Source organism: Gopherus evgoodei, chromosome 8, assembly GCF_007399415.2.
Source record: "Gopherus evgoodei ecotype Sinaloan lineage chromosome 8, rGopEvg1_v1.p, whole genome shotgun sequence".
In the NCBI taxonomy this organism is placed as follows: domain Eukaryota; kingdom Metazoa; phylum Chordata; order Testudines; family Testudinidae; genus Gopherus; species Gopherus evgoodei.
Genome location: NC_044329.1, coordinates 76,647,681 through 76,791,859, shown reverse-complemented (window position 1 = coordinate 76,791,859; position 144,179 = coordinate 76,647,681). Strand labels below are relative to the sequence as shown.

General features: G+C 40.4%; 1 protein-coding gene across 5 annotated transcripts; it reads left to right on the top strand.

Moving 5' to 3' along the window:
- Positions 1 to 63,051: 63,051 nt before the first annotated feature.
- PTBP2 (polypyrimidine tract binding protein 2) lies at positions 63,052 to 143,732 on the top strand. Of its 5 annotated transcripts, none has more exons than XM_030571644.1 (14): positions 63,053 to 63,367; positions 65,151 to 65,181; positions 81,281 to 81,356; positions 97,978 to 98,150; positions 98,712 to 98,855; positions 102,834 to 102,998; positions 103,079 to 103,189; positions 119,474 to 119,669; positions 139,850 to 139,989; positions 141,447 to 141,480; positions 141,900 to 141,992; positions 142,672 to 142,888; positions 142,989 to 143,066; positions 143,230 to 143,732. In XM_030571644.1, the coding sequence occupies exons 1-14, from the start codon at positions 63,360 to 63,362 to the stop codon at positions 143,357 to 143,359; spliced, it is 1,596 nt and encodes a 531-aa protein (XP_030427504.1). In that variant the 5' UTR covers positions 63,053 to 63,359; the 3' UTR covers positions 143,360 to 143,732. The 5 variants fall into 5 exon arrangements, with proteins under 5 accessions (XP_030427505.1, XP_030427504.1, XP_030427503.1 ...); XM_030571643.1 differs by having other exon boundaries at positions 143,227 to 143,732; XM_030571641.1 differs by having other exon boundaries at positions 139,835 to 139,989.
- Positions 143,733 to 144,179: the final 447 nt, after the last annotated feature.

Sequence of the window (144,179 nt, the reverse complement as noted above, 5' to 3'; positions counted from 1 at the left end):
GTGTTCTCCAAAGTTCTTGTGGTGGTGGTGGCGGCTCACCTCCACAGAAAAGGGGTGATAATATTCTCCTACCTGGATGACTGCTTACTCAAAGCCCCTACCTGAGAAGATGCTTTAGAACAGTAGTCCCCAACCTTTTCGTGGGACCACTGCAGCGGTGGAGCACCCGCCGAAATGCCGCCGAATTTCAGCTGCATTTCAGTGGCAATGCCTCTTGATGATGTCACTTGTCGACGGCAAGCAACATCATCGAGAGGCATTGCTGCTGAAATTCGGGAGCAACGCCTCTCGATGATGTCACTTGTCAACTGCAAGCGGCATCATCAAGAGGCATCCCCGCCAAAATTCAGGCGCAATGCCTCTTGACGTCACTTGTCAATGGCAAGTGGCGTCATCGAGAGGCGTCCCCGCTGAAATTTGGGGGCGACACCTCTCAATGACATCACTTATTGGTGACAAGCGTCATCATCGAAAGGTGTCCCCATCGAAATGCCGCTGAAATTCGGCGGCATTTCAGCGGGTGCTCTCCCGGAGGCCAGGTTGCGGGCACCGCGTTGGGGACCACTGCCTTAGAAGCTACCCAAAAGACAATAGTTCTCTTCACACAACAAGATCTACAAATAAAAAAGCAAAAATCCACGCTTATACCTGTATAGAGACTAGAATTCATTGGGACTTACCTTGATGCTCAGGAGGCCACAGGTTCTCTACCACCACACAATCTGATTATTACAACACAAACCAGCCCGCAGACATCAGCCAGGACCTGCCTTCAACTATTAGGCCATATGTCGCAATGATATTTATGGTGAAGTATACCAGGCTACCCATGCATTGCCTTCAAGGCTGGCTAAGGACAGTTTTACATTCTGCACAGACACAGTGTGGCGTTGCATTCCATATGTTTTATGAAAATATGTCTAAATGTGAATATAATGTAACTAGAATATGCTTTATGCAAAAGGTCTCTTGTAAGGTATCATTACAAAGCTTATAATCTACTGCATGTGTTCATCCTATTTGTATGAATGTATCATTCTTGTATCTGATGCTAGAAATATGAAATATTAGTCTGAGGTCCTATTGTAATTATGCAAAATGTGGGCCATTAATGGTGGTTCAGAATCATTGTGCAGGACAATTGGTTGTAAATAGCTCTGTTTACTTACTTCCTGTGTTCCTGTGAGTCAGACTGGAAAGAATGGAGGCTTGGGGTCTCACAGGACATGTGACCCTGTCACCTGGTACTGGAATCCATCTTAAACCTGGTGCTTTTCCATTTAGAAGGAGGAGTGGGGATCCAGAGAGACAAAAGATTCCCGCCTTGTGCCAAAGCTATAAAAGGAAGGGGAACAGAACAAAGGGGGCTGCTGGTCATGAGAAATCCCCTCGTTACCCCACCTGAACTGGGACTAACAAGAACTGTACCGGGAAAAGGATTGGGCTCAGACTAAGAAGGAGTCTAGTCTGTGAAAGATCCTTATTGGAACATCTCTGAGGGTGAGATGTATCTGTATTCAGTTTCTTAAATGTATTAGGCTTAGACTTGCTTGTTTTGTTTTATTTTGCTTGGTCACTTTGTTCTGTCTGTTATTACTTAAAACAACTTAAATCCTACTTTTTATACTTTTTTATTAATTAACCTGGAGTAAGTGATTAATACCTGGGGGGGAGAAAACAGCTGTGCATTTCTCGCTATCAATGTTGTAGAGGGCAGACAATTTGAGTTTACCCTGTATACGCTTTATACAGAGTAAAATGGATTTATTTGGGGTTTGGATCCCATTGGGAGCTGGGTGTCTGGGTGCTGGAGACAGGAATACTTGCTGAGTGGTTTTTGGTTAAAGTCTGCAGCTTTGGGGGCATGGTTCAGACCCTGGGTCTGTGTTGCAGATGGCTGGTGTGTTTGGCTCAACAAGACAGGGTTCTGGAGTCCCAAATTGGCAGTTGAAAATGGGGTCAGAGGTAGTTTCAGCAGGTTGATCAGCATCTAGGATCTCTGTGACTGAACCCGTCACACATATTATAAACAAGTGCCTTATGATGACAATCAAAGTAAAAAACCCTCTAAGACCAGTGGACTCAACTACACAATGTTCATGGAGCAGTTCTCTTCACACAGACCCCTTCCACCAATTATACTTACAATGGATGTTTCTTTAATATATTGGGGGGCACACTTACACAACCACACAACCCAGGGCAGGTTGTCGCCCTCGGAATCTAAAACTACTGAAACTATGAGCAGTCTGCAAGGCATGCTCACACTTTCTGCCCATGATCAAGAACAAAGCCATAAAAGTATTGATGGACAACATTGCTTGTGTGTTTTATATAAACCAACAAGAAGGGATACAATAGCACTCCCTATGCACAGAAGCAATGAGATTGTGGAACTGGTGCTTCCATCACAACATCTCAGCCTCCTAACTACCAGGATGCCAAACACCACTATGGACACATTGAGCAGAAAAGTCTCTTAGGACCATAAGTGGAAAATAAACACCAAAGTGTTACAGAAGAATTCAAATGCTGGGGTTCCCCAAATATAGACCTCTTCTCTACAACCCAGAATTCCAAGTGCCTACATTTTTGCTCAAGAGCTGGCTTGAGACCCTGACCTTTGGATGATGCTTTATCATCAAATGGGATGCGCCTCTACTGCAGGCTTTTTCCCCCAAGCCCTCTCCTATCCAGGGTCATACACAAGATAAGGACCGACAAATCCAGAGTCATTTGATAGCTCTCATGTGGCCAGATAAATGTGGTTCCCTAACCTGTTGAAGATGGCAGTGTGCCCACCATGCAGTCTTCCCCTTTTCCACATCCTGTCCCAGGATGCAGGCCAGGTCTGCCACTCAAATCTGGAAATACTCCACCTGAAGGCATGGTTCCAAGGGAATGAAATGACCTGTTCAGAGGAGGTAAGGACCATATTATTAAACAGCAGATGGTCTACTACATGATATATTTACCTGCACAAATGGAAGAGATTCCACATATGGTGCCAGAATAGACAAACAGTGTTGACTACCTCTTCTTCTTTACCAGTGGTATTAGATTATATAGTGGAACTCAAGAAATCAGGCCCCTGAGTACATCTCATGGAAATCATGGCTTTCCATCAATGTTGATGAGTTCTCAGACTTCGGTCACCCTACTACTAAATAATTCCTCAAAGATGTTGTAACCTTTATCCCAAAGTACGAGCCCTTTACTCCACCATGGAACCTTAATCTAGTGCTACAATGTTTACTGGTACCCCATTTGAACACATGGTGACATGTCCTCTTTGCCGCCTCTCAATGAAGGTGGCTTCCTTGTCACCATCACATCCACGTGATTAGTCAGAGAACTTGGGGCTGTCATGGCACACCCCCGTAGACAATATGCTTCCAAAACAAGATAAATCTAAGGCCACATCCAAAATTTTTACCTAAAATAGCTTCCTCATTCCATCTCCCATCGTTCTTTCCAAAACCTCATGGGAACAAACAAGAAATGATGTTCCACACCCTGTATGTCAGAAGGGCTCTAGCATTTTACACTGTAAGGACTAAACTCTTCAGAAAGTCATCAAAGTTAGATCTATCAAAGAAAGATTTAAAGGAACCACCATATCCAAGCAAAGGCTGTTGAAATGGATCTCTGGATGCGTTGAAATTTGCTACCACCACCAACTACAATCCCCACCTGGGCCTGCACACATGCTACTAGATCACTTTCTACATCAATAGCTTACCTCAACAATGTACCCATCATGGACATCTGCAACGCAGCAACCTGGGCATCAGCTCACACGTTTAGAGCATCACAAAATAGAGCAGGACTGACATCAGATGCTATGCTTGGAATTACTGTCTTATCCATCACAAATGCAACTCTGAAACCCCTTCCTTCCAGTGAAGTGCACTGCTCTACAGTGACCTAAAGTGGAGCACCTATAGGAACACCCCTTGAAGAATACAATAAGGTTACTCACCTTGTACAGTAACTGAGGTTCTTTGAGATGGTTGTCCCTGTGAGTGGTCCACTACCCACCCTCCTCCCCTCTACTTCAGAATGTCCTGCTAGGGACTCTGTGATGGAGAAGGAACTTGGGGAAGGAGAAGGAATTATGTAACCACCAGAGATGGCATGAGATGGGGCTAGTGCATGTGCAGCCCAATCAGGCACTGCTACTGAAATTCTCCAGTTGCAGTTGCAGGAATGCAGATTCACCTAAAGTGGAGCACCTATGGGGACAACCATCTCAAATAACCTCAGTTACTGAACAGAGTGAATAACCTTCTCTTATGTGCTGAAGTCCAACATTAAGGCTCCATTGACATTCACAACATCACTGCTCAGCTGCCGCCTAACCTATGGGTGCCTAAATTTCCTATGCACCTACATTGTGCATGGCCACCAGTGAAAAAGCTGCCTAAGTTCTGATGCCACCCCTCAGCTAATGAGGTACTCTAGAGATTCACAAATTTGGCATTCTTTACCTATCTCGCCTGAGGGGTCTGATCCAGTAGGCATGCTCTGAACATACCTACCCCTCACAAAATACAACTGGGCCAAGCAGGTTGGAACCTTTTGTTGAGAAGATGGGTGGGTGTCCCAAGCTCCCCAATAGCCCAGTGGTTAGAGCACTCATCTGGGATGTGGGACAACCAGATTTGAAGCAGAGGCTTAGAATATTCTGGGGTGGGTCTCTCAGTCTCTCCTGCAGAGCATCAGGTTCAAGTCCCTGCTTCACATCCCAGGCAAGTTTCCTAACCCCTGGGCTATTGACTATAATGAAGTCTCTCTCTCTCTCGGCATCTTAGCCAGGCCAGCCCAAATTCTAGAAGAGGGCTCACAGTTGAGAATCTGGAGTGCAAGGAAGCACCTCTCTTCAGCCCAAAATGAGGTGCCTAATTACCTCAGAGAGCTCAGTCCTCTCCTCAGTATTTCCTATTAGCTATCTTAGGCATCTCTCTGCAGAGCTTGCTGGCGTCTCTGAACCCCTTTTTAAGGGATTCAATGCATGGGGAGCCTGTGTACCTAATACAGAGCTATGAATTCCACTGATGCTGTCACTTAGATGTTATTGAAAATCTTACCCCTGCCCTGAAGATTTTACAGCTTAAATAAACAAGATGGACAAAGCGTGGAAAAATGTTACGGATGGAGAACTGAAGCACAGAGAGAGGAAGTGACCAGCTCACAACCCATTAGTGTCTGTCGTAATACTTGCAAATAATAAATAATATTCAGAAAATACTAGTGAGCCAAACTTGGTGTTTTATGAAACTATTCACCAATTACTTTTTGTATTATATGAACAGTCCTATGTGCAGTCTAACTATCTAATTCTAACTTCTATTTATTCTATTCTATCTAGAAGTAATTAATATCTAAAAGGAAGACTGTGACAGGCCTGGGAGTTGAACTGATGAGAGTCATAGTCTAGAGCATTAGCCACAAGACCATCCAATCTCTCTAATAATTGGATCTTTTGCAAATTGCATCTTTTGGAGGCTGCATTGAACTAAAATCAGGTGTACTGTATTAATAACTGGTTGGTTGTTTTTGTTTGATGTTATAATTCCACCACACAACAATGGGATTTTTATAGCAGCAGCAAAGAGTTGGAAGTTGATGCTGTGAGTCTGTTCTGATCTAAAGGGCCAGCCAGGGTGGGGCTGGGGCTTGGGGCAGGTAAAGAGCACATGAGTACTCACTAGACTGCTGCTGCTGAGCTTAAACATCACTCTGGTGACTCCTGCAGCTAATCAGGTGGCTTGGTCAATCCGATAGCACATAAGTAGGACATGGATCTGAATTACTCCTGGTTTTGGTCTTGCAAGACAAAACCCAAGCTGATTAGATTTTTGCAAGACCAAAACCACCCTTTCAGTTCATGCTTGGTTTTAACTGAAAAAGAAGTTAGCTAAAACCAGAACCCAAAGATCCTGAACTTGGAAGATTTGAAGAAAATGAGATCTGAATCAACCTTGCTTTTGGACTGGCAAAACCAAAACATAACCAACAAGAGGGAGGGGTAGTCTTCAAAGGAAAGATGGACTGAAGTCACAAAATTTGTTCCCCTTTGTTTTCTGAAGATAAACAACGTTTTTAATGGGGATAAAATGTGTTTATGTGCCTGAGATCTATTTCAATATTTTGAATTATAACTGCTATTTAACTTGGTTGAATAACACAAGAAGTTATTTGTGAATATTTTCATGAACAATGGTACCGAGTGTGGTTCACTCACATATTTTGAGGCTAATATGATTTGCCAGTAGCAAGAAGACAGTTGCCAGCAATTTGTTAAAATGCTAATGACTCCTAAAGATTTTACAAATTTTAACATAGATAAATTTAATATGAATTTTTGGATGAATAAAGTGCATTACTTGTTGTTTATGATTCTCCTGCTTAGAGAATTTAATCTAATCAGAGACCAGAAACAATACTATGTGACCAATCACAAGCACCAAAGTAACATAGTTGAAGTCAACCCAACCTAAATTTGTTTGCATGAGTTATTTGGATACTAATAAATAATGAATATATTTACAGGAACTGAGATCAACCTACAAATGGGGAGTTGGGGTGTGTGCACTAAATTTGCAATAAGTAGTTTGATCAGCTTTAGCTACTGTGTGCACTGGTGCTAAGTAGCAGAACATCCAGGAAAAAAAGATTCTTTCCTTTGTCACAGCTTACTGAATGATGGTAATTCAAAGGACTCTTACACACTTAAAACTTGCATGTTTTACTAACATATCCATTTCCGTGGGAGCTGAGTATGAGGAAGGTCTGCCAGATTTGACCCCATATGGGGAAAAGTTCAAATTTCTACCTTTTTCGCTGGTGAATGGAAAAATACTTTTGCTTTACAAGTGCTGCTTTCACGCTGAAATCTCTAAAAGTGTAGAATTTTAAACCCTCAATCTTATTCAAAGACGTCTTTGAACTTCAGTCTGAATCTTAGAGTCCTAATGACATCAGCAGTGACTCTGAATTTCTGAAGGTCATTATGGAATGGCTACAACATCAGGGAAAATTAGGAGTTAAGTTTAGTTGCAACAAACAGGAGAAATGCTGCAGATTAAATGGATTTTGTGACGTTACTTTTACTCTGGGTGGTAGTTCCAAAATGCTGAACTACTACCTCTAGATACAGATCCATAACTGGAATTCTGCTGATATAATTGTCCAGATATTATGGATCTGTATCTAGAGGTTTTCCATAACAAGATTTCTTAGGAAATCATTGATATAGTTTATATCCATGACAGGTTTTGATCACAGATAAATCTACCCATTCAGCAATTTGGTAAATCTTCTACATACCCACCATACGAGATTAATATATTTACCTTGTAAATCAAATGCAGTCCATCTCTGAAATGCAACCAAAATTTATACATTAACTATCATATAGGCTAAATAGGTTGTAAATCAATTCCTTAGGCTATTAAAATTCTAGTCTATCATCACCTGCCACTTTGAAGGCTACAGATTTTACTACCAACATCAGACTATTGGCTGCCAACTGGATTTGCTGGAGGAAGTTAAGAAGTGAATTCTCTAGCAGAGAAATTCCACTTTGGGATGGAGAAGAAGCTTTAACTTGCAAACAGCTTCCAGAAATCCAGTAGAGGGATTTTGAGAAAGTCTAAATGACTATTCCAGCACAGATTGGAGTTGTAGCTTAGCTAGAATGTTGATGATTATAAATCTATATTCTTCAAATGTGCACAGGACTAATAGGTAATCATGCTGTATATTTGATGCATTCTGCACTATGTTCTGGAAACCCTGTACTAACTCCACAGTAAAAAAACCTTGCTAGTTACAAGGGGAGAAACGCTAGTAGCCTGCAAATATAAATAAATAAATATCCAGCATTTTAAACTCCTAAATGTATGTGACATATATTTATAGGTTAATAATACCTTTGAGAACATAAAACTGTCAGTGATTAACAGTATATTTATTTTCTACAAGAGCTGTTATAAAATTCACACATTTCTTATCTCCTAAATTATAATTAATCTACTTGTGTGCATTGCCCATCCCAAGACTTCTGCTGTGCAACACTGGCATTTCTCATTAAAATGAATCCTGGAGGCACTTTGTTTATGGTTTAGACTGTGAGAACTGCAAACTTTTTTTTATGCCATGTGTTTTATAAATGTTAAATGTAAAAGAATAACATTATTAATGCATTCTAGATCACAAAACAAGTAAAATTGCTGAACGGCCCTTGTATAAGACGTATCCTCTTTTAAATCTTTGTTATAAAGATATGTCCTGTAAGGAGAGACAGTATAATCTAGAAGTCAAGTGCAATTCAGTTGTGCCTTTTTATGTGCAATTCAGTTGTGCCTTTCTACAGTGCTTTCGGGGGTTATTTCAATAGTATGCTAGATGAGAAGGCCAGGATTAACACAACTTTCAATTCTGTCTTTGTTTATTAAAATACTGCCTGCAATAAAAGAACATTTGTATGTCTTTTATGCATCTCTTCCTTCATGTCACAGATAATTATTTATTAATATAAACTCTGCCAAGAGGATTGGCTGTATCAGGAGTAGAGCAGTGAAATAATAACGTAATAAAATTCTACCAAGGATGCTCTTGTCAGATCACAAGTTGAGAAAACCAGTAGTTGTATTTTTATCACACTAATTCCTAAATTCAATCGCCGTTTTTTGTTTAACTGTGCTAAGAACAAAAAACAGGCTTTAGCCATTCCATTAGGATAGTCTCTCTTTCTGTTACTTGATCAGAGAATTGATAATGTCAGCACTCTCTACATATAAGCCTATAGCAGTTCTGCAGTATTTACACAATGATGAGGATTATGGTTAGTGAAGCTGCTGGTAGTTGTTTAAAATCAGCTGTCACATGAGTGAAATGAACGGTGTAATGAAGATTTGCTCTCTTCCCCACAACTATGTCAGTGGTATGTTGGGGCCTCTTACATGAATCTCTTCATCTAAACATTTTCCTCCTTGTGTTCAGATCGGTGATGCTACTACTACCATGTACACAGTATGTAGCCTATACCTAAGCACATTAAGCAACATCTTGGCTTAATAAATACTGGGATTCACAAGGGATGACTGAAAGGTTCATGTTTGCATTTGTCCATTTGTTTACATTTCTAGCCAGATGTTCATCAGATGGCTGGCCAATATGATGGTTTTAAAAGTTTATCTGGAGCATTCCAAAAGATATGGAAAGCTTTGAAATTTAGGAAGCATTCTGTATAAATAAAAATAATGTTGTGATTCTAAACTTGCAACTAATTTAGCAGTGAGGGATTCAGAAAACTGTTTTTTTCTGAAGGGGCAACTTGGGCCCTGATCCTGAACCTATAGAAGTCAATGGGAATCTTTCCATTGACTTAGTGTGGTTTTGGTCAGGCCTTTTAGGAATATCAGTAAACTCTAAAAAATACAACTTTGGATGAAAAGAAAACTGACATACATCAATGTGGAGAACTAATGTGCACTAAATCAGTCTAAGGTAAGAAAAATTAAGCTAAAGCTAATGCATGCAATGTGCTGAACCCTTTGTCCCTAGCCCAGCAAAGCTTCAATGAATTCAGTAGGACGACTGGTGTTTAAGGGTAAGCATGTGCTTAAATACTTTGCTGGATCAGAACCACAGTGCTCAGCAACTTGCAGAGTCAAGCCCATATTTATATCCTTTTAGGAAAAATTGTTTCTACAGCTGCAATATCAAAGTTCATGATGATCCTTACTATGCTTTCAGGTTTTGATATCAGTATCTTTATGCTTTCCATTTACTATATTTCCATTTTAATAATCCCTTAATATTTCACAGAAGTAACAACCCTGCAAGTAGCAGAAAGACAACTTTCCTGATGTTTCTCTAGTGTTCAAATGTTGCATTTACTCTGGCAAGACCTGAATGGAGTTTCTGCAAAATTATAGACTTTGACCACCACAGAAAATAAATGCCAGTTCGATGAGCAGGAATCAACAGGTTTTTTTCTTTTCATTTATTTGACCAAAGAGCCTAGCAAAAGAAAACTTAGTCTCCTTGAAAAGTGACCAGCTTGTCTCAGCTATGGCTTCAAAGAAAAGATTGTCTTTTGAAAAGAGAAATAATCGTCTTTTTCTGATCAGAAAATTATTTAGTTTGGAGTGGACTGTTATCTCAGAATAAATGAAAAACAGCTAAAGTAGCTGAATGAAAACTCAGGGACAATTTTTGCTTTGAACCAAAAGTGGTGGGAATATTATACAAATGGGTGTATTTTCATTGACTCAATTTGATGGTGTCTGCCTTCAAAGCTATGAAGCAGCGCAAATTCCCTGCTTATTTGATAGCCATCAAAGTCCCCATGAGGAAATATATTTTCAAATGCCTTTGAGTGTTAATGATGTCCTTAATATATGTGGGACCTCAAAAAATACGTTGGATTCCAGTTGTTTAATGAGTTCCTACTGCAAATAGTTGGCAGTTTATTTAAATCCTTTGCAGTTTGGGAGCGAATGAATGTGGATAATTGACAAAGTTGTTTGAATGGACTAATGGAAGGTGGTGACCATCTTAAACTGTCTCAAGATTCCCTTGCAATGGGATTCTAAAATGTGTAGTCCGCTTGGTTTCAAATGAAAGCTAATATTCTCATCAATCATTCAGAAGGGAGTACAGTGTAATCCTCAAACTTCTTAGTGATTAAAGATTGGTTGGATCATTGTAAGTATCAGCTTCATCGTGTGATAGCCTCTTAAAGTAACTTGCAAACCATTTGCCTCCCCAAACCATCCTGCCTGAACCAGAGAAGGCCATGCCATTTACTTGATTAAAGTGTCCCCTGTACCATACCTTAAACTACATGGACGCTAGTTTGTAAAGCAAAATTTAATGAATACCTTTTTTAAAGGCTAAATTCCCAATGGAAAATCAAATCCATCAGTTCAGTTTCCAAAAAAGAGGAAAATAGCCTTGAACTATTAATTAAAAAGAAGCAAAAAAAAAAAAATTGGTTACATCCCAAACAGTTACTCAGATATAAACGCCTGGAACCGTTTTAGTAGATTAGACTCTAATCCTTCTTCCCTAAAGTAGAAATGTTATTTGATTAGGCTAATTAAGGCTGGATTTCTGACACAGTATTAATTTAGAGTGTAGTTTCCTAAAGGGTGAAGAAGGTGCCAGCTTGGAAACAACTGTATTTTATTCTCATTATTAAAAATAGAAACAAGGAGAGAAGTTCTAAATTTAGCACCAAAACTGTCTGTTGAATTTAATTTGCCTTCAAAAGCAAGATTAAATATTTAGTAAGTAGGCTATTTCTGCAGTGAATGAGCTGCAAATCAATATCTTTCAATAAGCGTTTGCCCTGCATGAATAGAGCCTGATCACAACTGCCTGTTTTTAGTTAAGACCTGTTTTTTAGCAACTTCTGCTTTGAGAATGACTAATAATTGCAATGAGATACGACTACACCCCAAAACAGAATATTCTCTGACTTCAGGAACCATCTGTATTCTTCTTAAATTATAGAATACACAAATAAGTTAATCCCTCAGTGTTTTGACATCACCTTAGAGAAATATTCAGCTTTGGGAACTTTTACTAACCAATGAGACAAATATGAATGTAGTTACTTCATTTTAATATTACACAATCTGGCTAATGGGAAGTAAGTCATTTTTACCGTATCATAATTATCTTGTTCTTAACAGCCACTTTTCTATAAGGAGGCATTTGGGTTTTGGTACCATATTGATAAAATACATTTGTGAGGTGATGTAGCAAGGATTTTAAAGAGGTAATCTATCTTTGATTAATTTCTTTAAACATTCATTCATTCATTCACTGCTGATGTGGGCTGGACACATACCATTTACTTGTATCTGAAAGACTCTGATCCCATTACAAATTTCCTGAACTATTTATGTTCCATGTTGTTTATTTTAAACAATTCTATCTGACATCTCCATTACGAAGGATTGAGGTCTGTGTGCTGAAGACCTGAGTTCTTGAATTGTGCTTACGTCACACATGAAAATAAGTTTGATAGTTTCGTCCTAGTCTCCATTTCTCATAGAAATATGATATCCACAATTCATAGAAATGCCGTGTAGTTAGGCATGACTGGCAGTCCTCTGCTCAGGAAAGACCCAAGACTGAAGTATCAGGGATGTTGGAGGTTAGAATCAAGATACACTGGTAAAAATAGTGGGACAGTTTACATAACCTACACTAGTGTGAACTATGGGTCTGCTCCTGCTTCTATTGCAGTCACTGGAAAAAACTCCTATTGGCTTTAATAGTGCATGGTCCAGGCGTAGGGCCTGATCCTGCTAGTTCCATTAGCACTGAAAACACCGATAACTTTAAAAAACTAACAAAAGGAAAAGGATGCTGCCTTATTGGCTGACAAAAAAAAAAAGAAGAAAGAAAAGAAAAAAAAGATGATGTGCTAGTAGTTCATAAAGGAATGAGAGATCACCCGAAGTGAAGAGATTGGCTTCATCTAGGTTTGGCTAAACTGGGTCCTATGTGAGCACTACTAATGAACCCAGTGATTTTCCTGATTTTCTTACTCATATGGCATAAAGTCAAAATGCTTTTTTTTGTTTGTTTGATGCAGGTTGTCTTATATTTGAAATGTTTTACAGACTTATTAAAATTTCAACTTATTTCCAGAACAGACAAATTTCATCACAGGCAAGGAGTGTTAATTTTGTGTTCAAAATTTCACTGCATGTAATTCTGCATTGAACTTCTATACAGCTTACAATAGTAAGATATTCTATCTACCACATTTATTTTTTAACTCCCCAAATTAAGACAATCTATACAGAAATGTTCATTTATTAGCAACTGGTGTTTGACAGTTTATTTCATGTAAGCCTCCAGCTTTCCTTGGCAAGGTTATTTGCATAATGTGTTATTATGTCTAAATGGAAAACTAAATGCCTCCATGTGGTCTTTAAATGACAAGTGCTTGTCAGCTTCATGCAGTATTCAGAAGTAATAGATCCAAATCACAACAGCACTCACTGAGATGTTAAAAAAAAAACTTGTTGTGTATCCTTCCTTGACAAATTTACACTTTGATACAGAATTGTCAATTAGAGTTTCCATGTGTTAAACATTTCAGTTCAACTGTGAAGGAATTTACTGTAGCTTTATTCTGTAATGCTTTGAGTAATTACAATTCACACTGCTATTTATTTCTTTCAGACAATGCAGATCAGGGAATAATCGTCAGATGACCTTGGCAAGATATATCCAAGAACTTCGGCTTTAATTATTTTTGAAAACATGAATGCTCTGTAACAATGGTTATGAGATCCCTGGAATATCTTTTATGAAGTTCACATTTTAAATAATCCTTGGGTATGAAATTTTAAAACTTATACATCTATGTACTGAACTGTGCTTTCTTAAAATAGAAAACTGGCATGCTTGTATTTTGTTTCAGGTTACCAAGGGCTTCATAAATAAAAAGACTAAGAATCAATACTGATGTAAACCTCATCTCTATTGCAGGTGTGTCCTGGGTATCTACAGAGTATTAACTACTCCCATAAAGTCCTGTCTTAAACTTCCACCATGTACTTAGCACATTGTAAATCCTGAAGTGGAGTCCTTAGGGGTGATTTTTTTTGGTTGTTTTAAAATGGGGGGGAGGGGAATCTGTTGTGTTGATAAGGGAGGTTGAAGGTTGTCTAGGGAAATGTTAATGAAGTTGTTGTTCACTGTTACAACACTAAACAGTTAAGTGTGGTCAAGGGTTTTGTGTCAAGTTATGCCGACTTATTTCCATCATAACAATAATAATAAATTCTTTATTAAAGATACAGAAAAAGAAGAAAAACAGTTTTAAACATTTGAAATGTAAAATATTAAGTAAGACTTTCAGTATAATGGCATATCTTATTCCCTTTTCTGTTTTGTTGCATAACATCTTTTGTAGGGAAAAACCTGCTGTCTGACAGGCTTTTTTAGATGGTATCAAAGATACTCTGTTATTCTGGGAGTAAAGTGAAAATGTTAGTTGAGATGATCTGGAGCTCATCTACAGCAGTTGTTGCTGATGTCTGATCCTTTTTATTTTATTTTTTTTAAGACAAAACAAAAGAAACACAAAAAGGACCAAAAGAAGAATAACAAAGAGAGTAAAGTATCAGAGGGGTAGCCGTGTTAGTCTGGATCTGTAAAAGCAGCAAAGAATCCTGTGGCACCTTATAGACTAACAGACGTTTTGGAGCATGAGCTTTCGTGGGTGAATAAACAGATAGCTAAGGGTTAATGTCTCTTTCACCTGAAGCACCTGACCAGAGGACCAATCAGGAAACCAGATTTTTTCAACTTTGGGTGGAGGGAATTTTGTGTCTGAGGTCTTTGTTGTCTGTCTGCCTGCTTTCTCTGAGCTTTGGAGAAGTAGTTCTGTTTTCTAATCTTCTGTTTCTAAGTGTAAGGACAAAGAGATCAGATAGTAAGTTATATGGTTTCTTTTCTTTGGTATTTGCATGAATATAAGTGCTGGAGTGCTTTGATTTGTATTCTTTTTGAAAAAGGCTGTTTATTCAATATTCTTTTAAGCAATCAACCCTGTATTTTGTCACCTTAATACAGAGAGACCATTTGTATGTATTTTCTTTCTTTTTATATAAAGCTTTCTTTCTGAGACCTGTTGGAGTTTTCTTTTCTGGGAAATTTCAGGGAAATTAAGTCTGTACTCACCAGGGAATTGGTGGGAGGAAGAAATCAGGGGGAGATCTGTGTGTGTTGGATTTGCTAGCCTGATTTTGCATTCCCTCTGGGTGAAGAGGAAAGTGCTTTTGTTTCCAGGACTGGAAACGGAGAGGGGGAGTCACTCTGTTTGGATTCACAGAGCTTGTGTCTGTGTATCTCTCCAGGAGCACCTGGAGGGGGGAAGGGAAAAAGGATTATTTCCCTTTGTTGTGAGACTCAAGGGATTTGGGTCTTGGGGTCCCCAGGGAAGGTTTTTCAGGGGGACCAGAGTGCCCCAAAACACTCTAATTTTTTGGGTGGTGGCAGCAAGTACCAGGTCCAAGCTGGTAACTAAGCTTGGAGGTTTTCATGCTAACCCCCATATTTTGGACGCTAAGGTCCAAATCTGGGACTAAAGTTATGACATGGATTCACCCACGAAAGCTCATGCTCCAAAACGTCTGTTAGTCTATAAGGTGCCACAGGATTCTTTGCTGCTTTTAAAGAGAGTAAATGCAGCTTCTATCTCTAGTGCTGCCTCTCGCTTGCAACCTTTCTGCTGGAGAAACATTGGCACTCAGCATGTGGTTTTATCAGCCATTCCGAGGCCTAGTAAACTTGTACCAGAGTGTTGCTTTAGCTTCCTCTTTGGTCACAGGCTTACAGTAGGCTTTTAAAGGTGGACTGGTCCTGGCTGGCTCAACCACATTCTTATTACATGGAATACAAAAGAAAAGAGAGAGGAAAGGGCAGAAAAAAGGTAGGGGGTGTTTTTTGGACATTATCTGCGGGTCATTAAATGAGGGAAGCATTGGGGAGAACAGAAACCCAATCTTTATATCCCGTGCTCAGGATTTGGCCAAAGCCAGTGGAGGGGCTAATGTCAACAGTTCACTCTTTCTTGTTTGGTGTATTTAGGATGCCTTTCAGGATCAGGATGGCAAAGGCCTATTGGAGTCATGGTGGATCCCAGGGTCCCAGGAGATGGAAGGGATGTCAGTCATGATAGTAAAGCTTGCTGTGTCCAATCTGTGTCACCCTTCTTCCATTTAGTGACCTCAGACAAGCAATATTCGGGAAAAGATCACAACCTAATCTCATTAACATTAGCCATTCCAGACACATTTTTTGTGCTTTCAATTATGAATATTTCTTCCTGTTTCTGGAATCTTTCAGCTCATTCCCATGCCAACCTATGACTTTACCTGCCTTGCAGACCTCTTATCACAAGTCCTTTTAACCTAAGCAGTCCACTTTGTACCCATCTGTTTGTCTTCACCTTTCTCTGATGTTCATAAACAATTTATGTTACTTTGGAGAACTTAGAGTAAGACCTCTGCACAACAAATTGTCTGGTGACAACCAATCCCTCTTCTTCTTTTTTAAAGTATAAAGAAAACCTGACTTCTGTTCGTAATATGTACAGTAGTTGCAGAAATGAATTGGTAGCCTTTCTATTTGTTGAGGTGGTTGTGCATTGTCACCAAGAGCATGACTTGAGACATGACACTTAGACTGAGCAAGCTGCCCAGCTGTGATAGACTAAAAAAGACTGAAGATACAGGCATTGCAAGCTGAGCTTCCACAAGATAGCTACTCGTTTTCTGCATTTTGTGTAAACCTTTAAGGCTGAAAATGTGCATAATCACCTTTTTTCTCTGTGAAAATCTGTCCAACTCTTTTACTCTGTCTTCAGATATTCTAATCTTAAGGCTGAGTACCATGTTGGTTGACCTACTCTGCACCCTCTCTCCTCTAAGATAGATGTTTGAGATGACACTTTGTTTTCAGGACAGGCAAGGCAATATTGACAAGAAGCCAGAAGACTCACCTAAACCTGAATGAATGGGACTCTTTCCAATGCTGCATTCATTCTGTATATTAACTTGTGGCAGGAAATTAAATATGACATAGGTTAGGGGTTTGTTATAGGAGTGGATGGGTGAGATTGTATGGCCTGCATTGTGCAGGAGGTCAGACTAGATGATCATAATGGTCCCTTCTGACCTTAAAGTCTATGTGTCTGTGATGGTTTCATCTGAATCATCAACTTGTTAACCCCTATCCCTTTCCTTGCATAACCACAGTGCAGTCAGTGCCTTGCTAGGAGATTCTGCCTTTGAAAAGTCTTTGTTCAGAGTAATATGTCTCTTCTTCATTTGTTCCAAAGTCCTGTTCATGAATCTGGAAGTGATCTTCTCAAGAGACCAAAACTGATAGTTCCTGGGATTTCATATTTTCATGGGTTTTTTTCTGCTTTCTAATGTCATGTTTTTTTTTTTTATTTTTTTTTAATACATATTCCTTATTCATACATTAACACTGTGTGGAAATAAGTTTTACTGTGGAAATAAGTCTCTTATTTTGTTAAGCTTTCATTAGGGACTGTTCTTTAATGGGATCAAAAGCAACTTGAACCCTCTTTGGTAACTTTCCAGTGATCATTTACATTCTAAACAATTGACCTGCACTAGTAAGAACACCCTTCCCACCATTTGAAAAGCTCTGATGCAAAACCTACCCATTGCACAATACAATTAATAGGGAAGCCTATCAGAGAATGTCTATAATACATCTGGGAGTGAGCCTCCCAGCCCAGGTCCACAGACTCACGACCGTGCACTAAAAATAGCTGTGTAGATGTACCAACTCAGGCTAGGTCTTGGGCTCTCAAGCCCACCTCATCCCCCAAGTTTGAAAATTCAAGCTCTAGTCTGAGTTGGTATGTCAAAAAATGTCTACACAGCTATTTTTAGTGTGCTAGCCAGAGCCTCAGTAGCATAAAACTGTGACTGGGAGGCTCACCCCCAGATGCAGTGTAAGACAAATGCTAAGTCTTCAGGTACAATACTTTCATTAAAGAGCTGAATAAAGATCCAATCTGAAAGGCAAACATTGTGATAAAATCTGTGAATTCCTGAGGGCTTGCAGAAACAGGCACAGATTCTGCAATGCATGGCTGGAAACCAAGTGATGGTTGATGAGCTGAGTGTTTTTAGAACCAGAGCTGGGTGTTTTTTTCAAAACTGATTGGTGATTTATCTAACAAGCTTTGTTTGGCAGCTCTCTGTCAGGGTTAGGAGCACAGCTGGAGGTTTATGAATTATTGTTAATGAAGAGCAGACCTGAATCTGGTATAACAGTGAATCCACTGAAAAGGAAGACTGCAAACAGGCTATTCCCTGAGGGAGTTCAGAGAGGCAATATAAAATAATGGAATGGTTCAGCAGTTTTATTAAAAAGGAATAAAGTCTTGAGTTCGAATACTCTAGGGTATTTCGCCAAAAACTCCAGCCAGTGCAACCAGTGATTTAATTGAGACCAGTGCTAAACTCCCTGGCAACCTTATTGTAGACAATGAAGCTAATTAAACCCATATTTATGAATTGTTTTGATCACCCCAAATCTGTGTTATTTGGCATAAAAAAAAGGATTTGCATGAAAACTTTCATCCATCTACTTCAGTGACCACTGGGCATGGATCTTTACCTTCCGAAAGGCATTCCCTCTTCTGCCTCCTAAGCAGCCACTCTGAACTCTCTCAAAGAGTAGAAACTGTACAGCCACATGCCACAGATAACAAACAGCCAAAATGCACAGTTAAACAAACAATTTGTTCCCATAAAGTATTCAGTGAACATTTTGTGAATAACAAACATGTTAATAAAAAAAAATTCAGGACTGGTTAGCGAATAATTCACAAACAGGCAATAAGGGTTCGGTTTGTGGGAGAATATATTCACCCATGAATAATTCAATCTGTTCTAGCTAACTATACACTAACTTCTGTGAGTGGATATGAAAATTTGAAGTCCGGGACTTTATATTCAGTAATCTCAAGAAAATTCTGCATGCTAAGTGGCGTCTTAAATCGCCTTTTTGGCTGTAGTTTCTCAAAATAATGCACAGCATCAAGTTCATATGTTGTTTAGCTTTCTCTGATTTTTTTAAAGTTTGTTAAGAGTTATAGTTTCATCTCAATGTGCAATGATTTATATGTGCAACTCCTGGTGCATCAAAATGAGAATAAAACCCCTGGTGTCTGAAACTGTGTATGGTTGCATCAGAAAGCTTTTTATTTCTGTTAATCTACCCTTGTTGAAAGAATAGATTTTATTATCTGAAGAGATTGCAATCAGAATAGATCTTAAGGTAAAAAGAAAAGTGCCTAGCAATATGAAATTTTAAAAGCATTACTATTAATTTTTTATCTTATTACAGAAAAGGTTTTTTTTTAAATAAAAAAAATCACTCTTCTTATGATAACCTTATTTAAGATTAATTGTGCATCTAGAACTCTCAATGAAGTATGCAACATTCAAGGAAACCATGTTGAGTTTCAGTAATTTATAAAGTCCAGTGATATTAAAATGAAATGAGACCCTCAAGCCAACTTTGTGGGGGGCAATTATGACACATTACTGTATGAATCACACACTGTGATTAAACTGATAGGAGGTACTTAGCATTAGCACTTGCTTTGAAAGGGGCACTGATTACCATTTGTACTATGCATTTTGGTAATCAGAAATCATTATAGAAAATACCACATTAATTGAACAAATATCCCCCTAGCTGCACTAAATTTACTGATTTCTCCCTCCTCCCTCTCAACTAATGTTATGCATGTAAGTAAATAAAATTACGTTTTCCTACATTGTATTAGCGCTTGATCAGGTACTTAGCTCACCAAATCAGTGTTCTGTCAGAGGAAAGCAGGACCATTGTATTACAGAACAATTACTTTAAAATACTTCCTATCTAATTTTTTAACTTTGATTTTCAGATTGGCTGCAACCAAACTTTATAAATCATCAGTCACTTGTGATTTATAAAAATAGCTATATGAGAGGATAAAACTAACAGGAAGTGGCAACATCCACTTTAGAACTCCTGACTTATTTCTACTAAATTGTGTTGTTAAGGTTTCAGGAATTCATTTTGTGGAGGAATCTTCAGGGTCTATCTTCTTGTAAAATATTTATGGGCATGTATTCTGCAAAAACTAAATTTTCTGGCATATTTTGAGACCTAGAACTATGGGTAATGTAAGGGATTTTGAGCTAACTATTGTACTGAATACTAATTTTACTGCTGCATTTTTGACAATGACCTCCGTATGTATTTTTACACACATGCAGGTGCATACACACACAACTTTTTTTACTCAAATCTTTGCACAATCACATTATGATACTGTGACAGAGTGCTGAGCAACAGCACCTGAGGCAGCAGTCTGATCACTGCAACTCCAGTTAGTTACCTCAGAGCACACCTGAGTATGGGAACCACTCCCAGCTGATGGACTGGAGGGTGTTAAAAAGCTAATTATCTCATTAACCTAGATGGGAGAAAAGGCATAGGACAGCAGTATGAAGGGGGAGGAATTAGAGGTGTGAGTGCTATTTTCCTTCCTTACTTCAGGAGCTGGGGTCTCCATGTTACTGTTGGGATGAGATTGCATAGACTGTAAAGGTAATAGAAAAGACTGCTGTAAATAAATGGCATGGGGTCTTTTATCAGAAGATGTAGCTAAGCTATTTGTGGGCTAGAAAGTACTAGGAGAAAGCCCATCCTGCCACACATGGGGGCTTGTCTGGGATCTTCGCTGGAATGAGAGTGTGGTGGCTTGGACAATGGAGGAGACCCTGTAAAACGATAGAAAGAGATGCTGAAGATTCTGCAAAGCTTCTCGCAGTCCCACCATCCGGAGAAGCAGACTTTGCTCAACAGGCCTGCTGAGCAACAGAAGAGCTGGCAGGACTTCATAGGAGAACAAGCCAACATGCAGAACCTTTTCCAGAAGGTGGTGAGTCCTCCAGTGGGGAATGGCAACTGAGCATGGACCATGGGGATCTGTAAGATAGGCCCTGCAGCTGACCCTGCCATGTTCCTGGACCCTGTTGCTAGCCCCTTATTTGATCAGGGAGCTCAAGTCACCTATATATCACTGAATGATGAGCAGGCCAGACACTAAGAGGATCAAGGTGGTCATCCTAGATTGTCAGCCTCTCCAGTGAGAAATATAGCCAAAACCTTTGAGGTACGAGGTGGACTGGAGTGGTGTGGTCCTGGGCCTTTGACTGAAAGTTAGTAGACTAAGCCACCCATTGGCTGAGGACAGAAACTCAAATGGTGGGGGAGATGGAACAGTTCTGTTGGGGCCTCCCTGAGATTATATGGGTGTGGGTTAGATAGCATCAATCTACCACTTTGGATGCTTCTGTAAAATGATGGAGGTTGCCTTGCCACAGCAAGAGGACTGATCCTATAGAGGACTAGAAGCTTTGGGAATCCAGAGCCACCAAGGGCATGGAGGAGAAGGAGGAAGAGCTCAGAATTGCTCCAACAGGGGGAGGGATAGCTCAGTGGTCCAAGCATTGGCCTGCTAAACCCAGGGTTGTGAGTTCAGTCCTTGAGGGGACTATTGAGGGATCTGGGACAAGATATCTGATCTGTTTGGGGATTGGTCCTGCTTTGAGTAGGGGCTTGGACTAGATAACCTCCTGAGCTACCTTCCAACCCTGATATTCCATGAACCAATTACACATTTTCAGCATGGATGTCCAGGAAAAAAAACTGCCCATAGTTGGAATGTAGTTTTGCCAAATTTTGCAACTAGGTCAGGACTGCAGGAAAGGCCAAAGGAATGACATTGTCCACCTTTCTAGTAATGGCAGGAAAGAAACTCCAAAGAGGCCTGGTAGACACAGCCTCCACTTGTTCCCTGGTCTAGAGGGAGTTAGTGAAACCCCACTGATTCTAGAGGCAAGTGAGAGACTAGAGCATCTGGGGGTGAGAGAGTGCTGCACTGTGGCAGAGGTACCACTGTCAGTTCAGGGAAGATTTAACTGAAAGCACAGTGGAGTAGTGGAGCAACTGCCTCTACCTAAACTGATTGGAGACCCTGCCCAGTGGTGTTTTGAGCCCCAGCTGGAGAAACAGAGAACTTGAGGAGGAAATGGAGCAGGAAAGGGGGGGGAAAAAAACAGTGGGAGCAAATTTAGAAACCCCTAGACTACAAAGCCCAGGGAAGAAGAGAGTCCCCCAAGAAACTGAGGGATAGAAGATAGAGGGATGCATGGAATCCTTCACGCTGCAACCCTAAGGAGAAGAAGCCCAGGTGTGTTTCTGAGAGCCTAAGGCCCTGAGCAATCAGGGGAGGAGGGCAGTGCGCTCAATCCATTACCAGATACAACAGGGGAGAACAAGGAGAGCAATTTCCCAGTGTGCCCATGGTGTGATGACTTGTGGGCTGTAATGGAGCTGTGGAGGTGGCCTTTCCCCAAGAAGTGTGATTTCTGTGGGTAGAAAATGAGTGGGCATCATAACGATCTAGCTGATCACCCTAGGGCAGGTATTCTCAAACTTAATTGTACCGCATCCCCCTTTGGAACACAAAAATTACTATACGACCCTAAGAGTGGGGACCTGAGCCTGCCCAAGCCCTGCTGCCCCAAAGAGTTTGGCTTCAGCCCCAGGCAATGGGGCTTGGGCTTCAGCCTGCAGGCAATGGGGTTCCAGCAAATCTAATGCCAGCCCTGGTGACCCCATTAAAATGGGGTTGCAACCCACTTTGAGGTCCCAACCCACAGTTTGAGAACTGCTGCACTAGGGACTTAGACTCCATTCTGGAGGGTGGCACCACTGATAAGCAAGGGAGAGCATGGAAAAGAAAAAGCTGATGGTCGGGTAAGGTAGGGGGAGATGTGTGACAGAGTGCTGAGCTATCAATCTGATTGCTGCATTACCAATTAGTCAGGTGTGCTTGGGGGAACTGACAGAATGTGATGGGCTGGAGGGAGTTAAGAAGCTAATTAACTTATTACAGAAGAACCTCAGAGTTGTGAAAACCTCAAGAATGGAGGTTGTTCATGACTCTGAAACATTCGTAACTCTGAACAAAACATCGTTCTTTAAAAAGTATCAACTGAACATTGACTTAATACAGCATTGAAACCTTACTATGCAGAAGAAAAATGTTTTTAATCATCTTAATTTAAATGAAACAAGCACAGAAACAGTTTCCTTACCTTGTCACATTCTTTTAAAACTTTCCCTTTTTTTTCAGTAGTTTACATTTTAATGTAGTACTGCGCTGATTTGCTTTTTTCCCCTTCTGCTCCTGCTTGATTGTGTCCTTACAGTGCCAAATGAGGGTTGTGGTTGACTGATCAGTGTGTAATGCAGGTGTTTGTAACTCTGAGGTTCTACTGTAGCTCAAATGGTACAAAAGGCACAGGAAGGAAGTGCGAAGAAGGGGGAGTTGGGGGGTGGGGGGGGGAGATAAAAGCAGACTTGTAGAGTCAGAACCATGAGTGACCTCTCCCCCTTCTTTCCTCAGAAGCTGAGAGCTCCATGTTATTGTTTCAATGAAGTTGTACAGTCTGTTAAAGTGGTGCAAAAGAACACTGTAAATTGCATGAAGTGTCTAACCAGAAGGTCTCCAAGCCATTTGTGGGCTAGACAGTAGCTAGAGGCAAGTCAGCCCTGCTATAGCCACCAGCATTATATTCTATCATGTAATGTTGCACATTTTATTATAAAATAAGTCAGAAACATACTGATAAAGAACGGGATGAGAACGTGCAATTGCTCAGAACAGTTGTAAGCTTACAAAAAAACTAGCTGCCCATTCATGATTATTTTGGTAATATATAATCTAAAGAAAGTGCAACTCTAGTCCTAAAATGCCTCTGGCAGTTGGGTACGAGCATAATGCCTTAAAGATACAAACTGATCATCACTATATCTTGATCATCTCCTTTTGTTCATCCTTTTGTTCATCCTGCCATACCATTATGATTGCTTAACATAAGGTCTAATGTAAAGTAATAATAAAGCAATTACAAGAATTACACTTCATTCTAAAGTGCACTAGGCAAGGACTAAATTAAAGGACATAATTAATAAAAATGTATCTAAAGACAAAATTATGTCTTAACCCCTATATTTCTGCCAGCACCAACTAACTTGGCATTCATTCACGTGCCAGGTATATATGTGAGTATACTAGCCTTCCCCACACAGTCCCTCCAGTAACTTTAGGAAGCCAAGCCAGATTCCTATTTCATCCAAGTCCAACCCCATTGAAGTTCTAGCAATGAAAATGAATCTGCATTTGATTTGTTATGATCGTTCATAGTTTTTCCTCTTCAAATGGGGACTGTACCAATTTCTAATTAAAAGCACCCATTCATTTATTGTTATGGAAGGGTCATAATTTTACTGATAAATTCCTCAGGCTTTTATTGAACTCTATCAAAATTTGTGATTGCCTATACTGAATAAACTCTCCTACAGTACCTGTAGGTAGGACAGTTCTTAGAAAAGTCAACATGGACTAGTGGCTATAGCACAAGTCTGGGAATCAGGAGTACTGGGCTTTTATTCCTGAGTCTATAACAGTGTACCTGCGTGGTCTTGGGCACTTAACCTCTCCTTTCCCCAGCTGCCTCATCTGTGAAATGGGGATGAGATACTTTCCTAACTCTGGACCATTGTAAAAATGAATCCATCAATGTTTGTAAAGTTCTTAGGGATACCTCTTGAAGAAATGGAAAGGAAGTACAAACTGTTTGTTTAATTACCCCCCTTATTAGTTCACAAACCCAAGTTGTTAATGCTCGAATCAAAATTCTCATTCATTCACTTTACACTGTAACCAGTCAAAATCTGCATATTGTACCAATTTCTCTCAACTTATCAGTTTTTACTTATCCAGGTTTATACCTCACAACTCTTCTTTAACAGATGGGAGGCCAAATTCAACACTCTTTTTTTACATCCTGTGCAATTCCACCGAAGTCAGTAGGGATAGCGTAGGACCTAAGTCAGCAGTGAGTTTAACCCATGTACCATATCAAATCCAAAACCAGTGGTAAAAATCATAACACAGCAAAGTTGGAGAAGCACAATTTGAAATAAATACATTGGGCTTGATTTTGAATAAGGTTAGGCATGCAATTGTGACTAATTTGTGTGCCTAATTATCATGACTATGTGCAAATCAAGTAATTATGCAGGCAAATAACCATAATTAGTTATGTGTAATTATTCAATTATCATGTACAATGACTGTAACTGGGTGTGCAAATTAACCATGCAATTGTACATGCTTCTTCAGCAGCCACTTACGTGCCTAATCTTTTTAAAAATCACACCCATCTGAGTTTTTTTTTCTGATTTCCCTTCCACTGCATGTGTTCTTATTACAAGAGTTTTTTACTAGCAATACTATTGCTATAGGTGAAGATGCTGAAGCAATATCATTCTGTGCGCTCCATGTTCTGGTGGTTTTTAACTTTCCTCCCCAAAATACCTTTTATGCTGACAGACATTTCTCATTTATTCTTCACATAGGTTTAATTTTTTAATTGAATGGGGAACTAAGGTATAGATAGTCATTTTTCAAACATGAACAATTTTTTAACCACGTAAGAATATATTGAAATGCCTCTTCATGATCAGATAACACAAAATGATTTACTGTGCAAACATCAAATATTGCATGTGCATAATCCTCAGTGAGGAAAGTATGCTGAATTACATTAGAGAACTTCTTAAATAAAGCTAATAAAGCAACCTACTGCACTGGACATGCCTACCATGTTGTGGGTTCAATTTGCAAAAGCACTCAGTATTGGCTTAACTCTGCTCCAATTGAAGTTAGTGACAAAACTCCCATTGGCTTCAATAAATCAGAGTCAAGACTTGCAAAAGTGTTCAGTAATGGCTTATCTTATTTGCCTTTGTCAGGGTTCCCTCCCCACTGTGAACTCTGGGGTACAGATGTGGGGACCCACAGGAAAGACTCCCTAAGCTTATTTCTACTAGCTTAGGTTAAAAACTTCCCCAAGGCACACATTCCTTTCCTTGTCCTTGGATGGTATTGCTGCCACCACCAAGTGGATTTAGAAAAGATTCAGGAAAAGGGCCACTTGGAGTTCCTATTTCTCCAAAATATCCCTCTAAGCCCCTTCAACCCCTTTCCTGGGGGGGCTTGAGAATAATATACCAACCATAGGTTAACAAAGTGAGCACAGACCAGACCCTTCCACTAGACACTAAAAACCAATCAGGTTCTTAAAAACTTTATAATAAAGAAAAAAGTAAAAGAAGCACCTCTGTAAAGGTATCTTACAGAGTAATAAAAAGATGTAAAACACAGAGGATTCCCCTCTAGGCTCAACTTCAAAATTACAAAAAAAGGAATAAACCTCCCTCTTAGCAGAGGGAAAACTCACAAGCGAAAACAAAAGATAATCTAACACATTTCCTTGCTATTACTTACAATTTCTGTAAACTTAGCTGTATCAGTAGGAGCTGGGTTACTTGCTTGGTCTCGGTCCCTCTCTCTCTATCCCAGAGGGAACAAAAACAAAACACAAACAGAAACTCCCCCCCCCAGATTTGAATGTAAGTTCTTTCCTTATTGCTCCTATTGGTCAGGTGTCAACCAGGTTATTTGAGCTTCTTCATCTCTTACAGGTAAAGGAGGGATTTTATGCTACCCTTAGCTGTATGTTTATGACATGCCCCCCCAAATCACAGATGGTGCTGGACAGCCTGTTCCACACTGGCTTTGATTTCTTCCTGGAGCTCTAGGAGAAAACAGAGTTAATAAAACACAAGCACCTCTAGACTAACTATTTCCCACATTTCAAGGACTATTTTAATGAGTTGATTCTGGGAGACTTTCATGGGAGAATGCATCAGCCACTTTGTTAGAAGCTCCTGAAATATGTTGTAATTCAAAATCTTGGAGAGCTAAACTCCACCAAAGAAGTTCTTTGTTATTTTCCTTGATGGTATGAAGCCACTTCATCACAGCATGGTCAGTTTGCAGGTGGAAATGCCATCCCCAAATGTGTGGGCTTAGCTTTCCCAGAGCGTACACAATGGTGTAACTTTCCTTTTTGGTAATGGACAAGTGGCTTTCCCTCTGACAGTTTCTTGCTGAGAAACATGACAGTATGGAATTCTTGATCTGGTCCTTCCTGCATTAAGACTGCTCCCACGCTACACTCAGATGCATTTGTGGTTACTAGGAAAGGTTTGTCAAAGTTTGGGGCCCTTAGCACAGGGTCTCATAGACTCTAGGACTGAAAGGGACCTCGAGAGGTCATAGAGTCCAGTCCCCTGCCCTCATGGCAGGACCAAATACTGTCTAGACCATCCCTAATAGACATTTATCTAACCTATTCTTAAATATCTCCAGAGATGGAGATTCCACAACTTCCCTAGGCAATCTATTCCAGTGTTTAACTACCCTGATAGTTAGAAACTTTTTCCTAATATCCAACCTAAATCTCCCTTGCTGCAATTTAAGCCCATTGCTTCTTGTTCAATCATTGGAGGCTAAGGTGAACAAGTTTTCTCCCTCCTCCTGATGACACCCTTTCAGACATGAGTGTCGCTTTAAGCTGGTTAAAGGCCTTCTGACACTCTTCAGTCCACTGAACTGCATTTGGCTGTTTCTTTTTGGTCAGGTCTGTCAGTGGGGCAGTGATTTGGCTGTAGTGCGGTACAAATCGCCTGTAATATCCAGCGAAGCCTAAGAATTGGACCTGTTTCTTTGACTTTGGGACAGGCCACTTTTGGATAGCATTTACTTTGGCCTGTAGGGAGTTGATAGTTCTGTGACCCACCTGGTGTCCAAGGTAAGTCACTCTGTTTAGACCTATTTGAAACTTTTTAGCCTTAAGTTAGTCCTGCCTCCCTTATGCACTCAAAGACTTTTTGTAGATGCTCCAGATGTTCTGATCATGAATCAGAAAAGATGGTCACATCATCAAGGTAGGCAACTGCAGATTCTTCCAATCCCACTAGGAGACTAACTACAAGTTTTTTGGAAGGTGCGGGTGGATTTCGCAGCCTGAAAGGGAGCACAGTAAATTCATACAGCCCTACATGGGTGATGAAGGCTGACCTTTCCTTGCTGGATTCATCTAGCTGTACTTGTCAGTAGCCCTTGGTTAAGAGATGAACTGGGCACCTCCCAGTTTCTCCAATAGCTCATCTGTGCATGGAATTTTGATAGTTGTCTGGGTGAGTTACAACATTTAGCTTATGGTAGGCCACACAAGTGTATTTCCCTATCTGGTTTGAGAACTAGAACCACTGGAGATGCCCATGCACTTTTAGAGGGGCAGATTACCCCCATTTCTAGCATGTCCTGGATCTCCTGTTCTATAGCAGTTTTGGCTTGAGGAGCCACCCAGTAAGGTTGGGCTCCGAGCATTACCTGTGTCAATGGAGTGGTATGCCTGTTCGGTCTGTCCTGGGGTGGCTGAGAACATTGTCGCGAAGCTAGTGCACAGCTCCTTGATTTGCTGTCACTGCATATGTCCAAGGGTCATTGAGAGGTACGCCACTGTCACTCTTTCCTTCATAGTAGACACCTTCAGGCCACTCAGTATCCTCTCCTACCCGGGCTGTAAACTAACAAACCTCTAATTCTCTGGAATAAAAGGGCTTTAGAAAATTAACATGGTACACTTTAGGTTTGAGGTGAGGGATGCTATGAGATAGTTAACAGCTCCAGGCGCTCTTGGACATCCCACAACACTTCCATCTTATGGGCCTGGCGCTCCTTCGAGACCATGACCTGGTCCTAATTTGAAGGAATGCTCTCTGGCATGTTTATCATGCCAGGCCTTTTGCTCTTCCTGAGCATCTTTTAGGTGTTTTCTTGCTAGGGCTAGAGTCTTGGAGGGTGTTTTGAGGTTAGTCCTTGGAGAAGGCGTAAACCCCTCCCATTGCTGCTTCACCAAATGTAATGGGCCCTTAACCTCAGGGCCATACACAAGTTCAAATGGTGAAAACCCTAAACTAGGATGTGGTACAGGTCTGTAGGCAAAGAGCAAATGCTGCAACATGAGGTCCCAGTCATTGGAGTGCTCATTTACAAATTTACATATCATGGGCCCCCAAAGTTCCATTAAACTTCTCCAGCAGGCCATTTGTTTGATGGTGGCAACCAAGTGGTTCACCCCATGAGCTTCCCACAGGCTTTTTATAGTCTCTGCCAGGAAATTAGTTCCCGAATCTGTAAGGATGTCAGACGGCCAACCTATCCCAGAAAAAATGTCTGTTAATGTCTGGCACACATTTTTAGCCCTGGTGTTGCTTAGAACTACTGCTTCTGGCCATCGGGTGGCAAAAACCATTAAAGTCAGTATGTACTGCTTTCCTCTGGGGGCCTTTTTTTGGAAAGGCCCCAGAATATCCACAGCTACTCACTGAAATGGAACCTGAATTATGGGGAGTGGCTGGGGAGGGGCTTTGACCTGGTCTTGGGGTTTTCCCACCTCACAAGACTGGATATAAGTAGAAACATCCTTCCAGTGGAAGGACTTCCTCAAACAGTCTTTGGTCCTGTTCACCCCAGCATGGCCATGAGGATGATCATGGGCTAAGCTCAAAAGCTTTACTGGGTACTTAGTTGGAACTATCAACTGTCTTTGAGGATGTCAGTCTTCCTGGTGCCCACCAGAAAGTTTCCTTGTATAGAAGTTCTTGTTCTACAACAAACTGGGATTAATTAGAAGAGCTGAGAGGCAGTAGGTTGCCCCATGCTGCCATCCAAGCTTCCTGGAGGCTTTCATCTGCTTCCAGCTCAGCCTGGACCTGGTCTTTTGATGCTGGAGAATCAGTTCCTCACTGGAGTGTGGACTTGGGCTTGGTTCCTCTGGAAGAAATGTAGGTGATGGGCCTATTTCTATTGACTGTGAACTGCTCTTTGCTGAGCCTCTTGCATAGGTTTATCTGCTGCTGCCAGTTCAGGCTCGGTGATGCCCTCGGGCACTGGAGTTGCAAGCACTGGCAATGGTTCTGGTGCTGGTTGCTCTGCCTATTCCTGTTTTGGGACTGGTTCTGGTTGGGACTGGATCCACAATGGCTATTGCAGTCATTGGCAGGGGATCCAGTTCTACCATCTCAGTTTGAGGCTCTGGTAACACAGAGGAGGCCCTGGTGGAAGGCTCAGGAACAAGGATGGGTGTGAAGGCTTGCTTAGCCTGGCTGCAGGTGACCATTCCCACCCTCTTGGCCCACTTCACATAGTTGGCCAAGTCTTCCCCCAGCAGCATGGGAATGGGATAATCATCATAGACTGCAAAACTCCACATTCCTGACCAGCCCTTGTACTGGACAGACAACTTGGCTGTAGGCAAGTTTAAAGAGTTTGACATGAAGGGTTGAATCGTCACTTGGGCCTCCGGGTTGATGAATTTGGTAGATAGCTTCCGTGTCCCTCCACGTGATAACTTTCTTCCCACCCACACTCAGTTTCCCTTCGCTCTGGGAAGGTATCTGGGAGGCATCTGAGCCTGGGAACCTTTGAGATTCTGGTGTAATGAACTGCAATCTGTTGGGGTGGTTGGGGGCAGCTGGCTTTCACATGCCCCAGCTCATTACATTTAAAACATTGCCCAGCTGACTGGTCACTGCGGTGAGGTGGGTTCCTGGAGACTGGTGTGGTGGGATAAGGTGTTTGGGATTTTCCTTGGGATGTAGGTGGGGTCTTGGGCTACCCCCAGTGGTAGGATGTTTCAGGTTGCTCCTTCTGATATCCACTCCAACTTATACAAGCTTTTTTCTTTTCCGCCACCTCCAGCCATTTGGTTCCGATCTCCTCTGCCTCGATTACAATTCTGGACTTCCCATCTAGGATGTATCTTTCTGTTTTCTCAAACTCCCTCTAAGAACTGCTCCATTTGAATTAGGAAAGACAGATCTTCCAGAGATTTAACGCTTGCTCCTTATATCCAGGCACCCCAATTTTTTACATGCACTTAAATCCCACTAACTTAATTAAGACTTAACCATGTCTTAAGTGCTTTCCTGAATCAGGGCCTAAATGCAGAAAATTTGCATGTACAGAGCTTCTAGAGGGTCTGCTTCACTACCATTTAAGGGTGGGACAGAACCATAAATTTCAACTTTTGTACAAAACATGTGACATTTGATACTCACAGGAATACTATTCTCACTTTATTTTAAAAATACAAAAATCTTTATAGTTGAGTTCTTAAATACAGGAAAGTCAGGACACTCAAATGTGTGGTTCATTCTAAGCCACCCAAAGTTAAGGAGTTCCAGAAGTTGCTATAAGTGACTGTTTCAGTCTTAGACTCGTAGGTCAGAAGGGACCAATATGATCATCTAGTCTGACCTCCCGCACAAGGCAGGCCACAGAACCCTACCCGTCCACTTTTATAACAACCCCTAACCCAGGACTGAGTTATTGAATCCTCAAAATTGGTTTGAAAACCTCAAGCTGCAGAGAATCCACCAGCAAGCGACCCATGCCCCACGCTGCAGGGGAAGGCGAAAAACCTCCAGGGCCCCTGCCAATCTGCCCTGGAGGAAAATTCCTTCCCGACCCCAAATATGGCGATCAGCTAAACCCTGAGCATGTGGGCAAGACTCACCAGCCAGCACCCAAGAAGGAATTCTCTGCAGTAACTCAGTTCCCATCCCATCCAACATCTCCCCGCAGACCATTGAGCAGACTCATCTGGTGGTAATCCAAGATCGATTGCCCAAATTAAACTATCCTATCATAACATCCCCTCCATATACTTATCAAGCTTAGTCTTAAAGCCAGATAAGTCTTTTGCCCCCACTACTTCCCTCGGAAGGCTGTTCCAGAACTTCACTCCCCTAATGGTTAGAAACCTTCGTCTAATTTCAAGTCTAAACTTCCTAATATCCAGTTTGTACCCATTCGTCCTCGTGCCTACATTAGTACTAAACTTAAATAATTCCTCTCCCTCCCTAACGTTAACCCCCCTGATATATTTATATAGAGTAAGCATATCCCCCCGCAGCCTTCTTTTGGCCAGGCTAAACAAGCCAAGCTCTTTGAGTCTCCTTTCATAAGGCAGGTTTTCCATTCCTCGGAACATCCTAGTAGCCCGTCTCTGGACCTGTTCCAGTTTGAATTCATCCTTCTTGAACATGGGACCCCAGAACTGCACACAATATTCCAGATGGGGTTTCACCAGCGCCTTATATAACGGTACTAACACCTCCTTATCCTTGCTGGAAATACCTCGCCTGATGCATCCTAAAATCGCATTTGCTTTTTTAACAGCCGTATCACATTGGCGGCTCATAGTCATCCTGCTATCAACCAATACCCCAAGGTCCTTCTCCTCCTCTGTCGCTTCCAACTGATGCGTCCCCAACGTATATCTAAAGTTCTTATTATTAATCCCTAAGTGCATGACCTTGCACTTTTCATTATTGTATTTCATCCTATTTCTATTACTCCAGTTTACAAGGTGGTCCAGATCTTCCTGAATAGTATCCCTGTCCTTCTCCGTGTTAGCAATACCCCCCAGCTTTGTGTTATCCGCAAACTTTATTAGCACGTTCCTGCTCTTTGTGCCAAGGTCCGTAATAAAAAGGTTAAATAAGATCGGTCCCAAAACCGATCCTTGAGGGACTCCACTAGTAACCTCCTTCCAGCCTGACAGTTCACCCTTCAATACGACCCGCTGGAGTCTCCTCTTTAGCCAGTTCCTTATCCACCTTACAACTTTCATATTCATCCCCATCTTTTCCAATTTAACTAACAGTTCCCCATGTGGAACCATGTCAAACGCCTTACTGAAATCGAGGTAAACTAGATCTACCGCATTTCCTTTATCTAAGTAATCCATCACTTTCTCAAAAAAGGAGATCAGATTGGTTTGGCACGATCTACCTTTAGTAAATCCATGTTGCAATTCGTCCCAATTACCATTGACCTCTATGTCCTTAACTACTTTCTCCCTTAAAATTTTTTCCAAGACCTTACATACTACAGATGTCAAGCTAACAGGCCTATAATTACCCGGATCACTTTTATTCCCTTTCTTAAAAATAGGAACTACGTTAGCAATTCTCCAGTGGTACGGCACAACCCCCGAGTTTATCGATTGCTTAAAAATTCTCAGTAACGGGCTTGCAATTTCACGCGCCAGTTCCTTTAATATCCTCAGAAGGAGATTGTCCGGGCCCTCCGATTATGTCCCATTAAGCTGTTCAAGTTTGGCCTCTACCTCAGTTGCGGTAATATCCACCTCCATATCCACATTCCCGTTTATCATCCCTCCATCATCGCTAAACTCCTCACTAGTCTTATTAAAAACTGAGGCAAAGTACTTATTTAGATATTGGGCCATGCCTAGGTTATCCTTAACCTCCATTCCATCCTCAGTGTATAGCAGCCCCACTTCTTCCTTCTTTGTTTTCTTCTTATTTATGTGGCTGTAGAACCTTTTACTATTGGTTTTGATTCCCTTTGCAAGGTCCAGTTCAATGCGGCTTTTAGCCTTCCTCACTTTATCCCTACATGTTCTGACCTCACCAAGGTAGCTTCCCTTGCTAATCCCGCCTTTCTTCCACTCCCTGTAAGCTTTCTGCTTTTTCCTAATCCCCTCTCTGAGTTGCTTGCTCATCCAGCTTGGCCTACAACTCCTGCCCATGGTTTTTTTCCCCTTTCTTGGAATGCAGGCTTCCGACAATTTCCGCAGCTGTGACTTAAAGTAATTCCAGGCCTCCTCCCCATTTAAATCCACAAGTTCCTCTGTCCAATCCACTTCCCTAACTAATTTCCTTAACTTTTTAAAATTAGCCCTCGAAGTCGAAAACCCTAATCCCAGATCTACATTCGTTTATCCTTCCATCTAGTTTGAACTGAATCAGCTCATGATCACTCGAACCAAGGTTGTCCCTACCACCATTTCTTCTAAGAGGTCCTCACTGCTCACCAAAACCAAATCTAAAATGGCATCCCCTCTCATAGGTACTTCAACTACTTGATGAAGAAATCCATCCACTATCACATCCAGAAAAATCTGACCCCTATTATTCTTGCAAGCACACGTCCTCCAGTCTATATCCAGGAAGTTGAAGTCTCCCATAATCACACATTTCCCCTTTGTGTTTACTTCATTAAAGAGGTCTCTATCCATATCCCAATCAGATCCCGGTGGTCTATAGCACACCCCAAGCACTATCTCAGGGGAAGCTCTAGTTGCTTTTTTACCCAGTGTGATTTTTGCCCAGACAGACTCTCTGTCTTATCCATTCCATCGCTTCTTATTTCATTACAGTTAATCTCATCATTGATGTACAAGGCTACTCCACCACCTTTGCCTTTCTTCCTGTCTTTTCTAAACAGCACATAGCCTTCAATACCTGTACTCCAGTCATGAGCACTATTCCACCAGGTTTCTGTTATTACTATAATATCTGGTTTCACTTCCTGCACCAGTAGCTCCAGTTCCTCCTTCTTGTTACCTAGGCTCCTCGCATTAGTGTACAGACATTTTAATTTTTGGCGTTTGGCGTCAGTGACATTCTTTCCCCCGTCATGCATAGACCTTCTACCACCAGCATCACCCGTTAATCTGTTCTTGCAATAACGTTCTGCTCAGCTTCCCAAGAGAATATTTCTGTGCCTGTGTATTCCTCTCATTCCTCCCTTCTGGTCAGGGTATGACACATTCAGGGCATGGCTACACTGGAAACTTCAAAGTGCTGTCATGAGAACGCTCCCACGGCAACGCTTTGAAGTGCGAGTGTGGTCGTGTATGAGCACTGAGAGTGTTCTCCCAGCAGTCCTGGTAATCCACCTCCATGAGAGGATTAGTTCCAAGTGCTCAGAGCCTGTTTACACTAGCGCTTTAAAGCTCTCAGACTTCCTGCGCTCAGGAGGGTGATTTTTTCACACTCCTGAAGCAGCAAGTTAGAGTGCTATAAAATGTAAGTGTGGACAAGTCCTAAGTTTGATTACACTGGGCACCAGTTCTTTAGTACTTCGGTCTATGACAGTATTCATGGATACCGCCCCTCCCACTCCCATCTCTTTGGACAGCATTATAAGGGGAAATAAGTGCCACTTCCACCATAGTGTATTGAAAAGTCTTTCCAAGAGAAGACTACTCTTAAGAAAAGATCTTTGTTTCCATTGTTCTGGGTTTTTTGTCTTTTTTTTTTTTTTTGTTTGCTACATCTTCCCCCCCCAGCCCATGGATATTCATCCCATTGTCTTATAATAAGCAAAGTTAAACTTGCTCCTGTGATGATCTTACTTTTGTCGCAAGATCATGAGCTTTCCTCACAAAGGCGCTTGGATGTTTACAGACTCTGTACAGATATCAATTCATCTAGCAATGGTAAGAAAGACAGGCTGTTTAATAGTGCATAGTACCAGTATGCAATAGTTACATGAAATGAAAATACTTTCCCAGCTGAAAATGCAGAGGGAATTTAGGCAGGCAGAATGTGCTTACCTAAACAGAATTAACAAGCCACATATTGTGCTGCACCTGGGAAGGGGGAGGGGCACTATCAAAGACCTGCTTATGTTTCCCTGAGTCTCTGCCAGGCTCGGAGCCCCACACTGGTGGGTGTGTGTGTGTGTGTGTGTGTGTGTGTGTGTGTGAGGGCTTCTCTAACCTGCACCAAACAGCAACACTCCTCAAAGGATTAGCTTCCTGCTGGCAATATGCTCTATCCCTTCCCCTTCCTATTCCAGTGGCTACAGAAACAATCAGGGTTGCACACAGCCTCCACTTTTGCAGAGCTTATCTCAAGGCTGACAGAGTACCACTGGATCTTTCATGACCACAGGTGGTTGAGATCCTGGTTTTATGTCTCACATGAAAGGTAGCATTCTCCTGAGCACACTGCTCTCTGAACACCATGCTTGGGCACTGTGTCAGTATTGACTCGGTGTGAAGAGTGCCATCTACTGAATCCCCAGCACCACTTCCTAAAACACTCAACGTTCCTTCGTGGTCTCACATGATCAATGCACTAGCCCAGCCTCTTTAACTGGTGGTTAGTTTCTGGGTTCCATTATTACAAAATTGAAAAACAAGCAGTCTATTCTTTAAATGTATAAGATATTAGGAACTCTTTCCTTAGAAAGTTTAACTACTTTATGAAAAAGCTATCCCTTTGCTTCTTGGAATTATCAGAATAGATAGAATATGGAGAGCAAGCATCTTTACAGATCTACGGAATAATTTTGAATTATAACCTCAACAAGAGGATAATTTTGAAATCCATAAATGAGAATAATTGGATTGAGTTCCTACACACTAATATGGACACTGAATTTGAGGTGGAGAGACAAATCTCTTATTATAAACAATAAAACATTGGAAGTTGTCATTTTACACTTTTGCTGACTTTACAGAGCTGCAGCTGTCTTATGGAAAGCATTGCTAGACACTTCATTGTGGTGAAACAATTCTGCTTAGCCTATATTTTTTGTATTTATTTATCCTTATTCTGTATAAGCACAGACATTTGCATTAAAAAAGTGTCTTTGTTAAGAGTTCATCTGCTTTGCTGCTTATCATGCACACACTGAGAAAATGAGAATAGTGACAAAACACATTTCCCTCAGGTTAAGAATGCCCTCTGCCATAATAAACAGGATCAACCTGGTGATCACATCTGACCTAGTGCCCCACCTCCTCCTTATTGAGGCAGATTCAGTCAAAGATGTTGCATGAGATTGACAGGATATGACCTTGGGGGGGAAACCCAGGAGAATTCAGGACAAATTGGAATTCTAAGTAATTTATTTGGAGTTAAAAATATTACTCCAGTTCATAAAAATCTTCCCTCACAAGAGGTCCTCACACCAACACTGGAAATATTAATCTCCAATAACTGCACCAAAAAAAACACAACACCTGATAGCATTAGATTAAAATATAATTTATTTAGGATGGATATTACAATTGTATACTTAAAGGGGAACCTCTACTACATGTTGTGTTAGGAACCCTGACTTTGATGAAATTCTACTAGTGATTGCTGCACAGTATTTCTTTTTAGTTATTGAATAGATTGTACTGAATTAAGTACCATTAAGTAAATATTATTTGTGTTGCGGTGACATCCTAAGTGCTGTCAACACATAAAACAACCCATGCCCCAAAGAATTTACAGTCTAAGAATTAATTCAATCTAATGTACTAGTTGTAAATAACAACTGTGCAATTTTTTAAAGCTGACACTGGGTCTGATTTTCAGAGGTTATAAGCGCTTGCACAATTGCAGTTGAAATCAATGAGAACAGCTGGTGCTCATTATCCCAGGCCCACTGAATTTAGTACTTGCATTGCCCAAAGCACATCTTCAAAGTGTTTTAACTATTCTTCACAGCACACATGTGAGTCAGATAAACACTATTTCCATTTTACAAAGAGGACTGCATTGGAGCAAATTCAGCTTTGGTTTAAGTAGATACAACAACTGTTAAAGTTACTAGGTGCTGCATCTGCTTAAGCCAGAGCTGAATTTGGTCTAAACAAGTTACATGACTGGCCCTAGGTCACACAGCCACCTAGTTTTTAGATCTAGGGCTTGAACCTCATCTCTGAGTGGTGTATTAACCTAATTGTATTGCTGTTTGTTTAATACTTTGGTCCACCAAGACTTCTAATACAACCCCCAAGAGATGTGTGACTCCATGTAAAAGGCTAGCGGTCTCTGCCCAGAACACTGAACCCTGTTAACATTCCCCTGCGGCATCAACATATTTTAAGTGGGTGTGACACTGACAGACCTGTTCAAATCAAAGCCAAAATCCAAGTCACTTGTGTGTGGATGTAAGAGAGATGTTAATGTTGTTGTCTTCACTTACCTATAACCAATTGTTTACTGTTGCATTATATTATGTATTCCCCATACTTAATTAACCCTAGATGTTTTTTCTGTGAGATCAAGAGTATCCATTGACCTTGGGTAATTGACTAATTCTTTAGGATTGAGAGTAACCTAATGTGAGGTGATTTTTGGTTTTAATAACCTTTCATCACAAAGTCTAGTTTCTCTGGGTGGGAAAAAATGCACCACAGAGCCTAAGGGAACTGTCTGTGGCTCCATGGTAAGACTAATATAGTAATCTAGGAGTGCAAGTGTGTTACTGGTTTGGTGAAATCTAATTATAAAACATACCACTAATCTGGGATGTCTGCCCTTGTGTTTTTTGACAGTTTGATCTGAGATTGGCAATCTCAGATGTGAGCTACTCTAGATAGCATGACAGTCGGTTGTGCTGACTCATTGGTGCAACTTGCTCACTACCTCCCCCAGGTGTAATGGAGGGCAGAGTGACTAAAGAGAGAGGATCGAGAGCAGGGGTCAGCAACCTTTCAGAAGTAGTGTGCCAAGTCTTCATTTATTCACTGTAATTTAAGGTTTCACATGCCAGTAATACATTTTAACATTTTTAGAAGGTCTCTCTCTGTCTATATAATATAACTAAACTATTGTATGTAAAGTAAATAAGGTTTTTAAAATGTTTAAGAAGCTTCATTTAAAATTAAATTAAAATGCAGATCTTATCAGTTTAGTGTGATCCTTGCCTTTGCTTTTCCTTGCTGAGTTTTCCAATGTGTGCCACGCATTTGAATACTTGAAGCTGCACACAGGCTTCTGAGTGATCAGTTGTTAACCTCTCCGAACATTGGTGGAGCTGGGCCACCAGGCCCTGAATATTCCTGGAGCCTGGGCACCATGGGCCCATACAACTCACTGCCCCTGCCTTCCTCTGCTACAGGCTTCCTGTGTGAACTTGGGCCAGTCACTCAGCCTGTTTGGATATGTCTGCGCTGCAGTAAATGGGCAGCAGATGGCTCTGGTTTGCAGGGCTGAAGAGTGATGTAGATGCTCAGGCTCAGAGATCCCAGAGAGAGTCTCACAGCAGCTACATTGCTATTTTAGTCCTGCAAGCCTGAGTCAGCTGACCCAGGCTGAGACTTTGTGCGGCAAGTTTTTTATCACAGTGTGGATGTCTCCTTTGTGCCTTAATTTTCCCTCTGTATAATGGGAACTGCCCTGCCCCGCATGGCTGCTGGGAGGGTAAGTGTCTTTAAAAATAGTGAATTGCTCAGCTACTGCAGTGAGAGTCCAGGGCTGGGCAGGACCACCAGCTTATATAGCCTGGTCTCCTGCATGTCATAAATCATCAGCAACTGAAATTAGACCAAAGCTACAGAAGGAAGTTACAAGATTGCACAGTGCACTGCAAAAAATGGAAAGCCATTTACAGATGGAACCCCAGGCCGGCAGCCGAGTTCCACTGAAAATGGGCTCGTGTGCTGCTTTTGGCACATGTGCCATAGGTTGCTGACCCCAATCTAGGGCATGAGCTGAGTAGTCAGGAGGGGGGAACCTTAAGAGCAGCCAAACCTGAGGAGACAGCTTGAGCTAAACTTCATCTGTTAATTTCTTTTTTAATAAAGCCAAACTGCAGAAAGAGGTAGACTTTGTTTTAGAGCAGAACGGGAAAGCCACATACCCACTTCACTATTAGGATTTCTAGTCTCTTGGTAGTTTAACAAAAGGTGAAATAGGAGGCAATATTAATAATACACCATGAATTCCTGAAGGACAGATATCTTCTCAACTAGGTCCTGATTCTATTCTCACTTTAGTCAATTGCATGACTATTCATTATAGTGAGAGCTAGGTTGATAATGCTTCAGAACAGTAGAGAGGAGGGTAACCAGAAATATAAATCCTATATGCCAAAGAGAATAATTTAAGGGCTAAAACAGCATTTAAGATCAACTTTTATATGCATACACACACCACGTTAGCGTCTGTCAAGCTGCTACCTTAGTTCTGCATTTCTTGGCTTGTGCATATTCATAAATCTGAGTGCACAAAATGCAGAAGCTATATATATAAATGGTAGTGCATGATCAAAACTAAAGATAATGCTGAAATGTTAGCCCTAAATCATAGTAAGGTGTAATGACCCATAGTACACTAATAAACAAAATATTTTCATAATGGCAGTCCATGCAACCAGTGCAACTGGAAAGAAGGGGATTTTGTGCATGACAATGACTTGTTGCAATCTTTGAAAATGAAGCCTGTGGCATTCAAAAACAATTAAAAGAAAACTAACACTTTGCTCATCCCAGAAGTCTTCTTTCAAATGACAGTGCCAATTGAGCTTTCATATGTATTCCTCAATTCACCTGTGCAGGGGAGGACTTCTGCAATTTGGAAATGTGAGGCTACAAGTAACTTATGGCCAAATATGCATGCGAAGCCCACCCCCACTCCTCCCACTAGCCATGAGGCTGAACTTGTAAGATATATGAAGGGGCAGCAAGAGGCATCTTGGCTCTTAAACCACACAACTGCTCCAAGGAAGATACTTCAGCCATGCAGCAGGAACAGATATGAATGCCCCTTCCTAGCCCCACACAGCAGTATAGACGATCTGCTGCTTTGCAGATCCTCATCCCTTACTCTTGTAGGGAACATAGGCTGTATTTGGATTTAAGCTTCAGTAACTTTGGTTGGCCAAATGTTTAATGAAAGTTAGTATTAAAAGATGTTTGAAGCAGCTTTCTGGCTGTAGGTCAATGGATATTAGGGTATGGTCATCCGCTTGCCTGGAGCTCTGCCCCCATTTCTCAGAGTTGCTTTCCTACTGCCATCATTAACTCATTGTCATGAGGAAGTGCAGGAATGAGTGGATGTGCAAGTGGTGCTGAGTCATTAATTATTTAATTAAACAATGGAGATACCTCAAGATATCCATATGCTTACCAGCTCCTTATCACATGATAGTTCTTCTATCCTTTTGTTGAGAGACATCTGTTTGCTGTTTATAAATTAATGGTTACAAGACCCATTAAAGCTTATCTGGAATCTGCAATGTGACTTCAAGATGCCAGATCACTGGCTCTCCGGGGGCGGGGGGGGGATGGATCAGTGTACATGTCATGCTCCCCATCAGTGCCTGTCCTGGGCCGTATAAGCTAATGATCCACCCAACAGACCAAATTTGGTGATGAACTCTGGTCACATGCCACCTGAGGCATGTTGTGCATATGCAAAGAAGTGGCTCCCTCAAATTACAGCTATCAGGCTGTAACACCTAATAAGTCTTTGAAGATATCAGGATATCCCCCGAGGAGGAATAAAAGGAAACAGATCCCCACAAAGACTCTAACTATGGAATTGATGTGTCTTGCATTGATAACACTCAAAGTTGTATCGTGCCATCTGCCCTTGACCAGCCATCCAAAGAAGAAGTGAAAGACTCCAATCACTGGCTAAGCCAAACCTAAAGCCTTCACATGCAGGAGAAAAGCTTGGTTTCTTCTCTGAGTTGTAAAGCTTTAAAGTGCAGCCTATCATTGATAGAAATACTGGTAAATATCGATTTTAATTCCAAATTAAGATCAAGTATGTGAGCTAAGATGTTGAAGAAAGGAGGTGAAAACCCTTCTGTAGAGCAATTTGAGGACACCTATTAGATTAGGGTGACCATATGTCCCATTTTCACTGGGACAGTCCCTTTTTTTAAGCCCTGTCCTGGCCATCCCGTTTTTTGGCAAAAGTGGGCATTTGTCCTGTTTGCTCTTGCTGAAGTGATTGGCAAGAGCAAATGGGACAAATGCCCACTTTTGTCAAAGTGGAGTGCCCTGCAGGGTGGGCAAGTGGTGATTCCCACCCCAGGTCGGATGGGGAGGCAGGGCTTGGGTGAGCAGCGACACCAGCCCTAGCCTTGTGTAGGGGAGCGAGCAGCTCAGGCCAGCTCCATTTGGGGGAGGAGTGGGGGCTTGGGGGAGCAAATTGGGCCAGCGCTGCATGGGGTGGGGGAGAGGCAAGTGACTTAGGCCAGCCTGTGCAGTGGTGGGTCGGGGGCTTGGGCTAGCTCCACTCAATGTCCCGTTTTCCCTTTGGGAAATATGGTCACCCTATTTTAGACAGACAGTGCGTAAGGATGTCTGTCCCTAACTGTTCCCCAAAGTAGACACTGACACAGAAGCTTATTGGTGGTTCATTACTCTGTATCTGCAACGCTTGTCAGGCTTTTGACATACTCACTGCACCTAACACACTGTTGTCATAATCTGTGTCTAAAAGGTGTAAAGTATCCATATTGGTCCTGCAAATGATTGTGTGGTGTATATATGGGGTGTGGACAAAGTTATAAATATGTGCTAGAATTATGTTCTGAAGTGTCTGGGAAAACAATGCATAAGTCAAGTCTGCCCTAGCCAAAGACTGTGTATTGGTGTGTCTGACCAGCCTGGCAATCAGGCGAAGATAATGAAGAGAAATCTATTATAAGATAAACAAAGCTAACAAGCCAGGGAAAAGATAGCAGGAGAGAGACTTTGTCTGGGCTTAATTCTCAAAAAAAACATCTCGAAGGTTAACTGGACCTATCAGAAGGGGAGAGAACCCTAAGTTGTCCTTCACTTGAAGGAACCCAAAGCACTGGGCTTCATGTGTTGGGTCCTGGCTAAAGGTCTTGCCAACCATGTTGCAAGACTAGGGTGAGAAACCACTTTGAACAAAGGGCTCTAGTTTGTCAAGTTTTAGTCTCAGAAACATATTTTTCTTTTATTAGTAACTGTTTCTAACCTTACTCCTTATACTTACTGTCACTTAAACCTATGTCCTTTTTGTTAATAAACTTCTTTTACTTTTACCATAAACCAGCTCAGTGCTTTGATCAAAGTAGATGGTGTATCAACCCCTGTTAAGCTAACATGTTACTGTCTCTTTAAAGGAGCAGCAAACTTGATAAGGTTTTGAGGGTGCCAAAAGGGGCTGAGCACTGCAGAGAAAAAAATCTCTGAGGAACTCAGGAATGGGGGTTCACAGTTACCTGGTGGGCAAGGTTTGGACTGGCAGAGTCCAGAAGAGTTTGTTGACAAGTCAAACAAGCTAGCGTGTGAGCTTCCTGGCACGTAGCTTAGCAACAACAAAGCTCTCATTTGCTCAGACTGAGAGGGGTAACAGAGTGGCTCACAGTTCTGGGACCCCCAGCAGATTTGTCACAAACACTGAACCCTTAAATCTCTTGTCTGAACAGTACAATCTCTAAGTTAAATGAACATTCCCAAGTTGTTGTAACTTGGGATTCTATAAATCATTTTAAATCAGTGCAAAACTGTGAGTAAGATGCAGGCATGTTTAAATGGGGTAGGGAAATAGATTAGATAAGGTTCACTGTACACATAAATTGCATCAAACTTTTGTTTCAGGGACAGAGCAGTCAAAGGATAATGCTACCAAGAAATTCTTTTAAGAGCTGTACTTTCTCAAAACCAAGGCAAGGAATAGCCTCTGCCTCTAGCAGACTTTCAACTAAATACTTAAATAGATTGTCTCCTTCACGTTAAGTTAATTGTTTAATTTGTTTGTCATATGATTTAATTTCCAATTGTAGTAACTAGAGAGCCAGAAACATTGAACTGTTGACTTATTGATTATATTTAAATTATAATCTTGATTACGCTATTGAATTATTGTAAACTGGGTTAAACTTGTAAGTTAAATTAGCTCAGACATATTTTGCTTAAACTCATATTTGTTTTATAATTGCTTGCTTAATCTTTTAATACATTTATGAAGTTACACTGAACTGGTTCATCTCTCAAAACTTCAACACAGACAAGGTAACCTACACCAAGGAAAAAGGTGAAATCTTTAAAGATCATTCCTAAGCCCATCCTATAGTTTCAAAAACATCCTATTATCCCTCGACCCCTTCTCCTGTCTGTTCCCTGTGTGGTGCCATGCTGAGAGCATGGTTCCATGCTATGCAGGAATTGTGTATTGCCAGCTTGTCTCTCCCAATTCCTCTTTCAACTTGATCAGCACGATTCCACTGTGCGTGCTATGAAGGGACTTTCTGTGGCCATGCAGTTGAGAGCAGTATTTGCTTCCATTTCCCTGTACTACATTTTCTCTGTCTGTAAAATGGGGGGGAAATCATCTTTACCTGCCTCACAGAGATATGGTGAGGCTTAATTTGTGTTTTAGGAATTTCTTTGAGATCTTTGGATGAAAGGAACTAGAGAAGTGCAAAGCAATATTAGTAGTAGTTATTCATTATTGTACTGTTATTTGGTTAAACAGTTTAATCCATCAGCTCTGATATGAAAGAGGCTGATCTGGTATTAAAGACTATTTGGAATATATGAAACTTGGGAATCATTAGTTATACATTTCAGGCCAGGTATACACTAGAAAATTACAGGTAGGTCTGTTTGAACTATGTTGATTGGGGTGTGAAAAATCCATACCCACCTGAGCAGCATAGTTAAACCAACCTACTGTAAGCAGGGGAATGGTCTCGCTATTGTGGGGAACTTTCCTGGCTTCTGCGCTACCCCAGTGAAGTGGGCTAGCGAAAGGATCTGAGTCCTTGCTCCCATTTCCTTTACCCAGAGGCTTCACTGCCCTTGAGGACTCCCCTTCCACTTTCCTGTCTGGCAGAGTTCTTGTAACCCCAACAAGGCTGGGCCTAGGATTCCTGGGGGGCTTGACCCCCAACCCTGCTGTGGTCACCTAAGACAGGGGCTAGGGTGTCCCCACTCTGGGGTACCCTCTCTGCACTGGGCACCTCCCTGACTCACTGATTATTCCATACAGTTTAAAGCAAATACAAGTTGTTTAACTAACAATTTATTTTAAAAAAGAATAAGGAAAAATGGGAAAGGTTACAGGAAAACACATCACCCCACTCCGTGGCAGGGAACATTACAAACAGTGTCTCTGGACATCAAGGCAGTTCACAGTCTGTTCCTTGTAGGTCCCAGGCCTCTCTCTCAGGCCCTGGCTGTGCTGCAGGGATGCTGTGGGTTGGACACTTGCAATGGTGGTGGCCACACACCTCTGGGTTTTGGGACCTTTTTGGGACCCTTCTTCCCAGCATCAGCCCCCCGTCGGGTTAAGAACCCCCTCCCAGCCTGGCCTGCAAGGACCCTTGGCTGGGGGTGTTTCTGCACTGGGCCCTTTGCCCAAGGTCCCCCCCTTGGCTGGCCCCAGTTGCTCACCACACCTGGCTCTATGGCTGCAGCTCTGTTCCCAGCACAGGATCTGCTCTCCCTGGGCTGTATCTCTGGCTCTGTGGCTGCAGCTCTGGCCCCTCTGGATCTGGCATGGCTCTGCTCTCCAGCTCAGCTTGAGCCCCTGCTTTCTCCTTAGCTCGGCCCCATTCTGTCTGACCCAGGCAATTCCAGCTCACACGGAGGACAGGACCCACCCTGGCCTTCTGTCTTCTTGATTAGCCTGCCCGCCCTGTCAATCAGGCTGACTTGGAGCATTGGCCTCTAGCTACGGTTCCTGGGGAGTGCTTAGGGTCCTGATTTCCCATTGACCCCTCCCCTCTTAGTGCTGGGAACTAGCAACTAAAACACCCCAACTGAATGTTAGTAAAGGGGCAACAGTTCCCTTACACTAAGTCCCTATGTAGGCAGCTCTTGGTTGATGGAAGAATTCTTCCATCAACCTGCCTACTGCCTCTCGGAGACTCCTTCCTATCAGCATAGATGTGCTACAGCAGTGCAACTGTGCCAGAATAGCGTTTTAAATGTAGATAAACCAACAAGCTTTACTTTTGCTTTGAGTGCATCTAGGTGGGCCCATTTGATTGGATTACAGAAAATGAGTATTGAAAATAAAATCTGACCCCAAATATCTCCCATTCAAATGTAAAGAAAGAAAAGAGACCTCTTCAGCCTGTAAAGATGTGGTAAGCTGTAAAATGAACCACTTTAGAAAGTGATTAGTCATTTAAATGATCAAATTAAATGACACTGATTCCAAACCACTGACTTCTATAGTGCTATGTCCATGGTACACTAGATTGTGATTGCCCCGTATCTTTAAATTTATCATTAAAACAGCTGCTCCTTAGCTAACATATCTAGTTGTATCGCTATCATAGCATTATTAGGGATGGGTGGACTGTAAATAAAAATATCCCAAACCCTCACCCTTCATCTAAATCATATCCTGATTTTTGGTGGATGACCTGTACACAGAATAATGAAAATACTTTTTTTTTTTTTCCTCTCTGGATTTGAGTCATTCTCGCAACTCGTGATCAGTTGTGGAGCTCCTACAGCAATAAATAAGATAAAGGATGCACTTGGCTTACAATAACATGGTGATATTGCATATTTTCTTTCTGCATTTATGTGAACCAAAGTACATTAGCAGCATATAGCATCCTGTTATGGAACTCTTAGAAGTAATATAATTAGTTTTATTGGCACGTCACAGTAGGAAGCAGGAGCTTGATGATCTATTTGATAGCATATCTGATACTCTAGAAGAATTAAACAGTCTGCTTCAGAACCTTGTGATTTTCCTAAGATATAGTTTTGGTGATTTAAATGTCTTGGCTTTTTCAGTCTTCTTTTGGTGCATAGTATTAAATTCAGGTACTGGGAATGAATGTTTGTTACCTTTATTAAATACCAGGCATTTACAGAGACACAGGAGAATAGATGTAATCACAGGAAAGAAACTCACTTCTGAATTTTTGTACCATATGTCTTCAAATTCCCATTGCTAACAGACATTGTACAAAACCAGAATTAGTAAAGGCACTGCTACTTCCATTTTTGTCTTGAGCAAAGATGTGATCACAAAACATCAGTTGTACTTGAACTTTGGCTATGTACTTAAAAATGACCAGGAACTTTTGATTTGGATCAGCGCATGGGCCCAGAGGAGAGTCAGCTTAGGACTGCATACAGATGTGTGGAAGTGTCTTCATCCACATCTGAGCAAAGTTCTATGCAGAAACTATGTTAAATTGCTAAAGGCAAGCAAAGCTACTTTGTTAGGTAGTCCTTTAGATAGTCTTAAAGTTTGTTTTGATCTGATGATGTAATTTGCATTGGCAGTGAAGTAAGGCAATAGAAAGCCCATAAGGACAGCATCAATGGAATTGATATTAAAAAGAACAAAAAGGGTAAAGTTCTTTACAAGTCTTCCATGCTTGTAAATGTGAGAGTTATTGCTGTGATAAAGGAAAGGGGCATGAGCTAATGCACTAGGGGACATAGCACTAAAATAAGCATACAATCCTGCTCCAGAAAGTTTGTTAAAAGCAACAATGATTATTAAACACAGTATTTGGGGTTTTATTGTCTGAGGAGCAAATACTGTTCCTTGTCTCTTGGGGTCAGCAGGGCTTGCATCTATCACTGCCCATGCAGCTGAGGATGGAGTACTCTACAGAGCAGATCCACAGCTTGGAGTAAAAAATTCCTCCCCCAGCACAGTTCCCCAATATCTAGCTCAGCTATTTGCCCTATATGTGGGACTGGGATTGGTCCTCAGTGAGCTGTAATGATTACTATAGTGGCTGGTAAGGGGGAATTTGCATACAGAATAAAAGGGAGGAGTCTATGGGCAGGGAGCCCTGTGTAATTTCAGTTATCTGATTTTGCTTCTTGAAGATTCGGGGTGGTGGGGGAAGATTTGGCAAACGGAGATGGAAGTAGTGGGAAGCAGAGGAAAAAGTAGCCTGAGCTGCGTCTGGCTAAACTAGTTCTTGTTCATCTAAATTTTCTGGAGGATTATTTCATGGATTAAGGATCCCTACAGTGGACCTCAGTTTGCTTAACTCCCACTGATATTAATTCAAGTTCCACATCAGCTGGAGAATTAGGTGTTTATAAAAAAAATTAAATCTGATTACAGGTAGGATCAATTATAGTGTCTTGTACTGGTTTCTTGCCAATACCCTCTTCTACCTGGTATGAAGTGTTAATGAGCAGAATTTATACTAATCTTTTTTTATTGCATACAGTTTGAAGAGTGACAAAATTAATTTTGTGATCAATTCAAAGTCACGAGGAAGTTATGAGACTTAGGTGACGTTTTATGCATTAATTTTGTTCACCATAATAAATGACTAATAGGGAACTTCAGATTAACATTTTTTTTTGGTATAAACAAAATTTGATATTTGGACTAGTTAATATTTTAATAAAACACCTACCTGATCCCTAAGCAGTGTACAAAATTAAAATCACAAGGATAAATATCCTTCATACAGTTAAAACACAAATTCCAGGAAGAATAAAAATGTACTGTCCATGAAGAGCAACTACAATACTGTCAGTGTAGAATGCAGATAACATTGTGAAATGTTACTGTTTTCTATTTTAACGATATATCAAATTATTCACTAATTACTGTTAGTATATTGTATGTTTAACAATTATTTATTTACTTAAAACATACAGTGCTTAGCAAATGAATAATGTGGGTACTTTGCTGCACGATGTCAGCACTAAACTAATAATGATAGATAAAAATAAAGCATTGGTTAATACCCAATATGCAATGATCGTTATTTAAGTTGGTCAAAGCTTGGGCGCTCAGAAAATAATTGAGATGGCCTTGTAAGGATTCAGCTCTTTCTTTTCTTATAAAACATACCTATCAGTTATCCATATCCAAATGCAAAATTCCAACCTCTAGGCATGTGAGTATGTTGGATGCACATGTCCACTCAGTAAGCTCAAAAAGCTTGTTAATGAGGGTAACTTGCCAAGGATCTCGAAAATGTTAAGTGATTGCCCTTCTAAAACCCGGAAAGGACCCACACAATGCAGCAAGCTACTGACCCACCTCTCTGCTATTTGTTGTCTTCAAAGTCCTTGTCATAAACAGCTAGTTAAGGGTTAATGCTTCTTTTACCTGTAAAGGGTTAAGAAGCTCAGTAAACCTGGCTGACACCTGACCAGAGGACCAATAAGAGGACAAGATACTTTCAAATCTTGGTGGAGGGAAGTCTTTGTTTGTGCTCTTTGTTTTGGGTGGTGTTCGTTCTTGGGACTAAGAGGGACCAGATGTCAATCCAGGCTCTCCAAATCTTTCTGAATCAGTCACTTACAATTTTGAAACATGAGAAACAGCCAGGCAAGGCGGATTAGTTATATTTTTGTTTTCTCAACTTGTCAATGTTCCTTTTTTTGCTGAGAGGATTTTACCTTTGCTTGCTGTAACTTTGAACCTAAAGCTAGAGGGGGTTCCTCTGGGCTATATAAATCTGATTACCCTTTAAAGTATTTTCCATCCTGATTTTACAGAGATGATTTTTTTTTACTGTTCTTTCTTTAATTAAAAGCTTTCTTTTTAAGAACCTGATTGATTTTTACTTGTTTTAAGATCCAAAGTGATTGGATCTGAACTCACCAGGGACTGGTGGGGGGAAAGGAGGGGGGTGGTTAATTTCTCCTTGTTTTAAGATCCAAGGGGTTTGGATCTGTGTTCACCAGGGAATTGGTGAAGCCTCTCAAGGCTGCCCAGGGAGGGGAAGGTTTTGGGGGGGACAAGAAGTGATCCAGACACTGAAATTTCTGGATGGTGGCGGAGTTACCAGATCTAAGCTAGTAATTAAGCTTAGAAGTGTCCATGCAGGTACTCACATTTGTACCCTAAAGTTCAAAGTGGGGAAGGAACCTTGACAGTCCTATCCTCCAGCATATACCTCCAGATCTGGAGGTATATGCTCAGTGTCAACCAAGCTGGCTTCCAGAAGGGTTGAAGCACATGCGATCAAGTCCTAGCCCTCATTACATATGTAAAAATGAGTTTCAACAGAATTTGATGATGGGAGCTGTTGTCTTAGACTTGACAGCAGCCTACGACACAGTGTGGCACTCTGATCTTCTGGTAAAACTGGCAAGAGCTCTCCCAACATGGGTGTGGACAATGTTGAATTTCTACTTCATGAGAGGCATTTTTGGGTACACATGGGACATAAAACAAGTGCAAAATCCAATGGCTTATCCCAAGGCTCCATGTTTGCAACCACCATGTTCAACTTTTACACAAATGACTGACGATTGACTTGGTCATGCATGTTTATCTATACAGATGACATCTGCTGCAGTACCCCGTCATGGTCTTTCACTGAATTAGTGAACATCTGGAATGCCACCCTGGTCAAGCTGACAGATTATTGTAGTGGTTGGTGCCTCCAACCAAGTGTGACCAAGACGGTTTTGAGTGTCTTCTACTCTTACAATACACTCACTAAACATGTGAGAGTTTAGTGAGTGTATTGTGAGATGTCTTTCTCTGCAGAGAACAAATGGAACATGAGGCAAAATCCCAGTCTATCTTGATGTCACACTGGACCAGTCTTTGACTTACCCTAACCATCTAAAAAAGACTGCTGCCAAAGTCAGGACCAGGAATAATCTAATTAGCCAGTTCAACATGGGGTAGAGGGGCACAGACACTTCTCACATCGGCTTTGGCTCTGTGCTGTTGCTCAGCGGAATACCGTGCCCCTGTGTGATATCATTTGCCTTACACTAAACTGGTAAACATCAAATTGAACTTGACCATATGAATAATTACAGGCACCCTGCGCCCCTTCTTTATTTCATGGCTAACAGATCTGAGCAATATAACTCCTCCATGCATTTGTTCCAGAGAGTCTACAGCCAGATAGGTGGAAAAATTACTCTCCAATCCAGGTCTTCCACTGTACATGAACATCTTCAGTCACCCCACAGCACAATTTACATTGAGGTGTCCAGTGTGGTCTTAACTGCCAGATTGGAATCTGTCAGAAGCAACTCCATGGAATGATAAAGGTTTCCTTCCTTGTTACTGATCTGACTGTTCGACCACTGGGATTTGACCTGCCATGTCACCTTTTGACTCTGCTGAATAGGTTCCAAACTGGACAAGGAATATGAGCAGATAACCTATTCACATGAGGTTTATGCAATAACTTACTTTGTCAGTGTGGTCTCAATCAGTCAATGGCACATGTTGTCAAAGCGTGTCCACTAACCAGACTTCATGGTGGCCTGTGACAAGTCCTTTGCCCGCCCCTCTTCCTGGGGACCACTGGTTGCCCCAATAAAGCTCAGAGAGGCTTCTAGTTATGCAGCACCTGTGGCTTTATTTACACAACGTTCTCCCACCACCAGTGTTATGCTATATACAGAGCTTGTAGGTCTGATGATCTCCTCTCCTAAACAGAGTCTGCCCTCAGCCTGGAGACTGACCTTCCCCTGGCCATTCTGCCTTCTTCTGGTTGCCAGCAAGCCTTTATAGCTCTTGAATCCTCAGGCCCACAGGTGCAGCCAATTCTAAAGGCCAGGCACCTGGCTTCTCCCCAGCCCCAATCTATTTCCCCTGATTGGGGCTGGCTGAGCAGGGGCTAATTAGGTGCCTTTGCACCAGCCTTAGGGCCCTTCATTCTACTGATAAAGCTGCTGTCAGGTGGCATAGCAAGCACTGCAAACGCTAGAAGATGATGATGACCACTCATGTTGTTATGCACATTGATTGTTAGGCTTTGCAGGATCACGGCCTTTGTTTGTATTGCTGCTTCTATAAGTATCATTTCACCTGGATACTACTGTAGAATACTTCCATTAAAAAAGGGAAAATTAACATCTAAGGAATTTACTATTCAATCAAGTGCACAAAAAGGTACCACAGAGGAATAAATTTTCTAACCAAAATGAAGAAAATAGTTAAGTTTTGCTGGAAGCAAATGCCATTTAGTTGGTTTTATTATAAACATCTTACGGTATATGTGCATTTTTCAGTATGGAAATTGCTCTTTAGGAAGATCCTTCACTAATAGTATGAAAATGTGTTTATAAAGCCTGTAAGTTGTTTCTATAATAAGATTTTTTTAAATGGGTTGGAATATTGAATTAAATTCTGTAGAAATGCTTGAGGTGTAGCTGTAACTAACTTATGAATGATACATTATAAACACTATCAGAAAAATTAATTTTCGTTTCCATCAAAGTAGTCTTGTATGGCTTTGAAGTGGTAAGGATGGGGTCCTTTATATTGCAATTTATATTGTCTTGAATACTTAGGGACAGATTCTATGCTTGTGGTCTGGCTGTTTTGTATTGCAGTACCAGAATAGCCTGGCTCTAAAGATGGATGAATAGTGTGACCAGGACACCTTATGGCTTGCTGCTCTTGGGCAGTCATGGCACAGAGGAACTGTGGATCCTGCAGAATCAGGAGACTGCAAAAGTGAGCTTTATGATACCTTTGCCTACATTTTCTGCATTTTTGGTTGTAGTTGAGTATCCTGCCTCTTAAAATTATAACCCTGAAGAATGTTTAGCCAGTGATACCTGAGGACATAATGCACACCAGATGAATCAAGTCAAAACCTGATTCATATTGTATGTAAATCAAAAAGGTAACTGGGACAGCAGGTTGCAAGCAATCGTTAACATAATGACACTAGTCTACTGCGGTATTTTAGACTCAGTAATCAATACTTGGAATTTTTTACATTTATTTGCCCTCCAATGTAGGGGCAGATTCTGCTAAACTTGTTCATATTCAGATGGCTTTGGATATGGTATGTTCTCTCCCATCTGATCCAAGGCCTGTTGTGTCTCCAAAATACCAGCCAAATAGATAACGAGGTCTGTCTGTCTGTCCGTCCATAGCCTCAGCTGTGTCTTAAAAGATCTTCTGTAATATTAGTTCATATTTTTGACCCCATGTGTTGTGGTGATTCTGATCTGGGGAACCCCAGAGCATACAAGTAATCTACTCTTCCACTGACCAGTTGTGTGACCTGGGGCTAACCACTTCAGTTTCTCAGCTTCCTCATCTGTAAAATGGGAATAATGATACTGCCATTCCTTTTTAAAGTGCCTTGAGATCTACAGATGAAAAGTACAACACCAAAGCTAAGTATTATTAATTATGGAAATTTGGCATTCAGCCCTAACTAATCTCTTCAATTCCTATTCTAGCTTAATCCCAGGTAGAGAATGTTGTGGGTAACTATAGGCTTGAAGTTCAAAGGCATGGATTACTGTGGCAAGATCTGCATTGCAGCCTCCAAGTCAACCACAGTTGGAAAAAGACACTTCATGCCACAGTTGTCACTTCAGAATCTGGGAGCAGCAAAGGATCCAAACAGAAAAGATACTTATGTTTTCTGTTGATATTTTGTTAAGACATATGGTTACAATGGATTTCCACTTGATTTAAAATATATCAATGGCGTCACTGGTAAACTGGGAATTTGTGATACTGGGGAAGACAAAGATCAGTTGCTTGCTGAATATTCAGTGTGCCAAACTGCAGATACTGATGCACCTCCCACCCGGCAAATGGACGGCAACCTCATATTTTGAGTTATTGAAGCAGCATTCTTAAACTGTGCTGTAGAACAGATGTACTGCCTCTCTTTGGGAGATTGATGAGAATTCTGCTGTAACTGCCACACTCCAGTGCAGAGCACTTGAGGGCATTTAGCATGTTGAGAAAGGTCAAAGCAAGACTACATCAGTCTCTGAACCTAAAAACTCAGAACGCTTTGTTACCTATTAAGATGAACGAACAAAAGCTGTATTTTGATGTGCAACATCCCAAAGAATTGCTTGACGCAGAAAAGAAATTTACTGCTACTTAAAATAAGGAACACTTGTCTTCAAACTGGATCTCTCAAAGCAAGTACAACAGTATAGTACTGTCAAGCTGCCTTTTTTGGCAAGAATGACTTCCTCAACCACTTGTATATAGCTTTAAGTAATGAAGCTGTTATATTAAAAATTCATACACTTGCTTTACTTGGTAATGAATTTGACAGTTTAAAATTAATTATGGACGCAGGATGAAATAATACATGCATTTAAAGAAGAGTACAGGATTATGATGCGCGCGTGCGCACACACCCACCATAAAACAGGTATCAAGCATTTTTAAAGGCTGGTGTGTCACATCACTCTAGATGGTACTTGAGGGTTATAATAATAGCTCTGTGTGCAGAAGATTGCAAGAAATCTGAAAAAAAACTAGTGTTGTCAGGGGACATGGAAGATGTGCTCAAGAAAATGAGGCTTCAGAAGAGATACAAATGAAGGTAATATGCATCTTAAAATATGGGCTGAGAGTGCTTGACCTCAGCACATCAGCGTGAGGCATTCTAGTCTAGTTGATAAGGCACTGGACTTGGAGTCAGGAGATCTGGATTCCAGGCTCAGCTCTATTACTAACTATGTGACCCTGGGCAAGCCACTGCAACTCTGTGCCTTTGTATCCCCTCCCATGCTTTTTCTATCATGTTGTTGTGTTTTAAATTGTAAGATCGTCAGGGAGAGACTACCACTATGTTTTGAACAGAGCCTAGCACGATAAGGTCGTAATCTTGACTGGAACATCAGCTGTGCTAGTTTAATAAGAATTATGAATAATCACTTCTGCCCTATTTTCACCTTTTAAGTATTTTTGTTTCTGACCATTAGCTGCTTTTTGTCTATCTAACTCATATCCACAAGTTTTCTTGTATTTTTTCCCTTTCCCATGCAGTTTAAGGACCCCATTCTAGACCCCCACTTCAGTACCTGTGGTGCAGTCTAGCTCCTTAAATCCCAGACAGTAGACTACTAAACCTCTGCAGTGTTTTAAATCATTAGAAGGTAAACCAAGTGTGTATCTACCAAAGCTACATTTAATATACACACATACAAAAACAATTCTTTTTTTTTTTTTTTTAAAGTTAAGCAATCAGAAGTAAGGAAATTCCAGAATTAAGGTTGCTTGTGTCACCTTCATTCAGCCTCCTTGTACATTTTCTTTATGATGGTCTTTAATTACATGATCTCACACTTTTTTTTCTACAGCATCCCAGTGTCATTCAGTGCACAAGATGGATGGTGCTCAGGGAAAGAATCAAGATTATGTACAAAGAAGAGTCTGATCCTGTTCTCATTTAAATTAGTGGCAAAACTCCCTCTAGGTCAAGCTCTTTAATCTCCAGCAACAAGTCAGCTCGGTCTGTTCCCCCTTGCTGCCTGAGTGCTAGTAGAGGACACAGAGCACAAGAGACAGTTTTTTTGTTTTTTTTTTCCTGCCATCATTTCTTGTGACCTCCATCACAGCAGCCCCATTTGTGGGAAGGAGCAATTGTAGGGAAATGCTGCCAGCTCCCTCAGCCCTGGCTACGCCCTGGTCAGTGCAGATAGTATCTTCAAAGAATTTAGAAGCCAAATTCTAAGAAGTCTCTGCTGACAATGTGCAAACAGGTGTTTTTTTGTTTTTTTGTTTGTTTTTTTTTAGTGTCTCATAGCTTGATGAGTATTTCCACAGAGATGGAAGAAGGCATATCCCTGAGCCTGACACCAGCATGGCTTCCCTCCCCCTCCCCAAATTTCAAGACCCTGCTCCAAAACATGGAAGCACTATGGCATCTCAAAAATGTTTTAACATGGGCAAAATAATGTACTTTTCCTGACCTTATTCAATGAAATTGCTGAATTGCTTTTACTGGAAGAAAAAAAAATCGGCTTGAGATGCACACCCTGGATGGAAAATGGTTAAGTTTGAAAAAAATTGAGCACCTGAAAACAAGACATTATAATGGAAAATGTAAGGCAATCAAGCTATAGGTATTGGTGTCTGTCATTGGTATAAGGTAGCTATATCACTCTTTCCCATGGATAAACCTGTGGGAGAAAAAATTCACTGTGCACCTTCTTATTACAATGTAAGTGATGTTAATATGAGCTGTGACCGTATAGATCATTGTTGCAATCAGGGTCCTATAGTTGCACCAGGTCTTGTGCAGAGGAGGGCAAGTGGGGTGTCTATGGAAAGTTTGTAGTTTGCTGGTTATGATTGTGCTGTCTGTATGTGTGTGTGATCTTTTGTATATGACGATATGATTACTGGCTATGTACTTGTACCTCAAGGTGTTTGACTCTAAGTAGCCTTAGTGAATCATTTGGTCAGCTTCTTGAGAAAGGACTGTTTTCATTAAGTGCCCAATCAAGAAACACTTAACTGACAATGGACTTTGGGAGATGCCAATCCACATCTGAGCTTTCCTGGGAACATTCAAACTAACATGTAAACAATGGCATCAGCCTGCAAAAAGCAGAATCATTCATGGACATGTGACTTGCCCATGGTGGCTACAGACTCCATCTGCTTGCTGTGATTTGGCACAGGAGAACAAAGGCGTTTCCACCCACAATAGAGAGAATATAAAAGGCCCTGGAAACCCCTCCATTTTTTTCTTCAGCTGGCTTAAGAGATGCCCTTTCCCCTCAACTCCTCAGAGATGCCTGAAAGAAACTGGAACAAAGGACAGTAACTACGGGGGTGTGAGTGATTGCTGGACCCAGACTAGGAAGGAATCCTGTCAGTGAAAGAAGCTTATTGGAACATCTCTAAGGGTGAGATTTAGCTGTATGCAGTTTCTTAATGTATTAGGCTTAGACTTGTGTGGTTTGTTTCATTTTGCTTAGTAACTTACTTTGTTCTGCCTGTTTATTGCTTGGAACCACTTAAATCCTACTTTTTATACTTCATAAAATCACCTTTGCTTATTATTGAACCCAGAATAAGTAATTAGTACATGAGGGAGCAAACAGCTGTGCATATCTCTCTATCAGTGTTACAGAGGGTGGACAATTTATGAGTTTACCCTGTATAAGAGTAACACGAATTCATTTGGGGTTTGGACCCCATTGGGAACTGGGTATCTGGGTGCTGGAGATAGGAACACTTAAGTTGTTTTCAATTAAGTCTGCAGCTTTGGGGGATGTGGCTCAGTCTGCTGAAAACACAGCCCCAGGTCTAGTATGTCTGGCTCAACAATACAAGGTTTTGAAGTCCCAAGCTGGCAGGGAAAACGAGCTCAGCACATCAGGTGGCAGTCCCAGGGAGGTCTCTGTGACCAAACCTGTCACAATAAGAATGCAACATCCATGAAAATAGTGCTTTGACAGCAAACAATTTGATTTTTGAAAATAAGACCACTGTATTAAAATTTAAAAAAGACAAAATGCTCCTTTCGCTCTCAAGGGCATGCTTTGTGGGCACTAAATGTAGAATCATCATTAAAGACACCTGCATTAGACATCCAATGTAAGAATGACTTCCAACCTGAGTGACTTAACCCATTCTGGGGTCAGATTGTGATCCCCTTTATATTGGTATGTGGGGCACCTATTCCTTGGGTTCAGTTGTACAGGAGTCCAGCAAGTTAAGGAGCCACATTACTTGCAATGCGGGGTGGCAAACCGCAGTAACACTGACTAGCTCTGTCTCTAATAGTGAAAGACAGTCATTTTTGCAGTGCTAGGATACATGTACAATGACTAAATAAACAAGACTAAGAACTATGCTTAAACATAATTTAAGATCAATTAAACATATGGCTAACAGGAGTTCCATTGCTATTTGACCAGTCAAAACACAATGGAGCATCCATGCTCTACATTAGGTATGGTGTAACAATGCTGGTTCTGGTAGGACCTAACTAAGCGTGCCAATTCAGGACACATTGCTTAAATGGGACAGTTATGGCCTAAGGCTGAGGTTTTTTCACCTCTAAGGCAAACTAAACCAGCCTGACAAAGAGGACTTTGGTCTTACCCCACTGGCAAACCATAAGTCACACAAGGAATTCCCTTAGACACTCCAGTTTCCCAGTATCACCACCAGTGCCACTCATCATGGGGATGAATGGTTCTGAAAACCAACACCCCAATAAAAGGAAAAAGGTTCTCTCGATCCCAAAGAATTAAGCCCCAGATCTAGGTCAATATACAAATCAGATCTTACCCACAAATCACGCTGTTGCCAAACCTTTAGAATCTAAAGGTTTATTCATAAAGGAAAAAGATATAGATGAGAGCTAGAATTGGTTAAATGGAATCAATTACATATAGTAATGGCAAAGTTCTTGGTTCAGGCTTGTAGCAGTGATAGAATAAACTGCAAGTTCAAATCAAGTCTCTGGAGTACATCCCAAGCTGGGATGGGTCATTCAGTCCTTTCCGTAGAGCTTCCATTTGTAGCAAAGTCTCTCCAGAGGTAAGAAGCAGGATTGAAGACAAGATTGAGATGAAGCATCAGCATTTTACAGTCTTTTCCAGGTGTAAGAACACCTCTTTGTTCTTACTGTGGACAATTACAGCAAAATGGAGTCTGGAGTCACATGGGCAAATTCCTGCATACTTTGCTGAGTTATAAGGGGTATCTGCCTTCTCTCAATGGGTCAATTGTATAGCTGATGGTCCTTAATAGGCCATTAAGCAAGCTAGACAGAGCTAACACTAACTTTTCTGGGATGTCACCCAGAAGCAGAGCATAAGTTTGAAGTACAGACAGTACAGAGACAATATTCATAACTTCAACTACAAAAATGATACACGCATACAAACAGCATAATCATAACCAGCAACCTATAACCTGGTCTTAGACACCTCATTTGACCCCCTTTAAACAAGATTTGGTGCCACTACAGGACTTTGGTTGCAACCATGTTCTAGATGATCCTAGATTATGTCAATAACATCACAAACATAATTTAAGATCAATTAAACATATGACTAACAGGAGTTCCATTGCTATTTGACCAGTCAAATCACAATGGAACATCCATGCTCTATATTAGGTAGGGATACAAACCAGATAATTTTAAAACAAAACAATTTCCAATACAATTTCTCCCCGCCCTTCACCTTCTCCCCCTACCCTTCAGGTGAGCAAGGCAAATTATATTTAAACTCAGTTTGGCTATATCTAAGTGATAAATCCAGTCTTTACAACTGTGTAGACAGTCTTTGTCATGCTTGTTTTGATGTCACTACATATCAACTGCATTTTGTAGAGTTAATTTAATGCTAAACGCAGGCTAGCACTTAAGGAGACATCATATGGAGAAAGGAGGTTTTACAGACTGCGTTAGTTAGGAAATGGAGAAAAAGGAAGGGACTTGACTCTGTGTCCTATAGATTGAATAAAGGATCAATTTTGCGTTCAGTACAATGGAGTCCTGTCTCCTCTTTATCATGATAGAACACAACACACTGTAGAAACGACTTTCAAATCCAACCTAGGCTAGATTTCAAGCACAGCTGCAAGATCTATTCCACTATCAATCTGCTGATACATTAAGTTTCTTCTGACAGGGACAAAACAAACTGTGGATTAAAATATGTACGTGGTCGATTCCCTAGCTACAGATGTTTGGTGAAACACATCCCACCCCCTGAGCTTGGCGCGCTGGTAAATTGTTCTCCCTTTCCCCTCCTCTTGTCAGGCCTAGTCATCAGTGTGCAATGTTTGTGACAAAAAGTCAAATCAATCTCCAGGCCTGAGGAAGGGGAACGTGCACATATGTCTTTCCCCTCTATCATGATTGTTTATCTTTCCAGGAAAATAAAGTATTAGGTGCACCAAGTGAGTGCACAAAATCAGAGTGCAAACAATCACACATAATGTTATACAAACTTTTAATATAACTTAATGGGGTGAAACTTTTAAAATTCAGCTTAGTCTGATTTGTGATTTTTCACAAGTCAGTGTATGTGAAGCTGTGGTTTTCCTTATTGTACCCCAGCATGGAGTGGGAGGGGTTAGGATACGTTTCATAATGCCATGTGGTACGTTGGGGGTGGCGGTGGGGGTGTAGGGAGTGTAGAGAGCAGCGACCATTAAGTTCTCCAAGGAGTTCAAAGGCTAAGTCCAGGATTCTTGGCCTCATAGGTCAACGAAGGACTGCAGCATTTGGTTTGCTGTCTGAGTAGACCAGGGGTAGATAACCTATGGCACGTGTGCTGAAGGCAGCACGCGAGCTAATTTTCAGTGGCACTCACGCTGCCCAGGTCCTGCCACCAGTCCGGGTTGCTCTGCATTTTAATTTAATTTTAAATGAAGCTTCTTAAACATTTTAAAAACCTTATTTACTTTACATACAACAACAGTTTAGTTATATATTATAGACTTAGAGAAAGAGACCTTCTAAAAACGTTAAAATGTATTACTGGCACGCAAAACCTTAAATTAGAGTGAATAAATGAAGACTTGGCACACCACTTCTGAAAGGTTGCCAACCCCTGGAGTAGACCCATTATACCCTCGTGCAATTTCTGCTCCCTTGTCCTGGTGCTGGAACTCCTTGGCCTTTTGCTTGTCCTCCCTGTCCTTCTCCATGCTCTCAGTCATATTTACCCTTCAAGCCCTTTATTCATGGTCTGATGCAGCACTGGCTTGTAGGATCTTGCAGAGTATGTCCTACCTTTTCTTTCTCATCCTCATCAGGGTCAGGCATACTGCAGGTGTGGAGGGGGAACCTTTAAGGACGCCACACCAGAAGCTGCTGATAAAAACAGACACACACATTAGATTTACAGTCACAATTAAAAGGGAAAGATAAGTTTCAAAACTCCCTTCCCTTATTCCCATTAATACTTTTAATAAGAAATGCTTATTGACACTTCCACTTTGGAGTGCCTTGGCACAACACTATCTCTAGCACCAACCATGGTGAGTATGGCCTACCAGGAGTGGTGTGGTGGATTTTCTTTTGCATGAAGCTATAAAATTCTGGCCCCTGTTCTATGGGTATAAGTACAGGGCAATGGCAATGAATATTAGCACTATTTTCACAGGCAATGGTGATCTTGGCTATTTCACTCTTGAGGGTCACAAAGCACAGCAAACACAACTGGTACTGGAACCCGGAAGCTCCCAGGGCCCATATACCACTAGCCTGTTGGCTGACATGGTGCCAGCCACATTCATCGCAGAGTGGTATGGGAAAGTGTCCTATCGTGGAGAAAGAAATAAGGCCGACGTCCCTAGAAACCTTCCAGAAAGGACTGCAGAATATCTCCATGAAACTTTTATCAAGATTTCTCAGCAGATGCTGGCTATATTTCTGTTCGTTCTACCTCAAAATGAGCACAGGACACTGAATCAATGTGATTTATGTAATCCAACTGCCATAGTATTGTTCAGAAAGAAGGTAAGTGAGGTAATATCTTTTATTGGACCAACTTCTGTCAGTGAGTGAGACAAGCTTTTGAGCTTACACAGAGCTCTTCTTCAGGGACCTGAAGACTAGCTATATGTAAGCTCTCTCTCACCAATAGAAGTTTGTCCAATACAAGATATTACCTCACTTACCTTGTCTCTCTGGTATTTTGGGATTGACATGGCTACACCAACTCTGCATATAGTATTGTTCGAGAATTTGGCTTGAATTTTCTTTTTACTCTGACAAGATAAGATGGTGAAAAAACAGTCCCTTTGTTTTATAATATGGGGATGAGATGGGTGTCATCTTTAAATGGCATGGGGAAAGGAGAAGAGGAAGGAAAAGTAAATAAAATAATCTGTAAGGAAAATTGTCTGCACACACTTGCCTAAACTCCCTTCCCCTTCATCAGTGGGCTCATCTGAGCTCACTTGACAAGTCTGGCTAGAGTTCTGTGGTGTTTCAAACAGGTCTTGGCTCATGGCATGATAGGAGTCCCCCACTGCATTTCCCTACTCTTGCTCCTCCTTGCTGTTCAAGCCAGTGGTTTCCATCTTGGGCTCCTCTGAGGTATCCATAGTGGTCCGTGGAGTGCTGGTGGGGTCACCACCAAGTATGGCACACAGTTCATTGTAAAAGTAGCAGGTCTGTGGGGCAGCATCAGATGTGACCCCTCAAATGTGGAGTTTTAAATCATGAGCAGAGCAGTCACTGTCGTGGGGATAGGGGCATTGTAGGAAGTGGCTGGAGAACTGTTTGTTTGGCGCTGGTCATACGGTGTCTACATTTACACTACATTTATCAAAGTAGGTTGAACAAGGCTCTATGCTGTTTGGGGAAGTTATTTTTACTGTTATCACCATAACAGGATATTTATGCTGGTCACAGACAAATTTGAATGTAGACACATGCATCAGTAGGTTGATGCAAGGCAATTTTTGTGAACGTAACTTTGTAGTGTAGACCAAGGGTGGGCAACTTGTGGGCCGCGAGACTGTTTATTTACATTGACTGGCTGCAGCTCCCAGTGTCCGTGGTTTGCCATTCCCGGACAATGGGAGCTGAAGGAAGTGGTGACCAGCATGTCTCTGCCAAAACCATGAGGTGGGACTCAGGAAATCATGGGATTGGTTTAAAAATCATGAGACTATTTTTTTTAAACAAAATGTATGTTGAGATCTCTTTATTTTCCTGTTGGTTTTTGAGCCCTTATATTACCTTTGGTTTACATTTTTTAAGCTTTTCTCCATAAACACAAAGGTTAGAAACTTTTTTTTTTTCAAAAAAATGAAAGCTGAGATTTTCCCATAATCAGCCATCTCCAGGAGACTTGGATATAAGTAAAATATCAAATATTGCAAGATTCACCCTAAAACAGAGAGAGTTTGCAATACTGTGAAACCAAACATGCTATTAAATGGCCTTGTAGTGTTAATATACCTAGGTTAGATTTAGGCCCAAATCCTGCAATCTACAACATTTCGGGACTGTTGTAGCCATGAGGAGTCCCAATGACTTCAAAAGGATCATTGACCAATAAGGCTAATGACTCTTACATATTGCGCAACATGGACTAATCCACCTGCATATTGTACAATACAGGATTTAGGTCTTAATTTATATGTTCATCTTAATACCAACTAAAATATATTTGTTATCAGCTTTGAAGGGGAAACCCTAACCCCAACAGGAGTGTGAGCCATTGTGTGCAATCTTTAATTGCTTGGAGAGAGGGGGAGAACATACTATAGCAGGGGTAGGCAACCTATGGCACACGTGCAGAAGGTGGCACACAAGCTGATTTTCAGTGGCACTCACGCTGCCCAGATCCTGGCCACCGGTCTGAGGGGCTCTGCATTTTAATTTAATTTTAAATGAAGCTTCTTAAACATTTTAAAAACCTTATTTACTTTACATACAACAATGGTTTAGTTATATATCATAGACTTATAGAAAGAGACCTTCTAAAAATGTTGAAATGTATTACCGGCACGCAAAACCTTAAATTAAAGTGAATAAATGAAGACTCGGCACACCATTTCTGAAAGGTTGCTGACCCCTGTACTATAGGATGCTTGATGGTTTTGGGTTTTTTTTGTTCATCAGCAGTCTTAAGAGTGGTTGATATCTAGTACTAACTGCACTAGCTGTGATTATTATATCGTGTGCAATAACATGTCTACCTTTTCATTGCTCATGTTTCAGGGCATAAGCTAATACTTCTCAATTTAAAACAGGAAGAATTTCTTTCCTCTCCTTTGGAATACTGTTGCACAATTAGGTGCATTATGAGAGGTAATAATTTCCTTTGAAGGACCCTGCACTGGCCAATTGGAGAGGCAGGATACTACAGAAGATGGACTATTGATGGCAATTCCTCTCCATAATTTTCCATTACAAGAGGAGAAAGGCTTTAACTACTCCCTCTCTGTCCCCAGAAATGTGGAGATGTGGCACCAAGTTTGGACAGTTTCTTCCTGCAACAAGCGAAGCCTTGCACCAGGGCTGGAGCCTGGGGAATCCAATCCAAGTCTCCCTGCATCATATCTGGCAAGTTTCTCTTCTCAAGCTCAGCCTGGCAGTAGGGCTGAGGAGTCTTTCTCCAGCTAAAGGAGCCAGACTTTGAGGGAAACAGTCAAAAGAATTTCCCTCCAGAAAGTGGGCCTCCAGTCAGCAGGGCTGGGAGATGAATGTGACGTCGGAGATGGGCCTAGGAGTGGGCCTCGTGGGCAGCAAGGCTCGGAAACCGCCCTGCTTGTCTTGCCTGCTTTGCCCCCCGCGGGGGGAATAGTTTGCCTCAGACAGGCAGGTGACGAGGAGCATCGCAGAAGCGCCAGTAGCTGCTGCTACTGAGCATGCGCACAGCGCACGGGCATGCCCAGTGACAGCTGAGGGAGCCCAATCTGATGGGGAGCAGAGCCTGGCACTCGGCAACCTTCGGCGGTTTCCGGGGGGGCCTGGCCGCCATTTTCTCGTTGCCTCTCTCCGTTCGCTGCCTGCGCGGCTCCCTGCCCTGCTCGCCAGCGCTTTGTCTTGTTCGGCGATGGACGGGTGAGTACAGGGGCGGTGGGGGAGCGGGGGGCGCTGCCGCGCCCGCCGGGTTATTGTTGCTTTCCTGTCGGGGCTGGGCAGAGCGGGGCTCGCTCTCCCCCCCGTGGGTGTCTGGGAGGAGCAGGGTGCCCAGCACACCCCACTGAATAGCGGGGATTAGCTCCTGCAGACTCCTTGTGGGGCAGCTGGAGACCGACTGGGGCCAGTGAGGATGAGGGCGGTGGGGGGAGCTTCTGCATAACGCGGACTCAGATGCGGGGCTGGGGCGGGTCCGTTACTGACTCACCTAGGGCTGCGTGAGTCCTTAGCGCCCTGTTCATTCTGTGGCCTTCTCAGTGGTGGGTGTCTGTGTGTGTGTGTGGGGGGTGCCCCCATTCCCGCCCTTTTATCCCCTCCCCCTCATTCGTGGTGTTAGGGGAAACGCTGTGAGCAAGACCCCTGCTTGTTTTGGTGCTGGCCAGAGGAGGAGGAGGAGCTGGCAGATGGCAAGCTCTTTTGTTTTCAATAGCTGTTTAATAGCCCCCTGGCTTTTTTTTTTTTTATTTAAGGTAGAAAGATGCCTTTGTGTATACTGGAGACAGGCAGTTAAAGCCCAAGTAGGGAAGGGTTTGCAGGCATCAACCATATGGGACAGCAAGGGCCTTGATTCCTGGCAGGGAGCTTGGGTGGGTAGTTATACACAAGGCCCTCTTTTCATTGGGGCTGGGAGCTGCTGCTGGTGTTTATAGCTACTGTCAGCATAAACACTTGTGTGTGTGCAGCATCTTACTGCCCCCATTTACTTGCCTCATCCTTTTGAGACAGATTAAACAACCTCTTGTGTTTGTGTGATAAATGTATAATCTATTGGTAATGTGATTTTAAAGTCTTTTTATGGTTGCTTGTCAGCCTAATGTTGGTGTTACAAACCCTGACTAAAAAGTCAATCCTTTGTGCTGCTCACAAATTGATACCCATGGAAGTGGCATGCTTTACTTATCACATTTTGTTTGTAATATTTTATGATATTTGTGTTAATTAGGGTAGCCTGGCTATATTCTGTTTTGGGTTGTTATATTCTGCCTACCCAGTGCTAGATCCTGCAAATAGATCTACATAAGAGCATGTCTGTGCTGTTGTTCCACATGGGTGTAGAGTGCCATTTGTAGGATCTAGCATTCAATTTGGTCATCTTTTTCAATTCAGAAATAGTATTAATCACTTTCTGCCCTGAACTGTTCTGTAAGGATCACTGTTAAAGAATGAACAGAAAGATTATCTTATGTACTACATCTGTCCTTAAATTCTCCTATTCTCACCCTATCCATTATCCCACAAAGTCCAGAGACTTCCTCTTCAGACTTACTGGCATTGGCCAAAATGGATATCTATCAGACTCTGGAAGGAGGAGGCTGGATGGGGTGGGTTCTCTGACTGTGGGACCTAATTCCTCTCACTTCTTAAGTCCCATGTCCAGGCAGAGCTTCTTTGGAAAGTGTTCACTGACATCATGGACACCTTTTGTAGCTGTGTGTACTCTCAGGGATTCTTTGTTCAGTGTGCTGCCTGGATGTCTTCTATTGAACCTTTGAGCCCGTTCCCATTCCTGTTTTGTTTCTTTTTGACTCCTCTCCTCTTTTGAGGGGGTGGTCTTTGCTATTTTAATTTCTAAATACTAAAGTTAATTAAAATCTATTAAGAGTTCAGTTTTATGGGGAAATCATATTTATTTTGAGTCAATTTGTGGATTGAAAACTCAGACATGTTTCTTACTATTAAGTCAGGTTTCTTGTTTTCTTTACAGCATCGTCACTGATGTTGCAGTTGGCGTGAAGGTATGATGTGAAGCTAGCTGATGATAAACTGGCAACCTGTTAAAATGATATATGTTAATTTGTGGAGTTGAAGTGAGCTGTAAGATTTTATTAAGTGATTGTCAGCTGACATTTTGTCATCGAGATATGCTTTAATAAACAGAAAGCTTTAAGTTGGAAACTGACCAGAAATGGGAGAATCTGTTATCAAAACCAGTCACTTGGATTGCAGATGATATAAACTTATTCTAAAGATTAGTCTCTCAGAAATAACGTTTGGGCAACATGCTGTTCTCACTGCTGCATGATGGCCTTAAAAGCTGATTTTTTTCCCCCCCTCTCCCTACCTGCAAAAAACTCCAAATAGGTATTCAGTTCTTGTTGACCTCATAATTGGAGCAGAATATGAGAATGAAGTTTTGACCTGCAGATCTGAGAGCAGAGGTTTGCTGTTTTTTTGTTTTTTGTTCCTCCCCCTCAACTCACATTTCTTCAATGAAAGTTCTCCAGTTATAAGAATTGTACCATATAGTTAATTTCAGTTAGCCCTCTGATTCTTTCACTCTTGAAATGAATGTTGCATTTGAGAATCAGATCAATACTTCATAGGAGCTGAATGCGACAAAAATATAGTTAGCATGAAGGGAACAATGGCACAGGGCTGGCCTTGAACTATACAGACAAATATGTTGCCACAGGTGCACAAGTTATGAACAAATGAGAGTTTTCTAATATTTGTATATTACTTGTTGAAGAGCATATTTGGGATTATGGAAGTGAACACAGCAAAATTCTTTTATTATGAAATAGACTCTTGAAAGTAGCACCCCATAAAATAAAGTTCCAGCTGTACTAGAAACAACTAGATTGCACAATTTCAGCACTTTAACCCCTGTCAGTATCAGTCTCTTAGGGAATGCCCTGAATTGTGTGGACAAGGGTGAACCAGTGGGATAGTGTGCTTGGACTTTCAGAAAGTCTTTATCAAGGTCTCTCACTAAAGGCTCTTAAACAAGCTAAGTAGTCATTGGATAAGAGGGAAGGTCCTCTCATGGATAAGTAACTGGCTGAAAGATGGGAAACAAGGGAGGAATAAATGGTCAGTTTTCAGAATGGAGAGAGGTGAATATTGGTGTCCCTGAGAGATCTGTACTGGGACCAGTACTGGTCAAGGTATTTGTAAATGATCTGGAAAAAGGGGTAAACAGGGAGGTGGAAAAGTTTGCAGATGATATAAAATTACTTTAAAATAGTTAAATCCAAAACAGATTGCGAAGAGTTACAAAGGGATCTCACAAAACTGGGAGATTGGGCAACAAAATGGCCAATGAAATTCAGTGTTGATAAATGCAAAGTAATACATATTGGAAAATATAATCCCAACTATACATACAAAATGATGGGGTCTATAATTAGCTGTCACCATTCAAGAAAGAGCTCTTGGAGTCATTGTGATTTTTTTTTCCCCTGAAAACATCAGCTGAATGTCCAATGGCAGTCAAAAAGTTAAAAACTTTAGAAAACAGTATGAAAGGGATAGATAATAAGACAGTAAATATAATGCCATTGTATAAATCCATGGAGTGCCCATAGCTATTGTGTACAGTTCTGGTTGCCCCATCTTGAAAAAGGTATCTTAGAAATGGAAAAGACGGAGAAGGGCAATAAAAATGATTGGGGTATGGAACAACTTCCTTATGAGAAGAGATTAAGATTGCACGGTTAGTCTGAAAAAAGAGGCAACGAAGGTCTATAAAATCATGAATGGGGTAGAGGAAGTGAATAAGGAAGTGTTGTTTATCCCTTCACATAACACAAGAACCAGGGGTCACCCAATTAAATTAATAGGCAGCAGGTTTAAAACAAACAACACACAGTCAGCCTTTGGAATTTGTTGCTAGGGGATGTTGTGAAGGCCAGAGTATAACTGGCTTAAAAAAAGAATTAGTTAAGTTCATGGAGGATGGGGCCAAAATGAGTCGCTTGGGATGACTTGGAGCATGGATTAACGTCCCAGTTTGCAACTGTCTCCATCCCATAATTGTATTTGTATCCCATAACTTTTGTGTCTTTTTTTTCAAAATCCCACAAACCCACATGTCCCTCCTTGCTCTCCACTATCTCAGACAGAAGCATGAAGCCTGCACAGTTCTGCACTATTGTCAGGAGCATTGCAAGCACAGGGTTCACGATCCTGTAGTAGTTGCAGAGCTGCAAGAAGACCTGAATGGGTGGGTAGTGGGGGCATAATGATTCCTTGGAGGACAGATTGTCAAGGGACATAGCAAGAATCAATTGAATGTTGTTGGTGTGCATGGAACAGATGGAGATGGTGGAGCACCACTTCTGGACCTGAGAAACAAGCAATGACTGACTGGTGAAATCGCATCGTAATGTAAGTTTGGGAAGATGACCAGTGGCTGAGGAACTTTCAGATGTATAAGGCCATGTGCCTGGATCTGTGTAGGGAGCTTTCTCCAGCCCTTCCGCCCAAGATACCAAAATGAGAGCTGCGCTGACAGTGGAGAAGTGAGTGGCGCTCACAAGTGGAACACCTGATTGTTACCTGTCTGAAACCAATTTGGGGTCAGGAAATCCATGGCTGTTTTCATGTGAGTGTACAGAGCCTTTAAATGCCTCATGCTATGCAGGATTGTGACTGCAATGTGCAGGACATACTGGATGGCTTTGGAGCTGTGGGGTTCCTGAACTGTGGTGGAGCAACAGATGGCATGCATATCCCTATTTTGGCACCAGAACATGTTGCCACTGTATACGTTGGTAGAAAGGGCTCTTTTCTATGATTATGCAAGCATAGATGGATCACTGGGGGATGCTTCATCGACATCAATGTCGGGTCCAGGAAGGTACATGTCACTCACATCTTTAAGAACACAGGACTGTTCAGAAAGCTACAAGCATGGACTCTTTGCCTACTGGTGGATTGCCGCTGTCAATATTGAAATGCCAATCCTTTGCTCCCCTTTCTCATGAAGCCATAGATTGGTCACCTTGACAGCACCAAGGAATGATTCAGTACTGGATCAGCAGGTATTGAGTGACAGTTGAATGTGCATTTGGTCATTTGAAGGGTCGCTGGCGTTGCCTACTCACAAGATTGGACCTCAGGGAGAAAAATATCCCACAGCTGACTGCTGTGTCCTGCCTAATATCTTTAAAGCAAAAGGGGAAAAGTTTCTGCTGGGATGGAGGGCAGAGGTGGAGTGGCTGCCTGCTGAATTTGAATGGGGCTATTAGAAGAGATGAACATGGAGCTGTACAGCTCAGGGAGGCTTTGAAAGGCAATTTTAACAGTGAGTGGAGTAATGTGTGGTGATGTAGTATGCTCTATCTGGCCCTGCTCTTTTGTGGCCTGGTAGGAATTGTGTGGTGATTACTGTACATGTAGGAATAGAACATTGTCAACTCACCTTCGCCATTGGGAGGTGAACTATCTCAAATTCAACAGGTTAATTATTAATACTTAGAGGATTTTCTTGCCATGCTCTATTATGAGGAGAACATCACCAGACATTTAAATTGTTTTATTTAACTAAAACAACAAGCAGCATAATATTTTAACAAAATAATCATATGCATTTTTGAATTTAGTTAAACATTCACGTTTTTTTAAATCAGGTTTGTTTTTGTTAAAATTGTTTTAACTAAAGTAGTTAAATGAATTTAAAAAATTAAATAGACTATGTCAGCCAGGTCAATATGAGAAACTTAAAATATTGGCTTCTGCAGCTAACTCAGTCGTCTTCACCTTAATTTTCCTGTTTGTTCATAATCTGGAAAAGAAAAACAAGCTATCCTGCTTTTTCAAATCCAAAACAATTTCTCAATTTGGAATGAATTAGTCCAAAGAGAGAAAATATTCTTTCTACACTGACAGAAGAAGCTACTGCTGTTTAAAGTGAGATTATCACTTCAACAGTCTCTGAATCAAAATGCTTAAGTGACTTCTGCTGGTGAAAGTGACTTTCTTTAAAACATCATCAGCAAATAAATATTTCTTGAATGGTTCACCCTTAGCTCTGAAGTTTATTAGTTGGTATTATGGAGGGATGATTGCTGGATGTCCATGTGATAGCTAACTCCTCTTCTTCAGCAGTTAAGGGTTGACCCTGGTACGGAGTATTGAGAATATTTGCAAGAAAATGAGCTGGAGATAGTGCTTGTCCCATTTTGTTTTTTTTAATGTTTGTGATTTAACTCTGTCATTCCATATTTCTCTCTTTAAGATCTCACTCAGTTCCTTCCAAATTTCAACAGCATCAGCAATAAAACAGCTATTTCCATGCATTTTGTTCAAGGCTACAGAAATAGGCTTCAGAGTACTCAGCATGTGTTCAACATTGGGCTTAAGAGAAATGTTGAGAACTGTGACTGTGATCAAAATCGTGAAAAAAGTAGATGGCACTAACTGTCATCAGATTAGGCCAGTTCTTGATATAGTGCTCAAAACAGTCCACTACTGAGTTCCATCACACATCTTGTGGGAGAGTTAGTGTGGTTCCTCCCACTTTTTTCAGAGCGGCTGCTGCAAAGTGGTTGTTACGGAAGTATTTTGCAGTTTCAACAACATTAACCTTTATTTCTGCAACACTGAAGTCTTTGGCTAGGAGGTGCATCAAATGAGCACTGCAACGGTATGTTATTAGCTTGGGACTCTCTTTTAAATAATTTCTTCTCATCTTGGCTGCATTTTCAGCATTGTCTGTGACCAAGCTGCATACTAGACATTTGAATTTTTTTCCAAGTTCGTTATAGCTTTTACTGCTACTTGTAAGTATTCTGCTCTATGTGCATTTCCTGATGTATCAATTGTTTCTACAAGGAAACATTCCCTTCTTCCATTATCACACAAGCACATACAACAGGATCATTGTGGACGTTGCTCCACCCATCAAGACTCGGGTTAACAGTTTTACTCTCTCTGGCCGTGGTTCACTGCTCCAGGCCAATGGGAGCTGCTGGAAGCGGTGGCCAGTACGTCCCTCAGTCCGTGCCGCAGCTAGTGGGAGCCGCGATAAGCTGAACCTACGGACGCGGCAGGTAAACAAACCGGCCCTAGCTACCAGGGGCTTTCCCTACACGAGCGGCGTCCCAATTTTGGGAAACACTGCCATAGAATAACAACTATATATTTTTCTCAAACATGAGAATTCAAGAATAGTCCAGAAGGAAGACAAGCAGTCCTTAAGAAAGAACTATGAAATAAAAAAATTTACCAACCTGCAGATCCTGTGTGTTCAGACATGTTCCTTTCATCATCTTTAACGCAACTTTCTCCTGAGAAGGATCATTTCTCATGATGTTGTTTCATTTGAGTAATCAGGCCTTGCATTTCTTTGTTGCCCTGTTTGCATTTTGCACGCATGCGCGTCTTACTCACAGGAAGAGGAACTTCATTAAAATATTTCCAAACTGGGTTTCTTTTACGGCCTGCTGCCATTATAGGTTTTCTTTTCTAGTGAGAGAATGGTATAGTAGATCACAGATCAATGAAGGCTACACTCAGAAAGACCTCAAAACTTCTGGAATATGCTGCTCAGACAGTTTCGCCTTTGTTTCTACTGCCTGTCCCTCACTTCTCATATTTATCTCCAGGCTTCTTCCCCTTGTCCAGATGAATGTTGGGGGCAGAATAGAACTTTTTGAAACTTTGCACATTTAGAGAGAGGTCAGAGATTGACTCTGTGTACACAAGTTTGCAGAGGGACAGTAGGGTTGAGGTCTGTTATTTCTCACCTCTATATATGATTTATTTATTAAAAAAATATTTGTTGTTAACAAGTGTGTTATCTCTGGAAACACAAATCCAGTTTGAGAACTGCAAAGCTAAGCATCTTTGATGGTGTTTTCTAGACCAGTGCTTCTCAAAGTGGTGGTCTGCAGACTGGTGCCGGTCCACGAGCCATCAGCTGCCAGTCCGCAACGAGTTTCCTCATAAGAGCGTCAAATAGGATAATAACATGGCACCTGTCCCTGACACATTGGGGAAAAAAAAATTGCTGGTCCCCCACATCAGATAGTGCTCAGTCTAGAACAGTGCTTCTCAAGCTAAGTCCCATTGGGTAGATAGAAAGATGAACCTAAATAATCTATACAGAAGCCCCTGGAACTCCATAAAATTGGGTCCCTAATCCATGCACTGTTGGAACTCCTTAACGAAACTTTTCTTAAACATTACATGAATATATTGTCTCATACTATAGAATTAGAATTTATAATCCCTATTCCATGAGGAGATACATTATAGTTCAAAGGTATCTTTATTAAAACTGTCTTTAGATAAGATGCTTTTTGAGGGGGAAAAGCATATCAAAAATCCAATTTTAAATTTAAAAAAATCCATTTTTTTTTAAAATAATTGATTTTTATCCACCCTGGTATTTACGGTTCCCAGAAGCCTGAAAGGCAAAAACTCTGTGGGCTCTCCCCCTAGGTGAACTCCTAGGCAAACTCCTCTGTTTGCTTCTCCTCTGTTCACTGCTCACTAGGTTGGCAGCTGGCTGCCTTTTATAAGGCTGCTGGCTCAAAACAAGTTACCCAGGTTTGAAGCCTCACCTGGTTCACACTTCAGTCAACCACTCAGGACTCACCAGGAACAAAGTTCTCCAAGTCACACTTTTCAAACAGGCATGCAGTCAAGCAGTCCCTGCAGTTAGCAGCAGTCAAACATAGCCAAACAAATGGTCACAGCAGACAGACGCTCAAATCTTCACCCCACCAGCTCACAACACAGCCCCTCTAATGCAGCATCTACCTCAAAAGCACTGACCATAGTTTCTCTTGGATGGTTCCCAGACAATTTCCCTGTTTGCTGCTCATCCTGAGTCCTCTTCTGTCTCCTGCTTCTCTGGCTCAGATGCTCCATGGGTGTGGAGGAGGAGACCCTGAAGGCTGCAGTGGCAGCAGCTGCAGATAAAACATATGGATGTACTATTGTCTGTGTAGTCACGATGGAAAGTGACATTTAATATGCAGAACTCACTCTCTTTGCTCCCCTAAAGTTTTAGGCACTATATTCTCAGTTCTGCTTGGGGTATTTGTGCACCATGCCAGTCACAGGACCAGTCGTGGTGAGTAGTGCCCCCACCCCACGCTAGAGTTTGGGGAAATGAGGAAAGAATTATTCGGTTGCATGAATCTAAAAGTATAGTGTAATGACACTGAATTCTGGTTCTGTTTTCCACAGGCAGGAGTGGCTTTAGATCAGGAGTGAGCAAACATTTTGGCCTGAGGGCCACATCTGGGTATGGAAATTGTATGGTGGGCCATGAATGCTCACAAAACGGGGGTGGGGATGAGGACTCCAGCTGGGGATGCAGACTCTGGGGATGAGGGGGTTGGGGTGCAGGAGGGGGATCAGGGGTGCAGGCTCCGGGCGGCACTTACCTCAAGCTGCTCCCGTAAGTAGCGACATGTCCTCCTTCCGGCTCCTATGTGAAGGCATAGCCAGGCAGCTCTGCACACTGCCCCATCCACAGGTGCCCTCCCTGCAGTTCCCACTGGCCGTGGTTCCAGCCAATGGGAGCTGTGGGGGCGGCATTTGGGGCGGGGGCAGTGCAGAGCCCCCTGGCTGCCCGTACATGTAGGAGCTGGAGGGAGGACATGCTGTTGCTTCCAGGAACTGCGCAGAGCCACAACATGAGCGGAGCAGGGCAAGCCCCAGACCCCGCTTGCCGATGGGAGCTTGAGGGCCAGATTAAAATAGTGGACAGGCTGTAGTTTGCACACCCCTGTTTTAGCTGATATCTTACTCCTGCAGGTAGATCAATCAAATATTTTAATTTTAGCTCCTTGAAGAAATTCTTAAGTCTATATAAATTGTATATTTATGTATAACCTATGCATCTAATTCCTCAAGTATAAGTATTTTAAAAATGGATAAATCAGAAATTTGTATTTCACCTGGCTTCTTTATAACCAAAATTCAGATGGCTTAACTACTTTATATTTCATACCTGAGAAAATACTGCAATCTTCTCATTACAAACTTTCCATTTCTCTCAACTGTAAAATCTTGGCTAATCAAATATATAAAAATTCAGCCTGCCCCAAACCATGGATTTAAGGTATTGTCTTCTGTACACAAATGATGATTTTTACCTACCTGAGCAGCAGTGAGTGCTGGGTGAGAGAGTTAGGGCCCTAACTGAACTAATTAAAGGATAGTCTGACAACCTCTGTGCTGTTAAGGACAATGGAAGTCTTGGGGAAAACATCAAGCTGGAGCGGAGGGAAATGAGCCCATCATTGGGACTCTACTTGTAGATGATGATGATGTATTCGCTCACACTGAGGATTCCATTCTGGGGGAGGGAACCCCAGTTATTAGGAAGAGACAGGTAATAGTAGTAGGAGATCTGATTATTAGAAATATAGATAGTTGGGTTTGTGATGATTGGGAATACAAATGGTGGATTGTCTGCAGAGAGAAGGTTGTGGACGTCATGAGTCAATTTAGGTGAATTTTTGTGATGTGCTGGGGAAGAACCAGTGATCATGGTACATGCAAGTACCAGTGACATAGGAAAAAGTAGGAAAGAGGTCCTGGAAGCCAAATTTGGGCTACTTGGTAAGAGATTAAAGTACAAGACCTCCTTGGTGGCATTTTCTGATATGCTTCCAGCTCCATGTGCAGGACTAGTTAGACAGGCAGAACTGCAGGATCTCAGTGTGTGGATGAAATGTTGGTGTTTGAAGGAGGGATTTAGGTTTATTAGGAACTGGGGAACTTTTTGCGAGAGGAGGAGCCTATCCTGGCAGAATGGGCTTCTCATAACCCAAAAGGGAACCAGATTGCTGGCATGTAAAATTAAAAAGGTCGTAGAGGAGGTTAGAAACTAAGAGCTGAGGGAAAGCTGACGGGTGTATAGAAGCACACAGTTTAGAAAGAGACATTCCATAGAGGGAGTATTTATTAAATGGGGTATTCTATATCCTAGTAAAGAGTAGGGGGTAGCAGCTGATGATAAAGTACAGGTAGGAACTGAAGAGAAACAGTCAAATGAAAAAGAGTTCCCTTTAGTTACATCACATGAAAGCAGACATCTAAATATTAGCAAATTTTATAAGTGCTTGTTTACAAATGCTAGAAATCTAAATACTTAAATGCGTGAACTTGAGTGCCTGGTGTTAAATGAAGATACTGGTATAACAAGAATCACAGAAATTTCGTGAGATGATGATAAACAATGGCACAGAGTAATACCAGGGTACAAAATATATAGGAATAACAGAGTAGGTTGCACTGGGTGGGGGGGGGGGGGAGAAGAGGAGGAGAGAAGTGGTACTGTATGTGAAAGAGAGCATAGAATCGAATAAAGTAAAAGTTTCATTCATTCAAGACAGTACCATAGAATATGTATGAGTAGAATTTCCATTCTTAAATAACAGTATAGCAATAGTAATTGCTTGATCAGGATGGTGATGGTGATTGTGAAATGCTCAGGGAGATTAGCAGTTACAAAAACAGAAAACCCAGTAATAATGGAGGATTTCAGCTATGCTCATACTGACTGGGTAAATGTCACCTCAGGATGGAATGCAGAGAAATTTTTGGTCCCCATTCATGACTGTTTCTTGAGGCAACTACTTCTGGGAACCCACAGGGGGAGAGGCAGTTTGTGATTTAGTCCTAAATGGAACACAGGATCTGGTCCAACGAGTCAATATAGCCAAACTGCTCAGTAATAGCTACCATAATATAATTAAATTTCACATCCTTGTAGGGGGGAAAATACCAAAGAAACCCACCACAGTAGCAGTTTAAGTTAAAAAAGGGGAACTACACAAAAATGTGAGAGCTAGTTAAATTGAAATTAAAAGGAACAGTTATGAATGAAATGCTTGCATGGAAACTATTTAAAACACCATAGCAGAAGCCCAGACTAAATGTATATCCCAAATTTAAAAAAAATAAAAAAAAAATACAGTAAGAGGACCAAGGCTAAACAATGAAGAGCCGGTTAGATGCAAAAAGACACACTTAAAAAAATTCATAATAAAATCCTACTGAGGATAACATAAACTAGCAAGTCAAGTGTAAATGTAGAATGAGGCAGGACAAAAAAGAATTTAAAGAGCAATTAGCAGAAAACACATCACCTTCGTATCAGTGCACATAACAAAATTCATGTGGGGTGGAGCCAAGGGGTTCGGAGTGTGGGAAGGGGCTCAGGCTGGGACAGGGTGCAGGGCTTGGGTGCAGGGCTCTGAGGGCTCCAGCTGTGGGTTCAGGCTCTGGCGTGGGTCTGGAGATGGGCTCAGGGCTGGGGCAGAGGGTTGTGGTGCAGGGGTGTGAGGGCTCCGGCTGGAGGATGTGCTCTGGGATGAGGTCAGGGATGAGGGGCTCAGGGCTAGAGAAAGGATTGGGGTACAGGAGTTGAGGGCTCAGAGGTGGGACTGGAGATGAGGGGTTTGAGGTGCAGGAGCGTGCTTAGGGGCTACAGCTGGGAGAGAGGACCCCACCCAACTCTCTCTCCCCGCAGCAGCAGCAGCACCAGCAGCACTGGGTTGGCGGGGGAGATGCCTCTCCCTGCTACAGCAGCTCTGGGGTTGGGGCTGCAGGATAGGCTCCCCTTCCCTATTTGGGCTTCCCAGCCATGGCTGGGTCTGGGCCACTCTGGTCATGCTTGAGGCTAGCCCGGGCTGTGCCACAGCAAGAGTTGGGGCCAGAGGAGGGGCGCCCTGCACCCTTGCTGCACCAGATTGTGGGCCAGGCTAGGTGGGGGCCGGGGAAGGGATGCCCCTCCACCGGCCCCGGCCGGTCCCCAAACAGGTTCCTTAAGCACCTGCGCAGTACTAAACAGGCTGCTGCGTGGCCATGCAGCTTCCAGGAAACTTAGATGAGAAGTGAGGAAGAGGGAGAGGACTTATAGGAGAAATGAGGACACGTATGCATGTAATGTCTAATTAGTTAGAGAAAGACAAGTGAACTTAAAACAAATTACAGCAATGAGTTACCACTTGTTGGAATACAGAGTTGTTGGGCTGGTCTACGCACAGTTCTTGTCCTGATTTAACTAAATTGTATTTAAATCAGTAAAAAACTGTTTAGACAAGTCTTTTGTCTGTATGGTGATGTGGCAGGGATGAAACTGGGGAGTTTTGTAGCACGCCAGTGAACCTGCATGGAATTTCTTTTGGACTATAGGTAGGATGAGAATGTGTATGGATGTAACTCATATTCTTGGGGCCCTGGCCTTGGGGAGTCTAGTGATACTATGTTGCTATACAAAGTGAGTTGGTTTCTGTTAGTTATTTTTGGAGCAGATTGGGGATATTGCTGTTTGAGGTCAGTGTGTAAGGTAAGATGTCTATACATAAATGCACGTCCTCTTCACTAAATAAGCATAAACCAAATAATATGCATGCTGTATTTCACTAAAAATTCATCATGTGACAACAGAATATTAATTAAATTCATATCTATCTATCATGCAAATTGAAATCTGTAAATGAGTGCTTATTGTTCTGTGCCCTCTCCTTCCCCCCAATGTACTACCTCAAACTCTTAGTATTTTCATCCCTGGAGACAATGTGTTTTTTTAAATCCTGAAGACACTTTATATTTTGGATTTGCAAGAAATTTACACTGAAGAAGAATGACTCAAGCTACTGGAATGGTAGTCACTGATTATTTTGAACACTTTTTTTTGAATGCTGCTACTCCTCCATCATACTGCTAGTTTTCAGTTGCCTGCAGATGCTGTTAGAAGCTAAGGGTACATCTACACTTCAATAAAAAACCTGTGGCACCAAGTCTCAGAGCCTGGTCAATTGATTCAGGCCAGCTGTGGCTCTGCTGTTTGCAATTGTAAACATACCTTGAGTGTTTCACAGTGATGTTATGCTCATGGTTTGACATGTGTCCCTAGGCTGAGACTAACTGTGGTAAATATACAATGTAACTAAAACCACCATTTAACATTTTTTCTGTTTTCTTTCATCACAGAAAAAGTGTCCTTCCTATTCTCTACCCCGATATAACGCTGTCCTTGGGAGCCAAAAAATCTTAACAAATTATAAGTGAAACTGTGTGAAATCGAACTTGTTTTGATCCACCGGAGCGCTGCTTTACCGTGTTATATCTGAATTCATGTTATATCGGGGCAGAGGTATACGTATCATCGGTGAATCAGAATCTCTCCCAAGAGTTAACAGCATTTCTTTTTTAATTATTATATTCTCTCCACCAGTTGTAATTAAAAACTGTTTAGATATTGTATCACAGTAGAGTAGATGATATTGCTGGCTCTTACTACTATGTTTGAAGTAGAGGGATAGTTTTGTTCATTTGTTGACTATTTTTAGTAATATCATTCACTTCGTGTTTTGTTTATTTCCATTGTCAGAGGAGACTACAAATTTGAGTGATGCTTTTAATAAGCCTTCTTTAACCCAAGCAGATCTGTTACGTTAGGTACAAGAATCAACTTCCGAAAAGTTTTTCTCTACTTAGGAGTTAATAAAATATTGGGCAGACAACTTTTGGATATATATATTTTTAGACTTTTAGAAATTTTTTTGACAGGTCCTCACGAGGCAGTTAAACTTGGTAGCCGCCAAGTTTTCAATCCAGTAATAGATTTTAAAAATGTTTGCGAATTGGCTGCTTATTTCTACTCTTTGCTTCTTAAATGTGGAAAGAGATTTCTACTAGAGTTAAAATATATTATTCTGGAGATGTGGGAAAAATAGTTGACAGTAGATTTTTTGCCATCCTGAATGGTTTCATGGTTAGACCTTAGGGGATTTTGATGACTTTAATGGCCTGATAAAACTGGGAGAGTGTGTAACATAACCTGTGGCATTCAGATTAGACACATTTTCAAAGTAATGCGTGTTGGGACAAACCATTTTGAAACTAATTATAATATGGATACTAAATTAGTTGCAACATTTAAAGCAAAGATCTAAACACTGTGGCTAGTCATTGCACTTTCTTCCTCCTTTTCTATAGGTTTATCGTATAATTTTTGAAAATTAGAAGATTTGATTGTATTTGTTGTGCAATGGTATTATACACAGTTAAACATTCCCTACATTCCACTTCTTTTAATTTTTATATTTCAGATTTACAGTACATGAAGCAATTTATGCTTCTGAAGTTTGTAAATTGCTTTTGGGAGTTGCATATTGAAGGCTTAACTTGGCAGTCAAATCTTTTTTTGAAAATTTGGTCCTGTGTGAGGAAACTCACAGTGTCACTTTTACACATCTGCTTTTCTGGATAGAACCACACTTCAAATATTTTTCTTCACACTTGTGGTGAAAGGCTGCATTGAGGGGGACAGGATGAGATAGGAAGGACAAAACAGAATTTGTCGGCATGAGCGAGGATTATTTAAAAGAGGCTGGGTCTAATATCCTCCATGTTTAAGTTGTAAATTAGGAGTTCATCAAGTAGTTTGTTTGTTTAGTACAGAGTCTTCCCTTCGTAGGGTAAATACATAGGGTTAGTGGTCTGGCTGTTACTTAAGACAGATCAGGATTCCATGATTTTAAGAGTTGTTGCTTTGCCAAGACTGAAATAGCATCCATCTTTCCAAAACAAAAAGAAAAAATTATGAGACTCTTGGGACTTGAAAGCCTTCTAGACTCAAAAATGCATGTGCCTAGATCCGGCACTGGTAGAGATGTGGCCTGTGTGTCATCTATGTTCAGGCCTGAGACTAAGCAGGTAATTGCCCTCAAATGAAGCAATGAAAACAGAATCTGGATATATCCAGGTCAGTACATGGAGCAGCATGGGAATTCCCTTTGGATGTAGGGGAAGGGCTGTGTCTGACAAGCAAACTGAAGTCTTAAATATGCAGTAATATTATATTACACGGGTTTTTTTGAGAAACTACCATAATTTTTTTTTTTAAACAACCATGTATAATCTGTTTAATTGGTAGTAAAAATAACTGAGGTATGTTTTGTTTTTTTTTTTTTTTTTTTTAATGATAGCTGCCATCACTAGTTATTTTTGTCCATTGCAAACAGAGGTAAAATATCCTTCTCTGGAAATGTATTGGTGGGCTGACTGCACAGAAGTGCAGGTATTTTTTGAATTCAACCATCTTGTCTTCCATGATTTTACTTCCATAATTTTGATGTCAAACTATAATATCCTCTCCTTAGCAAATATTGGGGTAGTAATTTAGATTTTCAAAGAGAAAGAGAGAACATTTCAATGAGTTCCATCTGCCACATTTCAGTCATCTTTGTACTTGAGAACAGTCATATAGAGTGAATAATGGAAAGGTTCCATAGCTTCTCTGAATTGGCTTTCAGTTTTGCCTGTTTTAAGTTATTCTTTTGATCTAATTAAAAATGGTTTCCTCTGACAGTGACAAGACTTATTGCTGTTTCATTTTATTAAATTTAAAGTCAAATCATCTTGCCAATTTGAACCCCAAAATGTGTAGAGCAGAATCTAGAATCAACAAGAGTGTGAGGCAAACTAAAATTATTTAGAAGTAGTCTGTTTAAATAACTTTGAGAACTAGGGCTCAAAACTGAATAAGCTTAGTGACTGTAATAGCTTGGTGTGTTGTCTAGTATGTTGTGAATTTTAGATATGGGATACTTCAAAATGTGTTATATATTCTAATATTCCTCTTCATATTCCTATGTGTGTGATTATATGCTTGATTATATGAATCCTGGTATAAGCATACTACTTAGTATTGTGATATCCTCAGATTAGTTTAGTATGTATTTAGAATGAAGAACTATCCAAAATATACAGGATGCTTTTCAAACAGAGGTAGATGATATCTGCCTCAAGGACAGCACAGTCTGAAACATCTTGATTATTATAAAGATTTCATAAGTAAAGCAGTTTGTGGTCAGTACTCAGAATGGAAACAGACTCCATGCAAAGTAATATTTGGTGATTCAGTAACTGGCACTCACCCTTTTTAGTAATGACCCAATGGCCTGGGTTAGTGCTGAGGGCATTGGTGCTAATGGAGATACCTTTGAATTAAGACACAAAACGGAGGTCCTAACCTCTTTTGGATATAAAAAATCTAGTAGCCTATTAATGATGCCATGCAAAGGAAGGGAGGTTTATGCCCTTTTTAATTCATTTTGACTTATGAGGAAGGCCTGAAAGATTTAAAAAAACAAACAAACAAAAAATCCTACTTGTTTTACATTAGGCCTCTGAGTGTTTTTTCTATCCTGGAAGGAAATGAAACCTGATCACTGAGAGGGGAAGTATATTTTTTTTAAGTACACCTCTACCTCAATATAACACGAATTCGGATACAACACGGTAAAGCACTGCTCCGGGGGGGTGGGGCTGTGCACTCCTGTGGATCAAAGCAAGTAAGATGTAACGCAGTTTCACCTATAATGCATTAAGATTTTTTGGCTCCTGAGGACTGTGTTATATTGAGGTAGAAGTGTATTTAGACTGCTTCAGACTAATTTTTAACACCTATTTAACTCAAATGCTTGGGGGGAAAGGATCCCTCTTTAAGGATTCAACACCAAATCTCCTCTGGTATCTGCATTCCACATTGAAATCATCCAAAAAGAAGACTAAGAAAGAACAGACTTGATGTTCTTCATATTTTTATGAAGCTTAAACCAAAAAGAAATCCATCCTCCAACAAACAAACAAATTGTTTTCAGCGTTCCTTTATATATTATAAAGAAGTGCAAAACACAACAGTCTGCTTTGAACTTTTTCTAATAGGAGTGCTAGCCCTAGCACTTTGGTCAAATTCTAATTTCAGTATTTGCCTGAATTCCCCATTTAGTTTCAGTGGATATTAACTTCCTATTTTAAAATATTTTGTTAAGTTGTGCACTGTTGGACAGCTCTTGTGGTCCCTGGAGATTGCATTTCAGATGTGGATGAAGTGATTTTGTGTATGGAATTATTTGACTTGAGGGATGCTATGTAAATATACTGTATTGTTTAGATTTTAATTTTTTAATTTACTGTCACTTTCTGAAGAGGGAGAATCTGCCAAATCTTATGTAATGTTCATTTAAAGCTCTCTGAAGGGATTTGCCCTGTCAAACTGATAGTTTTAATATCAACATTAAAGATGACAAAAATAGAAGGGAAAAAAAACTCTTACTGTCTTTTTCTTTTTAGAGAGGATCTGACGAACTTCTTTCAGGCAGTGTTCTCAATAGTCCGAACTCTAACATGAGCAGCATGGTAGTTACTGGTAAGTGTTCCAGAGGAGAAATCTAACATTATATCTCAGAATCTTTTCCTGTTTACAAGGGGAAAATAGTAAAATTAAAATAGTAAAAGTAGATTTCATCCTGTTGTACAAGAATAAATTGTTGGCATGCACCAGACTTTAACAATCCTGTATCTATATTGAAACACTCAAAAAATATTTGAACGAGTAAACCAATTAAATTAATGGAAATTTACAGATGATGAAACAATTCTTAGGGCTGGGGAACTGGATGGGACATGAAAGAAATTAAACTTTTTAATATGGAATGAGTTATACAATTCTCTTCAAACTAAGGAGTGATACAGAGCAAACAAAGGCTAACAGGAACTGCTATAGAAATTTAACTTTGTCATGTGTAGGCATCCACATGTCTGGGCATCCCTGCTGGATTAGCCTGTTCATTTCACACTAGTGGAGTAACTTTATGAATAATTAAAATTCTAATAACTCCTCCGCTAGACTGCCACAGCACTAGACTCTGATCCTAGTTTCACTGCCTTAGGATGGAAGTAGCTTTAGGCTCAGAGCAGCACTTCAGTGCAGCACGTGTTACTGTTCCTTTGTCAAACTGCTGGGGACTCCAAATAAATTGGCTTTTCAGTAATTGAAACCTGTTCCTCTTTCTTTTATAACTTCCTTACAGCTATTTCAGAGTGTATCTGTCAAAGGAGCTTTGCTCAGCCTGCTGTTTTGGCACACCTACCACTTAGGTCTTTCATTCTGGTGGCAGAGTGGTTTAGTTCATACCTCTAGTCTGTTAGTGGGTGATCTAAATAATTGTAATCAGAAGACTTAGTTCGCCACTTACTGTGGTAGGTGAATTCTCCACAGCAGTGCAGCAAGGTGGTCTAGTAACTCCTGCTACCAGTGGACCATATCAACAGTAATCCTGCAGTAAAAGGTGGTGCTTTCTGAGTGCTAATGACTGTGGCATAGCTTTAAAGCCACTACAGAGATCCTATAAATTATTTTTATATTAAAGGAAGATTTCTGGATACCAGTGCTTTACCCAGCTCTCCTGGTTTCCTTTTTGCTTCTGGACAATATTCCTATTTCATTTCTAGGTATCTTTGGACACAATAATAGTATGCTTGAGTTAGAAAGTGTCCTCCTTGCCATCTTTTCTTTATAGTCTTTTCCAGCTTCTGGGAAAAACTATGATTCCTTCTCCCCTGCTCCCAAGCTTTCTGTGCATCAGGACTAAATCCATGTTATTTAATCGAAGATTCTAAACAAAAAAGCTATATTACTGTCAAGTTTTACTGCTACATTACAGTTAATGTGATTTTTCAAGTGAGCCAATATTAAAACACAAATTTGAGAGAAATAAATTAGTTTAAATTGACTGCAAAATGGAAATGTTTCTTTCTTCTCAAATTGGTCCTTCTTCCCAGGCTCTTATAGGGGCCACCAGCTGGTTGTGAAAGACTTCATTGTACTCAGATGGAACAAATGCACTAAAGAATTTTGTTGAAAAATATTGATTTTCCATACTATTGGGCCTTAAAACAACTATGGTCAAGATTTTAAAATGTGATTAGAGTATCCAACTTAAAACACCTAATAGGGCTCAGTTTTCAGAGAAATGGGGTTTCGTACTTTGAGAAAATCAGAGCCTTTCAAGGTGTCTCAAGGTAGGTCTTCAGAATCATTAGTCACTTTTGAAAAATCTTAGCCTATACTTTTATTTTACAGTCAAACTAGCCACAAGTTTCAATGAACTGAATAATCTTAACCGGAACTCTTCTATAATGCCCAGATCCGTTGCCCTTTCTAATGGTAATAATAAATATTGGAAAAAGAGGAGGGAACTCTAAAAGAAATATAAGAATCCCTAACAAAGATGTTCCTGAATGCAGTAATATAATTGTCATTTTCAACGGGGAGTCTTGAAAATATCCTTGGATAAAACTTTCAGGAATTCATCAAAACATAACCTGTTTCCTCAGTCCAGCTCTCTTATGAGACATAAGCCTCTGAACAGAAAATATTGACTAACTCCCACATCTTGTCTGGTGAGATCTAATGGACAATCCTTCCAGCTGTATCCAGAGCCAGGAAATATTTTTCCAGCTTTGCAAGCGAGAGGTCAGTACAGATTCTTCTTCAACCACTCATAATGTAAATGATCAACTAAGGTATAATTAAGCCTAAAAGGAAAACCAAGCATTTTTCTTATTCAGATTCTTGACCAAGACTACTTAAGGCTTATAGGTTCGAAATGTCATTTAAAAATGTATTATAGGTCAACAGACTAATAGGTTCATCTCTAATCTATCTTCTGGCCTCTCTGCCATTGAATTTATATATATGTGATAGTATTGACATGAGTCAGAGTTCTGCTATCACACTCAAAGCATCATGACTATGAAGCCTTTATAAAGAGAAGATATAATCCTTGATCACTCTGTTTGTAAAGGAAGCATGATTTAGAACAGTAGCTACTCCATAACACTCTCGAGAAATGGCTCTGCTTCCCTCTTTTGCACCGTGTAGTTCTCAAGAACTTCTCTTTCTGATTTGTCCTGGTCTTCATTTTCTACTATTCCTGGGAAACAAGACGTATTTATGACCTTGTCACTTCTGTCATCAGATTCCATAATACTGTCTAAGCTGTTGTCTTCATAGAATAAAAGAAGGAAGAGGGCAATTCATATTTCTGTAACCAGGATATGACCTATTTGGTGAAAATACATCTGAAAACAACTTACCTTCACACAGCCCAAAGAGTCTACCTACTACTAGTGCTACCCCAACAGTGATTCATAATAAAGACTTTTGTTTGTTTGTTTTTTTTTAAAGCCTTCTCTCTCCTTTCTTCCCTCTCTGGTCCTATACCTTGTAAAGCACTTAAAAACATTTTTGTAAAAATAAAAAATAATTTCACGACAAGAAGCAAAAGATCAGATTATTTTTCACTTACACTTGTCTAAGATTTTAAAGTGGGATTTTCAAAGGAACCCAAGGGAATTAGGCATCCAGCTCCCATTTAATTCAGTGAGACTTGAGTACCAAATTTCCCTAGTCTCTCTTGAAAATTCCATTCACAATTCTCTTCAAATAGACGGTGAATGATACGGCAGATAGACACCTTCTCTTTCCTTCAAGGATTTCTGTACGTTAACCTTTTCTCCTATTTTTTCATATTGTCTGGGTGACTTGCAAAATAAAACGAGGTAAAGAATCTGTAATTCTTATTGCATCATTATTGGCCTCACAGGCCATCATCATCCACGATCATGAAGACATATTTGTAGGAAAACTTCAACATTTCATTCTGACCTTGGCAGGTTGAAACTAATAGTTTAGAGTCTAAGAGAACGGATCTGGAAACAACTCTGTTAAGCATTGATAAACATTCTGCAGTCAGAACATACATAAGGATTTGGAGTACTTGGCTTCCAAAGTACACAACCTTTACCAAAACAGACTTCAAATCAAACACTCTAACTTATGTTCCTTTCAGAAAGGAATTCTTCCCCAGTTGTCCAGAGGTCCCAATCTCTCTATTCCATGTTATTTCTGGTATCAATACTTTTACATCCTTGCATTTTCTCAAAGCTATGTGGTGTTAGGGTGCAGTCGTCAACCCCAGAAGTGTTTTGTATTTCACTTAAGCTATATATATTTATATCAAAATTAGTTTTTACGAGTCATTTGTGACTCCTTTGCGTGAAAAGTCCATAAATAACATTTGAGAAGAAAATCCTAGATGCTTGAATAGATTATTTTAAAGGTGAAGACAAGAGCTAACAACTGCTATGTATTCTGGAAAGCAGTTTTGTCTTTGCTTAAGATTAGGGTTCAGGGCTCAGAGTTTTTCTAGCAATAGTTGATGACATCATTTACACCTACAGCTGAGAGCTGCACCCTCAAAAGCACAGATTAAAACTATTAGAGTAAATGTTGTCCTTCATCATTTCTGAAGCTGATGTAAAATTCCATTCTTGTTTTCTATTTTAAACTAGTTAGGGTCAGAAGTCTTTGGAGAGCCTGAGCCTCCTTCCAGTGTTTATGAAATCATCCTTTTTATATTGATGAATGGCAGATATTGACTCACTGAAAAGTATTCCAAGCAAAGAGAGATTAAATGGGACTCTGATACTCTATGAAATGGATCAGAATGGAAACAGGGAAATACACCTCTACCTCAATATAATGCTGTCCTTGGGAGCCAAAAAATCTTAACGCATTATAGGTGAAACTGTGTTTATATTGAACTTGCTTTGATCCACCAGAGTGCGCAGTGCAAAAGAGGGAGGTGGAGCCATTTCTTGAGTGTGTTTTGGAGTAGCTACTGTTCCAAATTTGTGTTATATCAGGTGGCGTTATATCAAGGTAGTGGTGTATTAGAATTTGACCTCAACTCTGGGTATTCTGCAGGGCACCAGTGTCGTCTAGGTCATAAGTCCTGCACTAACTGATCTTAAACTGGTGTCTTTAACAATATGCTTCCCTATGCTTTTCACTAGGCAACTAGGAAAGCAGATGTTGCATGCCCCATAAATACTTTCTTAACTATGTACTTTGCATATGGTGAAAAAAAGTGCTCTTATTCTAAGGTTTAGCTATAAAACACATTTATTTTCTATAGAACAAGGAAACATGCATCTCCTCTGTGGTGTGCTATTTCTGTGCCAAATTTAGTCTTCTGAAACTTTATTCCTTTCAACTGTAGGGCTGCTCAATAAAAATTGCAGAAATATTTTTATGTATGGAAAAGTATATCTGTTTTCTAGTTCCTTGTACATGGAAACAGACAAACTGTGTTTCCTGAAATCTGCCAAATCTTACCTCTTTTCTCACTCTCTCTTCTCCCCCACGCAAAAATAAAAGAAAATAAAATAAAAAATCATCAGTGGGCAGATACACAGAATGGAAAATTTCAGCCTGAGGGGATTAAATTTCCTGAAAGTTGAGTGACTGGAAACAAGGGATTGGAATGGAAACAGTTACCCAACGTTAACTGTAGCAGTGGCTGCTGCTGCTCCTATAATCCAGTAGAAAACTCCATCAGTGCAGAACATCTGAAAAAATGTATTGATATTAAACCCACTAAAATTTGGGGAATTAACAATCCAGTGTCTGTGGTAACTTTTAACTGTCTCATTAGAAATATGCTTTGATAGATATTTAATTGCATTCACAAAACACTTAACAATGTGGCATACAAGTGATCATGTATATCTTAAAATATGGTTTAACAATGCTAATTTGACATCCCTTACAAGAAGAGGTGCATTGTTATACATTGAATGAATTTATATGTCCTGTTTTTATAAAGCCATAGCTAAACTGGCAGTGGTTAACAATAAAATGTTATAAATACAAATACTTGAGTAACTAAGTTCACAACTAGTAATTTTTAATAGTATCTGCTGGAAGTTTTAAAAAATTACTACCCATCCTAAGTTTTGGTGATTTATATTGACCAGTTTATCATTCTGTAGTAATGTAAATTGACATTTATGATTATCATACCAGTGGGCTTGTGCATATATGTGCATACATTAAGCTCACAAGCAAGAACAGTTTAAAAATAAGCTTTATGCTTGAAAGTGTGTTTTCAGTGGAATCTAGCTTAAACATCAAGAATTGTAACTTTGTTTATGAAACCTTGTATAACTGCAGAAGACAAAAACCTAAACAGTAAATCTGGAAATGAATAGTTAAGAGACTTACTGCTTTATAATGCTACTTAACTCCTCTTTATCCCACTTAACTTATATTGCACACTCAACCTTAATTTTGATCCATAACATTGTAAAAATATATTTAAAGTTCAAAATTCCTATATTAATAGTACTAAATCATATTTAGAGGATCCATTTCCGATTCACTATAACATACCCACTGTTACTCACTACCAAAATCCCTACCCACTTGGTACTACACAAAATAGAGATAAAAATATACACTTGCAGCTTTTATGTCACTTTGTGTGTAAAATCTGTGTTCTTGGCTTAACTGGTAGACATTTACCTTCTTGAGCCAGGAATTCTGATACACCCCACATTCCACTCCTGCCTAATAAACAATTGTATAAATTGCTGGCCATCTATGTCTTCTAGAAGCTGGTCTACAAACCCACTGCCAGTTATTTCTTTAGAGCAATTGGTAGAAACCTATCCTATGAATCTGAAGGTGTGGCGTCAAACCCCGTTTATGAGACATGCTGGAAAAAATAGTCTCTAATTATTTGATTGCATACTATCATAATGCATATTCTCAAGAGAGCAAAATTGAGATTATATCGGTAACTTTAATTTGGGCATTTCCCATCTTTGAGTGCCTGACTTTGTTAAGAATATTAAGATTGCATATTTTGTGTTTTGAAATATATCCAGGGGATCCTCTCTGATTAGCATTTATTTGGAAACAGTAGAAGGGATAGGTTCTGTGCATCACAACTAGGTGGATTATCTGTGCCTTAGATTTCTCTGTTCTTGTTATTTTGACATCTGGTAAATTGCTCAATCAGACACAATTTTCCTATCATACATAGTTTATTAATTGTGAGTATTCATTTTAATTCATTATGTAATATTAAATAAATCTAATTATCAGGTTAATTAAACAATACCAAATAGGATAACAATTGCTTGTAGCTCTTTTAATCTGGTAAAATGGCAGTCTTTGTGTTTAGCTGTCAGTCACAAAATAGGAGGACATTTCCACTGTGTCCCAATTTATATGATTTTATGTTTGTCAAAAGACTCACACCGTGAAGATCAGCTCACTTCCATGTTAAATATAAAACAGTTAAAGTAAAGAGAACAGTTCATCAGGATTTAAGCACATAATGTTAATCCATAAAATTTACATGTGAGATTAGTTGGGTTTTTTTTAAAGGTACTTAATTTAATTTTTGTTTCTGTGGCTGACTTTAGGAGTTGTCCCTATGTGGGTTTGCAAATAATCACACACACTTACTCTTAATTAACTGTGCCTAATAAGGAGAGAACACTAGACCTTCTAGGAGTGTTGTCCTGCTGGAAAAAATAAAATCGAAACACATGATACTTATAGAAGATGATTTACATTGTTATGGTTTCATGCATCTTCAGGAAGCTAATAATGATTAGCCTGTAACATTTTCAACACAGCTTGTTAATATTAGAAGCTGATTCCTTGTGGCTATCACATCTTAGATTTTACAAGTTATTGGACTCCTGCCCCTTGGTTGGTTGCCAGGCAGGGAATGGAGAAAACTTAGGCCTTCTTGGCCAGCATGGACTGGCATCATATAGCCAGAAGCAATATAGTCTCCTTTTCCTCCAGGTCTTGAAGATAACAGCCTGGCTGGTTCCTCCTCACAAAAACCTATCTTCTTTGGCAAGTCAGAATGTGGCACTGTCACTCTGAAGTCACTGACATCACCAGTGGGGATTGATTGGGTCAATTTTATGCAAATGAAGAACTTTTGGAAAGTCCCACAATTAGTTTTTATTTTATTTTGGAAATAAATGGGCAGTCAGTCATTCTACAGAACAGAAAACTATTTTGTGATGCATGCAGGTAGAGTCCATCAACTTGGGGAAAGTTGACTTTAGATTCTCTGTCAACAAGATCACCATAATTTAAAATTATTCATACATACTGGACCTTCCTTATTTCACAGTTGCTGCTGTCAGTTTAACTTTAGACAGCATTTTTTATTCAAAAATCTGACTGAAAGGTAAAACTATCACTGTAAAAAAGTCTTTTTTTTTTTTAAAACGAAATTCCCAGTTGTTGGTACAGTAATTATATAGGCTGTGTTGTGATTACAAGTGGATGCCTTGACATATTGCTAATGGTCTGTGAAGATCACCAGTTTGACTCCAGCTTGGCTCTGTAGGAACTTAAAATTACCGTATAATGAATGTTGTGTGACTCTGTGTTCCAACTTGTAAATCATAAACTTATCATTGTGCTTTTTACTGACAGATTCAGATAAGCCAGGAGCTGTATGGGCAGCTATTTACCTGTAAAGAAAGTAGCTTCAGATCAGATTGAGGCATGTTAGCAGGGCAATGTATATGAGAAGCTTACCCTGCCACTGTGCTATAGATAAGCAGAGGACTTCATTTACCAGGGCTGGAAACTTGTAGTAGTGCTAAATCTATATACATTTTTTAAGATGAAGTTTATAGTTATATGCACAATATTGGTAAATATACACATTATTTAATGGACTGATTTACATGAAGTGTTTGTGTGACCATGACTAAGTGTCCCTAACATTTTCCCCCAAATCTGGCAACCCGAAATGTCAAGTGACTCTAAAAAGTGTTTGTACATTTAAAAAGGTGACTGTAGTGACTCCATAATGAAGTCTGCAATGAGATTTGAAATGGTAGGGGAGATTAAATCAATTTTCTTATATGTTCGGCATTTCACTACTGAGCTTGGTGTCAACACCCCTTCCTAGACTTAAGATTGAATTTTCAGGAAAGTTGAAAGTAAATCTGTTCACTAGCTCAAGTTAACAATCAAAAGTTATTTTCTTTTTGAAATTTAAACTTAAAGTCTCAGCTCCTTTTCCCTTTCCTCTAAGTCAGTGGTTCCCAGTCTTTTCTCTGCCATGCCACACCTTGAGCTCCACGGGCTCATCCTCATTCTGGCTGTCAGTGGATAGGGGACGGGCAGAGGTGACGACCTGTTGCTCACACAGGAGGGGAGGGGGGGAAAAGAGGGAAGTTGAGCTCTAATTGCTCTCCTCCTGGAGGAGGTGGTGCAGTGAGGCAGCTTCCCCTTTCCCCTCCCCCCTTATTCTCACTTGCAGTTTTTCAAAAAGTTCCACAGCACAGCTGTTTGGACATGATGGCACACCAGTTGGGAAACATTGCTCTAAATATGATAAGTGTCTTGGATGTGACACTTAAAACTTCAGGTCCATATATCTCTTTTAGATATAAACTAATTATGACGAGATCCCCGAGGTGCACCCAGGGACCGTGGGACTGCTGTGCTGCCATAACTCTTTCCAGTCTGGGCTGTCTCTCAATGCCTTGCTAGTGACAAGCAGCAAGCACCTCCAGGTGCTGTGATCACTCAGCACAACTGCATGTAGAGCTCCCGCAGCCCAGCTAGGTTGCATGAATGTTCCCTGAGCCACTCATGAATCACACAGAGAAAGGCACCAGCCGAATCCCCCCAGCTCCCAGCACTGACTCAGGGATATATCATCTTGCATTGCTCAAGTTGAGCGGTACAAATTTATTAATTGGTTTACCAGTGGAAAGTGGATATACACCAGCCTTTGCAAACCTGAGCACATTTGCCACACACTTCAGGCAGATTCACTGGTAAAGATAAACAGTAAAATAAGTTTGACTACAAAAGATAGATTTTAAGTGATAGGCAAAAAGTCAGAGTTAGTTACCAAAATAAAATAAATATAAGCAAGCAGGTTAAACTCTCAATTCTTAGATTGGGCAACATCTAGATTAAGCAATTTTTCTCACCCTACTGGATATTGCAATTCGTTGTACACAGATTTCACGTTGAAACCGGGGTCAGTCTCCTCTGTTGGAGTCTTAAGTCTTCTCAGTGTCCTTGTTGCTTGCAGCATAGGTGGGAGCAGGGGAAGCCAAGCATGTGGCCACTGTCTTCTGTTTTATACCCTTAATCCATGTGCTTGTAAAACACAAGTACAGGCATGTCTCATGGACATTGCTGAGTCTCCAGGCAAGGCTGAGCAATTCCCCTGGTGTGGCCTCATGCAGGTGAGTCATTGCATTGTCATTCCCTTGCTGGACAGTGGCCGGTGATGTCTGTTCAACAGCACCCACCTTGCTGTTAGTTACCTCCCTTGTCAATCTGGGTGCCTCCCAAACCCTCAGCATATTTTAGTGAAAACCATGCACCATTTTTATAATTTCAAATGCATTGACGATACACATACACCTCTACCCCGATATAAGGCGGGTTTGCATACAAGGCAGTAAAGCTCTGACACACTGCTCTGACACACTGCTCTGAGCAGCGTGTTAAGGGTGCTGGACCAGGCCCGGGCTGAGGGGTTCGATAAGGGGCAGAAGGTCTTGGGGGGTGGTCAGGGGCTACCCCCCAGGGTCTGGGGCGGGCAGGAGCTGTGGGAGGGCACTTTTGGGGGCCCCGCAGTGCCAGAGTGGCCTGGGGGATTAGCGGGGGGCTGGGAGCAGCTCGCTCTGCTTCCCTCGCCCCAGCCCCAGCTGTGTTGCTTGAGGGAGGGGACTTGGGGGAAAGGATCCCCTCCCCACACTCAGCGCAGCTGCGGAAGCGGAGCAGCCCTGCCGCAGCCCGCTCCACTCTGCCAGCTCTCCACCGCAGCACTCCGCTTCCGTCGCTGGTGAGTATAGAGGGGCGTCCTTTCTCCAACCTCTCCACACTCACCAGCCCGCTCCGCTTTCCTTGCCCTGGTCCCAGCCGTGTGGCTGGGGAGCGGCTGGGGAAAGGTCCTGCCTGGTGGGAAGTGGATCACCACAGCTGGGAGCTGGTGGAGTGGAACTGGCTGGGGTTGGGCTGTTCCGCTTCCCGCCACCGGTGAGTGCGGGGAGGTTGGGAGTGTGAGTTGGGGAGGATACCCCCCCACACACACTCACCTATGGCAGGAAGCGGAGCGATGCAGCCCCAGCCCACTGCAGTCTGCCGCATCCCAGCTGTGGCGCTCCACTTCCCGATGCCAGTGAGTGCAGGGGGGAGGGCATTCTTTCCCCAACCTCCCCGCACTCCCCAGCAGTGGGAAGTGGAGTACCAAGGCTGGGAGGTGGCGGAGTGGAGCGGGCTGGGGCTGGGCTGCTCTGCTTCCCGCCGCTGCTGGTAAGTGCCTGTCAGGGGGCGGGGCGGGGTGGGGGGTAGATAGGGATTGGAGCAGTCAGGGGCCAGAGGTTGGGTAGGAGGTTACGTCCTGGGGGTGATTGGGGATGGGGGTCTCTGGAGGGGGCGGTCAGGGAACAAGGAACCAAAAAGGGCCAAAGCAAGTTTGATATAATGCGGTCTCACCTGTAACACTGAGATTTTTTTGTCTCCCGAGAACCGCGTTATATCAGGGTAGAGGTGTATTTAGATGTGATCTGCTGAAAGACACTGTTCTAACCTTTCTCCTGATATCTCACATGGCATGCTTTATATGCAATATCACAGTTATATACAGATGAGGAATATGGGAGTTAACAAGATGCACCCCCAAAGTATAGCAAGTCACACTAATTTTATCTAACTTTTAGATATTTGCATTGTTTAGTTTAAACTTGTAATAAATGTTATGGTATTAATCATGGTCAGTTATTTTAGCAATGAACTAATATCAGCTGTTATATTTGCAAGAGAATTATAGTTGGTAAATTGTAACTCCTCAAGAGAAACAATAGGTGAAATTAAAGTTTTTTTTTTTAATAGATAGGTATTCTTCCAGGGCATAAACCTTGCCCAAACTACACAGAAGTTGCTGTGGACCTAGGTAATGGAGGCTGAGCAAATATGGGTAAGGGAACTGTAGGACATTCACTGTAGGAGGAAGAAAGAGGAAAATGTTTGTTACAGTGGGTCATTTGTATCACAGCATAGCAAGGAGATGTCTAATTTTTTAAATTTAAATTTTCAATTACATCTCAGTTTTTCACAGTAACGTTAAATTAAGTTGCCATAAGAAAGTTTTACTGATGGATTACATTTTTGTCTAACATAGATTGCTCTGACCTCAAACACTTAAAAAATTGCATTTTTTAATGCTGCCACAAAAAAGAAGTGACAATTCATGCTAGTATTTTTTTTTTTCAAATTTAACTATTTCCAACATGAAGTTGGCCCATTGTTCATTGGTTGGTATTATTCTGGGCTTTGGGATTAGCTGTTTTCTTTCTAAAGCAGCTCTGACTTCTGAGTTGGCTCCAGGATGGTCTCTGCAGCCTGTATGATTGAGAGTCACATGTTCCAGATGATCTGTCGTCTATTGGTTGCATTTAACATGGCTTTATTCAGGATATGTATGATTTTTCTGTTCTTTGGATCTGATCCATGACCCTCTTGGTTGCTTAAAAGAAAGCTAAGTGGTTTTTTTGCCCTTTATAGGAATTATCAATACCTTGCTAAAGGAGTGAAAGATCCTGACTATTCTTAAACAGGCAACTTCAAGAACTCAGTTAATGCTAAATAAATAGTCTTTCTAATCTTTGGGAGGGTTTAAGCCCCAAGGAATCTTATGCATCTAATAGACTTAAAATAGTAGCATATGTATAGCACAGCCATCAATCTTTTAAATTGTTGCTGGTTATTCACTATCTTGGAGTTCTGTGTATAGATTTGGAAAACTATGACAGTACTTTTGAGAATGGGTGTATGTGTGTGTTTATTTTCTTCAGTGAAATTCCAAGTGATAATTTTGTTGTCTATTGTAGAGATTACTTTTAACTAACATTTTACTCAGAGAGAGCTTTGGGATTTTTCCATCATGTAGATGTCTTTTGAAGGTGGGATTTGTTTGGAATTGGCAACAGGGATAATACTAAACAAATAATTCAGTTTAGTAACAATGATCATTTGGATGATCCTTTTGGATGATGCTTTTCCACAGCGAGTGGCCGATATTTTTCCTTGTGAATGAACATTAATTTTTATCTTCTCCAGAAAATAGCAGTGGGGGAGGAGCTTAAACTGAATAGATTTTTCAGATCTGGTAAAAGTTAAATTTCATGATAATACAGGCCTGTAGGCAATCAGCTGTTTAAAGTGCCAAATACTGTAATTGTAATTTTGGCAGAATTGAAACACTGACATTTGTCCTGGCTTTCCACTATTTACTACTTAGCCTGTTGCATCAGGGAAGACCTTTTAGGCTTGTCTGTTGTTTCCTTAATCTATCTGTGATTGAGATGAACCACAGTACATAATTGCTACAGCCATTCAGTGGTTGATTACGCAGGTATACCATTGTTAAATGACTGAACATTTTCTAACAATAATTGAGTTCACCTTCCAGTGGCTTTGAGCTTCTGTTTTTTCATGTATTAAACTGGGATCATCAGTCCCTTTTCTCCCACATATATCATTAAACTTTATCTCCTGTTGAAAAGTATCATTTAAAATGGTAAGTGAGAGACCACACAGAGTAAGGTGGAGAGCTTTCTTTCAGTTCCAAATGCTTCTAATAATAGTTTTGAAAACTGAATGAATTTCATATTTTCAAACTCAATATTTTTATTTTGAAAGTTCCCTTTAATATGTACCTTGTAAAAATGTACAAAGGGCAGTGTTATTCAATCCATGACTCATATAAAACACATTGATTTCCGCTGGCTGGCAAAGAGAGGGAAGAATCAAGACATCACTGCTTTCTGTTAGCAGGTGACTCTAGAATTTTTGAGAAACTGCATGTTTTATTATCTGTTGGCACTCCATCCTTTTCCATGAGATGTAGAGTAAACTGCTTTCTGTTGTTACATGCAACACTCTCATCCATTTGATGAGCTGAGATGGAGACAGCCATTCATTTCTCACTCTGAGCCATAAGTTAAAGGGAATCTCTGTTTTCATTTTAAACAATCAGCAACTTGGAATTTCTCACAAGAGTATCTATGCAAAGATAAAATGACCATTACAACAGTTCATTTTTATACTTAAGACTCTAGATATAACTGTAATATCAAGCAACTTCAAAGTGTGGGGAGAGCAATCAATCATTTGAAAGGCTAAAAGTTTGAATATTGGGTTTGAAATCTAATCTTAAATTTACCCTTCCATTTCTACAAGATCAATAAAAAAATAATTAAAATATGCACAAAATTAATGTTAAAATAAAATTATAATATTTCCTTTAATACAGTGTTTCAAAGTGTTTTGCATGTAGCCTTGTAGATTTGTGAAGTACTAGTTGGAGATAAGGGAGTATGGACTGACCTCTCATTTGTACTCCTGAGTCCCATATTTCATTTTCAGTCCCTGATTTCGTATTCCTTAAGAACAAATAAAGTTAGTTTCTGGCTGTTCTGGTTGTTGAGAGCCTTCAAAATGAGACGTTTTTGTAACAAAAGAAGGGATCTCTGCCTGAGTTTGCAAAGAGCCTGAAATGAAACTTTGAGGTGTGAACTGACCTGTTCTTTTTTATCAGTGCTAACTCAGGTGCCAGTAATAGTAGTTTAAATGTTAGCATTGTTAATAATGTTACTGCTTATTAAAACATGTAAGAAAGGAGAAAACTATGTATGAAAATCTGAGTGCTTGCTAAACAACAAGCTCTTTCATCCTACTGCTAAATAATTTAAAGGTACACCTCTACCCTGATATAACGCAACCCGATATAACACGAATTCAGATATAACGCCGTAAAGCAGTGCTCCAGGGGGCCGGGGCAGGGCTGTGCACTCCGGCGAATCAAAGTAAGTTCAGTATAATGTGGTTTCACCTATAATGCGGTAAGATTTTTTGGCACCCGAGGACAGTGTTATATAGGGGTAGAGGTGTACATTGGATTGTTTGATGTAAAGAAAAAAATTCCACTTAGAGGTAACAAATATAAAACAATCACTAGTAAGTAAAACTATTGGAAACTTGAAAATCTTCTTCCACTTTAAAAAATAAATAATTTTATGCAAACATTTCTTAGCATCCCATATTGAATATACTCTATTCTTTAATTAAAAATGTAAAGATGTATTATAAGATGTAGCTTAATTTAATAAAAAAATTAAATTATGGGTATTTTTTAACACATGGTAGGACTGAAAGGAGCACATTAGTTTTTATTTTCCTGAAGTTTTCAGAAGTTTGACAAATGCTGTGTATTAATATAGATCAACAGTTATCATATTTATGCAGAAATATGCAAACTTGGCACATAACACATATGAAGTCAAATAATGCTCCCTGGAATTACTGTGCGTGAAGTGATACTGAATGCTTTCCTTAAAAGATTTTGGGCCCTTAGAAACCCACATTACAACAAGTGTAGCAGCAACTCCCTGCTGTTCAGACTGAGAGAGCCTCTTTATGGGCTGGCATAGAGTCCACCCATGATGCATAAACCCCATCTGTCAATGTATCAGAATAGCTTTTGTTAACACAGTCAGGAAACTAGACTCAATAGTACATAGTCATAATCAGTCATAATGAAACAATGTAACTTGATTTTTTTGCATTTTATTAGAAAATGTCTTTTACGCTAATTGTCATAGAGTAATCATGCATTTTTTTAAAACTTGCTTAATTTTAGGAGTTTTGCCAGTTTAATTTTTATTCATTGGAGGGGAAAAAAAACTACAAATATTTTTCTTAGCTCTGGTATTACTGCTTGTCCTATTAATGAATAATTCTCTGTATAGACACCAGAATAGCTCCTGGCCCCAGTTGAAGGGTGGAAAGATTCCAGAGCTCGGGCGACAACCCAAGCTCAGAAGTCTCCACAGCAGTGAAACAGCCCCACAGCCCAAGCCCTGTGAGCCCGAGTCGACTGCTAGGGGCCAGGCATGAGATTTTCTTTGCTGTGTAGACATACCCTATAAGGTCAGGGGCAAAGCATCTGCTACTGTGTGGATTCTTCCTTCCCACTCCGTCAGTGGGGGTGCCACTACTGGAATACTGCATCCAGTTCTGCTGTTTACATTTTTAAAAGGATGTTGAAAATTGAAGAGGGCGCAGAGAGGAGAGAGAAACAGTTTGAGGCCTGGAAAAATGCCTTACTGTGAGAGACTTAAGCTCAATCTGGTTAATTTATCATAAAGAAAATGAGAGTGATATGAGGCGTAAGTGGATAAGTGTTTGTGCCGGAAGTCAGATTCTGATCATGATCATGATGGTCCGTTCTGACCTTAAAGTCTATGATTAGTGTAGAAGTATTTTCACAGGGAGACTATAAAGCACTACAGGGTTCTTTAATGTAGCAGAGAAAGGTATAACAAGAACGAATGGCTGGAAGTTAAAGCTAAACAAATACAAATTAGAAATAAGATACAGATTTTTAACAGTGGAGGTTCAATGAGACAAACTACCAAATAAAGAGTAGGATTCTCCGGCTTTTGATGTTTTTAAATCGAGACTGGATGCCTTTATGCTTTAATCAAATACGAGTTATTGGGCTCAGTATGGGGATAAATGAGTGAAATTCTATGGCCATTTTATACATGGGGGCAGACTAGAAAGCCTAATGATTCCCTCTGACTTTAATATATGAATATAATGCTGTAGTTATGACTGAGAGGCTACCCTCACTGCTCTGAAGAGTTGAAGATGGTAGACTTCTCCATTCTCTTCCCTTCATGGAATTCTCCGATAACAACTCAGGCTGGGCTCTGAGAGGATTTTTTTACATAAGTGCCTGCCTATTGATTTATTCTATGGACTTGTTTATCAATTACATAGATTTGTCTCTGGTCCTCTGGCACCATATTTGTTCTCCCCAAACTTTGTCATATGACCTCTGACAGTTTCACAGTTTCATCTGCTTGTTAGTTCCTTTAGAAATTGTAGGTAAATGTTAAATGGCTTTGCTGACATGAATGAAAGGGTCCATAGCTCACATGGTGACTTGAATATTTAGCATCAAGTACAAAGTGCATCTTATTTGAAAAGTTTGCTTATGTAGATATTTTCTAAAATATTACTGACCTGTAAATATGAAATGAAGTTTAAAAATGTCTTTCAGCCAATGGTAATGACAACAAGAAATTCAAAGCAGAGGATAAAATGGATGGGGCTCCTTCTCGTGTTCTTCATATCAGGAAATTGCCTGGTGAAGTGACAGAAACAGAAGTTATTGCTTTAGGCTTACCTTTTGGTAAGGTAACCAACATCCTGATGCTAAAAGGAAAAAATCAGGTATTCTGCTTGTTTCAGAGTTCCATTTATAGTACAATGATTAAGTATTTTCTAATTCCAAATATACTGGTAAAAGCTTACTAAGATTAATCCAGATGTAATGGTAAATAATTAAAATGAAAAGTCTTGCATTCTTTCAGTTTGCATTCCTCTTTCATGTGCTCCATACTATTTCTAGTCTATTTTATATTAGAAAGCAGTGAAGGGCTAATAGTTCAGAGCAGATGACACTCAAAAAAATATGGCTTTCAGGCTAACCATTTAGGCTAACCTCTTCAAAGGTATCATTTTATGTGCACAAACCCCAGTTTGCTAAACTGGGCAGACTTAAAATGGTGTCTTTGAATATATGAGGTTTATTTGCCAACTACGGACCCATTTCAGAGAGCTTGGTTTTGGTTTTTTTGTTTTTGTTTGTTTGGGGTTTTTTGGGGTAAAACATGAAATCTTATCAAATCCCTTTATTATGTGAATGTGTTTTATTCTAGCAATACAAAGTGTAAATAGTGTGTAAATACTATATTATTATTATAATTATTATTTTTAATTCTTGCTTTATAGGCTTTTTTGGAGCTGGCAACAGAAGAAGCAGCTATCACTATGGTTAATTACTATTCCGCTGTGACACCTCATCTTCGTAACCAACCCATCTATATTCAGTATTCTAATCATAAAGAGCTAAAGACTGATAATACACTAAACCAGGTATATTTACTGTTATGGAGTATAACAAATGCATACAATAGCAAATTAAGCTTAGCATACATTCAACTATACACTATGTAGCCATGAATATATTTTTATATAAACCAAACTTTATTTCTGATAGCTGCAGTTTATTGTAATATATAAAAGACATAGAGTCTGGAATTGTACATGTTGCAATTACATGTTAGAATTTTATTAATGTATTTCATGGTTAATTGTTTCTAATTAAATTTTGAATATTTTCATAAAATCAGTCTTAATATTGACTCTTGGTTTAGAAGTTACATGACTAAAACTTCAAGCTTCTTGGTTCTGGCATTTGAGAGTTCAGTACCATATGGAATTGTGCCATCACTAATGCAGAGTCCTACTCTCAGTGTTTTGAATCGTAAATTCGATAGTATTGATAACCTCAGTTTGTTTGGTCTGCTCTTCTCACTGGACAGTTCCTGAAGAAAAATTCATTAATGATCACCTTGGGAAAAATGTATTCAGTAACTGAGAATTTTGTTGTTTGATCTTGGATGTGTATAGAACCGGCTGTTCTTTCAAAACAGTTGTAATACATTTTTTTAATAGAACACGGAACTGTTTCAACGATAACATAGCAGGGGCAGTAAAGGTCTTCGTAGTATTTGAGGTTGCTGTATCCTACAAAGAATAGGGGAAAGAAGCATTGACTCCTCACTGTTGAAATGCTAATATCTTCATGTTCATTTCTTGTGTTCCCTTTTCTATCAGACTAATGCTGTCTGTTGTGACAATCTACAGTTTCTATTAGTCTCTTGTCATACTTAAGTCATTTCTAGTATAATAGTGTGTTAATGGCAAATTTTTTTTTATGTCTTTAAGAGAAGTTTTCTGGAAACCCTTGGTTGTTGTTTTTTTCTTTCTGCTAAAATTAAGTTCAGTATTAATTTCCCTACCTGTTAGTACAAACATACTAGATCTTTTGGAGCGCTGAGTATTCTCCTATCCATTAAAGAAATACTTTAGATTGTCCATTTTTAAAGTGCCAGCTGTAAGAAATGGATACTTAAAGGTAAATAGAATGAAATTTGTAAAGGGAATGATAAAACATGATGCCAGCATGGGCAATAAGTGGTGGATTCATGTACAACTTTAAACAATAGGAACACTATCAGTCACGTATTTGCCTTTCATTTTTTTTGGGGTCCTGTGGCAGTGTCCTGCCTGCTTCAGTTAACCATCTTCTGCTCTGATGTGATGCTGTCAGCCTTTTGGCAATATCCTTGCTTTCATAACACTTTTTTGTTTTAGCACTAAGTTGGCTCAGTCTTGCAAGCACCCTTATTTTATCCTTTTTTTATGTATAATAAATTAATTGACAGTACAGTGCTATAAATATTCTGTGACTTCACCAGCATGATGGAGAAATGTACAGAGCAGGAGCCAGTTGGCTGTGATGGGTGTGGACAGTGTAGTAACCTGCTGGGAAGACTAAAAATGAGTTGTTGGTAGGTCATGTACAGAATATCCCATTGTCTGGTCTAGTGGGGCATTCATCACATAATTTTGTTACCAAAATTTGAAAGTTACATTTGAAAGCTAGGCAGTTTCATTTTTAAAATGGTCCTTTCCTTACATTTGAGACAGAGAAATGCAAAGAAAGTGAGGGTCAGTAGATTCATTGCAAAGATGAAATATGAAAAAGGTGAAAAGTACAAACGGTTAAGCTAAAGGGATGAGAGAGGGATCTGTAATTAGAAAAGATGGGGTACATTAAACAGCCAAGTTTTTGAACTCAAAGTAAAAACAAGTTGCATTTATGACTGAATTTCCCATGATTGGTTGTCAGCAACATGGTTATTTATGAAAAAGTCTAATCACATTAGGTTTATACCTGACCAAAAAAAAAAGATGTAAAAGTCTTTTGAATGTTTCATGTCATTTTAATAATTTTGTAAAGATATTTTGTCCTAAAAGACATGTAAACAGAACAACAAAATAACATTAAAGTTCGGATTCAAAACAAACATTTTTTACCTTGTGTGCTGCAGTACCTAGGCACAAGTAGGTGAGTTAAGAACAGAATGACTGCTGTAACTGTGCATCTCCTTGATTGTCAGTTTGTCAGAATGAAATGTTTTAATATAGACTTTATATTTTTATAAGCTTATGTATTATGATGTTCTTAGGATCAAAGGTGAAATAGTCAAATGTGGTAGAATATTATGAAACATTAAAAGAAATCAATTTTATGTAATACTTCATAAGTTAAATATGCAGCTGATTTTTACCTATTCCAACATTACATTTTCTCAGACACCTTCAAAGGTAGGGTTTCTGTACAACTATTAAAAATTAAACTGAATTTTTTTCCTCCTCCAAAACAATCCATTGTTCTTGTAATTTCTAAGCTGTAGACCCTACACTGCAAATGCTTATTCCAACAATCATGCTTGCTTTGCTATGCAGTCCCTTTGACCTTAGTGGAATTAAGTGTAAGGAATAAGCACACACTGAAGAAAGTGTGTTTTCAGGCTTTCATGTAGAAAGCCAGATCAGACAAATCCTTACTTACTTGAATAGTCCTGATTGAGCTTACTAGTATGAGTAAGAGTTTGCTGTACAACCTAAGGACCAGAACTTGCAAAAGCTTCTTCTCAGACATACATTTTAATTGACACATTACTACTATTTGCTTAAAAATTAGAAGAAGACCAAATGTTTGAGTTGCTTAAAAATGTGTGTTTTATGTGTTTTTAAAAATAAATTAACATAGTCTTCAAAATACTTTTGTCAGAGTAGCATTAACTAATGCTTGACATGATACGGTAAACTTTCTGTCCCAAGTAGTGTTCACCAGGTCTTTTTTTCTTACTTTCCTTATTCCTTAATTCGTTTCAGTGTGAGGAATATCATGTAAGTTGTGGCATCTGCAGTTGTGTATTGTCTCTGGTATACCTTTTAGAATATTCAGTATGCATTCATATGTTGGTGATTGATTTGATTTTTCCTGGCATGCACACTTTTGTCTTTTCTATTGTGTATTGTTTTACTACTTAAAGGTACTGTAATAAAACATATGAAATGAAAACCCTCTTTTCTGCATTTTTCGTCAGAAAATCACCTAGCCCTTTTAAAATTTGATCAATTGGCAATAGAAGTAGTTATGTAGATGTGTGCTCTTATTGTTACTATGTGATTATCCTAAGAATTTTTAAAACTGTACTTATTGCTTTAAGAAACTCTTGGTATTTTTGTTTTTTAAAGAGGTTGGATAATACAGACTGCAAGTAGTTTGCTTATCTGTGACCACTTCATTCTGACTTTTTGTTCAGTTACTGTGTATTGTTTCATTAAAACACAAATTGGAATATTTTTAAAGTACCATACTTGCATTATCTTTTCCTATCAGAACTTTTTGCTTAATTTTTCACTATTGTTTTGGTTAACTCTAATATGAATATTGGAAATATTAAAAAAAAAAACTTCAGTTATTCAGTAAATCACATTATGATTCTGTAGATTTGTTTTTTGTTGTTTTTACTCCTCATTGTAACCTGTGGAAGTAGTCTTCTGAAATCTCCCAAAAGCTCACTTTTGTCCTACTAGCACTATACTTGCTGCTAGAAAGGCCAGATATTGACTTCATTTGAAGCCACTTCCTGTTGTTCAGTAAGAAACAAATCATTATTTTCAGCATTACTGCCTTCTCCCCTGGTGGTAGATTATGGTGGTTTCCATTATACTTCCCTAATTTGGCATTGCACTTTATTGTCTAGATCTAGTAGATAGTTTAGTTTTGCTGCCATGCCACTGAAGGAATATCTAAGATGTTTAGCATTCTATTGTTACGTCAGTAGGTATATTTTTGAAGAGGTGAATTTTCATTGGGTCAAAGGTAACTGAATATGTATTGGTAGTAACAATATGAATATATCTATAAGCTTCTGAACCTTTTTCTTTAAATGCTTTGTTTATAATACATATTTTTTTCTTTTTATTTAGCGGGCTCAAGCTGTTCTTCAGGCAGTAACAGCAGTACAGACAACAAATACTCCCATTAGTGGAACTACTGTTAGTGAAAGTGCCGTGACTCCAGCTCAGAGTCCAGTACTTAGAATAATTATTGATAATATGTACTACCCTGTAACCCTGGATGTTCTTCACCAAGTAAGCCAGTTGTCTATGTAACTTTAGTTTATATGTTTTGTAATAAATTTCTATACATACAATCTTGTTATTTTTGACAGATATTCTCTAAATTTGGTGCTGTGTTGAAGATAATCACATTCACAAAGAATAACCAATTTCAAGCTTTACTGCAATATGGTGATCCAGTAAATGCACAGCAAGCAAAATTGGTAAGTACAAAATTACTTTTGGGCTAGTGATATCCTGTGGTGATGGAATTGTTATTATTTGTGCAGGGTATTACTATGACACTGATTTAACCACACATTCTTTTATTAAATCTGAAGGCCAAATGGTATTTATACAATTGCTCTAAACTTGCCTAAAAAGCATAAATAATAAGCAGTTTACTACATCCAAACAGTAACAAAACATTTATAAGCATTTGAGGAAGAAATTTACAAATGGGCTAAACCCCAGGATACTTACTTCCATATGAGTTCCAACATGGTTATTTAGCAATGAACCCTTAAAGAATTTATTTTTTTATACCGTTCAACAAACGTGTAACATCATTGCCAATTACTAACTTCAGATAAAAAACAGTTTGAGACAATTCATCCTTAGTTCTAGTCTTAATCCACATAAGATTTACAACCTCCTTTCTTCCCAAATCCTTTCCTCCCCTCCTCCTTGCTGACAAGCAATTTTTCCATTGCATCTTGGTTCATGTAGGCTTTAACCCCAGTATGCAGGGAAGGCTTATGCTGGCTTCTTTTAAGACAGATTCCTTTTGTCTTATTTAAAACCATCTGCAGTCCCCCCCTAAACATCAGAGGCCTTCTTTTTAGAAACTTCACCTTATCTTATTAGCTATTCTTTGAACCAGACATCCTCTCTACTTCATTCCTTCTGGCCTTATAATTTAGTATTTTCAAGGCCTGCCTTCAACTTGCTTGTCAGGGCCTTTCTTTACAGCACGTGTATTCCTTAACCAAACTTAAGCTAACCCTGATTCTTTAATTTCATATTTATCCTGTGTGGCTTACAAGAGATATTTGAAAAATGTGTTAGTGTAAGACATTGCTAATTTTAGTAATGTCCTAAACTCTTCCACTGCTTTTTAAAGAGAGTAATCTTTTTTATACAGAGATAATGTGTACCCTAATAATTGTTGTTTTATGTGTTGTGGTAGCACTTATAGGGCCCAATAAGATATCAGGACCTCACTGTGTAAGTAAAATGAATGAGTAGAGTTTTTAGCGTTAAAGTGTTAGATTAAAAAAAAAAAATCCTTTGAAAAGCCAAAATCTGTCTTGAGCAACACAGACTGTGCCAGCTAAATTGAAAATTGACTGGAAAGGAGACAAAAGAGAACAAGAAATGACTTGCCCTTATTTAAATACATTTGAAGTACATTAGAAGTAAGAAGACTGTGTGACTAGGCCTTCTAAAAAACTAGTGGGCTGCCTGGGGGTCAGTTGAAAAGCATGATGAGATAGTGAAGTTGTTAAATGATTTTTTTCATCATTCTTACTATAGAAGATAATGGGAAATTAATTTTCCAGTGGCACACTTCAAAGGAAATGAGAATGTGACCTTACAGAAATTGAAGACTTAGTAATAAAGTTAAAGAGCAATTTGAAAAACTCAAGTGATGTAAGTACTTGGAAGAGATGGTATTTAGCTGAGTGTTGTGAAGAAAATAGTGAGATATTGACAAGGGTGTGTGCTAAGAAGTCTCTGGCCCTATGGAACTTCACTCATTCAGATAGCATAAATAGTGAAAAATGCATTCCTCTACCACTTGTTTTCCAGGAAAATGTCATTTCCTCTTGGAATAGATTCTGGACATGCTGATCCATGTTTTTATCACCACCTCTGGATTGGATCATGATATCTGCAACTGAAGTGAAGTGAAAAAACACTGAGACAAGACTCTGGTGTACTCTAAGCTATCATGTCTCTTTTAGAGGAAGGCTTCTGGACCTTGCAGATGCTGACATGCACAAAGTGATACTTTTCAGTCACAAACATTGTCTTAGGGGACATCTACGTGCAGTTTGACACCCAAGGCTGTCCCATGCTAGCTGACTCAGGCTCATGGGACTTGGGCTAAGGGGCTGCTTAATTGCAATGTAGATGTTTGGGCTCAGGCAGTAGCCTTGGCTCTGGGACCTTGTGAGAGGGTGGGGACCCAGAGTTTGGGCTCCAGCCAAGCCCAAATGTCTTAGCCTGAGCACGAGTCAGCTGGCACAGGCCAGCTGTGGGTATCTGATTGCAGTGTAGATATACCCTGAGAATTATAGAGGAAGAGCCAGTTCTCTGTAGTGACATTGGGACTTGTATGAGTGATTGAGTATTTTAATGATAGTAGTTGGGGCCTATCTGGAGCCAGGGTGGAGTACATATGTCTCCCTTTCCAGATGATGGGCTAATTCAAGGATACTGCCATTTAGGAGCCCCCAAAATAGTTTGTCAACACCATGATTCTGGCATCCCAATCTGAATTCTTAAGTTCCAGGATGTCCCTCAGAGACCATTTGAGGACATCATACTTCTAATAAGAAGATTTGTCACAACTGGTCATTTTGAACAATACTTATGAGTGTTAAGGTTGTCGCTAACTAGATACATAGTACATGTGACATATCTGTATTTGGATAACCTCATTAAAACCTAAATCATAGTGGAAGCACGTTCCAGAGGGACTTTCCCATCCCATCTGAATGATAACTTTGGGGCAACTCTACCCTGATAGGCTATGGATGATCTTCTGGTAGGACTAGATTTCCAGTTTTAACTAATGTAATTTTATAATGTGTAAGAGATGTAGTCACCCTGGAATGGACTAAGGATTTTCAGACATTCAGAATCCTAAAGGTGATCTTTTTTAAATAGGCTATTTAAAAAAATATATAATTGGAGATATACCAATCTCCTAGAACTGGAAGGGACCTCGAAGGTCATCGAGTCCAGCCCCCTGGCTTCACTAGCAGAACCAGTTTTTGCCCCAGATCCCTAAGTGGCCCCCTCAAGGACTGAACTCACAAGCCTGGGTTTAGCAGGCCAATGCTCAAACCACTGAGCTATCCCTCCCCCTTATTATTTCTGTAGAAGCAAGCAGGGACCTCGAGTGCAGCTCTTGTGGCAGGAAGCATAGTAGATGCAAAAACAGGCTTTGTCTTTGGATTTCCCATTTTCCTGCAGAAGAACATATGCTACAAGTGGTCTCTGGATCAAGAATTTCTCCATATGATACCAGTAGATGACCATATTTGTTAGGATCTCATGTCCATACTGCCAATGTGGAGTGTCCTGAATGCTTATCCCTCAGTACCTCTGCTCCCACCAGTACTTGCAAAGATTCTGGCCAATCTCAGAAGAGATAAGGTTTCAGTATTCTTGAAGGTGCCCCACACTGTCCCAAGCAGTTACAGTTTTCATGTCTGCTGCAAGAGGTTATCTTGTTCTCTTTGCCTTACTCCTGGCAAGAAGGAACTCCTGAGGTTCAGTGTTCTTGAGTTAGGTGCTTCAAATTGTTCTTACGCTTTTAGGCGGTTACAGAAGGAATTACAGTTCTAAATTGAAAATACAAACAGGCACATATGGATGCTTTTAAATGCCCTCCATACATGCCTGACTACCTTCGTCTTTCTGCATTAAAGTCCAATTGCATTTCTCTGAATTTGACAACTCTTTCTGGCCCATTGTAAAGCAGTTGAAGGTAAATCTACCTGCAGCCCATTGTCGTCAGATTAATATGAGGCTTCACACATTTGACACTCCTTCCCTCCCCCCCGGCCCCCAATTTTGTGTCAATGTTACTGTGTTTTGGACATAGCTAATGATAGCTGATTTTGAGCTATTTCTCTGCCTGTGAGTTCAAGATTTTTATTTTTTATGTGGAAAGTATCTTTCCTGGTGGCAGTGGCATTAGCTTGCTAAGTGGGTAAGCTTTCAGCTGTAATAACTGGATCTATCTTATACAAATATCAAGAGATACGGTTGGTATTGCTATTTCATCAAATATTTCTTCCAAAGATGGTAACTGAATTCCTCCCTGTTGAGCCAATCATTCTCGTGGCACTTTTTCTGTATTTGCATGTTTCTTTTAGTGAAGTCTTTCTCCACAAGCCACATTAGAAGGCTTTTGGGATTCTACGTGTAGCAGACAGAATTTGTATCACAGGTACCATATCTAAATGGCTGGCAGACTGTATTTCCTATTGCTATTACCTGTCACACCTGCAGCCCACCCTTGCACAGTTTGTACAGTGTGAGGCAAGGCAGTTTCTGATACCAGCCTGAATCTTTTTTTAATTTGACATATGCAAAGCAGCCACATGGCAGCAACCATCATACAAAGCGTTGTTGCCTAAATTCAACTACAGTGGATGACGTTTCCGTCCCTCAGTGCTGTTGAGCCAATGCCCACACACTCTCACTCTCTGTTAGTTTTGTTTCTCTTCAGGCATCTCACATTTGAATTGGCCGGTTTTTGAAAGTTAGAATATTGGTCATTTGTCTGTTTTTGTGTGGTGCCTATTATAGTATTAATTCTTTTATTTTGAGACATCCATTGAGTCAGAGTGAGAATCCTATAGGGGTAATGCCTTTCTAAAGAAGAGACAGAGTGAGAGGGAGAATGTGTGTGTCTAATTGGGTTTTTTTTTCCCAAAGAATTTTTTTTTAGCATTTTTTTGTGGTTAATTTTTTACACCTGTGATTAGTTTGAGAGGTCTTGATTTATCCTCCACAATTAGAGAGATGACTAAAAGATTCTAGGAAATGAGGTAATGGCAGTTTGTTGGACCATGATCAGTGAGAATGGCTTAGGTGGATAATCCTGCTGTTAGTACTGCAGTCTTTGAGCACTCAAATGCTTTGAACTTTGGGAAATTCTGCCTTGTCTTGTGCTGGGAGCAGAAGACCCAAGGGTAAGAATTCTGTGAAATAATAGTTTCAAAAAAGAATTCCAGGTGAGTAATTTTTCATTGATAGCACAATGGATATTAGCAATCTAAATGAGAATTTGAAATGATCTCTTCTTTGCTTTTAGGAAAATGTCAATGCATAATTGTTTTAACTAGTTATAAAAAATGAAACTTGCCAAGAATTTCCTAAAAAAAAAATAATGGTAATTAAGGAAACAGGCATCAGTCAACTGGACTATCATGTGACATTTCAGCACAGTATTTGAATGTGGCCTTCTGTATTTGTATTTGGTGAGTAGTGAGGACCTCATAGAAGAAATGATTGTAGGGGGCAACCTTAGTTTGAGTGATCATGCGCTAATTCAGTTCAAACTAAATGGAAGGATAAACAAAAATAGATCTGTGACTAGGATTTTTTATTTTAAAAGGGCTAACTTTAAAAAAGTAAGGAAATTAGTTAGGGAAGTGGATTGGACTGAAGAACTTGTGGATCTAAAGGCAGAGGAGGCCTGGAATTACTTCAAGTTAAAGTTGCAGAAACTATCAGAAGCCTGCATCCCAAGAAAGGGGGGAAAAAAAATCATAGGCAGGAGTTGTAGACCAAGCTGGATGAGCAAGCATCTCAGAAAGGTGATTAAGAAAAAGCAGAAAGCTTACAAAGAGTAGGAAGTGGGAGGGATCAGCAAGGAAAACTATCTTATTGATGTCAGAACTTTCCAAGACCAATGCAGGTTCGAGTAAGGATTTGATTGAGAGAGGAAAATCAAAATGAAAACCAATTGTAATTCAAAACCAAGTGATTGTTTATTAATTCGGAATGAGTTGCAACTTGGACTGGGGAGGAGCACTTTTACCAACTAACAATACTATCAGGACAAGAATATACACACAACTTGAAACAATCTATTTACATCCAACGACAAGAAACTAAGCAGTCTATAATCAACTGCTCACTAAAAACCAGAGCAGATACACAAACCAAATAAACTCTACACGCATTAATTGAATACTATAAAAATACACCAGCTAGCCACAATAGCAATTAATACAACAATTTGACTCTCATATACTATATACACAACTTGGTACCAAGTAAGGGAAGGGAAGAAGTTAAGCAAGCAGAGTATCTACAGAAATTAAAATGCACATACCACACTCCAGGCGCAGCTGACCAGCAGTACAGACACGAGGACATGGCGAATTGGGGAGGGGAAGTGATCCAAAGAACCAAAACGACACGACATGAGCCAGCTAAATCCGGAGGAGACCTTAGCTGGAAGGGTGATCAGGCCTTCCAGCTAACACACGGATACTCCTGCAGGTTTTGGCATGAGATACAGTTTTATTTGGACACTCTTACTCGTGTCAGCGTCTGATTGGTCCCTAGCTCCTTCACCAACCAGGTTCCGAGCTGGTACCCTCTACATCAATAGGAGCTGCACCCGGCAGACTACTTTTGCACACAGCCCTATGCTTTTACACACAGCACCAACTTGACCTTTTGACCGACAGAAGGTTCGAGAACAGGCACGCTGGTATTTTTGCACATGGCACTGGCCTGACCCTTAGGTGACCAGGGAAAAGAATGGGAATAGGCACACGGCACTATGGTGTAGCACACAGTACCAGTGTGACCTTTTGACCGACAATTGGCCAAACAGACGCCATGTTTGAGCATAGGCTTTAGGGCTGCGACAAGAACATGTAGGGATAAAGTGAGAAAGGTCAAAAGCCATGTAGAGTTGGACCTTGCAAAGGGAATTAAAACCAATAGTAAAAGGTTCTATAGTCATATAAATAAGAAGAAAACAAAGAAAGAAGAAGTGGGACTGCTAAACACTGAGGTTAAGGTATGGCCCAATATCTAAACAAATACTTTGCCTCAGTCTTTAATGAGGAGCTTATGGATAATGGTACGATGACAAATGGGAATGAGGATATGGAGGTAGATATTACCACATCTGAGGTAGAAACAAAACTTGAACAGCTTAATGGGACTAAATCGCTGGGCCCAGATAATCTTCATCCAAGAATCCTAAAGGAACTGGCACATGAAATTGCAAGCTCATTAGCAAGAAATTTTTAAAGAATCCTGTAAACTCAGGGGTTGTACTGTATGACTGGAGAATTGATAGCATAGTTCCTATTTTTAAGAAAGGGAAAAAAAAAATGTGATCCGGGTAATCACAGGCCTGTCAGTTTGACATCTGTAGTATGCAAGGTCTTGGGAAAAAATTTGAAGGAGAAAGTAGTGAAGGACATTGAGGTCAATGGTAATTGAAACAAAATACAACATGGTTTTACAAAAGGTGGATCGTGCTAAACCAACCTGATCTCCTTTGAGAAAGTAACAGATTTTTTAGACAAAGGAAACACGTTGGATCTAATTTACCTCAATTTCAGTAAGGCATTTGATACAGTTCCACATGGAAAAAATGGGGATCAATATGAAAATTGAAAGGTGGATAAGGAACTGGTTAAAGAGGAGGCTACAGTGGGTTGTACTGAAGGGTGAACTGTCAGGCTGGAAGGAGGTTACTAGTGGAGTTCTTCAGGGATCGGTTTTGGGACCAATCTTATTTAATCTTTTTATTACTGACCTTGGCACAAAAAGTGGGAGCGTGCTAATAAATTTTGTGGATGACACAAAACTGGAAGGTATTACCAATGCAGAGAAGGACCAGGATATCATACAGGAAGATCTGGATGACCTTGTAAACTGGAGTAAAAGTAATAGGATGAAATTTAATAGTGAAAAATGCAAGGTCATGCATTTAGGGATTAATAACAAGAATTTTTGTTATAAGCTGGGGACACATCAGTTGGAAGTAACAGAGGAGGAGAAAGACCTCAGAGTATTGGTTGATCACAGGATGACTGAGTCGCCAATGTGATATGGCCATGAAAAAAGCCAATGTGGTCTTGGGATGCATCAGGCGAGGTATTTCCAGTAGAGATCAGGAGGTTTTAGTACTGTTATAGAAAGGCACGAGTGAGACCTCATCTGGAATACTATGTGCAGTTCTGGTCTCCTATGTTTAAGAAGGATGAATTCAAACTGGAACAGGTACAGAGAAGGGTTGATCCGAGGAATGGAAAACCTGTCATATGAAAGGAGACTCAAAGAGCGTGGCTTGTTTAGCCTAACCAAAAGAAGGCTGAGGGGGAGATATGATTGCTCTCTATAAATATGTCAGAGGAATAAATACCAGGGAGGAAGAGGAATTATTTAAGCTAAGTACCAGTGTGGACACAAGAACAAATGGATATAAACTGGCCATCAGGAAGTTTAGACTAAATTAGAGGAAGTATTCTAACCATCAGTGGAGTGTTGTTCTGGAACAGCCTTCCAAGGGGAGCGGTGGAGGAAAAAGACATATCTGGCTTTTAAACTAAGCTTGATAAGTTTGTGGAGGGTATGGTATGATGGGGTAGCCTAATTTTGGCAATTAATTGATCTTTGACTATTAGCGGTAAGTATGCCCAATGGCCTGTGATGGGATGTTAAATGGGGTGGGATCTGAGTTACTACAGAGAATTCTTTCCTATGTGTCTGGCTGATGAGTCTTACCCACATGCTCAGGGTTTAGCTGATAGCCATATTTGGGGTCAGGAAGGAATTTTCCTCCAGGGCAGATTGGCAGAGGCCCTGGGGGCGGGGGGTTGCCTTCCTCGCAGCATGGGGCATGGGTCACTTGCTGGAGGATTCTCTGCCCCTTGAAGTCTTTAAACTATGATTTGAGGACTTCAGTGGCTCAGACATGGGTTAGGGGTTTGTTATGGGAGTGGGTGGATGAGATTATTTGGCCTGCATTGTGCAGGAGGTTGGACTAGACGTTCATAATGGTCTCTGCTGTCCTTAAAGTCTATGATTCTATTATATGTATTTAATAGAATCACTTATTAATCATATATTGGTTTAATATGAGCACAATTTTTTCCAAACAAACAATAAAACTTAACCAGTTGTGAAAACATCCACTATTACTCTCCTGTTTTAAGCTCTTTAATTAGAGCTTATTTAGTCATGAGATTTGTTGCTGGGAAGTACAGAAAAATAGTTCTTATTAAGAACCACTGACATTCAATGAAAAATAACACTGATGTGGCTTTCTTTAAACACAAATAAAATGTGAAAATTCATATGTAGATGTACAGTGTTTTAGAAACCTAAAAGGGCCTGATACATGCATCAACTCCATTTGGAATTAGAAAAATACGTAATTCTTTGAGTTGATACAGCCATGTATTCCACTTAAATGTGTGCACCCTTAGCACATCTGAGCTGGAGAATTTTGCCTAGCCGTACTGGTAGAGGAGCGGCGCTCGTGTCTTGTGATCATAGCTGCTGCTCCTGGCTGTATGAGGCGGCATCACCCCATCCTCCCTCAGTTCCTTCTTACTGCTCATGGCCTGAGTTGTCGCTGTGTGTGGTTCCTAACTTCACAACCTCTCTCTTTCTTAGTGACCTCTCTAGGAGTATATAGTTAATTAGTACCCTTGGTATAGTGTTAGTTTTAGTTAGCTTTAGTTTAAGTACTGTATATACTTGTTCATAAGCTGGATTTTTTTAGTAAAAAAGGAAAGCATCAGAGAAGGGGGTCGGCTTGTGAACGGCTATAGAGAGGGAGAAGTGGGACACAGCCCCTCTGCTCCCCAATAGGAGCAAGGAGAGGCAGCACAGCCAGAAGGGAAGCAGCGAGGCCAGAATCTCTCCCCTTCTGGCCACGCTGCTCTTCCCCTGAGTGTCTGAAGCAGCTGCAGCTCCGGGGCTGGCTTAGGCTGTGGCCACGTCTCCTGGCCTGGCCCGGCTCAGCCCGGCTGTGCTGCCCAGCCTGCCAGAGCAGCTCCAAGCAGGCCAGAGACATCCTTCCCTGGCCCATCCCAGCTAAGGTGGGAAGGAATGGGATGGGGAGAATGTGGGGGTCCTGGGCTAGGGGTGGGGTCATTTTGGGGGGTGGTCACAGGGCTTACTCCCCTGACCCCCAGCTCCCCCCCCCCCAAACTTTCCCACCAGTTGCTGTCCCAGCCCATCAGGGTAAGCTGCTGGTGGGCTGGGTGACACTTTGTTTACTTAGGTTTACCTCCATGCCTGCGGACACTTGAGGTAAACAAACTGGCTCGGCCTGCCAGAGGCTTATCCTGATGGCCCAGGAGCCAAAGTTTGCCAACCCCTGAATTATAGGGTCGGCTTATGAATAGGTCATAAAAAAATTTCAATTTTTACTTATCCATCTTAGGGGGTTCAGCTTATAAACAAACCGGCTTATGATTGAGTACATACGGCATTTCTTTGGTGATGCCTTCGCCAAAACACTGTCCATCATGTGAGGGGACAATTCCCAACAACAGTCCCCATGTACAGTACTTGCTGTGCTTAGGTGAAGCCCACGTCAAGGATCGGTGTTTGATTTTCAAATCATTCACAAGGTGGACTCAGGTGACATGGGAGCTTTGTCTAAAGCAGCACCTGCTCAAACAGGCAGTGCAGCTTGCTTCGGAACCAATGACTGTGTTAGATCAGAGGTTGCTCTCAGGTTCTGAGAGTTTTATCACTTCCTGGTCTGGAGCTGGTACCTTTCCAAAGAGATGGAGGAGTCCCTCCCCATTGAGTGTGGCGAGGAAAAGGTCACATGAGACTGATTAAGGTTGCTCCAGGTTGAGTGGGGTCTTGTCTTTCCAAAGAGACGCAGCCTGGTACAGTGTGAATCCTGGCATGCAGGAAAGTGCAGGATCTGTCAACCACACCCTAGTACCATTCAGGGAGGATGGAGATCCTGTACTGTTGACCCTGGTTCCGACCCCTGCTTCTTGATCGCAGACGTTCCACTCTACATCTTGCTCTAAGATGAAATCACTGGCCCAGGCACCAGTGAACCTTTCCCTTGAAGAGCATCCAAAGTTGTCCCATCAGTCCTGGAGTAGCATCTGTCACAGTTAACCATTTTATCTTCATCCCCAGATGATTCCATTGTGCCTGGCTCTTCCACTCCTTTGGTATTTGAGTATTTCAAGGCATACCAGGATCTTTTGCAGTTCATGGCTGCTTCTCTGGGTATTCAAGCAGAGTTCCTGCAGGAGAATACCCATAAATTGTTGGATATGCTGCAGCTGTTTGCCCCGTTAGTCCCCCTCCCTATTAGCAATGACCTCTGAGTGCCTGCTAAGTTCTCTGAAGCAATCCAGGTCAGTACTGCTTATTGCGAAGCACATGGAGAAATGCTACTTCATTCCAGTGCAGCAATTTGAGGGTTTTTATTTACATCCAGCCCCAGATTTCCTGGTTGTAACCGCTGTGAACGACAGAGCCCGACAGAGCAGATGTAAGTCAACTCCCAAGGATAAGGACTCTAAATGTATGGACCCGGTGTATCCCCTGAAGCCCCAACGGAGGAATTTCAAGCATTTATCACCAAAGACTGGTTGGTGGCTAAGACTTTGTTGCAGTCCATGTTGCATCGCAGAGTGATGGCCTCAGTGGCGACCATGAGAAGGGCTTCCTGGCTGTGGAATCTGTGTATTGCTCCCCATGTGCAACAGGCCATAGAGGATTTGCCCTTCAATGGCTGAGTCCTTTTTTCCAAACAGACGAAACTCTGCACTCCTTCAAGGACTCTATGGCTACCCTACAGTCCTTGGGGGTGTATTTGCTGGCAGTGCAGAGATGTCACTGTGGTAGTCAGCAGCGGCATCATCTGTAGCCCACATCTGGGCAGCCTTTCCCTCCCTGAGACAGCAGGACTACTTCAGAAAGGGGTATAGGTCCCGGAGGAGGAGGCGGCATTCTGGTTTTGCCAGTCGACATACTTTTCCCAAGAGCCTTCCATGTACTCATTTTCACTCCTTGGACCAGAGCTGTGTTCTGGTCATGGCTACCTTCTCCCTGCCTGCTCCATTTGGGAACAGACTGGCTTGCTTTCACAGTGCTTGGATCTCGATCACCATTGACATTTGGATTGCAAGCATTGTCAAGTGGGGCTATGCCATCCAGTTCCTTTGCATCCTCCTCCCCTCTCCTTCCCCATCCCTCTTCAGGGACACCTCTCATGAGATGCTGCTCCTCGAGCAGGATTGCTCTCTGCTGGCTTTGGGAGTAGTGGAAGGGATTCCGCTGGAACACCAGGGTCAGAACTTCTATTTCTGGTACTTTCTGGTGCCCAAATCCAAGGGAGGGCTAAGATTCTTGACCTTCATGGCCTCAACAGATTTATCAGATATGTGACATAGCCTCCCCCGTTGTCTTGGAACGACTGGTTGGCTACTCTGGACCTTCAGGATGCCTATTTTCATGTGGCAATTTTGCCAAGCCACAGAACATTCCTTTGATTTGTCATAGCACCATTTCCAGTATGTGGTGCTTCCCTTCAGCCTGTTGGGTTTTTACCAAATGCATGGTCATGGTGATGGCATACCTCAGGAAGGAAGGAATCCATAACTTCCCATACATAGATGACTGTTTACTGAGGGGCAGTATCCAGAGAGGAAGTCCTTTTCCATGTCAACACTACATGCACTTGCTCAAACATCTGGGACTCATCCTAAACATCGGAAAGTCAACTTTGGTTCCCATTCAGAAAATTGAGTTAATTATCGCCCGTATAGACTCTGAGAGCATTTTTGTCAACTGACAGTTTTCAGGCAATTCACCACCTTTGTCTCAGTCCGCAGTCTCAGCCTTTCACAAGAATCCAGATGTGCCTGAAGCTCTGTTTGCACACAGTGGTCCAGTTTGCAAGGTTGCATCTTTGTCTCCTTCAGATGTGTCTCAGGACAGTTTACTGTCCAACTCTTCACTTGGACAGATTGGTCCATCTTCCTCCACTGGTCTTGGTCATATCGTAGTGATGGACACTTCCGGAGGATGTTTGTCAGGGTGTTCCCTTTGTCCGGCCCTTACCAACCAGTTCTCTTGTCACCGATGCCTCCCTGATGGGCTGCGGAGCGCACATGGCGCTGCTGAAAAGTCAAGGTCAGAGATGCAGGCCTCACTGCATAACAGTGTGCTGGCACTTCAGGCCATCTACAAGGTCATGCTTTTCTGGACCATATTGGGCTCAGTGGTTCACATACCTACAGACAGTACCACCACAATGTATATGTGAACAAGCAAGGGGGAGCACACTCCAGGATGCTGTGCCAGGAGGCAATCAGATTGTGGTAATTCTGCACTTACCTAGGATCCAGAATCATCTTACGGACCATCTCAGCAGGAATTTTTTCCTGAGTCATGAATGGTCTTTGTAGACAAGTGTCCTCTGTTATCTTCTCAGCTTTGAGCATTCTGGCAATTGACTTATTCTAATCTTGAGGGTACCTTAGTCTGGAATCCTTATCCTGTGCTTTCCATCTCAGGTGGCAGTTGGATCTCCTGTAAGCTTTTCCCCCAGTTCTGATCATCCCACAAGTCATGCTCAAGCTGAGGTTGGATCGGGCCACACTCATACTTATTACCTCGGTATGGCTGAGGCAGTTCTGGTTCTCTGACCTTGTCGCTCTGTCAGTTCAGCCTTTCATATCCCTTTCTTTCCATCCTGACCTACTCACACAGAAACATGGTTGCCTCTTATTTCCCATGCTCAGCTTCCCGAATCTCATGATGTGGTTCCGTCATGACTAAATGAGGAGGAAGTGTGATGTTTGGTGGCTGTTTAACAAGTCCTACTCAGCAATAGAAAACCCTCTACCAGAATGGCCTGTCAGGCAAAATTGAAGCAGTTTTCATTGTGTTCGCTGGCCTGTGGAGTTCAAGATAACCTGAATAGAAGCCAGCTGAAGTACTTGCTGCACCTTCAGCTGTTGGGCCTTGTGCTTAGCTCATTGAGAGTATATCTGGCAGTGATATCAGCATTTCATCCTCCTATTCATTGAAGATCAGTCTTTTCCAATGCCAGGGTAGCAAGGTTCTTAAAAGGACTTTGTCTTCATCCTCCAGTCTAAGAGTTTCTTCCTGTGGAATCTTAGCACAGTTCTAGCAGCTTTTAATGAGGCTTCCATTTGACCCCTTGGCATCTTGTCTGTTTCTGCTTTTGTGTCAGAAGACTTTGTTCCTGATAGTGATAACATCCATAAGGAGGGTTGCGGGCACTGATGACCTCCTTATACACAATTCTCTAAGGACAAAGTGATTTCCTACCACACCTGAAATTTTTGTGTAAAGTGGTTTCTCAGTTTCATTTGAATCGGTCAGTATATTTACCTATGTTCTTCTCAAAGCTGCATTCATCTCAATACATTAGATGTCAGGTGATGTCTAGCCTTCTATCTGGACAGGACTAAACCATTTCTTCTCCTCACCTGTTTCTGTCATGTGCAGATCATATGAAGGGACAAATGGTCTCTTCACAGACAATCTCTAAATGGATAACATCCCATATCAAGACTGCTTATGAAAAAACTTTGGCTATGCCTCCTCAGAGGGTTCAAGCTCATTTGATGAGAGCCCAAGCAAAGTCAATAGCGTTCCTCAGTGCTGTCTCAATATTGGACATTTGCAGGGCTGCTATATGGTCATTCATATACCGATTTATGAACTACACCTGTCACATTGTCTGAAGTGGCTCACCACTGCAAATTACTATCTCAGGGCTGGCTGTCAGAAAACGAGGGCAGACACCCCAAACGGGTTGTACTATAATTAGATTACACCAAGCCAGTAACAAATGTGAGCTTCTAGCTCACTATTCCAGTGTTACCATGGAGTCACAGACAAGTCCTGTTACCCTCTCCAGCCTATCTTGCCAACCAGACAAATTGAACTTTGTGATTAAAGTTTATTTAAACCTAAAATCACGCCACATCAGGTTTCTCCCAGTCCCAAGAGACCAGTTACTCACCCTAGATCAACTGGTACTCCAGACCTTTCACCAAACACAATGGTCACAGTCAATTCTGTAGTAAACTGCCTATAGATTTATTTGCTAAGAAAAAAGAATGAGTTATTGAGAGGCTAGGACAGGTAAAAAATAACAAGTGCAGTTTGTAACTCCAAATGGTGGCAGTGACGTAATAGACACCAGTTTCCCAAAAGTCTTTCAGGGCTACCCAGAATAACTCTGGGGAGCTCCGTTTTCTCATTCAGTTTTTCTGCCATGTTAGAATCCAAACAGTCTAGAGATACAGGAGCCTTTCTTTGAATTCATATCTATATCTTCTCACAGAAGCCCACCCTCCCACAGAGCTGGGAGCGCAGACGGTAGCGGGGCCCACACAAACGCTGGCGGCCAAGACCTGCAGCGGAGCTGGGGGCTGGGACCCCTGGCGCATTGCCAGGAGTGGAGCTGTGGGGTCTGGTCCGGGCCCCAGCTCTGCCCCTTCCTCTAACATTACTCCGCACCCCCTGGGGGGCACACCACACAGATTGAAGATTTCTGATATACATAATGGCCACTTGCTTGAAATTAACTTTTTCTGTTAAAGCCCTTAAGTCCTTCATTAGCATTTCACAAGATTTCTTTGATGTGTAATTTAGTTGCAAGAGTATTTGCCATCTAAATGTTTACTATTACGTTGTGACAGGTATAGATAAGTGAAAACAGTACAAGTAACTTTCCACTAGTTTCAATGAAGTTTAAACATCTGAATACATTCTATACATTCAGCAATTACTTTGATCTATCCTAATAGAAAGTAAATTGGCCTGAATACACTCTTACATCTAACAATCGCTTTTGGGTACTGCTTGTGAGTCACCTAAATGGAATACATGGCTGCATGTACTCAAGGAAGAAGAAATTTTTAAAGATGTGATGCAGACGTGTATTCCACGACCCATCCTACGTCCCCTCTGCATTGGAGTTTAGTCTCTGGATGTTCTTTGCAAAGGAACTGAGGGAAGTTGAAGCAACACCATCTCATATAGCCAGGAGAGGCATTATAGCCACAGGGCGCGAGCACCATCCCTTTTGAGTACTGCTAGGCAAAATTCTCCAGCTCCGGTGTGGTGGGCATGCACACACCTAAGTGGAATACTGCTGCATCACATCTCGAACCACAGTAACAGTAAGAAATTGTTTGTTTTAAAAAATTGTCTTAAAATAGATCTTTTTCATCTGTCTTTTAAATGTTGATGCTGCTTTTGTTTAACAGTAGAACAAAAAACATTCTACTAGAACACTGCAAATACTGTGATCCTTGACATAACCTCTTTTTACATATTATTTTAATGCCTTCTGTTTATTCTTCTGTCTCTCTCTAATGCCTCTTTACAAAGAATGCTTTATTGTGGTTTTAACTTTTGGCAACTTTACAGTATATCTGCATTAAACCTGAGTTAAATACCAAGCAGCATGGAAAACAGGTTGATTCAGTAGATCTGACAAACTGGGTCCCAAGTTTTACTGCACTAAAATGCTACTATAAATCTCCAGGTATTTTGATATGCAAAATTTTTCTAGGTAAGGGAATTTCAAAAGCTTCCAGGAATGACCTTTATGAGCTACATAATATGTTTAATCTTAATTGGTTTTTAAACTAAATAACTTTAGTTTAAATGGACAAAAGTGTGCTCACTTTTATCAGACTTCAGCAGTTATGACCAAGCTATATTGTATATTATTAAATACATTTTTCCTCTTTCAGGCATTAGATGGTCAAAATATTTATAATGCTTGCTGTACCCTACGGATTGATTTTTCCAAACTGGTGAATTTAAATGTGAAGTACAACAATGATAAAAGTAGGGACTATACTCGACCTGATCTTCCATCTGGTGATGGGCAACCAGCATTGGACCCAGCTATTGCTGCAGCATTTGCAAAGGAGACGTCACTTCTAGGTATGATTTTAAATTTTCAAACACTTCCCTCCCCATTCCCAATTAATCAAATGCAGTCTTTTTTCTTATTAATCACTGTAATTATTTAATGTTTATATTATGGTAGAGCCCAAAGATATATGTTAGGGTTGTTTTCAGTTGCAGTGTACAATTGTAGTAAGACAGACAGTTTCTGCCACTGCAAACTTACTGTATAAATAGATGAGAGAGAGAAACTAGAATAGGACAGAATATACACATTATCAAAAGTTTTTGCCTAGTTACTTACATTTTTTAAGTTTCCCTAATCCATCCTTCCTTTTGTTCTGGTGTCAGTCAACTTCCTCCACCGTTGGTGACCTAAAGTATCTTCCTTTCTTCTGGCCACCTCATGGCGAAATCTTTGGGACTTGATATTGGTCTTGTTAAAATCAAGTAAGCTTCTCTATTGACTTCAGCAGGAACAGGATCTGTGTCCTTATTGGCATTGTATGCAGGTGATGACATTTTGGCTTGCTTTCCTATATGCAGTGTCCATTTTCTTCAACTAAGAAAGATGCTTTGCTTTTTCTATTAAAAAAAAAATACCAAAGAAATAAAAGAACAGATGACAAAAATGAGACCATGTATACAAAGAAATTCCATCTTAGCATTTTATTTTTCATAATTACTGATTTTTTTCCTTTATATAGATCATCACTCTTATCTCTAGCGCCCTGTTATGCAAGTTCAAGAACTGATAAGATATTAGAACCCATCAGAAGAATCAACTGAGATTCCCTGAGCAGTGCATAGATAAACATTCATAGCATCTAACCATCTTGTTGTTGGTAGAGGCAGTGCATTCAGGACTTACTGTACTTATGCTTTGAGAGAGAGAAAATTTTAATACACTATATCTTTTTTTTTTGTTTTATCATTTTAATTTGGTATCGACCCTGTAAATTTCATGATTATATAAACTAGTAAGCTTTACCCAGTTCCTGTTCTGGATGTCCTTTTATATTTTGAAGTTTTAGGGTTCATTTTGTCAGCAAAGTTCAGGTTGGATTTAGAGATTTTTTACAAGACCCAATGAACGGTGTTGTTTATTTTCTTACCCACTTATTGTTTGTTTCCTTAGGAGTTAGGAAGCTAGAAGGAAGGATCAGCCATTCATGTAAAGTGCTGCATTCTGTTTTGACAGTCAGTAAATAGCTTTTTGAAGTATTTGATTATAGGCAGAGCTGACAGCACCACCTAATACTGAGGTTGTCCAACACTTCTGATTTCAGTTGCTCTGACACTGTTGTCAATTGTACATAACTTAGCCAAACTTCAATGATTTGGGCTGATAATTTCCATGCCAGATATCTGCCTAATACTGAATGTTTTTTTTAAATATTCAGCCAAAATGGCTCAGCCATTTCTGAGAACAAGGCATGGGGAAAATACATTTGTTTTCCCCTTGTTAAAAAATTCAAGTGACCTTTCCTTTGAGAAAGTTTTTAGTGCTCCACACCCCCACTTCAGAGCAGGGACTTGAAATTTGACAGGGGATGATTTTTGTGTCAGGGATGTGCCTTTTGCCATCACGGTGAAAATCCTCCCAAATTTGGCCAAGTCGTGAGCCTTAAAAAATCACAGTTCACACATAGACTCATAGACTCTAGGACTGGAAGGGACCTCGAGAGGTCATCGAGTCCAGTCCCCTGCCCTCATGGCAGGACCAAATACTGTCTAGACCATCCCTAATAGATATTTATCTAACCTACTCTTAAATATCTCCAGAGATGGAGATTCCACAACTTCCCTAGGCAATCTATTCCAGTGTTTAACTACCCTGACAGTTAGGAACTTTTTCCTAATGTCCAACCTCAATCTCCCTTGCTGCAGTTTTAAGTCCATTGCTTCTTGTTCTATCATTGGAGGCTAAGGTGAACAAGTTTTCTTCCTCTTCCTGTTGACACCCTTTTAGATACCTGCAAACTGCTATCATGTCCCCTCTCAGTCTTCTCTTTTCCAAACTAAACAAACCCAATTCCTTTAGCCTTCCTTCATAGGTCATGTTCTTAAGATCTTTAATCATTCTTGTTGCTCTTCTCTGGACCCTCTGCAATTTTTCCACATCTTTCTTGAAATGCGGTGCCCAGAACTGGACACAGTACTCCAGTTGAGGCCTAACCAGCGCAGAGTAAAGCGGAAGAATGACTTCTCGTGTCTTGTTTACAACACACCTGTTAATGCATCCCAGAATCACGTTTGCTTTTTTTGCAACAATATCACACTGTTGACTCATATTAAGCTTGTGGTCTACTATGACCCCTAGATCTCTTTCTGCCATACTCCTTCCTAGACAGTCTCTTCCCATTCTGTATGTGTGAAACTGATTGTTCCTTCCTAAGTGGAACACTTTGCATTTATGTTTATTGAACTTCATCCTGTTTACCTCAGACCATTTTTCCAATTTGTCCAGATCATTTTGAATTTTGACCCTGTCCTCCAAAGCAGTTGCAATCCCTCCCACTTTGGTATCGTCCACAAACTTAATAAGCATACTTTCTATGCCAACATCTAAATCGTTGATGAAGATATTGAACAGAGCCGGTCCCAAAACAGACCCCTGCGGAACCCCACTTGTTATCCCTTTCCAGCAGGATTGGGAGCCATTAATAACTACTCTCTGAGTACGGTTATCCAGCCAGTTATGCACCCACCGTATAGTAGCCCCATCTAAATTGTACTTTCCTAGTTTATCTATAAGAATATCATGAGAGACCGTATCAAATGCCTTACTAAAGTCTAGGTATATCACATCCACTGCTTCTCCCTTATCCACAAGGCTCGTTATCCTATCAAAGAATGTTATCAGATTAGTTTGACACGATTTGTTCTTTACAAACCCATGCTGGCTATTCCCTGTCACCTTACCACCTTCCAAGTGTTTGCAGATGATTTCTTTAATTACTTGCTCCATTATCTTCCCTGGCACAGAAGTTAAACTAACTGGTCTGTAGTTTCCTGGGTTGTTTTTATTTCCCTTTTTATAGATGGGCACTATATTTGCCGTTTTCCAGTCTTCTGGAATCTCCCCCGTCTCCCATGATTTCCCAAAGATAATAGCTAGAGGCTCAGATACCTCCTCTATTAACTCCTTGAGTATTCTAGGATGCATTTCATCAGGCCCTGGTGACTTGCAGGCATCTAACTTTTCTAAGTGATTTTTTACTTGCTCTTTTTTTATTTTATCTTCTAATCCTACCCTCTTCCCATAAGCATTCACTATACTAGACATTCCTTCAGACTTCTCAGTGAAGACGGAAACAAAGAAGTCATTAAGCATCTCTGCCATTTCCAAGTCTCGTTACTGTTTCCCCCTCCTCACTGAGCAGTGGGCCTACCCTGTCCTTGGTCTTCCTCTTGCTTCTAATGTATTGATAAAAAGTCTTCTTGTTTCCCTTTATTCCCATAGCTAGTTTAAGCTCATTTTGTGCCTTTGCCTTTCTAATCTTGCCTCTGCATTCCTGTGTTATTTGCCTATATTCGTCCTTTGTGATCTGACCAAGTTTCCATTTTTTATATGACGCCTTTTTATTTTGTAGGTCACGCAAGATCTCGTGGTTAAGCCAAGGTGGTCTTTTGCCACATTTTCTATCTTTCCTAACCATCGGAATAGCTTGCTTTTGGGCCCTTAATAGCGTCCCTTTGAAAAACTGCCAACTCTCCTCAGTTGTTTTTCCCCTCAGTCTTGATTCCCATGAGACCTTACCTATCAGCTCTCTGAGCTTACCAAAATCCGCCTTCCTGAAATCCATTGTCTCTATTTTGCTGTACTCCCTTCTACCCTTCCTTAGAACTGCAAACTCTATGATTTCATGATCACTTTCACCCAAGCTTCCTTCTACTTTCAAATTCTCAACAAGTTCCTCCCTATTTGTTAAAATCAAGTCTAGAACAGCTTCCCCCCCAGTAGCTTTTTCAACTTTCTGAAATAAAAAGTTGTCTGTAATGCAGTCCAGGAACTTATTGAATACTCTGTGCCCCGCGGTGTTATTTTCCCAACATATATCTGGATAGTTGAAGTCCCCCATCACCACCAAATCTTGGGCTTTGGAGGATTTTGTTAGTTGTTCGAAAAAAGCCTCATCCACCTCTTCCACCTGATTAGGTGGCCTGTAGTAGACTCCCAGCACGACATCACCCGTGTTTTTACCCCTTTTAGCCTAACCCAGAGACTCTCAACACTTCCATCTCCTATGTCCATCTCCACCGCAGTCCAAGTGTGTACATTTTTAATATAAAAGGCAACACCTCCTCCCTTTTTCCCCTGTCTATCCTTCCTGAGCAAACTATACCCATCCACACCAACATTCCAGTCGTGTGTATTATCCCACCAAGTTTCAGTAGTGCCAACAATGTCATAGTTGTATTTATTTATTAGCACTTCCAGTTCTTCCTGCTTATTACCCATAATTCTTGCATTTGTATATAGGCATCTAAGATACTGGTTTGATCTTGCCTCCCAGCTTTGCCCTGACCCTCCTTTCTCTCTGCCATTATAGCCCGTGCTCCCTCCTATTTCCAACCCATCTCCCAGGTCTTGTTCCCCACTTACCTGTGGGCTTTGCTCACCTGTCCCCGTCGAACCTAGTTTAAAGCCCTCCTTACTAGGTTAGCCAGTCTGTGCGCAAATAAGGCCTTTCCCCTTCTCGAAAGGTGAACGCCATCTGTGCCTAGCAGTCCTTCCTCGAATAGCATCCCGTGGTCGAGGAAGCCAAAGCCCTCCTGGCGACACCATCTTCGCAGCCAGGCATTCACCTCCACGATGCATCTGTCTCTGCCTGGGCCCCTACCTTCGACAGGAAGAATCGAAGAGAATACCACCTGTGCTCCAAACTCCTTAACCCATACTCCCAGAGCCCTGTAGTCACTCTTGATCTGCTCAGTGTCACACCTCACAGTATCATTTGTGCCCACATGGATGAGTAGCATGGGGTAGTAGTCAGAAGGCCGGATAATCCTCGACAATGCCTCTGTAACATCTCGGATACGGGCCCCTGGCAGGCAGCATACCTCCCGGGATGAACGGTCAGGGCAACAGATGGGTGTCTCCGTCCGCCTCAGCAGAGAGTCTCCAACCACCACTACCCTACGTTTCTTATTATCAATGGTGGCAGCAGACCTCCCAGCCTTAGGGGTACGAGGCTTCGCCTCCTTAACTGTTGGGGATGATTCCTTCTCTCCTGTATCAAGAAGAGCATAACGGTTATCTATTACCACAGCAGGAGGATTTGCAGCAGGGGTGGAGCACTGCCTGCTGCCAGAAGTAACCAGCTGCCAGTGTCCACCCTGAGCCATCTCCTCCTCCACTGGTGTGTCAGTAGTCCTGTGAACTGGGACAGCTACGTCAGCTGTCTCCACATGGATACTGTCCAGGAATTGCTCATGGATACGGATGTTCCTCAGCCTAGCCACCTCCTCCTGTAGCTCTCCTACTTGCTGCCTGAGAGATTCCACCAGTAGGCACCTTTCACATTGGATGCCACCCCCAGCCTGGATATCAGTAAGTGGAAATTGCAAGTTACAGTCTTTTCAAGCCCACACCAGAATCTGGGTAAAAGCATCCATGCTTTGGTGCTCTGTCTGGCTACAGGCGCAGGTGGAGGAGACAGAAGCAGTGCTGCCACAGGTGTTGCGGGTCCTCCTCACCATCGTAAGCCTCCCTCTGTCAAACTCTCTCAAATTCCTGTTCAGAGACTTCTTAGATTTTAGCAGTTAAATTTTTTTTGAGTGTTCCTACCCTGGGCTTGCTCCAGCCTGGGGCTGAGCAGGACTTCCACTGCAATTGCAGCTCTGGACTGCTGCGCACCATGCCAGGTCCCTGTCTGGACCCCTGAGCTGAAGGTAGGAAGCCTGTCGCTTCTGTGCTGTCAATGTCTCCCTTCGTGGGTCCAGGCAGTGTGGAGTGAGATGCTGCTTGATTCAGATGCCATGGAGAAAAGATCTGGACCTGTGCAGGGTGGGAGTAACATAGACTGGAACGAGGAACCTGCGGGCGAGAGTGCAGAAGACTGAATTTTGACAAGAGCCGTTGGAGGGAGATTGGGACTGGGAACCAGTAGGGGTGGAGAATGTGAATGGGGGAGCGAGAGGAGAGAGATTGGATGAGGAGAGGCAGGGAACTTGGAATGACTGGGGAAGGAGACTGAGAACAAAGAGCTGAGGGTTGAAGTGGGAGAAGTGGGAGTGGCTGTGTGGGGACACTGGGACCAAGGCAGACTGGAATGGTGACACAAGGACTTGCTGGGCAACAAGACTAGGGGTAGGAGAGTAGTTCTCAGCCTGCAGCCTGTGCACCACTTGTGTCCCAATCAGCACACAGCTGCAGCCATATGACATCCACAGGACCATATAGTAGGTAGTATTGGATGTCACCAGGTGGTATTGGATGTGGTCATATAACACATTGTGGGCTGTGTAATGGTAAATAGGTTGAGAACCACAGGGCTAGAATGGGAAGCTTGATAAGTGGAGACGGACTGGTTACGTGAGGAGAATGGGACTGGGATGGGGAGCTAGGTTAAGGAAGAGACAGGACTCGGACAAGGCCAGATTAGGGAGGATTGAGCAGAAGGATTCTCACTTCAGGGAATGGGCAGAAGACTCTACTCACTAGTGCACAGTCTATTCCAGAACCTCTAATGGAACCTCAGACTGCTGAATCTCACCGTTCGTTTGCTGTTAGCAAATATCTGTGATTAACCACGAATAACCACTGTGCATCCGAAGAAGTGAGTTGTAGCCCACGGAAGCTTATGCTGAAATAAATTTGAGTCTCTAAGGTGCCACAAGTACTCCTGTCCTTTTTGCAGATACAGACTAACACTGCTGCTACTCTGAAACCTGTCACTAGTAGCGTGTGTGTCTCGCTCTTCTCTAATGTTAATCCACATATCATATAGAGGAGGACAGCCTACTACTGCTATAAATTACTCTTTTTGCTCAAGAGGCAAAGGTCTGCCCAGCTTTGCTGATAACCCGTTTGGAGGTCATGTGATCAAATTTCTGTGTCTTCAGTTTGTACATTTTAAAAACTAGCAAATTACACACACATGCAAACTCTGCTAAAAAAACATTACTAGGGTTGCAAAGTCAAGTCAGAGGTTAGGAAATGCAGAATGAAGGTTATCTGTGCAATCTTAATTTGGCCTTCTTGTGAACATGCATATGATAGTCTTTACATGATCACATACCATTTTTCCATAGGGCTTCTGTCTTATTCTGTGTACAAGATGGACCTGCTCTGGGGAGGAATCAGGGTTGTGTAATAAAAGAGATGGAAGGTGTGTAATGAATAAGAGAGGGGATTGCAGGACCAAAGAGGATGAATGGATTTTGTGGTTAAAGCAGTTGAATGCTGCCTTGAGAATTGGTTTATATCCCTTCCCCTGCCACGGAGTTCCTAGGTGGTGCTGGGCAAGTTGATTTGTATAGGTTCTGAGCACTGACACCTGCAATTAGTCATTGGGAGCTGTACTTTGAAAAATATAAAGTGATATAGAATGCTAAATTCTCTGAAAAAATCCGGTTCAAGGAGTCTCAAATTGAGCACCCAAAATTAGTGAACGCTTTTTTAATTTCTCTATGCTTCAGTTCCCCCTAGGTAATATGGGGATAATAACCCCTCATTTCACAGTCTGTAATGAAAATGAATGTGAAGCGCTCAGATACTGTAGTAATGAGTGCCATAGAAAAGCCCATGAGGAAATTGATAATTCTGTCTTTAGAGCAGGGTTTAATTAGTGTACAGTAAAGAAAACATGCGGGCACACACTGAACAATGAGGAGAAAAGAAAATATTGAAACTACTCTTTGTGAACACTGTCCATTCTGTGCACTGAATAAGTCATTGATGTAAAAAGCGGCAGAGTCCTGTGGCACCTTATAGAGTAACAGAAGTGTTGGAGCATAAGCGTTCATGAACAGCATTATCTCCTGTAAGTGTAAACAAACTTGTTTGTCTTAGCGATTGGCTGAACAAGAAGTAGGACTGAGTGGACATGTAGGCCTTAAAGTTTTATATTTTTTTTTGTTTTTGAGTGCAGTTATGTAACAAAAAAAAATCTACATTTGTAAGCTGCACTTTCACGATAAAAAGATTGCACTACAGTACTTTTATGAGATGAATTGAAAAATACTATTTCTTTTGTTTATCATTTTTACAGTGCAAATATTTGTAATATAAATAATATAAAGTGAGCATTGTACACTTTGTAGTCTGTGTTGTAATTGAAATCAATATATTTAAAAAAGTAGAAAAACATCCAAAAATATTTAAATACTTTTCAATGGGTATTCTACTGTTTAACAGTGTGATTAAAACTGCGATTAATTGTGATTAATTATTTTTAATTATGATTTTTTTTTTAGTTAATTGCATGAGTTAACTGATTAATCAATAGCCCTATTACAAATAAGCAAGGTGCTTTATAGAATATACAAATACAGGATCCCCACCTGAGGAGCTTACAGTATAAGTATTGTGACAGGGTCAGGCCAGGTGGCCACAAGAGAGTGGTCGAAGGTAGATACATTAGCTCCAGGTTAAACAGGTCCCTTTTCGCTGGGTAAGATAACAGTGACTATTCCAGAACACTCAGGAACTTTCTAGAACTAATTAAGGCAGACAGGCTAATTAGGACACCTGTAGCCAATTGGGAAGTTACTAGAATTAATTAAGGCTAATCAGGACACCTGGTAAAAAAGGCTCTCTACTGTGGAATAGACAGGAGCCACACATCTCGAAGAGTGCAAGTTACGGAACAGGTAATTATCCTTTACTGATTTTACAAGAGAAGTTGTAATTCGTAACCACATGTTGAATATAAGGTTTGAGTCCTAATAGACACTTCTTCAACAATTAAATATAGTTTTAGCAGTCTGACTAGCATTAAAGTCTACGAGTAGAGAATCTAAAAATATATGTAAGTGGAAAACCATTGTATCTATCACTCTACATGTGGTTTTACTAGGACATTGACAAGCTCTTTTTTATTTGGGAATGTGTTTTTATATTGTTTGCATTACACTAATGCCTAGAGGACTGAGATTGAGTATCCACTGTGCTAGGTATAATACAAATACATATTAAGACATAATCCTTGTCCCAAACAGGTAAATCTATAAGTATGCAAGGCAGACCAAACTCATGGGAAACTGAAACAGAGTTATTGAGTTTGCAGAAGGTCACTAAGGAAGTCCGTGGAAAGTCTGGGACCTGAACCCAGAACTTCTGAGTCCTAGTCTAGTATGTTAACACAAGCCAAGCGCTACTTTTATGTTTTTTAGCCTAATGTAAACAGTTTCTTCTCTATTTTATAAGGTTTTAATTTGTTTAATGATTCTAAGCTCTCTGATAAAAATGTTACAGTTTACAAATATGCTCACGATATAACATATATGTACACTTAAAAAAACATTGATGTGCTGGGCCAAGGTATACTTTAGCAAAAAGAGCTGATAAGATTGCATCTCTAACAGCAAAAAACAAAAACAGCCCTCATTCCCCAAAATGTGTTAGCTGTAATCTAGAAAGATTAAATACAGCTATTGACCAAATTCATGAATGCAGGGTCACTGTGTTGAAATAATTTAAGATTCGCTCCATATCATGTATACTATTCTGTTGATTAATTACCAGTGCATCATTCTACAAATTGATCATGGTTTTTATCAAAATATTTTTACCTGATAATTCAGAATAGCCAGCTGTAAATAGCTACAGAATAAGGATCACTTTTTTTCTGTGGATGTGTAATTTCTCTGAACCTTCTAACAGATGAAGTCTCTGTGCTATATAATCACTTAGAAACCTGACATCCAAAAAGACAATCCTGGCCCTGACAGATGATTATTCATTCATATACTGCATTCTCTGCTGTGAAAGAACAAGGTGATCAGAAGTCCTTGAGATTGTAAAATGGATGTCTTTTTAATGAGCCTTTTATATTTTGAAAGAAGGAAAACTCATTAATGGACAGAAAGGAGTGATTTCAGGTGAATTGTCAAAAGCAATAGTTCCTTTGGAGTGGCATAATATGAAAAAAAAACACATAGGGAAAATCCTCTATATAGGGAAGATCACTAGCTGTGTTTTGATATGTAAGCAGTTATATCTGATCAATATCAGTATAATCTATATTCCAAGATACAAACTGGAGTTAAGGCTTATTGTATATATCAGGGGTCAGCAACCTTTCAGGAGTGGTGTGCTGAGTCTTCATTTATTCACTCTAATTTAAGGTTCTGTGTGCCAGTAATACATTTTAACATTTTTAGAAGGTCTCTTTCTATAAGTCTGTAATAGATAACTAAACTATTGTTGTATGTAAAGTAAATAAGGTTTTAAAAATGTTTAAGAAGCTTCATTTAAAATTAAATTAAAATGCAGAGCTCCCCCCCGGACCGGTGGCCAGGACCCGGGCAGTGTGAGTGCCATAAGTTGTCTACCTGTGATATATAGTAATGTAAGAGTAAAGTATTATAATGATGTTATTATTATCCTCCATATAGGTATTACAAACTCTGGATATTCAGTTAAGGTTAAAATTAAAAGAAATTCAGACACACTGTAAAGGCATCCAGGCAACCTTAACTCCACCCTGTAATGATGTTGTGCAATAACCATACTGTTATAACTAATGCATAATAGCATTTGTGGTCTCAGGTTAGTTAAACTTATTTTTAAAGACATTATATATTTTGTTACTAGTATCGCTACAGGGCAAAGTTCCCTAACTGATTTTCATACTTTAACTTTTTGGGATTTCTTTTAAGGGTAACCTTAACTGTAAATATCCTGGGTTTGTAATGCTTGTTTGGGGGCTAATCTGAACATCCCAGTAATGTGTTTTCAACCATTGAATTACTGATATGTACTCTCAACTTTCACTCCAGCTTAACATAGTTCTGATTTGGGAATTTCCTTTTTATTTAATTTAAATGTTCAGGTATGAACACTAAACAAGAATGCCAAAGAGAATGTTACAATGTGATATTTCTAATGATTTGAAGATGTATATTATAAACCTTCACTTTATTCCAACTTTTAGGACCATTGTCCCCTAACACCTATATTTCCCTTCCTTAGTCACACACCACTTCCTCCTCACTGTTGTCCTTCACATATCTCTGTTCACATCCACCCTGAGTTCCCCTTCCTAACCTTCCTGTCAAGTCAATATGGTGCAGAGAGTAGTTATTGAAAATAATTTTCATTTTTGCTGTCATTCTGCATAACTTGGGTACTTCAACAAGGACTAAAGAATAATGTTCTGCGGATAATTCCACAAAGAAGGGGCTGGATAGGGTGTCATCGTATTCCGCAAAGGCAGTTTGGCTTCATGTACATTGTTCCCAATAGGAGTTGGTGGCCATTTTGAAAGAGGGAACTGTTCGCCTCATTCCATTGAGAAAAATAGTAGATAGTAACCATTTTTAAAGAGAGCATTTTTGTGTAATTATCGGTCGTAGATTAGCAGTACCCTCAACCCCCCTCCCCTCAATTAATCCTAAAAAAAAGTTTTATGATATAGCCAATTTCAATGAGTTTTACATTGAAGGATCTACCGTATTTTGTTGTTGAGATCATTGGGGACTTCAAGAAAAACCTATTAGAGCGCTAAATTTCTTAAAGATTCCATTATTTTAAATTTTAATGCAAATTAATTGATTTACTTGTAAATTCTCTTAAGTCCTTCTGTATTTAAAGAGTGAGTGCTGTGATGGCGGTGCCTGCTGGTGGAGGCAGCACATGGAGCTAGGAGCTGAGGGAGAGGAGCTCCTGTCACCTATTCATGGAGCCCCTCCCCCAGTAAGCACCTCCTCGCACACCAGTCCCCAGCCCTGAGTCCCTCCAAACCCAATCTTCTGCTGCTGGGGGCAAGGGGGCCTGAGACTGCCCCAGCAGCTGCTGCTGCGACTGGCCCATGGGCTGCCTGAGCTGCTCAGGCAGCTCCCAGGCCAACCACAGGGGCCACGGAAAGTTGCGGCATCCGTGACCTGCATGACAAACATGGAGCCTTACTGATGAGACTGCTAAAAATGATTTGATTGTTGTTGCTTAGTTTATTTGAAAAAGCTGTCCAGTAGGGTTTTCACTGACAACTGCTTACCTACCCTGGCCAGATTTGAACCAGGGGCAATAGGGTGCATTTGTATTCCATTATCAATCCCCCACATCATCCAGATTCTAAATACTAAATATTTATTTCCCTTTCTTCTCTAGACTGTGGCCTGGAGAGGGATAGCTCAGTGGTTTGAGCATTGGCCTGCTAAACCCAGGGTTGTGAGTTCAATCCTTGAGGGGGCCATTTGGGGATTTAGTTGGGGATTGGCCCTGCTTTGAGCAGGGGGTTGGACTAGATCAGTGCTACTCAAAGTGGTGGTCCATGGACCCATGTCGGGCTGTGAGTCATCGGCAGCCAGTCCGCAGCGAGTTTCCTAGAATGTAAGTACCAGAAGGGTCATGCTTGGCAAAAAAAAAAAAAAAGGGAGGAAGGGGAGAAAAATAACAATTTAAATAATGCGGACTGAATGGGGCCAGTGGCTGGTATCCCAGACTGGCAGCAAGCTGAGCGGGGCTGGCAGCTAGGACCCAGGCTGGCAGTAGGCTGAGCAGAGCTGGCAACTGGGACCCCAGTTGGCAGGAACCAACGGATGGAACCTCTTAGCCCGCTGCCAGCCGGGGTCCCAGCCACCAGCCCCGCCCAGCCCTCTGCCAGCTGAGTGAATGCAGCCCCAAGCCGGCAGCAGGTTCAGTGGCGGCCAGGACCTGCAGCCTGCCATTAAAAAAAAAAATCAGCTCGCCTGCCACCTTATGGTACCAGTTCCTGGCACATTGGAAAAAAATTGCCAGTCCGCCACATCAGATAGTTTTAGAAGCACTGAACTAGATGACCTGAGGTCTCTTCCCACCCTGTTATTCTATGATTCTTGTGCCAGTTTTACCCAGTAAAAGCAAAAATAAGGTGTTACTTTTATCGATTGGTCTAAATCATTAATAGGTGCAAATTTCAAGCATATCATTCTTTGTTTATAAAGATCATTAAAAGAGAGTCACCTTTTTAGAAAAAAACTTGTTTTTATTTGGAGTGTTCTCCTATAGATTTATTCATTTATCCTACTCCCTGTTTGAGTTGTAATTCTATTTTATTCCCGAGAAACCTAGATCTTTTTAAATTGAAAAAAAGAATTAATCATTGAGAGGCTATGATGTGCTATGCATGTCCCCTGAGACACATGCTTTAATTGTTTCCATCTGAGGGGTTCTAAACTTTGTAATATAAGCTTTGCTTGTCAGCTCTTGAAGGTGCATATGTGAGGACACACGACTTAAGAATGTGAACCTTTAGAGCAGAGGTTCTCAGGACAAATTTTTTTGGTGGCTTCAGAGTGCGGCCACCAACTCTTGCTGATGGCCACTCAGACAATTTTTCCTAAAATGCTTTAGAAAAACAAATAAATATGCACATATACATGTCCAAATCAGTGTAATTTATTCATTGCTAGCTAGTTAAGTCTGTTGTGAAAAGCCATATTAACAAACATACAAGTATCACTTTTCACAGCAGCCTTACTTAGCCCTGTCAAGCCTGGGGAGAAATTAAACTCTGGACTGGGGGTGAGGGGAATGAGGGAGAATTGATGGGGGCAGGAGAAGTAGCAGGGGGCTGGAGCCTGTAGCCCCGCACCCAGAGCTCAGTGGCTGGTGGATGGAGCCTAAAGCCCTGCAGCCAGAGCCTGCTGTCCCAGTACCCCAGGGCTGAAGCCAATGCCTGAGCCATGCAACCCCTGGGAAGGTGGGGAATTCACCTACTGCCTGCTCCTCCAGTGTTGTGCCCCAGCAGTCTTCAGAGGGTGGAGCAGGGCCCTGCTGGCAGCCCCAGCAACCAACACCAAGGCATTCTGGAGCAACAGGGAGGAGCAGAGGCTGCTATTTTGTCCCCCATCCCATTACAGCCCAGGAGGCTGTGGCTGCAAGAAAAGCCCCTGGTGGCTGCATGTGGCCCCAGTGGACACATTTGAGAAACGGTGCTTTAGAGGATACAGCCTTTGGAGAACTTCCACTTCAGGTCCTGGTAAGCTGTGCTTTTGTATTCTGCTTTACTATGCTAATTGTTAAGAACATTATAAAAATGCAGTCTTCTGTTGTTTTCAATATAGTAGTGGTACATAGAAGCCCCAGTCAGGATTAAACCTGTATATTTAAGGTTGGTTAAAGCTTTGTGGAAATACAGAAACATTTCTAATTAGAATCATGGTTATATATCTGTTCAAAGAGGGAAAAAGGCTCTTAAGTAGTGGTGAGGGATTTTACTTAGTAAGAATATATAGATGAATATTGGTAGTTTCAATTTGCTTCTGTTTATTCTTCCATTGAAGGTACTGATATTTTAAGTATTACCTCAGCAACAAATTGATAACACAACACAGCATTTTGACATGAAGCGATTGATATGCAGTAATAGGTGATACAAAACTAGAAAAGATAAATGCAGCTACATATTATTGTATATGTTATAAATTGCATACATGGGTGTATAGGAATATGTTTTGGTATGTGTTAAAGAGTTTCCAGCATAAATTAGGAATGGCTGCCTTGTGCAAATGACAAATCTATAAGGTGAGTTATGAAGTTCATCCCAGAAGAAAGACGTTGTGTCGTCTGCACAGGGGTACAAAAATAATATTTTAAGACTGTTTTAAAAAATATTATTGGGACTTTTTTTTATCCCTTTACCTGTAAAATATCAGTTACTACGTTTCTAGCTGTAGAGGGCTCAGAGGGAGCTATTAAAAAACCTCTAAAAATGGCTTGAAATAGCTTTTCCATGCTTAAAAATGTTACTTCTAGTCCTCAAAGGTCCTGAAATAGTAAGTGTTAAGTCTGATTGGGAAGCTCTGCTTCCCAGTGGTACAAAGCTGCTGTTTCTCGCTCCTCCAGTGATTCTTTAGTGTCATGGTATTTTCATAGATAAAAATGGCCTACGTTTAAACTGTGCTAGGCTTCACGTGGAAAAAGTTGTGCAGTGGGCACATGGTATTGTGCCCCTTTGTCTTGTGCATCTTTCCTGAATTTTTACTATGCAGCTAATGTATGCATATGTGACCTTCTTTAACTATACTTTTTGAGCTTACCGAAAACAGACACGAAAAATGGGTATGTACAATATAAATATCTATTTCTGCATATTTTTTTGTCTGGATTAAATTTTTTCAAAATGTTTCCTAGGGAACAAGTTTTATACATTGCTCTATTTCCTCTTATTTACATCACAAAAATCTGAAATACTAATATAATTCAGAAGTATACTTAAATCAACTACTGCTATATAGTTAGCAAGGAAAGTAAATGTATCATTTTTATGGCTGTCACAAAAATGTTCTGGCTCTCAGAATACAGGGAGTGGGTAAAAACATTTAGAAACAAATTACATATTTGAAGCCCCTAGTTCTCCTCCCTATCAGCCCCTCCACTCCTTGGAACTATATTACAAATATCAAATTTTATGACCAACTTACTTCAGTCTTGAATTAGTTGTACAATAGAATGCACATTTAAATTGCCCAATAGGATAAATGTATTTTGTTCTCTAAATGTTGATGTGCATCTGTTGTTGTTTGCCAATTATGAAGTAAGGGATTGGAGAGGGAATGTCTCAGAGGAGACCAGGATAGTGTAAAAACGTGTGTAATTTGCAGAAAAGACCAAATTAGTCATTTCTTCCTTGTAAAACATGTAAATAATGAACACAGGTGAAAGCTGCTTTGAGAAATTTAACTCATGCATCTATCACTGGCCCCAGATTATACTAGAGGAATTACCATACTTAGTTTTTGATTAACAGATGGTCTCTCCTAACACTTCATCCAACTTATACAACAACTGATCTTAACAATCAGTCTTTTCAACATTAAAAACATAACATTTTATTGTATTTAAACTTTTTTCTGAAATAATATTTATTTAAAAATTGGCTGTGAGTACTTTTTAAAAAAAAAATACAGTTTTGATACTGTTTTTGAGGGGACAGCATTATGGGATTCAGTGTGACTTCCAGAAGACATTTTCTCATCTTGCAAGCAAAGATGTTTTTTTCTGTCTACTCTACAAACTTTTTTATGAAAGTTATGTTCTTTCTGGTTTGTAGCTTTGAGGGATGAGGGGTTCATATTATCTTCTTCCATGGGATATGTGAAAAATCGGAAGTATTGAATAGTGTTCAATATTTTGGATATATTTTCATTTTTTCGCTTATCTCAGCCTCTTTAATGGCTGGTTCTGTTGCTCTAATACAGTGCCTAATATCTGTGCATTTCTTCTGTGATACAACAGCAGAACATAGCTAGTTAAGGGGAAATCAGTTAATTGCAGAATGCCTCTCTGCCCTTTACTATTTGAAACATTCAGGGCACAACTTTAATGATGACCTTTTGGAAAACTTCGGCACATCATTTTTACATCTAACGTACTTTTCTCTTATTTATTGGTACATTTGTATATAGCAGTATAAATTTGCATGGCCGTCAACTGTGGAAAAGAAAGTGAAAAGTGGATTTTGAGGAATATAGGAATTGCCATGCAGAACTACCAGTGGTCTATCTAATCCTGTATACTTTCTCTGACAGCAACCAGTACTATATTTCAATGCAAGATGATAGACAACCCTCATTATGGACAATTATACAATATTATGTTGGGGGTGGGTCCTAAACCCCAGATAGTTAGTGGTTGGCTTATATCCTGAAGCTTGATTGTCCATGTACATGTACTTAGCCTCTCTAATATAACTGGATGTTCTTGTTATCCATAAAAATGTCTAATCCCTTGTTGAATCCCACTAAACTCTATGCATTGTGCTAAAAAATAAAGCATTCTTATTGTCTTTAAATGTGTTGCCCTTTAATTTTATTAGATACCTCCTTCCCCTTTTTCTTGAGTTACAAGAGGGACTAAATAGGATTGCCTAGTTAACCTCAGTGGCATTCGTTATTTTTTATACCTGTGTTATGACACTATAGAGCAGTGTTTCCCAAACTTGGGATGCCGCTTGTTTAGGGAAAGGCCCTGGTGGGCTGGGCTGATTTGTGTACCTGCCGCATCCACAGGTTCAGCCAATCATGGCTCCCACTGGCCGTAGTTCGCTGCTCCAGGCCAATGGGGGCTGCAGGAAGCCACAGCCAGCACATCCCTCGGCCCACCCTGCTTCCAGCAGTTCCCATTGGCCTGGAGCAATGAACCGCTGCCAGTGGGAGCTGCAATCGGCTTGACCTGTGGTCGCGGCAGGTAAACAAACCAGCCCAGCAGCCCGCCAGGAGCTTTCACTACACAAGCAGTGTCCGAAGTTTGGGAAACACTGCTATAGACTAATATCTTTTAAAACTCTTCTATTTTGAAAATCCTTTCACATCATTAATTTTAATTGCCCTTCTTTCAACTCTTCTGTATCTGTTTTTGACATGGAATTACCAGAACTGAACATGTTTTCGAAGGGAGAATATAACTTTGATTTATAAAAGCAGCAAAGAATCCTGTGGCACCTTATAGACTAACAGACGTTTTGGAGCATGAGCTTTCGTGGGTGAATACCCACTTTGTCGGATGCATGTAGTGGAAATTTCCAGGGGCAGGTGTATATATATGCAGGCAAGAATCAGTCTAGAGATAATGAGGTTAGTTCAATCAGGGAGGATGAAGCCCTGTTCTAGCAGTTGAGGTGTGAAAACCAAGGGAGGAGAAATTGGTTTTCACACCTCAACTGCTAGAACAGGGCTTCATCCTCCCTGGTTGAACTAACCTTGTTATCTCTAGCTTGCTTCTTGCTTGCATATATATACCTGCCCCTGGAAATTTCCACTACATGCATCCGATGAAGTGGGTATTCACGCATGAAAGCTCTTGCTCCAAAATGTCTGTTAGTCTGTAAGGTGCCACAGGATTCTTTGCTGCTTTTACAGATCCAGACTAACACGGCTACCCCTCTGATACTTTGATTTATGTAATGCCATAAAATATTTTCAGAATTAATGTCTATCCCTAACATTGTTTTTGTTGTGGTTTTTTTTTTACCATTACTACATAACAGTTACTGGCTATCCCACTCAGTCACAATAAATTAATATTACATAATTAGCTAGTCCTTTTGTCCAGAACAATAAAATCTCAATGTGTTAATTATTTATCTCTCATGAATTCCCCTGGTAAAAGAAACATAATTAATGAGGTGGAGCACGGAAATTTTACTTACTTTATGTGAAAGAAACTTTGTAACCACACTTATTTTACACCTCTCCATTTTTCTTCCTGCTGCAATAACTATTTTTAGTAGTGTTGGGAATATTTTATTTTATTATTGACGAGTACGGTCACAATTAGCTTCTCAGTATTTACTCACTATCTGAGACAGGAGAATTCTTCTGCCTTTCCCTTATTTTTATTTTTAAACAAAATTAACTCCTCAGGGAAAGAAGGGAGAAAACTCAGTTCTCATCTGCAAACTAAAGATTTCTATTTAGATGGGTTAGTGGGCCCAACTGGTCAAGGTTACATGGTCATGAGTTAAATATTCATTTATCATCATCATCCTCCAGGCATCAGAAGACCACAGAGTGAAATCTGCAAGGCCTAGTGCAGTAGTAGAAAATAGCATACAATAGAATAAAGTAATAAATAATTCAAACAATTATGATTTTTGTGCTAGTCTTATCATTTTATTTGTTGGAGACTAAATAAAATGTACAAATATATCTAATTTAACTGTAAAAGGTAGTGCAGGCATAGCACAGGGGCACAATTTCGCAGGATGGTGAGGAAGAGGTGTATCCTAGGGGGGCAGTATGCTCACTAAATACCCAAGGGATTCTACTGGGAAAACCCATCATAAATTAATATTGTCCCTGCACAATGCCTTAGCCTTTTTGGAGGGGAGGAGCTGAAGTGTAGGTGGCCATTGGCAGCTGAGTTCCTGGATTAACTTTGTTAGGAGGCAGAGAGACTAGGGAGGATTACCACTATGGAGCCATGTCTCTGGACTGAATATTCCTATGTCTTCATGGCTAGAACTTTTTTTCCCCCACTGAGCCTATTACTATGGGTAATACGTAGGCTACTCGATTTGCCTTGCTCTGCAAGGTTGTAACCTAGCCTAAAGCATCAAGTTGAAGTGAAGAAAGTAACTAATACCAAAGCGTAATATAAAGGAAATATAATGGTGAAGATAACTTGCATTAATATTTAGTTTCACTGACTTGACTGGTATATTCCAGCAACAAGATTAATTAAGGTCCATCTAGCCCAGTATCCTGTCTTCCAACAGTGGTCAATGCCAGGTGCCTCAGAGGGAACGAACAGAACAGGTAATCATCAAGTGATCCATTCTCTGTCGCTTATTCCAAGCCTCTGGCAAGCAGAGGCTAGGGACACCATCGCTGCCCATCCTGCCTAATAACTATTGATGGACCTATCCTCCATGAATTTATCTAGGTTTTTTTGAACTCTGTTATAGTCTTGGCCTTCACAACATACTCTGGCAAAGAGTACCACAGGTTGGCTGTGCGTTTTGTGAAGAAATACTTCCTTTGTTTGTTTTAAACCTGCTGCCTTCTAATTTCATTTGATGACCTCTTGTTCTTGTGTTATGAGGAGTAAATAACACTTCCTTATTTACTTTCTCCACACCAGTCATGATTTTATAGACCTCAGTCATATCTCCCTTTAGTCGTCTCTTTTCCAAGCTGAAAAGTCCCAGTCTTATTAATCTCTCCTCATATGAAAGTGATTATATACCCTAATCATTTTTGCCCTTTTCTGAACTTTTTCTAAACCTGTAGATATTATTAGGGAGGATTTTTGCTGTAATCTAAGAAAAAAAGAGCAATATGTGTGCTTCACAAGAACTACATTTGATTGAAAACAAAATGGTCTTTAGAGAAGTGAAGTAGCGTATAAAGTGCTTTGAAGCAAGAAAATAGCGAGAACTTTGGTTTTTCTCCTTATATTTATTACTGATCCATTTCACTAAGCATTGGAAAATACGAATTGTGGAAGGAATTTTTTTATAGTGTAAATATAGTATTTGAACTTCTAATTTAGATATTTTTAAATGACTTGTTTGTATTTCGTAAAATATGCTTTATTTTAAAATTAGGGCTTCCTGTTGCAGCTGTTCCAGGAGCGCTGAGTCCTTTGGCTATTCCGAATGCTGCTGCTGCTGCAGCTGCTGCTGCTGCTGGCCGAGTGGGTATGCCTGGAGTTTCAGCTGGTGGCAATACAGTCCTCCTGGTTAGCAATTTAAATGAAGAGGTCAGTGAAACTATTAACTCTTCTTTTCCTTTATTTTTTAATCACACTTCATTTGTAAATGTTTTTCATTTTTTTGCACTTGCCTCTATTTTCACTTGCATACTTTATGATCAAAGTATTTTTTCTCGTTTTTTGTATGTCTAAATTAATTTGGAAACTATAAACTTTATATTTTTTCTATTATAATTTTGTTTTCCTAGGTAGCTAACAACTTAAAATAGCCTTTGATATTTGGCTGCCTATTTTTCCTAAGAAAAATATGGTAAATACTGCATGTTTGGCTTTCGATTTGTAACTTAAATATTTTCACAAAAACAGCAAATGTATTCTAATTTGTAGATTATATTTTATGTAAAGTAGAATTGTGTTTTTCTTTTCTAATTATTTGTTGCTTCATTTCATGCTTACATGTCACTGCATTTTTAAAATCTTAATTTATATGAACTGCTCTAACACGTTTTTCTTTGAAGGTTCTCCCAAAGATCTTGACGAGGCACTCTTCCAGTCTCTCTTAGTAATTTTTTCTTTGCAGTTATTATTCATTTGTCTCCAAAAATATTTTTCACCTTAATACTGTTATCTTTCTTGCTAACTCTAAAATCTAAGGGGTTTTATTTAGTTTGCATTTTTACTGTTTTGTACAATTTTTTTTAATTGATGTGAAAGCTGGTATGAAATGTGGGAAGTTTGATGTATCAGTTTGTCTAGTTGGAATACTTGTTTCATTTTTAACTGGCCTCTGTTAATATGATTCATTAAGCTTATTTATCATTTTGTTACTATTTTCTCATTCACAGTCTTGCATGTTAAAATGTTTGGATCAGAGTGCCATTTTGAAAGATTTTTGCCTGCATTTCATACCCAGCCATGCTTATGCACTTAAAGTTCAAAGTTTAAAATTTCTATTGCATGCTTTTTTTTCATGTTGAGATGAAATGCTGTAATTTATTCTTTGATATGGATGTACTTTACCCATATTTGTCTTGGGTGACTACATTTTACTCAGTTTTTTTCTTGTACAGTACATAAACCAACCATTTTCTGACCAAATTCCTGCATTTCCTATGTACTGACCTATATTTTATTTTTTTTTGTTCCCCACTTCTTTTTCTTCTTCATTGCTGTTTCCCTTCCCCATTTCATCCTTCTCCTTTTGTGTTCACCTTCCCTTTCCTTGTCTTTCCTCAAATTCCCATGCCCTCCCTTGTCTTATCCTTTATTTTCCTTATCCTTGTCTACGTTCCCTGTCTCCATTCCCTGTGTTCATGCTTCTGTGCTTGAACAAAATGTGTTCCTCGGACCAACTTGCCCCAATTAACCGCCTTGAACCATGATCCATGACCACCTCACCATTCTGCGGGAACCACCCTTCGTTATGGATGATCTGTTCATCTCCGCTCTTCCTCGACTCTTCTCTCTTCTTGTCTTATGCTGCTTGCTCTTCTCTCCTTCTAAAGATGGTTACGCCCCAAAGTCTGTTTACCCTCTTCGGTATGTTATTGTTAGCACTATACTTTTATTATTGATTTAATTTTTGTTTCACCTTAATTCTTATTTGTAGCTAGCACTTTTGGCTTAAAGTTGAATAGTAAATCTTTTGCTATTTTTCTTTTGCTGTTTAAAAACTCTCCATAGACACAAGATTTTCTTTTAATGCATGCTAATATATTTTGCATGGTCTTTAATTTAATATCATTCACATAGCTTTTGAGGGTTTATCAAAAATTTATTCTTTTCAAAATTCACTATTCAAAATCTTGATCTTCTTTATTCATTTGTGTGAATGTTGAGTTTGAGTGGGTGATCTTGTTGATGTCTGAATGTTTCATTGATATGTCAAGATGTGCTGTTTAGTTAATTAGACTTAAAATTAATTTTTCTTTTGGATTACCTCTCTGACTCCAAAAAAGGTGTTTATGGGGATGTGCAGCGTGTGAAGATTTTATACAATAAGAAAGACAGTGCTCTAATACAGATGGCAGATGGGAACCAGTCACAGCTGGGTAAGATTAGATTCATTTATGCCTCATTTAAATCTGTAAATTTAAGTATTTGAAATCATGTTGTGGAAATTCAAATGAACATGTTCATATTTGTCAGTCTACTGTTATTCTAGTTTTTCTCAGATCCCAGACTGTCCATGAGACATGAAAACTTATTAATCAACCCATTTTGTATTCTAAAAAGAATGTGTGTATGTGCTGCTGTATGTGAACAGAATAATAGTGGTGTTGGAGGAGAAAGAGGTGTTAATTTATTTTTTGAACTAAACATTTGCTCCAAATTCTAATTTAACCCTATGGACATCAATTTGCTACTACACTGGCCATATCAGCACAATAGCACACACAAAAATACCACAATTAAATCAGAAAAAAAGTTTGATCATAATACTATGTAGTGGTGTATATGTTGGTTAGTGTCATGGTGTGCTTTTTCACCTGGAATAAATTATTTGGACCATTCAAATAACAGAATAAAATAGGATTGTGTTTGCATGTTTGTTTTACTGAATACATGACTAAATATAGCAGTGCAGTTTTGAAAAATTTACAAACTAACTTTGAAATGGAATTATTTTTCGCAATGTTGGCTAAAATCAGTGATTTAATGAGAAAGTATATGCCATCCTTGCAATGTTTTGAAATGTAGTATTGAATTTAATAAACTTGTCTTTTTCAGCCATGAGTCATCTTAATGGACAAAAAATGTATGGAAAGATTATTCGAGTTACCCTTTCCAAGCATCAGACAGTACAGCTACCTCGAGAAGGACTTGATGACCAAGGGCTCACTAAAGATTTTGGTAATTCACCCTTGCATCGCTTCAAGAAACCTGGCTCAAAAAATTTTCAGAATATATTCCCTCCATCTGCAACACTTCATTTGTCCAATATTCCGTAAGTATTGTATGACAGTACGCCTGCGGAATTCACAAGCCATAAAATACTAGATCCACTAATAATTAATTCTTATGTTTTTTGTATTTTGTTTTTCTAGACCATCAGTGGCAGAAGATGATCTGCGCACACTGTTTGCTAACACTGGAGGCACTGTGAAAGCATTTAAATTTTTTCAGTAAGCAAGTTTTCCTTGAATCCTTATGTTTTTAACAAAAGATTGACTTCATATGTTTTAACAGAATGTCTTGAAAAAATACTCTTCTGTAGAGAAAAGAGAAGTTTTTAGGCCCTTATTTAGTATTGGTTGAGTTCCTAATGTTGTTGTTTTGTTTCAGAAGAGATCACAAGATGGCACTTCTTCAGATGTTAACAGTGGAAGAAGCTATTCAGGCTTTGATTGATCTGCATAATTACAATCTTGGAGAAAATCACCATCTGAGAGTTTCTTTCTCCAAATCAACAATTTAAAATGGGAGATAAAAAATGAAGGTGTATCGCATTGTTCAGTGTTGTCACCTATTGACTGTTCAGGAGAGTGGGGACCAGAGTTTGACTTCTGTCTTTCATGCTGTTATCATTCCTTGGTTGTTTTAAAAAAAAAAAAAAAAGAACGTTCATAAGAAAATAAAAGCAGTGATATTTAACTGTTGGTTTTTCATCTGTTGTTTAGGGAAACATCATTTTGTTTAAAAGGGTTTCAAGTTAAGCCCACAATTTTTCAAGTTAGTTGACATATGTGCCTTAAAAAGGAAAACTAGTGTTGCTAGTAAAATGAATTTGGTTGGCTGGGGCACAGTGTTATATGAGAATTAAAATGTATTTAGGCAGGGGTGTGTAAAAAGGTTAAGGTTTTTGTTTCTCCTGCTTGGAATTATTTTATTACTTATTGGGTTGTCACGTACCTTTCTTTTTAATCAGATAAGATACATTACTTTGAAAGATTAAAACACAACATATTTTATTTCTGCTACTTTAACTTTTTTTGTAAATGGCCTTCTATATTTCATGATTCTGGTCTAGATTCAGTTATGAATGTAGGCATTAGAGAAAATTAACAAGGTACAGAATATTAATTTCTTAAAGGAGAAAAAAGTGATTTCTGTGTTTTTGAGCCTCATGTGGAAAGCATTGTGGGTAGAATCTTAACCTTTTTGTACACACTCTTGTGGGACGTATCATATAAATGTCAGCACTAAGTAATGTCTTGTTTGTGGTTGAATATTTTTTGTAGATGTTTTTGAAGTTGACATGACTTATGTGCATTTAAATATATATTGCCATCTTTAGT

Excerpts from the sequence above, each read along its gene's own strand:
- PTBP2 (XM_030571640.1), top strand. Across the intron at positions 98,151-98,711 it reads TGCTAAAAGGAAAAAATCAG|GCTTTTTTGGAGCTGGCAAC; the intron begins GTATTCTGCTTG and ends CTTGCTTTATAG. Across the intron at positions 139,990-141,446 it reads TTAGCAATTTAAATGAAGAG|ATGGTTACGCCCCAAAGTCT; the intron begins GTCAGTGAAACT and ends CTCCTTCTAAAG.